This window comes from Trichosurus vulpecula, chromosome 3 (genome assembly GCF_011100635.1).
Source record: "Trichosurus vulpecula isolate mTriVul1 chromosome 3, mTriVul1.pri, whole genome shotgun sequence".
Classification (NCBI taxonomy): domain Eukaryota; kingdom Metazoa; phylum Chordata; class Mammalia; order Diprotodontia; family Phalangeridae; genus Trichosurus; species Trichosurus vulpecula.
In genome coordinates, this window is record NC_050575.1 from 28,422,770 (window position 1) to 28,566,038 (window position 143,269).

The 143,269-nt window shown below is 38.4% G+C and overlaps 4 protein-coding genes across 7 annotated transcripts; 3 read left to right on the forward strand and 1 right to left on the reverse strand.

Moving 5' to 3' along the window:
- Positions 1-9,453: 9,453 nt before the first annotated feature.
- Positions 9,454-10,167, reverse strand: LOC118841977 (proline-rich protein 2-like). Its single transcript, XM_036749695.1, has one exon. The coding sequence runs from the start codon at positions 10,165-10,167 to the stop codon at positions 9,454-9,456; it is 714 nt and encodes a 237-aa protein (XP_036605590.1).
- Positions 9,574-20,876, forward strand: C3H5orf24 (chromosome 3 C5orf24 homolog). Of its 2 annotated transcripts, XM_036748924.1 has the most exons (4): positions 9,574-9,859; positions 16,078-16,507; positions 18,471-18,546; positions 19,278-20,876. In XM_036748924.1, exons 2-3 carry the CDS (start codon positions 16,081-16,083, stop codon positions 18,509-18,511), a joined length of 468 nt encoding a protein of 155 aa, XP_036604819.1. In that variant the 5' UTR covers positions 9,574-9,859; positions 16,078-16,080; the 3' UTR covers positions 18,512-18,546; positions 19,278-20,876. The 2 variants fall into 2 exon arrangements, with proteins under 2 accessions (XP_036604819.1, XP_036604818.1); XM_036748923.1 differs by lacking the exons at positions 18,471-18,546; positions 19,278-20,876 and having other exon boundaries at positions 16,078-17,378.
- A 19,558-nt stretch (positions 20,877-40,434) lies between these two features.
- On the forward strand, positions 40,435-56,287 carry TXNDC15 (thioredoxin domain containing 15). Its single transcript, XM_036748922.1, has 5 exons — positions 40,435-40,580; positions 44,830-45,305; positions 46,632-46,795; positions 49,828-49,958; positions 54,238-56,287. The coding sequence occupies exons 1-5, from the start codon at positions 40,448-40,450 to the stop codon at positions 54,432-54,434; spliced, it is 1,101 nt and encodes a 366-aa protein (XP_036604817.1). The 5' UTR covers positions 40,435-40,447; the 3' UTR covers positions 54,435-56,287.
- Positions 56,288-63,580: 7,293 nt separating this feature from the next.
- Positions 63,581-121,096, forward strand: PCBD2 (pterin-4 alpha-carbinolamine dehydratase 2). Of its 3 annotated transcripts, none has more exons than XM_036753016.1 (4): positions 63,581-63,714; positions 70,859-70,990; positions 117,634-117,714; positions 120,383-121,096. In XM_036753016.1, the coding sequence occupies exons 1-4, from the start codon at positions 63,616-63,618 to the stop codon at positions 120,476-120,478; spliced, it is 408 nt and encodes a 135-aa protein (XP_036608911.1). In that variant the 5' UTR covers positions 63,581-63,615; the 3' UTR covers positions 120,479-121,096. The 3 variants fall into 3 exon arrangements, with proteins under 3 accessions (XP_036608911.1, XP_036608913.1, XP_036608912.1); XM_036753018.1 differs by lacking the exon at positions 63,581-63,714 and adding an exon at positions 73,758-73,807 and having other exon boundaries at positions 70,910-70,990; XM_036753017.1 differs by lacking the exons at positions 63,581-63,714; positions 70,859-70,990 and adding an exon at positions 86,833-86,940.
- Positions 121,097-143,269: the final 22,173 nt, after the last annotated feature.

A 143,269-nucleotide genomic window follows, 5' to 3' on the forward strand; every position in this document is an offset into this window, starting at 1 on the left:
TCTTATTCTCTAAAAGATATAGAGGATTCTCCTAGGAATCCATCAGGACCAGTAGGTTTTTTCCCCACTTTGGTAGGTTGTTTTTTTTTTTTTTTTTACAGCTAGTTCTATTTCCTTTTCTGAATTTGGACCATCTGTGATCTTTATTTGATCTTCTGTGAGTCTGCATATTTTATATTTTGAAGGTATTCTTCTATTTTATCCTAGGAGTTTTCTTTTTGGGATCTTTTTGAGGAGGCAATCTGTGAATTCTTACAATTTCTATTTTACCCTGACTCTAGAATATCAGGGCAGTTCTCCTTGATAATTTCTTGAAAGATGATATCTAGGCTCTTTTTTTGATCATGGCTTTCAGGTAGTCCAATAATTTTTAAATTATCTCTCCTGGATCTATTTTCCAGGTCAGTGGTTGTTCCAATGAGATATTTCACATTGTCTTCCACTTTTTCACTCCTTTGGTTCTGTTTTATAATATCTTGATTTCTCATGAAGTCACTAGCTTCCAGTTGCTCCAGTCTAATTTTTAAGTGGTATTTTCTTCAGTGGTCTTTTGGACCTCCTTTTCCATTTGGCTAATTCTGCCTTTCAAGGCATTCTTCTCCTCATTGGCTTTTTGGAGCTCTTTTGCCATTTGAGTTAGTCTATTTTTTAAGGTGTTATTTTCTTCAATATTTTTTTCAGTATTTTTTTGGGTCTCCTTTAACAATTCATTGACTTTTTTTCATGGTTTTCTCGCATCATTCTCATTTCTCTTCCCAATTTTTCCTCTACTTCTTTAACTTGCTTTTCCAAATCCTTTTTGAGCTCTTCCATGGCCTGAGACCAGTTTATATTTTTCTTGGAGGCTTTTGATGTAGACTCTTTGACTTTGTTGACTTCTTTTGGCTGTATGTTTTGGTCTTCTTTATCACCAAAAAAAGATTCCAAAGTCTGAGACTGAATCTTAATGCGTTTTTCCTGCCTGGCCATGTTCCCAGCCAACTTACTTGACCCTTGAGTTTTCTGTCAGGGTATGACTGCTTGTAGAGTAAAGAGTAATTTGTTCCAAGCTTGAGGGGATGCGCCATTGATTTCAGAGCTATTTCTATATAGCCAGCTCTGCCACACCAGCACTCCTCCTTCCCCAAGAACCGCCAACCCGGACCTGAAGCAAATCTTAAGCAGGCTGTGCACTTCTGCTCTGATTCGCCACTTAATTCCTCCCACCAGGTGGGCCTGAGGCCAGAAGCAACTGCAGTTGTAGTTCTGTAGCTGCACCACCCCCGCTATCCCAGGGGCAGTGGCCAAACTGCCAACTCTTTTCGCTCTGTCCGTGCAGCTTTTCCCACTAACCTTTTCTGTTGTCTTTGGTGTTTGTGGGTTGAGAAATCTGGTAACTGCCACAGCTCTCTGTTTCAGGGCGCTAGGGCCTGTTCCGCCCAACTCCTGGTCTGGTTGGTCCTGCCGCTGTCCACGCTGGGCTCTGCTCTACTCCCAGCTCCCTGCCTGATAGACTTCATCCAGCAACCATCCAGGCTGTCTTGGGCTGGATCCCTGCTTCCCTCTGCTATTTTGTGGGTTCTGCAGTTCTAGAATTTGTTCAGAGCCATTTTTTATAGGTTTTCGGAGGGACCTGGCAGGGAGCTCATGCAAGTCCCTGCTTTCCAGCCACTATCTTGGCTCCACCCCCCTGTTCTTCTATTTTATGTTGTCAGTTTTGTTAGCATGCTCATTTTTTGCAGAGTGGGTTTTGAAAATTATTTTTATTTCTTCTGGTTTCATTGTAATTTTACCTTGTTCATTTGCTATTTTGTTTATCTTATTTCCTGCCCTTTTCTTGGTAATAAGATTGGCTAAAGATTTATCAATTTTGTTAAACTTTTCAAATAACCAGCTTTTTACCATTTACCAATTTACCATTTCTATAATCTTCCTGGTTTCCAGTTTATGTATTTCTCTAATTTTCAATTTCTCCTCTTTTGTAATTCTTTTGGGTTTACTTGTTAGCGTTCTAATTTTTTAAATGTATATTTTGTTCATTCATCCTCTCCTTTTTTATTTTGTTAACGTTTTTTGAGGGATATAATTTTTCCTCTGAGAACTGATTTAGCTGCCTCCCAGAAATTTTAGTATGTTGTTTCATCATCATTTTCTTTCACATAATTATAGTTTTTATAATTTTTTTCCTTGATCTAGTCTTTAGTTAAGAATTTATTGTCAGGTCTACATTTGGTTCTGGTTTTGTGCTCCTGAATTGATTACTCTTCTCTGTTGTATTATTGTCTATTGTCTATTGCACTATTGTCCAAATAATTGTGTTCACTACTCCTGCCTTTTTACATTCCTTTGCGATACCTCCATGCCCCAGGTTTTATAGAAGTTCCATGTGGTAATAGACCAGCCAAGATGTAGGAGTAGAAGGAAGTTGTAGCTGTATAGCTGAGCTCTCCCCTGCAAAACTTCACAAGCATCTAGAAAATGCTCAAGACCAAGTCTTGATCAGGAAATACAAGAAAAAAATTAGTGAGTTATTTTCCAGCCCAGGTTGGCACAGGGAGAAAACCCAAGGGGTCTGTGGACAGTGGAAACACAAATCTAGGCAGGAAATGCTTCATAAAGCCTTCTAGTCCTTGACTGAAGGAAGACCTGCCTGACTGAGGCTCTGCACCAGGGCAAGAAAAGGTACCAGATCCAGCACAGAGAGGCCTGACCTTGGAACAGGTGCCAATTGGCTACTTTGTTGCTCACTACCCAGTTCCAAGTGACAGATACAGGGCAGACTGAAGAAGGGAACTACACTAAGAATTGGAAGCTCAGGGAATGAAGCAGTCATAGCCACTAAGATGGATACTGAGCTTGGACCAAATGCAGAAGCAAGCAGAGACTGTGTGGCTCTGACTTCAGTAATGGAGTGGGGTCTCAGATCCAGCCCCAACCTATTCTGAAGCCCTCCTTGGAATAAGCAGTCCAGGAAGGCCAGAGCCTGCAGTTCTGTCTCTCTGAATCTTCAGAACTTTGTACTTCCTCGACAGAGGCTGAGTCCAGCAAGCAGTATGCTAGACCTCCAACCAAGGGTCTGAACAAGAAATATGATGAAGCATGTTATCCTGCTCTTGACAGAGAGTTGATTATCTCAAAGTAAGAAAGAAAGAAACATTTTTTGGACAAGGACATTGTGTGGTTTCATTTTGTTTGGCTGTTTATTTGTTACAATTTTTTTTGTTTCTTTTTTTCTTGGTTTTTAATATGGAAGAAGGGAGGGGAGTTTAGTAATAGTGATGACAAAAAGCAAAGAGGGCCATTGAAACATTTAAAAAAATATAGATGGGAATAAAATGAAGTTCAAAAGAAAGACTAGATGAGCAAGAAAGCTTTGAAAGTAATGTGGAATTATTGTAAACTTTTATTAAAAAAGCAAGTGGCATGAAATCTAAATTAATAGCTTCATAATAATCTACCTTTGTGTTATGCTTTTGTATGGAAATGGTTTTTTTGTGTGTGTTTAAGACCAGAATAAAAAAATAAAAAGTTTTTTTTAAAAAGGTTACACAGGGCATCAAGATTCCAAGCATGAACGGTTCTAGTCACAGAACATTTCAGAAAAGGGAGCCTGCGTTAAAGAGGTGGAGGAGACAGGAAACAGGTTTGGAGTGGAAACAGCCTCTCAGAAAGAACAGTTCTCCTCTATTCACAAATTAGAGGGGTTTTTTGAGTTGTTATATTTTGAGTGGCGAATCATTACTGTCAAAATAAAAAAAAAACGACAACAACAAAACATTATTTCCATCCACAAAATAACAGAAAGGCAGTTTAAATTTTATGTCATTCTCTTTTTCCCCTTCCACTCCGTTATCTAACATCCTATTCTGGTGCCTAATTGTGGTGTGAAGGTGATCCTAAGGTCCACAGAGGGCTATCAAACTGGAAGGTCTCCCAGGTCTTGCCCAGTTTGAAGGCCTCAGGTATGGACATGAAGAGAGATTAAATGTCTGACCTCTTGAGGACCTGCATAAATTTGGAAAGGCTCATTTCCAGGTTAACCAAAGGTGAGTTGACACATTTTTTTTTTTTTGCTATAGCAACTTTTGAAGATTATCTGTTAACTTGCATTTCCGTTTAAGTTTCTGGACCCCTTTAATGCTACTAGTGCCTGCTCTCTGTGATTATCTCCAATTTATCCTGCATATATCTTTTTAAAAAAATATTAATTTAATTAATTCATTAATTTATTTTTAGTTTTCAACTTTCACTTTCATAAGATTTTGACTTTCAGATTTTCTTATATATCTTTTTGTACATCATTGTTTATGTGTGTCCACCATTAGAGAACAAGGACTGATTTTTTTTTCCTCTTTCTTGGTATCCCCAGGGCTTAGCACAGTGCCCGGCACATAGTAAGCACTTAATGTTTATTGACTTAATTTGACTTGACTTGCTTATCAGAAGACAGAATTTCCATACCAAGGAAATCAGATACTTAGTTTTGAAGTATTATTATTGTTAAAGTAACAGGACTTTGACGCATTCCCAGATTACACTTTTGTCAGAGATTCCAGGGGCCTGCTTCTGGGAAAAGACATTTTGCATTATCCCACCACATGGATGGGAACAGCTTCTATTATATTGACTAAGTAGCTGTAACAAGCTGCATCTTTAAAACTACCAAAATGGCACAGTCTCTTTCTCTCTCCAGTTAGGTTGAAAGGGGGTGAACTCGTATCCCCATGAACTGAATTGGGTGAGGGGAAGAACTACCTTCCTCTACCCACTTTTAGGCACTGTGGCCCAGAGAATCAGGCTTGGTGTTTTGTTCTACTTCCTTTGTTTTTTTCAGTTCTAAGTGCAGGTGGTGGAGCCTGCACTAGACCTGGACTCAAGCCAGGACAACTTTGGATCCAGGATTCCAGGTCGGATGTTGCCACCAACCTAACAGCAAAGCCTTAAGAAGCAAGGGTGCCTGAGACTCAAGTCCAAAGGAGACTTGGGACTTGAAACTTGATGGGAACGAGCTATATGGGACTGAGTTAAGCTGTAAACCTTATTCCCTTCCCCTGTCCAGAGACTGAGGCGATATAGGGGGGTTTGTGCCCCCTCCCATATTGGGGAGATGTTTGTATGGGTTTTTTTTGCTATATTTTTTAAGTAAATATTTCTTTGTTAAAGATAATCTGTTAAGTAGTTAAATTGGGGTGCATGAGACCCAGTGGTGGAATTCAGCCGGTTTGCACAGGTTGGGTAGAACCGGTACCTGGTTGTTAGCAGGGGCGGGGCCTCGGCTCCATTCCTTGGAGAACCCACTGTTAATTCATTTGAATCCTACTACCTGATGAGACCTCTAAAAACTAGGGTAACAAAATTGGTGAAGGTTGGAGCCAGTGGTAGAGATATTGGACACCCCTATTCTAAACTCCCTTAAGAGTACCAGAGAACCCTGGGGGAAGGATGAAACATAACATACCTGAACTTTAGACAATGGTTGCCAAGGTAAATACTGTTACATTAATAAATAATTCACATTTATGTAGCACTTTAAAGTTTATTTCTGGAGTTATCTATGATATTACCTGGCTAGTAGCATCTTTAAGACTAATAAATATTCAGCATCAACATCGTGTGGGGAATTTCACACACTACGGACAATATATTTTTTTTCTAAAATAAAGAATAAACGTGAGATGTGACACATAATTGAGACAGTTCCAATCCAGCCTATTAAATGAGCTGTTAACAGACATTCACACAGACTTTTTCTAAGGACATTTAGGTAATATAAATCCATCACCACATCAGAGAGATTAAAAGGCACTAGAAACAACCTCGGCTAGCAAATTACTTCTTGCAAAGCAAAGAGATTTGGCAGCCAAGGAGAATTCCTAGGAATAATCAAAACTTGTTTGTAAAATCTTAGCGAGGATGATGGTGGAAGAATATGAGAAGTTTAGTTTTATAAAACTGACAGAAGTAATGGAAGATGAGTTTACAGAAACTTTGACAAAAACCAAACTAAATCAGATCTTCCCAAGAGTATTTAAGGATGAAATTAAAACAGCAAACAAATAAGAAAAGGAAAAAAGTCTGCCAAAACTGTTACGAAGATTAATTTTCTCTGTCAATGACAGGAGACTACCACATTTGGAAAGATCCTGTATGTTGCATGAGGAAGTAAAAATGGCACGAAAGAAAACAGAGATGCGATGTTCGGCTCAGCTGGACCAGATGTATTCCCTGACTCCAAGAAGCTGTAGCACGCCCAGCGGCCATACCCCAGTAAAACCGTCTCTGCAGATGGGTCAAGCCAGGCCAAAGGTTGACGGGTAAACCCAACATGAGTTAGGGGGATATCTACCTGAAGCATGTGAAGACTTCCCCCATCAGAATGCGCAGAGGAGAACAACTTGTTTCAATGGCCAAAGGTGACTGAAGCAGGCCCTGTGGAGTGCTTAGAACTTGGTCAGGCGTCGAAGATGCCAAGGGCATCCACTGAATCCTGGGCCATGGCCAATTGTCTCGACTTTGGTGCTGCCACTGGGCTTTGACGACTCTGGAAGAGAGAATGAGGCTGAGGACGTCACATAACTCTCACTTAAATCCTGTTTACTCATAGGTCAAGACATCACCCATCACATCGTGATGTCATTGGTCCTCTGAAAACAAAAGATGAATAACAACGGCAAGAGCTTTGAAGCATTATTAAGATATCTGAAGGAAGGAGAGGGGTGCTTAGGGAAAAAATCACAGATGTAATAATTATTGCAAAAAAGTGACATCAATAACTAAAATAGAAAACTTCAGTAACTAATGACCCATACACCTATAACTTCTGTCTGTCTGGCCTGATTAGCCCAATCTCATTTTTACAGCTGAGTAAAATGTGACCTAAAGAGGTTAAGCTCAAAGTCACACAAATAGTAAGCATTAGAGATGGTATTTGAACCCAGGAACTTTGGGAGGTCTTGGGGATACAAATACACAAAGAATGAAACAATCCTTATTTTCAGGGGTCTTGCATTTTATTGGAGGAGACAAGTACCTCTATAAATACCTGTAGAATAAATATAATGAGAATACATACAAGATAGTTAATGCAAATTAGGGAGCACACTAGCAGTTGGGGAAATCAGGAAAAGCTTCCTGTAGAAGTTGGAGCTTGAAGGGAAATATGGAATTCTATGAGTCAGAGGTGAGGAGGGATTCCAGGAATGGGGGGTAGCCTGTACCAAGGTGGGATATGGAGTGCTGCTTGTGAGGAACAGAGTGGAAGACTTCTAAATGTTTGCCTTCTAGTATTCATTCCAATTCTACAAAATTTGGTTAAGTACTTAGCGCAAAGCTTTGATTCTGGGTTATCCTTGTGGAGTTCACACTTTCACAAGACTAAATTCCTAAGTTCCAATCCCAAGATCCCATCCTATATTTTTCCATAATTCTAATTCAACTTCTTTACTAAACCCAAATCTCTACAAGGGAATGAATTTTTCCTAGCTCGTCAGGGGTTCTCTGTCACAGAAGGTACAGACTACAGACACCGAGACCTGGTCTCATTTTATCCTATAGCCGTAAACTGTTGCCATTGTGTTTAGTCCCAGGATGTGCAAGAGAGCATTACATTTTATGGGTTATGACATCACAGAATATGGAATACTTTGGGATGGACACTGACACAAGCTATGATGCTAGTGTCCTTTTAATAAATTATACTTGTGAACAGAACCAGGAGGACTTTGTACACATTAACAGCAACACTGTTGGATGAAGAATTGTCAATGCCTTGGCTATTCTCAACAATACAATGATTCAAGACAATCCCAGAGCCCTAATGATGAAGCATACTGTCTGCCTCCAGAGAAAGAACTGATAATGTTTGAATACAGGCTGAAGCATGCTATTTTTCACTTTCATTTTTTCCTTTTATTCAAGTCTTCTTGTACAAAATAACTAATACGGAAATATTTTACATAATTGCACATGTATAGCATATCTGATTGCTTACCATCTCAGGGAGGGATAGAATTTGGAACCCAAAACTTTAAATAAAAATGTTTTTACAAAAGTAAATAGCAAAAAGAATCAATAAATTTTTTTAAAATAAAAAAAATACTTGTGAATATATATAGGGAGTCTCATATGGCATGATTTCATCCATTAGTGTCCCAGAATATAAGTAATACATGAACTAAAGTTAAGCCTCTACTTGCTCTCTGGGACACCTGAAAGATATCCTTGCCCTTTCCTTTTCTTTGTTCTGTGAATTTTATATCTAGCTTGATCAAATTACGGAGCAGCTAGAAGCAAATATGTTAACTCCCATTTTTGGTATTTTTATTGTACTCAAAAATGTTTTTTCGTTCAGGAATTAGATCAGAAGGGGGCCTTTAGAGGTGGTCTAGCCCACCTTCCTCATTCCAAGACGAGGAAACTGCGGTCCAGAGAAATGGCGAAGAGCACACAAATCATAAACTCCTAAAAGGAAGGTGGCTGTGCTGCTTCAGTTACTAATAATAGATGACATTCATACAGCACTATAAAATTTTCCAACGACTTTACCTGATTTCATTTGATCATTAGAACTGAGAGGTCAATACTACAGATAAAAATTACCCCCATTTTCTTTAAATAGATGAGGAAAATAAGGCTCAAGCAGCTACTGCGACGAAAGCAAGAGTCAATCCAAGGCTTTTTGCAGCATGATCTCCCCTAGCAGCCAGCCTCAGTCAGTCAAGTGCCTCCGGGCCTACCTGGCATTACCTAAGGGGCATATGAAGACGAAAGGTGGCCCAGTCCTTGTTCTTAACTAGGCATTAATTTTTGAAAAGTGATTTTCCTATGAAGGGAACGCTGCTCCTGGACACTCTCTTTCACCGTCAGCAAAATGTCCCGACCCACCTGGACAGGGCTGTTGTGAGCGTCAAGAACGGCTTGGGCGAGCCGCGAAGGGCAGTCAGCACATTTAAAAAACATTATTTATTATTTTTAGATATTATTTTTTAAAATTTGAGTTCCAAATTCTCTCCCTCCAGCCTCTTCCGCACCCATTGAGAACATAAGCAATATGTCCATTACACAGGAGAAAATCAAAACATTATTTCCATAAAGCGAAAAAAGTACGCTTTCATCCGCGCCTAGTTTATCAGCTCTCTCTCCGGACACGGACGGCATTTTTCATCCTGGGTCCTCTGAAGCTGGATCACTGTATCGACCGGAGTATCGAAGTCGTACATTATCGCCGTTTCTGAGGACAACGTTCTCCCGGCTCAGGGCCGTTACCCCAAGCCTGACTTAGTGGCCGCGCACGTGCGTTGGGATACACTTTCTATAAAGATTTCTCCCTTCCCAGAGCCCCTCGTTAAAACCACTCCCAGCTGCCCCTCGTTAACTTAACTGGAGGCCACAGGCAACAAGCTCCGCCTCTACCTCTGCCCCACCCCCCCCACTATCCTCATCCCCAACTCGGCCAACTGTCAGGTAGCGTCAGTTTCACGCGCGTGCGCAGACGGAGGTCAGCCGACGCGAAGGGGGAGCTGGAGAAACTGGTGGGCGGGGAAAGCGGGGAGGCTGCGTCGCGTGCGCGTGCGGTGCGTGCGCGTGCGCGACTCCACGGGGTGCGCGCACGCCGCCGCCCGACGGTACCTGGGTCTGGTAGCTCGCTGCCTCCTCTCCCGCTCGCCGCCGTAGCGCTCCTGCATCGGTCGGCTCCTGAGGACCCGGGGCTGGGCTGCTCGTCGAGTCCCGGCCGCCGCCCGCGGGCCGGTTTCCTTCTCCTGGGGAGGAGGCGGGGAGTGTCCCAGGCCGTGTGGAAGGGGGGTCTTTCTCTCTCTCGCATCCCGCCAGCCGCATGGGAGCCACCTGGAAGGTCTGAGGGGCTGGGAGACAAGTTGCCGTGGTAGGTTTGTAGACGTGGGGCCTGTCAAAGTCGGCTGCGGATTTCCTCGCGGGGAAGAAGTGTTGCGGGGCGGGGTGGGGGCGAGGTGTCCTGTGTCTGGCGGGGCCGTGGGGCGCCCGGCGCACGGCGGGGTCTGGGGACGGGGATCCCTGGTCGCAAGATGGAGATTCAGCCTCCTTGGGAGGACCGGGAGGTGCTGCAGCCTCGCCCGGGGGCCTGGGGTGAGGGGCGCCGTGCCTCCTCCGAGCCTGGGTGCGGTAGCTCGGGGAAACCCCCCCAGGTTGGGACAGAGTGGGCCGGCACCGCATTTATTTATTCGCTTTTTTTTTTTTAAAAAGCTCAAGTCCATAATTTCCCCCCTTCCCCTTCCCTTTAAAATCGGAATATTTTGGCAAAGCTTGGCAGCCGGGGAAGTGCCGGCCATCCGCGTAGGGGCTTGATTACAGTTTGCAAGCTGTTCGGGGAAGTCGATAAATACCCTTAATAAGTAGGCTTGTGGAGCGGCAGACAGGCGGTGGAACGGCGCCTGTTTAAAAGTGCCCCTCCATTGGGCTCTGGCCACTGCCTTGCCCTCATTTCTTACCGGGAACGTAAGCTGTTCCTGGGGGCTTTGAGGCCCAGGAGCCGATTGTTTAAAGTTGCGTGTCCAAGAAGAAAGATGCCTTCCTGTGGAGGCTGAGAGCCTCTGGGCACCAGCAGGCGAACGTCCAGAAGACAAAGCAGGCCGTAATTTATTTTCTGCCCTTCCATCCCAACTTTGCGGTGCTTCGCTCCGGGGTTCAGAAGTGGCTTTTGTTTAAGCGCTGGGCCGGGGGCCTTTGGCGGAGATGAGGCAGACCCGAAAGACTTTACACTTTCGCTGGCCTTTGATGGCGCTGGGTTTGGTGATGGGAAAGTCAGGCGTCAAAGTTGGGAGATCCGAAATTTCCAGGGGGGGAGGGAGGGGAGGGAGGGTGTAGGATCTGAGCCCCTCCAAGGAAGGAAGTTGGTTTCTCTAGTGGGTATGGAAGGTTTCACGAGCGTTCTACGAAGTCCATAAAGAGTTTGCAATTTTTATGTTGCCAATAATGAGGATATTTAATCCGCTGGACTATTTAGGAAAGTGAAAGGAAGCATTTGTTTTATAGAAGATATCTCATAATGAGAATTTAAGAAACGGTCGTTGTGTGTACTTCAATGACTAATATATTTGGGGATAACTGTACAGAAGAGAATATTCACGTTTTCCTTTGCCCTTTAGTCACCTCTTCCCTCCCCTCTCCCCCCTCCCCCGTTCTCAGTTTTTATTGACCTTGGCTCTAGTTTCTAGCATTATGGCTGTCAGACTACATCCTTCTAAAATCAGTTATTTTATACATTTAGGGAAATCTATACTAGACCGTATTGCCCCCTTCTCTTTTTCCCTCTTCCTCCCCTCTTCAGCACTTTTTTTATGGTCTCACATTAGAATGTAAGTTTCTCTAGGGTAGGCCTGGGTCTCTTATGTTTGTAACCCCAGTGCTTAGCCCAATATCTGGAGTCTAGACCATGGGAGTAAAACCCCCAGAAACCCGTGGAACACCACACAGGGAAGGGAAGTAGATACTAATGTTGACTGTGAAATCAAAGTGTAGTCTCCCCAAACTTAAGTGATGTATGTATCATATTTTTGTATCTGTGTGAGAGGTATAATGACTTACTGGATGAGTGCCCAAGACGCCTGGTGGGTTTCAAGCATAAACCAGGTATGTGGTGACCTTGGATATAAGTCACTTAACTATTCTGTGCCTCAGGCAAAATGCTGACATTAATAAGGAGGAATTGTTGATCTCCATTCCCACACCCCTGTTTTCACCATTTCATAGGCCAGACACCCAGAGCCAGCTAGCTGACTCTGGGCCTGCGAGTCAGGAAGGCCTGAGTTCACATCTGTTCTCAGACGGTTACTGATATGGCCCTGAGTAAATTGCTTAACTTTTCTCACAGTTTTCATTTCCATAACTGTAAAATGGGGATAATAGCACCTACCTCCCAAGGTTGTTGTGGAGATTCAATGAGATAATTGCAAAGTGTCACAGTGCCATCACACAGTAGAAGCTTAATAGATGCTTGTTCCTTTCCCCTTCCACCTCCTCTCTTAGAGGCATAAACTTTTGGTGTATACTAGCTGTGCAGATAAGAATCTGATGATTCTCACCTAAGGGAAATTGAAGTCAGTTAGCATTTATTAAGCACTTACTGTATACTAGGTACTGTGCTGAGCTCTGAGACTACAGATAGAAAGTCCTTGTCCTCCTAGAGCTTACATTCTTGATGTTTTCTGTTTCTTACTATCACCATAGTATACCAAGTATCTTTCCTCCTCCCTCTTTTCCTGAGGGCCATCCCGTGTGACAAGTAGTATTTTTTTGGCAAGGAAAAAAAATCAACACAATTGATGGATACCTTGAAAAAGTCTAAAAACCTGTGTAACACCTGTGGACCTCTCACCTCTATGAAGGGGTGCCTTCCCACACCTCTTCATCTGAGTCCTGCTTGATCTTTTCAATTTTGTTAAATTCACTTTTGATTCTTTTGGTATCATTCTTTCCCAGTTGTGGTCACTGTGTATATACACTGTTCTTTTGACTCTGCTTCCTTTACTCTGTATCAGTTCATGCACCTTTTCCCATGTTTCTCTGTGTGCATCACACACATCATTTCTAATAGCACAATAATATTCATGTACCACGATTTGTTTAGCCTCAGAGCTTACATTCTAACAGGAGAAGACAATATATGAAAAGAAGCTGAGGGAGGGGAACAGTGACACAAAGGTACCCTGACAGGTGCCTGACTTAGGGGTATAGTGGAGGAAGCCCTAGTCAGTAGCGCAACCTGTGGTACAGGTTGGAGAGGAATGAGACGTGGTTGGCCTGGATGCCCGGATGCCCTCGCTAAATGGAGGTGTCAGGGGTGGAGGGAACTCTAGTGTGTGAATTCCACGTCTGGAGTGAGCTTCAGAAAGAACTGCAGAATGATGTTGAAGTACATACATATTACTTTTTAAATAGCAGTTGTTAGAGCGAACTGGGCAATTCCAGGGTCATTTTATTGGTCAGTCAATATTTATTGAGTATCCAGAGTACTGTAATAATTACCTGGGTCATACACAGTTAGCTAATGAGCTATTTTTTCAGCCTCAGTTTTCTAATCTGCAAAATGAGCTGACTAGATCTCAAATGTCATTCCAGGAAAACACCCTTATGACATTTAGAAAAGTGGTTGTTTTCCCCCGCTGTTGAATTTTATCCCAGCTAGAAGACATCTTTTTCTTTCTTATACGAATTAATATAAACAAATAATGTTTATTTCTGGGCAGAGGGCAGGCCTTGGAGTTAGGACAAACCTGGTTCAAGTCATGCCTCAGATAAGAGATGTGTGATTGCGAGTTTCTTAACCTTATATCTTGTTGATCTGCTTTGGTAGAGGAAGCTTCTACACCAGAAGTTTCTTACACTGATGATGACATCACAGATTCTGATAGCCCCTCATTTCAAGAGCTGAGAGAAAATTGATATATTCATCAGATTGGGTATAGCTCTTTATTTTAGTGAGCTAATTGGTTAATGGTAAAGTGGCTGCTATTATTTGGGTGATAGAAGGATGTAGAAATCTAGGCTTCTGATGACCTTGAATAAAAAAGGAACCTGAGACTCTCACATTTTCTTAGTGCTGTAATAGATAATAGGCTTCAGTAGATCTATGATTTCAAGAACTTTGTGTATTTCTTTCATCCAGAGTGTCTTATTATGTGATGATGTATGATTCTTTTCCATATTCTTCTATAGATCTTCCATAAAGAATCCAGTCAACATAGAGGGAGGCCTGACTTTTAGTCTTTCTACATGTAGAGCTATTCATCTGCAGTCTTTTTTCTCTCACCAGATGAGCAGCTCATCTTTCTTATGTAGTTCCTTGATATATCTTATGACACTTATACATAGGTATATATCTTTTTTTATTTTTAAAAATGTATTTTTATTGATTTCATTAAATATTTCCCAATTACATGTAAAAAAATTTAACATTCATTTAAAAAAATCTCAAGTTCCTAATTCTTTCCTCCCTTCTGTTTTTCCCCCTTCCTTGAGAGGGCAAGCCATTTGATATTGATTATACATGTGAAGTCATGCAAAATATATTTCCATATTGGTTCTCATACATAAGTATATTAATGAGACCTCCTAATACAAGAGTTTTTCAGCCTGTGAAATAAACTATGTTTTGCTTAAATATAGAAATCTTGATATCATTGATATGGATGTCCGTTCCAGCAGTACCAATTGTAACCCATATGTGCTTGCCCTTTACATGCTACTCTTGTCTGTATCTGCTGTAAGCTCTCCCCAGGGGATCTATTCAGTTTGCTGGAGGCCTTCTTCACTTTGAATTAAGAGAAAATTAGGTGATGGAGATGGGGTCTGCAGAGGTTAATTTTTAACGCATTGTTGGTAATGGAAATAGAAAATGGAGAACTATTAAGAAACTGATTTTCCTTTTTTTCTTTTTTTTTGTTCTGTGGTAGGGATAGGAGTGACAGAACAATTTTTTTAACAGGGTAGTCTGTTTTAAATTGAGAATTTTTTGGTCTGTATTATATTTGTAACTCATCTCGATAGAGCCCCTTTTTTTACCCTCTGTATAGCAGAAATTTGATATGGGATAGTAGACAGGGTTATTTATTTTTAATTTATTTGGGGTCCTTCCTTTTTTAGAAAACAGACATAACAAGCATTTCTTACCAATAAACATTTTTCCTTGTAATTAAGATTGTATGGACAGGAGAAATTTTGTCTCTGAAAGATTCATTCTTTCAGTTCTTAATAAAAGTTTAATACTTCAAAGATCAGTGATTTCATTTAATAACTCAATTTTGTCAAATAATTAAGGGATTGATTGTTAATACAGTTCTGACTAATCTCAGTTCCTTTTTGCCTTTGCCTTTTGCAGTCTATTGCAAGTGAGCTGATTTTAGTTTTGACATTTATTCCTTTATTGTTATTATTGCTCTACTGTAACAGTAACTGTCACATGGATACTTGTGGAACACCGCATAGACAATAGGATTTATCATTGTAGGCATTGTGGATCTAGCCTCGCCTGCCTGCATTTTGACTTTTTAATTTAAATCTGAATGAGAGGTCGCAATGCAACAAGTTGCTCTAGTTCCTCAATCCTTATTTCCTGTTTATCTAAATTAAACACAGTTAAGTTTTTCAAAGATAAAATATTAGGGATGGGTTGGGGAGGGATGGTGGTACCCTCTACAAAATACAGACCTTTATTTGTTAATAAGTCGGAATGCCTCTATAAGGAAAGAGAGTGTAATATTTATGGATGTGAGCAAGTATTCTTGTGCATTCAACCATTTTGTCAAGTTCAGCACTAGGAATCCAGCCATATCCTCAAAGAAGGCATGTTATTAACATTACACCAGCCATGTGAGCTTCACATCTCTGCTGTTTGTGTGAACCTGTTTTATGGAATGGAAGCCTTATTCCTGCCTTTAAAATTGCATCCTATTTGGATGTTTAGTTTTAGGTGAGACCGAGTTTCTTGGGTCAAGGGAGTGTGTTCTTTGTTTAGTACCTTCCATCTATTGTAAAGTGCCATGCACATTTACGGCTCTGTATAAATAATAAATCATAATGATGAAGAAGCTTCTATTATGCAGGAACTGTGGTCTATTAGGAAGAAACAAGAAAAGCACTTGTGAAAATTATAATAAAAGAGCAAAAGGAGATAATCCAGGAACGTCAGCATGATTCTGCTTTCAGTTGAACGGAATTTTCATTATTGAAATCCTTCTTTGTTTTTAGTAATTAAAAAGAAAAGGACCAGTCTACAGTTAGGGCTACAACCTGGAAACAGCTACAGCTGTAAGCTACAACTAGGGCTTTTTCTTACCCATATTCTTTTTTGTTTAGTTAGTTTTATCCTTAACTAGAATTGTTGTCAGGATAGATCCTATACTATAATATTCTCTTTTGTGGAGTATTACATAACTCATCGTGGTGGTATTACTTCTTTTATTTTTATGAATTTATACACACACACACTTGTTTACTAAAGTGTTCGGATTTTGCTTGATGGCCTAAGTAATAATTGTAACAGAAACTGTTTTCTTATTAAATACTGTCTCATAAATATATGTTTATGTATATTTATACCTATTTATATCCTTTTATTTTGGGTAGAAAATGATGCATCCTGTTGCCAGCGGTAATACTGCTTTCTGTGGGCCTGGCAAGGCTTCCTGCCTCAATGAAGACAATATGAGAGCTGCTGATCAATTTGACTTATATTCCTCTCAGCAAAGCAAATATGGCCACACGGTCAGCCACAAACCAATTGCTTGCCAGAGGCAAGATCCGCTAAATGAAACACACTTGCAGGCCACAAGTGGCAGAAGCATAGAGACAAAAGATGAACTCAAGAAAAAGAAAAACCTCAATCGATCTGGTAAACGTGGCAGGCCCTCGGGGACCACCAAATCAGCAGGATACCGAACCAGCACAGGACGACCCCTTGGAACCACCAAAGCAGCTGGATTTAAGACAAGTCCAGGCAGACCTTTGGGTACGACTAAAGCTGCAGGATACAAAGTCAGCCCAGGGAGACCTCCAGGTAGCATTAAAGCTCTATCACGACTTGCGAATCTGGGTTATAGTTGTGGCAGTGCTGCTTTTCCTTATCCAATGGTACATAGCCGAGGAATTCATGGAGTTGGGGAAACGAGCAGCAAGGTCAAACAGCCCAATGAGTAAAAGAGGTAGAAAAGTAAGATCATGGTTTTAAATGAGGACTCAAAGGGTACCAAAGTCTCATGTCGGTTTGGTTATGACATACATGATTTATGCCTTGGGATTTCCAAATTTGTTGGTTTTTGTTTTGGGCTAGAAGAGTGCCAGATGTTGACAGATGTAACCAAGTAAATGCTGAAAGGGCATGAGGATGTTTCAGTGTTTGTACATAGGATTAAGAGTACTCCTAACTGAATCGTTTCTGTTTTTTCCCTTAGAGAGTGATGCCTGTGTCTCATATTTCACTCCTGTTGTTGAACCGTTTAAAATGGATGGTCATGCACTAAGGAGTTGAAATAAGCAGGAAACTTATGCCAATTGGCTCATGGTATAAGCCTGCAACATAAAGATCCCATCTATAGGAATTTTTAATTGATAAAGCAAAATAAGCTAAAGATTTAACACCATTTAAGATGACAAATTTGAGCTTTGTAACATTTGTTTTTATGAAAGTTGGAAGCATACAGGTTCGTCTACTCTTGCAGGTGCATAGACCTTAGATGTATGTAGATATTCAGAAATTTGGAAAACTTTTTTTTAAAAGAATGCTTAGTTCAAGCAGTTTCTTATTTATTGAACTGTAGCTTTAGCTAATTTAACTGATGTTCCAAAATGTCTCTTTAATATTTGCCTTTCAGTGATGGCAGGGCATTCAGCAGAACTCTTATTGGAATCTGCTGTATGTTGTTAAATTGCCGATGAGCATGTATACCAAACACTACAAATAATATTTAAAAAAATGCTATTTTATAAATAACTTCATAGTAAGTTTTTAACATGATACAATTCATTCTAAGAATAGAATATTTAATGAAATGTAAAAAGAATTATTCTTAAAAGTCTGCATATAACTACAGCCTCTGCATTTTGCCTTTTGTGTGCATAGATGGCAATTGCTAATGGATTTTAAAGAATTAGTATGTTTACACTTTTGAATTTGTTTTCTATTAGTATTGAAAAATTTTTCAGAATAATTTTTTCTAGATTTTTTGAGAATAGTTTATCCCAATACATTAGCATTTATACTATAATTAAGTTATATCTACCAAAGGATGTGTATTTTAATGATTCATAATAGCAAGCTAGAATAAACAGTGCAATTAACTGTACTGAACAAACTCAAGTATTAAGAAATATATAAGAATTGCATCTATGCATGGAAGGTGGAAAAGTATGTTGGCTGTTTAAACTAGAAATACCTTTCCTGGCTCCATTGAGACCACTTCATCATCCAAAAGAAATGTTTCATTTTCAGCTGTTTGTTTTAGAAACAAAACTACATATGGAAAAGGTTTATCTATCTATCTATCTATCTGTGTGTGTGTGTGTGTGTGTGTGTGTGTGTGTGTGTATGTGTGTGGGTATATATACATGCACGTGTATATATATTTGTGTACATATATATATATATATATATATGTGTGTGTGGAGAAGAAAGAGGGGAAAAGTAATCTTCTATTCCCCAATTTTGAAAATAACATCTGTGACCTATATATATTTACTTTATTCTGAATAGCTCTAGGATGACTTAAACATATTAAACTTTGAGTTTGAAAGAAAATTTCCACAAAAATTTAGTTTACAGTTAGAATGAACGTGTAATTTCAAATGCCTGTGAGACTTTTTGATGGTTGTAGGTTTGCAGTTCCAGAAATCTTTGGAAAGACGTTAGACCTTTAAAAGTGAATAAATCGTACTGTTTGGGCTTGCTATTATTTAATACAAAATCTGATTGCAGTTATGATGACATAAGAAATGGATATCATATTTCGTACCTTTCTTATTAGGAAAAAAGCAGCAAGCCTTCAGGTGTTCCAGTGATGCCTAACACATAATGAGCTGGACTTTATGCTGTGCTTTACAGTAAGAGGTGTTGAATTATATGTGGGGACTGTGTGTGCACTGGCAACTAAGACATTGAACCTCAACAATCTTAGCATTGTACAGACCATGTAGAACAGTTTTGGATGGCTACTTATGTTGATTTGTAACCTAATGGCAGCTAAATTGCTACTAAACCAGACTTTCTTCAGGTCGAGGCTTTTGAATCTGGGCCTATGTTCTATTTCTTAACAAATCTAAATATAAAACTTTTAATTATTTACTCAGAACAGTGTAACTTCTGACACACAAATGCTTTTATTGTCATTAACACTCACAATGTAATTGTCATTTAACTGTTTCACTTGATAATGCCTAGCAGTGTTTGGAAATTTTTGAACTTTGTTTGGAAAACATCTTTAATTAACTGAATGATCTGATTGTGGGAATGACACTTTCCACTGGCAGGGATCTGGTTGCATGTGGCTTTTATACTTTAGAGTAAAATGCCCTTCTTCCTTTCCTGTCCATTTCTTTTTATGCTTGATTTTGTTTCTCTCTTCATGCATCCACTCCCTGGTGCTGTGCTGTGTGTCAGAAGGCAATACAGACATATTATTGTTAGGCTAGTATAATGGACTTTGTATTCCAATTTATTTAAACATCAGATCAGCTAAAGAAGATATATTCATTATGGTGTTTATTAATATCAGAAAAAAGGGGGGCAATGATAACAGTTATGGATCATACCAATTAGGACCCTACTTTTGCAGTTCATGTGAAAGGCTGCCTAGAGAATTGGATTTGTGCATTGCTGAACATCTCCTGATTCCAGTTTCTTTTGAACAATTTATTGGTGCCATGCTGAAGAGAAAGAAGTCTAAGAGAATGAAGTCTTAAAATATGTTTTGCTACTATATATTCTACCAAGTACATAGTGGGTTTTTTTTTTTTGTAACACTGTCTTTTGTCATGATAAACACTGAAATAGCATGTTAAAAACTGCCTATACTTTGAAATGGTCAGTGAGAAAAAAATGGCCTTTTTCCCCACAATATGATTGTTTTTTGAAACGTGAATTGCTCATTTTATACTATGTAACTCTGCTTTTCATAAAACAGGATTCACTGTTCTGTATTAACACTGTTGGTCAGAATATGATCTAAAATACAAATAAGTTTGTCTTAATGTTTTTCTTTTTCAATATATTTTTATGCCTTATTTATGAATAAATGAATGCTTTAGTATCTCAAAGAAGGAGCTAATACATATGTTAATTACCCTGAATTTGCCAACAAAATGCATTTTGCTTAACTAATCTTTAGGATCAGATGATATTACTGTCTCAAGTCTTGCACTGGATATTTAAAAAAATACTGGCACCACATATTGGCAGAAAAAAAAAATAAATAGGATGTTGACAAATGGCTGAAATTTAACATTTTGGGTTCTATTTTAAAATCAAGCTTCAGATTGACTATGAAAGAGACCCTTCTTTACATTATCCTTACTTTTAAAGACAAACATGTATTAAAGTAATTTCACTATCCCATTTACATTGATGTATTTGTGTGGACAAATAGCGATCATATGCACAATCATTTCTAAAACAGGATCTCAGGATCTGAGGATCTTTGCATTTCTTTAAAACAAAAACAAGCCCTGGATCCAGTTGATGAGTCATCAGTCCATTGTAAGGATAACTAAGATGTGATATAATAAGAGAACTTTACTTTTACGTATTAAAAAGCTTTAAAGACAGACAATTCAGGTGCTTATAGTAGTAACTGCAACTCTGTACTTCATTACTAATAGATGTATAGTAAAATTTTATCACACTTTTTCAGTAAAATTGAATAATTCAGATCACTTATTCAAAAGATTTTTTCATTTCTGGATAGGTTTTGTTCCCTCTATATTCTTATATTATCATAGTACATATATTTTTAAATATAGCTTAACTATTATATGTTTATAAACTTGAGGATGTATCAGAATCTTTCTTTGCTTTTTTTTTTCCAAGTAGATATATATGGCTATGATCACATATTAATTTCATTTTTGAAAATTAAATTACATAGTAAAATCATTGAAATTTTGTTTTGTAATCAGACCACTTTGATTCTTTAATTTTTTACAATTTACTTTTCCCACAGATAATTATGGATGAAATAATTACCAGTTAACTAATATCAGCACACTGTCCTCTGCTGTAAAAAGTCTGATAGATACTGTGTATGTTTTTATGTCCATGAACTTGAGCTCCTCGTGTGCAATTATGTGTATAGGAATGGAGTAGTGTTCATGATTTGTATCTACATCATCATATGGATGTATATTTATTAATAAAGTCATTACTTTAAAACCAAATACATTTATACTTTTATTCCATTAAATGGGATTTTATATGTTACAATTATTTAAGTAATCTGCAGAGACTAAACTAAAATATTTTATCCTAGGCTGTTAATAAGAGGGGTATTATGTGTGGTACAAGAGTGGAGATAAAAGTGTTAACCCTTTTGATGATTGTCTGTCTCTGATGCTTACACTGCCTCAGTTTCCTCATCTGTAAAATGGTGGGGTTAAACTAGCTAGCCTCTAAGGTCCTTCTGGAACTTTGCCGTTTTCTGCAAGGAAAGATGTATATTTGTATTTTGATAACTTTCAAAAACTTGTAAATAGATGCTATTTCTTTCTACTGATAGCAAGGTGATTTTTTTTTTTGAAAAGCTTGTTTATTTTTAAATTGTTCTTTACTCTTAAATAGCCTAAAGTTCGACTGTAAATCAGTAAACATTGAAGTGCCTGCTGTGTTCCAGGTAATCTGCTAAGCGTTGGGAATACAAAAAGAGGCAGAGTCCTGGACTGCATTCAAGGAACTCACAATCTAATGGGCGAGACAAATAAGCAAACAAATATGAATTAAAAGGCTAAGAAAAAAATAGGAAATGATTAAAAGAGAAGGCACTAGAATTACGAGGGGTTGGGCAACCCAGGGCTTCCTATGAAAGATGGGATTTTAAATGGGACTTGAAGGAAGCTACGGAAGTCAGTAAGTATGCCTATTTATAAAGCAGGAGATCACTCTAGGTCCCCATGGGGAACAGCCAGAGACAACTGGAAAGTGGGGTTTGGAGGGCAGCTTAGGAAGTGCTTTGAATGCCCAACAGTATCCTGGAAGTGATAGGGAGCCAGTGGAGTTTATTGAGTAGAGGGCTAACATGGATGAACTTTCATTTTAGGAAAATCTCTTTGGTGGCCCAGGGGAGGGTGAATTGAAAAGAGTATGGAGATACTTGAGGCAGGGAGGCAGGCAGACCTAGCAGCAGGCTATTGCAGTGTGAAGTGATGGGGGCTTGAACCAGGGTGGTGGCAAGTGTCAGAGCAGAGAAGAGTCTGTATTTGAGAGATATTGCAAAGGTGAAATTGACAGGCCTTGGCAACAGATTGAATATGGGGGGAGGGGTTGAGAGATACTGAGGAGTTGAAGACAACTCTTAGGTTGTGAGCCTGAGGGACTTCGAGGATAATGTTGCCCTCAAGAGTAGTAGAGAAAGCAGGAGAGGGGGAGAGTTTACGGGAATGATAATGAGGTTAGTTTGGGACATAATGAGTACAAGATGTCTCTGGGACATCCAGTTTGAGATGCCAAAAGGTACTTGGAGATGTGAGATTGGATGTCATCAGAGAGAGCATGGCAGTATAGGTGTATTTGAGAATCGTCAGCAAGAGAAGGTAATTAAGTCCATGGGAACTGATGAAATCGAGTGAAATAGTACAGAGGGAGAAGAGAAAACCGTCAAGGACAGAACCGTGAGGGACACCTGTTGTTAGAGGGCAGGATCTGGATAAGGATATAGTAAAGGAGATCACAGATAAGTGGGTGGAGAACCAGAAAAGAGTGGTGTTCTGAAAATCTGGAGAGAAGGGGGTGAGCAACAGTGTCAAAGGAGGTAGAAAAGTCCGAGGAATGAATATTGAGAAAACACCACTGGAGTTGGCAGTTAAGAAATCACTGATAACTTTGGAGAGATCAGTTTTAGGGGGTCAGAAGTCAGTGTAAGGAACTAGGAAGAAAGAAAGTGAAATAAGAGAAAGTAGTCACCAACTTATTGGGCTTTTTCAGGTAGCTTAGCTATAAAGTGCCGAAGAGATAAAGGACTGGTATGGAAGGATCAAGTAAGGGATTTTTGAGGATGGGGGAGACATGGGCAGGAAGGCAGTAGGAAAGTAGCTGATAGGGAGAAATTGAAGATGTGTGATAGAGTGCAGATGACAGGCTCATTCTGAATGCCTTGTGATTGTCAAAGTAACTTTTAAAATATAAAAACGCTATTTCCCTTTAATTAAATAATTACTTTTTTACTTTTCTTACAGGGGTACAGGGAAATTTCCATAAGGACAAATCTCAGTAGGAACAGGGAATACTATTTGAAGTTGCAGTAAAAAAAAAATCTGTGCAAATAATTGCAATTATTACCAATCTTTGAATTATTTTAATTCTGTTCAGCAAATTTGTGAGGTATCTATTATGTGTAAATCACTGTTAGGTGAACTCCAGAACTACTAAGAATTCATCTCTCTCCAAGTATAGGAATTTACTTAAAAATTGTTATAAATCCTTTGAAAATTCTATTGAAATTGTTGAAATTCATTTATGTATGTACATGAGCATGATTGATTGGGTATGTTTGAGGGTCACTCAACTGTTTATACTATAGATGTATGTACATCAGTACATAATGCCAGTAGTATTACTCATTCCTGTTGCATACTGCGTTAGATTTTAAAGATAAATTTCTCTCAGCTTTTCATTTTACAAACTTTTTGCCTGTTAGTTTTAGTTATATTTACCAGAAATCCAGTATGTGAGATAATACAGAAAACAAATGCTTAGAACTGAAAAGGATCTTAACTCTGTCCAGAAAAAACAACAAATTTTGGCTTTCTAAGATGGAGAAGTGTTATGGGCTCCCGAAGCCTCGCAACTATACTCGGGGTTCCCCCCAAGCCCCAGGCCTTTGCCTAGCAAAGGACCTGATCTCGCAGACAATGAATGGGGTGGGAGCCGAAAGATGGTGAATGACTCCGTTTATTATTTCAGCAAGCAGCACTTTTATATCTTCAGTGACGTAGGTACATTCTTTGGTTACGTGGGTGAAGGACAGGTAAAAATCAATACACCTGGGTACTAGGACCACCCCGACTCCGCCTACTTTCCTCCCCTTCTCTTTCCGGGCTAACCCGAAGCTCCCTGCGGTCAGGCAGTCCAGGCAAAGAACCGGAAACTCCACGTGCTCTGGCAAACTCAGACAGAGAGCTGGAAGTTCCATGCGGTCAAGCAGGTCCGGGCAAAGACCTGGAATTGCTAGGGAGGCAACAAAGGCGAGACCCCTCCTCCTGGCTCCACCCACATCCCAAAGCCCCGAGTCTATCTCAGCAGGCCCCTGGGCCTGGAGATCCGAGGAGGACAGGGCTCAGCTCCAACTCGGCCCATAACAGAGAAGAAAGTCAGGTTTAGCATTAGCAGACCTTAGACGGGACCTATTAACAGTTTTTTCCTTGCATAACCCCATGTGCCATGATGTTAAAAAAAATTGAGAACTGTAAGCTACTAGGACTCAAATGATATTTGATCTTTGGACAAGTGATTTACTCTAGGTTTTAAATTGACACAAACGTTTAGACCTATGGTGATCTGTAATCAAAGGAAAAAGAAAGATCTGCTTGCGTATAATATAATGATGATGTTCAACTCAGAATTGGATGCATTTCTTTGGGTCATGTATTCATAGGATGAGAACAAAGTGCCTTGGAATTAGTTTGTAGAACAGGTGAAGAGCACATTACCACTAGCTAGCCTTGAATTAGCGTAATGGCTATTCGAAGAGAATGGGCCATTGAAATGTGGTGATAGAATTGATAAGACTTGTAAATGTTGGATGTGGTGTGAGGGGAAAGGAAGAATCGAAGAAAACTGAAATTGTGAACCGAAGTGACTGGAAAGGATTATGTTATCCTCAATTGAAATAGGTTTGGAGAAGTGAGTTTAGGGTGTAAGATAGCACATTCTATTGGGAAGATAGCTTGAGATGTTATAGGGTCTTCCAGTCAGAGATACAGTAGACCATGCAATTCCAGACAGATTAAGACTGGATTTAAGAGTCATTTGCATAAGCATGACAATTGAACACTTCGGAGCAGCTGAGACCATCCAGAGGTTGGAGACAGAAGAGGACCTAGCTGTGTATCACCTACTTTGTATACTGTTAAAAGGGGTATTTATGTGCAAATGCCCAGATGACCGATCATGGACAACTTCATATTTTTGAAAGTCATTTAATTTACTTTAAGTTGGATTAATAATGGAGTATTTTTTTTTTTTACTAGTTTAGAGCAAGCTTTAGAACTTCTTATAGTCAAATTGTTCATGTTGCTGATTAGGGGTATTTTCCCCACTTAGAATTATATTGCATTTTTAAAAATTTAGACATTTAAATTTAGATTTTTGTTTCATGCCAATGTAGGCTATGAACCTGACTGAGCTAACTGAAATAAATGCATTAATACACTTAGGCCTTAGCATCGCTAGGTTTCATTGTCTTAGAGGTGTTCTGATACTCGTTTTACCTTTCAAGTCAGAGTCATCTGAGTATTTCAGTCTATATCAAGTTAAAAGCCTAGCTAGCTTTTCCTAAGTGCTTAGGTGGTTCTTAGCAGGAACTTACAGGGAAAACTGATTAGTATGTGTGTTCTCCAGGAGTCCTGAAGTATCCAGTAAGAAGTCATTCATAAATTATGATGATGTTGACTTTTAAGCCCAGCTGGGAGCTACCCACTCCTTAATGGCTTTTGTGTTCATTTTGTCATATAACAAAATGAATGATAATAATATAAAGGCATTGTTAGCCCTCAGTATGCAGAAGGTGTACAATGCCAGGTGTAGTGCCTGATGATAGCTCATTATAATTTATTCATAGTAGAAGATACCAGGACTGCCAGTCTAATCGCCATACCTCACAGAGGTTCAGAGCAAATGGGGTAGCTCGAAAGAGCGTATTGTACCTTTACCTGAGTTTTCAGGTGTTTAGTAAGTGAAAGAAGTCCATAAATTTTCTAGGGGATTACCTTTAGGGAAGAAAATATCTAGGTCTTCAATGATTGTTTTTAGGTTCTTAAAACTAATGAAATAGTGAAGGGATATTAAGAGAGATGGGTCTGGTAGAGAGTATATAATCCCCATGATCCATCCTAAGTGTCCTAGGGGTAAGAAGGTGCAGCAATTTCAGGCAGGTGTTGCAGGTACACAAATATGGTTCTGCCATAATCTTCTAATTACACAATTACACTCTGTCATAGCCTGTAAATAGACCACCCAAAACCATTGGCTTATTCTCACTTAGCGTATTGTTCTTTTTAGCTTTCTTTGACACCTCTTATCCAGGACTAATGATTTCTCCTTTCCATAAGAAACAGTGTGGTGTATTGTGGAAAATGTATCATACTCATTCTGAAGACCCTGCTCTAACACTTGCTGAAGAAATCACTTAACTTCTCTCTGTGCTGAGGTTTCCTCATGTATAAAAACAGAAATAAAGTTACTGGAACTATATGCCTTGCAGATATTACTATTATTCCATTGAAAATAGAGGTAAGAAGAGAGCAGGAGAGCTTTTGTAGCATCTAACAAAATATTTACTTTCTGATCTTATAAATCCACCATGCTGAAGCCTTTCCTGGAGGTCAGTATTCCATAGACACCAGTAGAGTGCTGAAGTTGTATACAACACTGAACTGTCAACCTTTGTTTTTACTCTGTGACCAGCCCACCTCCTTTGCTAATTGTGCATTTTCTGGGTAATATTTTTTGTACCACTTCTTTTTGCACAAGTAATCACTGGTAATATAGCCTCTCCGTTGCCCTTTGGAGATTTTGTTCCAGGATTAGCAGTCACATAGCATCCCTGGGGATATATCTTTTAAAAACTAGGTTTTTGTGTCATGAAGCAGTTTGGAATTGTTTTAAGTGCAGTATGGTTTCCTAAACGCATTTTTGTACTCTTTATTATTCAGTTATGGGCCCAGCTACTTGTCCATTTCTAGATCATGTCCAAGATAAATACACTGATGATTATCGACAGGCACATCATCATCCATTTAGTTTTTCCTGTACCGATTGTCAGGGTTGACCTATCTTGAATAGTTAGATATGTGGGTTTGATGCAGTCAGTTTTATAATTTGCAAACTGGAGCATCTAGAGGAATTTACCCTATAGGGAATCCTTCTTCCACTAGTACACTCTGCATGATAACTTCTATAACTTAGGTGAATGCCTTTGAAAAACATAACATTTGTTTTTATATATTGCTTGGACAGGATCAGTGAACAAAATGAGCTTGCAGTTGCTTCTATCAAAGTATTATCTATGTGTTTAACTTTATTTATAAGACACCTCAAGGGGCAGCCTGATACAGTATTTATAATGCTGGCCATGAAGTCAGGAAAACTTGGCTTCAGTTTTTGTCTCTGAAACACCCTGGCTATGTGACCCTGGCCAAGTCACTTTTGCTCTCAGTGCTCCAGGCAACTCTTTATAAAACTCTTAAGTTGCAAAGAAAGTGCCAGTCTGCATTGGTAGAGAAAATTCTTCATTAGGAGCAATGGTCTTTATCTTATTGGAATAGAGCTGTCAAATTAAGGCCATGTTTTTCTGTACTGAGTGAAATACTTTTAAATAATCTACAGATAATAAATGTGGAAGAATTTTTGTACCCCTTGCACCTTTTTGGTCCATTGAGTGACTGTGAAGATGTTTCCTGTAGGAAAATATTTCCAAAAGCCTACTTATTCTCATACTTTTGTCAGATTCAGAAGCAACATTGATTTTAATATGATTTGCTACTCAGTAAGAAATTTGGCTAATGTGATATTTTTGAGACCTGAATTTAGGAGTATATTAAGTCTAATTTGGTTTATCTTTGCTATTTTTAAGGTTCATTATTCTAAAAGCTAGAATTTTTCATCCATGAAACCTTTACTGAGCATGTGCTAAGTATATCACCTATTTTTTTCTTAGCATAAAATTGCATTCTTTTCTCTGCTATCAAGTAATAACTACCAGAAATTTCAATGTAAGCTCCTTGTAACCAGGAATTATTTCATTTTTGGTATTTGTATTCCTGATGTCTGGCAGTGTCAGCATTATAGCAGATACAAAGATACATAACCCTTGCCCTTAAGGAGCTCATATTCTAGTATTAGAGCTTATAATTTGTTGGATAATAATGATTACTCATCTTTGTACTACTTTAAAGTTGCAAATTTTTTTGCCTATGAGAATTTGTCAAGTAATAGTCCAGGTATTAGCCTCATTTTACAGATGAGGAAACTGAGGTTCAAAAACCATTACTTTCTTGTAGTCTTAAATTCATAAATCATAACCAAGATTTAATATTTATTGAATCTAGTAAATCTGATCTGTCAAGTCACAAGTCCTTTTTAGCAAATGAGTCTTAGAACATAATGAAATTATATGTGGAATTTGTAATTTGTAGAATGTGCCTCTTGTCTAGGCAGTTGAGAATCTAAAAGAACTCAAGCCAGAATCACAAAATATCCTCCCTTCTGGTAAGTGATATTTGGTGTGGGGACTGCTAGGACTGGAGATGGGGTAGAGACCAGCTAAAAGCACAGCAGTAACTTTTAACTACAAGACTAGTAAGAAATAGTACTTAAAATCCAATGTGCCTGTTATGAGGTATGTAACTCTGTGTTTATTTTTTCACACTCAGAGTTATATTGCTACAATAGGCTTGGCACTGCAGATGTAAAATATCTTGCTGTTTCCTTGCCTTTTTACACTTAACAATTTAAAATTAGTATTTTGTATAGTACTTAAAATTAATTCTTTATATGTAGGATTATCAGGTCATTGTCTCAAATGCTATCTTACAAAGGCTTCTTTACACTGTGAGGTCGAACGGGAGTATTGGAAGAAATTCTGACTTCTTTTGGAGCTGTACCTGAGAAGCTCAGTGATTCTCCAGAAGGAAATCTTATTGATAGAAAGAAAAGGCAGTTCACTGCCATCAAATCACAGCTTTGTAATTTCTAGAATTGTACCATGCTTGAAACTAAAATAGTTATTGGTTTTGTTATGCAAAAGCCATTAAGAAAATACATTTAGGGTTAATAAGAGCATGTAAAGATCATCCAAGTGGATACTCCCTTAAATACCACTTTTATTAGGAGCATTTTTCATTGAAAATCAAATCAGGAGGAAAAAGAACATTTGTGCAAAAAACCTATATATTTGGTCAGTATTTAGCAACGCGCCATTATTGGAAATTGCATTAGGTTTAAAATGTTGGTAATGATAAGTTCAAGTCATGATTGCATTGTTGAATGTATCTTAAGTACTTAAGTTTGATAGGTTCTAGAACAACACGCACTGTGAACTACAAAATACCTGTATTCTCAAGTCAGTTCTGCCAGTAACTTCTTATATAAACAAGACTGAATAGCTCAACAAGTTTTTATTTCTCACCGTGTGCCAGGCACTGTGCCAAGTACTAGGGATATAAAGACAAAAGAGAAATAGACCCTGCCCTCAAGTGGCTTACGTTCCGATGTTAGAAACATACACGTACATGTTGTTCATTCATTTCTGTCACGTCTGACTCTTTGTGACCCCATTTGGGGTTTTCTTGGCAAAGACTCTGGAGTGGTTTACCATTTCCTTCTCAGCTCATTTTACAGATGAGGAAACTGAGGCAAACAGGGTGAAGTGACTCGCTCAATGAATGTCACACAGCTACTGAGTATCTGAGGCTGGATTTGAACTCAGGTCTTCCTGACTTTAGGCCCAGTACTCTATCCACTGAGCCACCTTGCTGCTCTGTGTGTGTGTGTGTGTACAAAGTGCATGCAGAACATATACAAGGTAACCTTTGTGGGGGAGCCTTGTGCAGAAGATGATGAATGAGTTGAGACTTGATGAAGTCAGGGATTTCAAGAGGTGAACACAAGGAGGAGAGGAGTGCTGGGCGTGCAAGATAGCCAATGTAAAGGTATGGCGGATGAAAGGTACTGTTTGAGGAACAGCAAGGATGCCGTTCGACTGGATTGTTGAGTGCATGGGTGGGAGAAATGTTGAAGGAAAAAAAGAATTTTAGGAGGCAATGGAGTTAAGTGACTTGTCCAGAGTCACCCAGCTAGTAAGTATTTGAGGCTCCATTTGAATTCCAGCATACGGATCCAAATACCTACACATTTAATTGACAGGTATTACACATATGGGGTATTCCAGAGGTCGTAATGAATTTCTGGCACATTAGTTATCTCTGGTGTAAAAGATATCCCTAAAATTTCCCAAAGGATGTGACGAGCGACTACTCGTCGGCATTTCATTCAACAAATGTTTATTAAGTACCAGTTATGTGCAAGGCGCTGCCATTTCCTGACGGAACTCCTGGGCCATGCCTTTACCTGCTCCACCTGGACCTCAGGGAGGACCTTCCCCAGCCTGGCTGCCTCAGCACAACTCTCTCCAACTAATGATATGCCACCTGGACTCTCCTTCCTCAGTGGTCAGCATACCCTCACCTCCTCATACTCTGTCCCTGTCCCAGTAATCCTGAACCTCTGGAGGCTGATATACAAATCCTGTTCCTCATCACCAGTTGCCTATTTGCTTACTCCTCTTCAGTCTTTCCTTTCCCTTAGATTTCACACTCCAGATTTGCATCCCCCTTCCGCTATGCTGTCTGGAATACCTGATACATAATTAATAAATTTGTTTTTATCTGACACTTTTTCCTTTCTCCTGTATTCTAGGACTTCTGGCTTCGTCGTGCTATCACTACATCCCTAGATGCCTAATATTATACTTTCACTCTCCCCAATCCAGCAGATTTCCCCCTGTATCAGCCTCACTCTCACTAATCTTCAGTTTCTATCTGTCTACAGGCTGCTTCCTTGTAGCCTAACCACAACTGTATCTCTCCCTTCCTTTAAAAATTCTCATTGGGTACCCCCCCCCCCAACATCTTCTGTTTCTACATGCAGTATGTATACACACACACATGTACATACACACATCGCCTTCCTTTTGTGGATAAGCTCCTTGAGAAGGCTGACTAGAGTTGGTGCCTCCACTTCCTTTCCTTTCTCTTAACTCTGCAGTGTGACTCTGATCTCATCAGTTACCAATAATCAAGTCTTAATTGCCAAATCTAATGGCCTTTTCTCACTTCTAACCCTCCTTCATCTCTTTGTAGCCTTTGGCACAGTTGAGCACTTTTTGGTCCCTCTAGGTTTTTGTGATACTGCTACCTCCTGTTTCTCTTCTACCTGTCTGACTGCTTCTTCATCTAGGTTATGCCCACCAATCATAGGTAAGTGGCTCTGGACTTTCTTTTCATCTCATTAGCTTCCATTGATTCAGTTTTCATCTCTGTGGAAATTTCCAGATCTCTCTCCTGACCTCCATCTTTGCATCTAACTACTTCCTGTATGTCTTGAAGGGATATCATATAGCCATCTCGTACTCAACATGTGCAAAACAACTTATATTTTCTGCTAAATCCCTACCCTACCGTGCCCCGCCCCCAATTTTCCTAGTACTGTTGAGGTTACCCCTATTCTCCCAGTCACCTGAGTTTACAACCGCAGTGTCATCTTGGACTCCTCACTTGCACCCATCTTTACAATATCTCTCATTTATTCATTTCTTTTCACTCATGTGGCTATCACTCTAGTGTAGGCCCTCATCACCACTTACCTGGACCATGGCAATAACCTGGTTGGTCACTCTCAAATCTCTCCTGACTCTAATTTATCCTCCATTCAGCTGCCAAAGTGATTTTCCTAAGGCCCAGGTCTGACCATATAAAACTCTTCCTCTGTCCTGCCCTCTCCCCAAACTCCACTGGTTCCCTGTGATCTCCAGCTTCAAACATAAAATATGCTGACATTATAGCTCTTCACCACGTGGCTCCTTCCAGTCTTTCCGGTCTATTACATTTTATTCCCCTCACTTTTCCTCTGTGTTCCTATATAGGCCTATGTGCTGTTCCTCAAACTCTATCTCTTGAATGACTTTACTGGCTGTCCCCCATGCCTAGCATTCTCCCTTTCCTAGCTTCCCTGCTTGCTTCAAGATTAATTACAAATGTTAACCTTCTGCGGGTAGCTTTTCCGAGTCTTCTGTATGTTTCCTACCTATTGCCTTTCTTTTGAGATTACCGTCCATTTATACTGAACATATATGTATGCACACATCTATTTCAACTTAAGTACTTATATCTACATGGCAGCTAGGTTGGGGAAAGGATATAATAATTCAGTTAAGAGATAATGAGGATCTAAATTGGGGTGATGGCAATATGAATGAAGAAAAGGGGACTGATGTAAGAAATATTGGGGTAGAATCAACAGGACTTGGCAACTTGTTGGATATGGTAAGTAAAAAGAGGATGAGGGCACATGGTAGGTACCTAACAAGCAAGCTCAAGGACCCAGGTGGAGGGATTTGGCTTAGCAGGACATGGGCCACTTTGTTCTAAGGAGAAGGGTTAAGATGTAAGAGAGGTTTAAAGTTGTGGAGTACTTGGGAGATGAGAGAGTTTATAACAGTTATAATCAGTTCCAGGGCTGTCCAACCTTAGGTTATCTTAGGGCCACATTAAAATAAAATAATTATTCGAGGGCTGCACCCAGAATAAAAAATACAGTACACTAATAGAAAGTGGGGAAACGTGAGTCATCAATACAACAGGCGAAGGCACGAAGCATGAGAACAAACACAAAACAACAAAGTAACAACACAACAGTATAAAGGTAGGTGCATACTGACGAGTCTGCATTGTACAGATGGAATGCATCCCACAGACGGATTGAAAATTCCATGCGATATGTTCCGTCCATAACACTGCTTAAAAACACCAAAGAAAATGTACATCAACGTGATTATTAGTCATGGAATTAAAAAAATCTAATATGCATTCCATGCAAATTATTATTTTATTTTTTCACTTGTGAAAATTAAAACCCAGAGGTGGGCCGCATAAATCCGCACCGCATGTGGCCTGAGGGCCATATTTTGGACAGCCCTGATCTATTCAGTAAAGTAGGGGTGGGTCATCTTAGAGAGGGGGTAGAAGGTGTTCTGTGGAGTAGTAAGTACTGACTGATGAGGTAATGGAGTTGGTATATGACATGATATGGTAGAATATTCACTAGGCCTTAGCATAGTGGCTGTCATTGTCTCTTTATGTGACTTTGGGTCTTCTCTGTATTTCTTTCCTTGAGAGATAGAAATATAGTTGACCAGATTGAGTGCTCTGAGTCAGGAACACCTGGGTTCAAGTGCTCTGACATATACTATGTATGGGATACATATACTAATGTGGGAAAGTTATCTAACCTCTCCACACTCCAGGCAACACTAATGATCTATATCTGTGGAGGGAGTTTCCACACTGGAAATTCACAAATTGATGAAGTCATAGGTCTAGGTTTAAAAAAAAAATTCTTCATTTGCGACTGAGGGTTAAGATCAGTCTTGTGTACTTCATAGTAGTGTTGTGAGCCTGAAATAAGAAAAGGATAGAAGGATATGGGCTGGGACTGGACTTTTCTATGCAACTAGGAGCAGGGGTGGGGAACCTGCAGCCTTGAGGTCACATGTGGCTCTCTAGGTCCTCAAGTGTAGCCCTTTGAATCCAAACTTCACAGAACAAATCCTCTTAATAAAAGGATTTGTTCTGGACTCCGTCAAAAGGCAGCACCCAGGGACCTAGAAGGTTACATGTGGCCTCGAGGCCACAGGTTCTCCACCTCTGACTAAGAGTTTTAAAGTATTGTGTAGAGCACTGAGAGATTAAGTGACTTACCGAGAGTCACATAGCCATTAGAAGAGACAAGATTTGAACTAAGTCTTCCTAGGTACACAAATGCAAGGGGTTAGCATATAGTTGGGGGAAAGACATCAGTTTTTTAAAAGAGATTGTGTACTTAGGTGTATACCAATCAGGCTTTCATGAATCTTATATTGATAACTAGCTTGGAGTGGACATGGAGAGAAGATGATATGGCCTGAGAAAGAAATACAGAAATTGAATCCCTAAAAGGTAACTTTTTGTACCCTTTTAATTCCTAGTTACTGATCTGAATTCTTACTCATAATTTTTTTATTTTGCTCTTTGTTCCAGAGTGCTCCTTTTCTAAAGCAAATATATTTGGATGATTGTGAATTATCATAATTTTCTAACTTATAGGTTTCCTTCTTGTTTCAGTTGAGTTCCCTAATGTGATGATGCTGTGAAAGGAATATTTAATTTTTATCTAATCCTAGTTTATGTGTATATTATGTCTCCTTAAGACTGATTAAACAACAAACCAGTAAGGTATGGCCCGGGAGAGACATCATGGCATAGGGGATACAGGTCTTGAAGCCAGGATGATATGTATTCAAAGCCTGTCTCTGACACATACTGGCTGTGACCTTGGTCAATTGGATAAGATGTGCTAGTCTGTGCTGGCAGGGGGAGCTTCCTCATGGGAGAATTTCTTATGTCATTGAAATCGCAGGTACCCCTCCCCCCAAAAATGATAGGGAAGAGAGAGTAAGATGATGGGAATAAGGCAAACTTACTTTGTGCTTCAATATAGAGCTTTCTTAATTCTTTGGCTAACATACTATTTCTGGGGTGGTTATGGAGGTGATGTCATAGGAAGGATGCTCTGGCAGTTGCTAACAAGTGGGAAAGGCTTCAAGTAGGAACTATACATTTTGTTCTAGGAATAGCCTAGTTAAGTTTGGGAAAACCTATCACCAGTTTGGGATGCTAAGGTGATAAATGTTTTTTTGCAGTAATGACTAACAAAACTATCTATAGTAGTGTGGATAATAAGGCTTGTAATCTGCATAAATGGAAGGTAACACTCACATGCATGAAATACTTAAAGTAGTGAAAGTAAGCTTTCATCACTATAGAAGTATGTTTTTTGTCTCTTGTTAATTTATTATTTTTCCACTTAATAGTATTTTATTTTTTCCAATGACATGTAAAGATAATTTTCAACATTCACTTTTTTAAAATTTTTGAGTTCCAAATTTTTTTCTTCCTCCCTCTTCTCCAAGACAGCAAGCAATCAAATGTAGGCTATATAGCGAAAGTATTGACAAAATTAGGGGAAACTGTTCATTTAGAACAGTTAACATGAACTCCTTGGGGATTTATGATGATAGTCCAAGGGGTTTGTGCTAAAAACTCTTTGTTGGCACCTTAACCAATAAATAGTTGCCCAATTATAGCAAATATATTTTTCCTCTGTGACAAACATGTGCATGTTTGAAGCATTATAGGCTTGTTTCTACAGCAATTAGCTGTTATGATCATGTGCACAATGTTTGTATTTCTGAAGCAGTTACATCAAATTCTGAGAGTTTCTGACAATGTTCTTGCAGTTTCTCTATTATCAAATTGTTTCCAAACTACCACATACTTTGCCATTTGAGTGCAAACTGCTAGCAAATGGTCTGACATGTGTACTTATCCTCATTTGCATTCTGTACGCTGAACCATAGTACCTTTCTCATTCCCCTCTGTTAGCATGTAAGTGTATCTCATCGGCAGTGTAATCCTGTGTTCGAGATGTTATGGATGTTTGTGTTATTGCAGTGCAAATGCCATTCTGTTTGAAAATGTTGCTCATGCTGGCTTGAACAGTATAAGCCATCTTGAAACCATCATGGATCATCACAAATGTTTTTGTAGAAACAAACCTCACATTGCCTCTCATTGAGTTTACCTCTTTAAGACTATTTGCCTATTTAAACTTAATTCTCCACTTATGTTACCATTCTTATATCTGGCAGATTTTCACATACGTTGGTTGGCAACATTGGTCAAGTTGATCAGTAGTTTCCGTGAGAATGTAGTTGGTATGTGAAGTCATTTCAGAAGATTCTTTCCTTTTGAAGGTTAGTTTATATGTAAACTTTTGTTAAAAATGAGGAATGTGAGGGAATACTACTGTGCTGTAAGAAATGATGGGTAGGTTGATTTTAGAAAAACATGGAAAGACTTGCATGAAATTAAAGCGTGAAATGAGCAGAACCAAGAGAACATTGTATATAGTAACAGCAGTATTGTTCGAAGAATAACTGAACGACTAAGTTATTCTGAGTATCATAAATACTCAAATTAAGTACAAAGGACCTATGAAGGAAGGTGCTATCCACTCCAGAAAAAGAACTGATAATACATTCGTACATGGCATGGTTTTATATATCTATATATTTATGTTAAATGGTGGCCTTCTCTAGTGCAGGGGAGGAAGACAGTTTAGAACTTAAATGGAATAAAAAATAAATAAAATTTTAAAAATACATATAAATATATACTGATATGTTTAAATACATAATAGAGCCCTAATAAAATAAAATAAGCTAATTTGTTGGATAGGCAATGAGAAAAAATGAGGCAATATATACTATTAAACCTTTAGTGCATTTATCGTTTACTGCAGCGCTTGTCATTAGCTAGTATAAAAGTAAATATTTTATATTGTTAATTAGTTATTTTCATTGATTAGTTAGGTGGCCAAAAAATAAAAAATGAATTTCCATCTGCAGCAAGAGAACTTGTAAATTCTCCTACCATTTTCTACTCTACATTTGTATGGGTTAGCATTTTCATTTTTTGTTTTAAATCAGAATACAGAAATAAAGTGGAAACAGATCTAAGATTGTTTTTGGTGATGAGCCAAATATTGCAAACCTTTATTAAAATAAAAAAACAAGTATCGAAAGTAAGTTTATCTATGATTTTTATATTATGTTAAACATTCCAACTTGGAACATTTCATATTTAATTTGTAGTCAACAAAATTTAAAAAATAAAGAAATTTAATGTGATGTAATTGCAGATAATAGTAAGCATATGAGGTCTTGATGGATTACTTCTTTTAATTCTTACAGAATGTCCTATGTAAGATATTTGTAGTTATTTTGTAATTAAGGTTTTACAATTTTATGTTTAGATTTTTTTATAATTATAGGGAAAATAACATTTTTATTATATAATTACATACTGTAAATTTTAATGTGGAGCTCTTTTGGGTAAAAGTTATCAATTTTGTTGTAAGCATTTAATAAATCAATCTAAAAGAATAGTATGAGTATATTAAATTGCACTGGGGGTTAACAGTTCTTTTTTGTTGAAACAAGTTCTCAGAACAAAAAATATTGGGAACTGTTGAATTAGATGAACACAAATTTTTCATGAGTCTGACTAATAGAATCAGTTCTCTAAATACAAACCATTTTCAAATTGGATTTTTTTTTACCATTAAAGCTAGAAAAAAAGACGCCATTCAAAATCATATAAAAACCTAGAAAAGAGACAAATGAAAGGACAATTGTGTGCGTGCCTGTGCATTCACTATATTCACTGTGTACATCATCAGTTAAAAGTTGCCTAGCACATGCCTGGTGCATAGTTATCAATGAGCTTGTTATTCTTCTTTGTTTCTTTTCCCCTAATATTATTTAATTCTTGCAATTAAGAGAAGCCTTGTTGATAGCTTTATGTCAGATAATTATAATCATAGACTATATATAGTACTTAGAAACTTTTCAGACCTGTGTTTAACATTCTCACAGCACACAGCATTTTAATAGTTCATAGATCTAATTTTAGCCAATGTTAAAACATGACTTTACCTGTTTATTTTTCAGAAATGTCTTTAGATAGGTGTAAATAATGAAAGAATTTGTGCTCAGATCTACTTAATGCCCTGTGGCTATCTTCCCCTGGGAAATGCTTCTGCCATCTGGTGGCCAAATGTGTAAATATTGATGACAGTTACAGTATTTTTTTAAAAGCATTTATTGAATGCTTATAATTCTGGGCCATCTCCAGTTGTCCTGATCTATATCTGGCCACTGGACTCAAATGGCTCTGGATGAGAAAGTGAGGCTGGTGACTTTGCACAGTCTTCCCTCACTTAAATCCAATTTACTTGAATGTTATGGCATCATCTCCCTGATGTCAAGGTCCTCTTAGAGAAAGGACAAACAGCAACCTCTTTGAGTAGAAAAGGAGCTGCCCAGCAGGGACCAAACTGGAATTGGACACTTAGATAACGCAGCTTTCTTCCTTTCCTTTCTTTCTTAATTTCTTTTCCTTTCTTTCCTTTTCTATCTTTCTTTTCTTCTTTCTCTTTTTCTTTCCTTTTTCTCTCTCTCTCTTTCTCTACTTCCTTCCTGCTTGCTTTCTTTCTCTGCCCTCTGTCCACATAGGATGTGGACCCCTTACCTGGGGGTGCTCCGCCCAAATGGAATGTAAATTTTTATCCCTGAAACTTTTTTTTTAACTTTTCCCAAAAGGTAAATTATTATTTTGATTCTTTTTAAAGCCATTTTTCTCTTTCTTAAAGACCAGCTTTAAACCCATATCACTCTGGTGTTGATTGGCCACCTATAGGTCCCAGGCCAAGCCCTACTTGGTCATTGTTTGGGTCCTGATTGGCTCAGAATGAATGTAAATAGCAATTGTTTCTGTTTGGCCAGAAACCTTGAGGGTCTTCCCCTCCCAGATTGGATCTTTTTTTCTTTTTGACTAGGTAAAGGGGCCATTCTCTGCCTCATTTCTTTTTTTTCTGCCTCATTTCTTATTAAGTCTTAATCACTGTTGCCTCAGTCAAACTGAGACCTGTTAAAGACCTTAGCTTGAAAAGGCCCAGATCCCCCATTGCATCCTGGGCCATCTCCGGTGGTCCTGAACTATATCTGGCTACTGGACTCTGGTGGCTCTGGAGGAGAAAGTGAAGCTGGTGACTTTCCACAGCCCTTCCTCACTTAAATCCAATTCACTTTCATGTCATGGCATAACCTCCCTGATGTCATGGTCCCCTTTGAGAATGAAGGACAAATAACAATCAGGCTCTTTAATTAACTGCAGACCTTGTTTAAATTCACAGTTATCACAAACATAAAGGGGGGACAGTGGAGAAAATAAAGGGAATTATGAGTAACCACAAGTTACTGAGAGCTTTTAGTATCTGTCCAGAAGAATACAAATCAACCTCCAGTCCTCGGTGTTGTTGATGTTCAGTCAAGTCCAGCTCTCTGATTCCATGGACCATGTGATTAAAGCAGAGGTTAAGTGACTTTCCCAGGGTCACACAACTAGCGTCTGAGGTCAAATTTGAACTCAGGTCTTCCTGACTCCAGGCTCAGTGTTGGAGATCCAATGAGACGTCTAGCTGCCCTCCATTCCTTAATTGATCCTTAATTAAACCTTGACACTATAGGATAGTAAGATTTTCAAGTATGGAAAAAAAGATACTTGAACTAAGATGGAGAATAGTGAAAGAGGTAAGAGGAAAGTGTGCTGTAATTCACGAAGCAATGTAGCACTTATTTAAATTCTGGGCTTTGGAATAAAAATCCTGATAAGCTCTAGTTCCCATGTCCTCCCTGCATTAAGGACCTAGGCACTGTACGGTCTTGAGCAGTAGCCGCACAACACCCGCGTGTGAACACTAGTGGGCCAGATTCATAGCAGAGGTCCAGGTAGTAGCTGTCATTCAATGACCGCCAACACTAAGGGCTGTGCCCTGCTCGCCCTCCAGATGTCTACACAGCAGTCTCGGGGTAGAACGCGGTATTTGATTCTTTAGCCGTTATAGCGGAATTCATTTCAATGCTTCTCCCATCGGTTTGTGTTTTTGTTCTGTGCCCCCTATTGGGGTCAGACCTCCTGGAGTGGTTTTTGTTTGCCGACAATGTGACGTGTATTCTAAGTCTTGGTCTTGCGTTGTTTGGCAGGCCAGTCTGTGTTCTTTCAGTTCATGGTTTTTTAAATTTTGACTTTATCATCTATTTCTTTCCAGAGTGAAGCCTCTAAAGCTGCTTCGCTGTCTCTGTTGTCTTAGCTTTTCTTACCTCGACTTTCCCCAGGCCATGAAGAACCTTTGCGACACGGTCCTTCCTGACTTGAACCCGCTGTGGGGTTTTTCTGGACCAACCTAGGGATCCTCAGCTGGATCCCTGGGCTCTCCCGACCTTGGCGCGTCCTCTCTCCCCCACCCCTAGTTTGCTTGGTGAGCTGCCCTCACCTTGAAGGCCGGTCCTTAGCACATGATAGGCGCTTACTAGGCCGCAGTGACCAGACGGGCGACCTCCTCGGAGTAGGGGATTGGACAGCCGCCATCAGTGAATGAATACCGATGAAGCATCTTGTGGGCCCTCACTCCGTAAAGGCCTTAGCTAGGACCCCTGCTCTCCAGCGCACGTTGGGGGGGGGGGGGCGCCATGCTGCGTCCTTGATGTTTTTGCCGTTGACCAATCACATCGAACCATCTGACGGTGTCAGGGACTTGGGCCTAGAAAGGCTGAGGGGAGGTAGGGGTCACGATTTGCCTCGGAGGGCTCGCCTGGACCGGGCGGCCCCTTCCCCACAGGAGCCCCCTTGCTGGTGGACACTGCCCGCTGTCCCCGGGCTCTGGGGTTCAGGCCCCCGGTGGAGGTGGTGACCGTGGTGGGGGCAGTTTGGTCTCCCTCCCTGCGGCTAAACTAAAGGGGAGTAAGTGCTTTACATTTGGAGCAGGGCTCTTGGCAGCGCACCACGCGCCTCCCCGCGGCCGAGGCCGCAGGCAGCACTAGAAGGGGCCACTGGGCTTGTGCTTCCATCATAACAGGCGTTGAGCCAAAACCACCGGCTTCATCTGGTTCACAAGCCAAGAGCATGCTAAATGAATGCCTTTCCTTTCCATCCCGGCGGGAACCTCCCTCCGCCCCCTTCACCACACCCAAGATGGCGGCTGGGGGTCGCGGCTGGACGGTTCCAAGATGGCCGCTTGCCCGGACAGTCCCGCCTCTCGCTCGCCGCTTCCGGCGGCCGGAGAGCGAGCTCGGGCTTCGAGCCGATGACGCAGCCGCGCCTGCGCCCTGGGCGGTGGTGGTGGTGGTGGCGGCGCCTGCGCCTCGCCGCCGCTATGCGGCTCCTGTGGTGGCCCCTGTTGCTGGGGGCTCTGGGGCCCGCGACCCGCGCCCTGGTTGGTGAGTCCCGACGGGGAGCCGGGCGGAGGCTGGGGATGAGATGTTTGTCTGCGGGCCCCGGGCTCTGTGCTCCCGTGACGCCTAGTTTCCGGGCAGGGGTCCGCGGGCGGCGGGGGGAAAGTCCGGGGCAGAGCTTGCTGGGGGCACTTCCGCCGACCTCCGTTTCTCCAGATGTCCCGAGGGCTCTAGGGCCCCCCCTCCGCCTGAGCGCCTGCCGGAGCGAGAGGAGGAGGGGCCGGTGCGGAAGGTGGGGGTGGGCTTCTCCTGACTCGCCGCTGATTGAGCCGACCCGCCGGTTTAGAAGCGCGGACACAGCCGCAGGGTTTGTTGTTTCCACGGCACTGTCGGGCCGAGCGGCGTTTGAGGAGAGGGTCTTAGGGTTTAGAGCCGGAAAGGAGCCGCCGTCGCCCGGCCCTGATGGCCTCTCCATGTGGCCCGTCCAAGGCCGGGTTTAAGCCCTGGACCTTGCTCTCCTACAGCGCATCCTCATCCCTCCGGGCTTTCCCATCTGGGCACAGCGCGGGGTGCGGAGTACTGGGTTGGGAGTCCGACAGAAGCTCCCTCCGCTGGTGCGGGTGATTGCCTCCTGCACCTCTGCAGATTGCTAACTTGTTTTGGAGGCTGCGAGAGGTGACAGGACGTGCTCGTGGCCACCAGTGACCTGTGACAGAGGCAGGACTTGATCTCGAGGTGTTCCGGACCCCAGCGTCAGGCCTTTCTCCCCCGTGCCCCGTGACGTCTCTTGGTGTGAAAACATTCGGCAGGGCTAACGATCAAATAAGAATCGCTGTAAATAACCAGGGCACGATACGCACAATTCCTTGGTATCCTTGTCCCTCCCCACAGGGCGCCGCCGGAATGCCAGGCCTTGGAGAGCCAGAGTTTATTTCCTGCCAGTGCAAAAACAGTTTATGGTTCAGAACTGTAGAGCCGCTTATTTGTGGTACACAGCTCTCCAGTGGGAATTTAGGTAGCCTGAGATGCTCCCAGAAAATCTGCTGCTCTGATCCCGGGTTTAAGTTCTTACCAGAACGCAATTTGGAATTTTATTTTTAACCATTGGAGTCCTGGGAAATAGTACCAGGGGTGGGACTTTATGTGTAGACGCTGTGAAACTTAGCACTGTTTTGTCGGTTTCCCTTCGCCTCCCCAAGTGAAGTTTTTTGGTGCTCCATTAATGTAAAGGAACCTAGGGTGAGACTCTGTGTATTTGTCACTGGGGATCAGCCTTGTTCAGCTTGGTGAGGTCACCAGAAGGGTGACCGCAGCAGGACTGTTCAGCCACAGCAAATCATGAGGTCTAGACAGTGCCCTAAAGCATGGAGGGGGTTCATCTGTGTTGGTTGAGCTTCCACACTGATGACATCTGGGATCCTTCATATATGAAAAAGGTAAAGTTGGATTTAGGACAAAACAAGTATTATAGCAGAAGTTAGAGTTAACCTAATTTTAAGGCTTTTTTTTTTGCAAACAGGCAATACTAGGGAGTTTATGTTTTAATTGAATGTGATGTATAATTGAGTTTAAATAATCAATTTAAGCATAGTAAGTGGGAGGTTTAACTAGATAGCAGTTTTTGGGAAAGATTGGCCTTGACTACAATTTTACAGTGAGTCAACCATGTGGGGTGATAGTTTCTTTATGCCTTGACCCAGTCTGACCACATCTGGAATATTTTGTTCCTAACTGAGCACCAGATTTTAGGAAGGACAAACTGCAGCTTTGCCCGTAAGAGAGTGATCTGGATGGAAAGAGGACTGGAGTTCATTCCCTTTGAAATAACTACTGCTGTTTAGTTAGAGAAAACAAGACTGAAGCGAAACTTGTTAACTGTATTTGAGGATTCGAAGGACTATCCTCAGTAGAGGGACTAGGACCCAGAGGGCAGAACCAGAACCAGTTAGAATTTGCAGAGGTCAATTGGGTTTGGTTTAAGTATGATGTCTTAACAATTAAAACTACCTACTTAGCATGCTTTGGAGAGTAGTAGATATTCACTGGGACAGCTAGATGGCTCAGTAGATGGAGAACTGGGCCTATAGTCAGAGCTGGTTTCAGATTCTTCCTCAGACACTTATTAGTCGTGTGACCCTGGGCAAGTCACTTAACCCTATTTGCCTTAGTTTCTTCATCTGTGAAATGAGTTGGAGAAGGAAATGGCAGATCACTCCAGTGTCTTTGCTGAGAAGACTCTAAATGGGTCATGAAGAGTGGGGCAGGACTGAAAAAAGTGTCCGAAGAGCAATAACAGCTGGAAAACCACTGACGGCAATAACCATAGTACCTGAAGAGCAATCACAGCGGCAATACTCGCCATCACCGGGTGTTTTCAAATGGAAAGTGGGATGTCAGGGGCGTTGCAAGGCAGTGGTATCAAACTCAAACAGAAATGGATCTTTGTGGGCTGCATATGGACTAACATCATCTGTGTTGTTGTTGTGTAGTTTCCACAAACTAACATCATCTGTGTTGTACTACATTTTTGTTTTCATTTCCCAATTACATTTTAATCCCTGTCACCTCAAGTTTTAACACCTCTGTGGTAGAGGATATCTTAGATGCTGGCTGAGCTAGAGGACACTGGAGGTCCTTTCCGACTCTCAGTGTTCTGCCATACTGTATATTTTGGATTAGGTCCTATGTGTTTGTGGGATGGGAAAGAAAACTTGGCCTTTGCCTTTGAGTTTATGAGATATAAGAATAATTAGAGAATATAACATAAGTCTTTAAATTATTGACAGGAGGAGCAACTGTCATCTTTGGACCTTGTTCCATATTCCTGCTGCCAGTTATCAACTACTAATTTTTAAGATTTATTGCCTAAAATTTTACTGATTAGAGATCTAGGTTCTATCTTTTTAAATACAGCTATCTCCGGGAGGCTTCCAGTCAGACATAACATTAGTAGTTCTTTGTGGCCTTTTCCCCCCTAGTGCCTACCTGATACCACTGAACTGATAGGCTGGTCACATTAGAGAAAAGATGGGAATGCTTCAGTACTACTGTCTGGGAAGGGCTCTGGGCAGCTTGAGCATAGCTAAGTAAGATATGGTAAAAAGGGCAGGAACAAGGAAGGTGAGGCCTCAAGAGAATTTCCCTCCATGAGACCTTTGAAAGAGGCTAAAGTTCATGGTCAAAACTGTATTTTCACATAGTTATTGTTCTAAAAGGCAGATGGTACCAAGGACTTGGGTTCAAATTCAGTCTCTGGTGTGCATCACTGTGTAATCTTGGACAAGTCCCTTAACAACCCTTAGTCTCAGTTTCCTTATCTGAGTCCCTTTCAAGTCCCAGATCTGTGATCCTAGAATGGAAAGTGCATTGGACCAGTAGTCAAAGAGTTGGGTTCCAGGCATAACTCTTCTACTTATTATACAACCCCCGGGTGATCAGCTTTCATGTAAAACATCAGGGCTCATTTTATGGATGAGAAGATTGAAGCCCAGAGGCTTGTCCACCTTGTCCAAACATCACACACCAAGTTAGTCTTAGAACTACAGCATGAATCTCCCATTTGTCCAATGTCCTACACTCAACTAACTTTTCACTTTCAAATGGAAATAATATTTACTGCCCTGCCTCCTTCACAAGGTTTTTGAGAGGATCAAACAATACTGTATTTGAAAATGTTTTTGTGAAATGTAGTGCTTTAATTGGTCTTCATTTCATCTATTAAAAATGTAATTAAAAACTGATAATGAAGTATTAAGTAACGGTATTTTTTCTAACTGGATAATGAAATGTCCTCTAAACAAGAAGCAGGAAATTCAAAATGACATACACATTTTAATTTTTTTTCTGCTGCCTTGAAGGGGCCAATAGTTCTTAGGATAACTTAGTGGAGGCAGTACTTTCCTTATTTAGTACAGTGAGATTTCATTTCCTACTAAAGGTATATTGAAGAACGTTCCAAACAATAAGAATGATAGTAATAAGTAACATTCACATAGTGTTTTATGTTTTGCAGAATGCTTTACACATATTATCTCCTTTGATCCGTAAAACACCCCTTTGATGTAGGTGCTGTTATCTCCGTTGTATAGATGAGGAAACACAGTGAGATAGGTTGAATGACTTGCTCAGGGTTCCACAGCTAGTAAGTGTCTGAGCAGATTTGAGCTCAGGTCTCCATGACTCCCAGTCTAGCACTCTATCCACTATGACAAATATTAATATATATGGACTTTCACTTATTTTGAATTACATTTTCATTACAGATACACTTTTTTTTTTTTTGCTGTTGTTGCAGAGGAAGGTGAAGGCTCATTGTCTGAACAGCAGAGACACACTAAAACTGAACTACCTCTCAGTCCAGATGCTGTCCATGAAGAACGTGAACTTGGGCAGACAGAACAGTACAACACTGGCGAAATAGCTTATGCACCCCTGGGAAGTGAGGGAAATGGTGATCATTTAATGTCTTCGATTCCAGGAGAGGCGAAAGACAGGCGCATCTCAGACCTCAGGACTGGCAGTTGTGATGCTGGAGCTGAAGGCTCTAAGTGCAATATCGGAGAGAGCCTTTTTTCTCTGATTACACCTGGAGCAAGCGTTCCCGATAAGGGAGAAGACTATAACGTGGTTCTGGAAGCTGTGCCCACAAGTCCACCACCTAAAGAGGACTCTAACAGTACAGAGAGTGTAAAAACCCCAAAGGTGAATTGTGAGGAGAGAAACGTTACTGGCTTAGAAAGTTTCACTTTGCAAATTCTAAATGTTTCACAGGTAAGCAGCGTAGCATTCTGACGTTTGTTGTGCTCCCCCTCCCCCGTACTCTTTTTATTGACTTGTACTCTTGAAGAATATGCTTTATTCTTTACTTCTGAGTATAGTGAGTGTCTGCTAACTGCACCTGTGCACATACAAAGAAGAAGGAATTGAAGCATCTCAATTGAGTCTGAATTATGACAGTGGGTAATAGTTAAATGAAGAGAACACACCAAAGAAATCCCCTGTTCTCTGAATCTAGTCACTTTAATTATCTGATAGCCAGCCTTCTAGTGATGAGCCTTTCTGTATCAGCTGTACAGATACATAGTTCATCATTGATTCAGTATTTGAAGCATTTTTAGTCTGGTGTAGGATCTGCCAGAGGTTGAGCACAGAGAGATTCACCTCCATATCACAACAAGGCATAAGAAAATGTCTTTAGTGAAGGCCTGAATTCTTTACATTTTTACACGGCACATTGTTCTGTGCAACTTAGTCCCTGGGGGAATAATATCTAAATATGCCGTAGCTATATAAAACTACAAGGAGTTTTTTACTTCTCACAGGGTATCAGAACCAATATTTAGTTCATAGTGGTGAGTAAGATTTTCTAAGATAATTGTTTAGAACATGCATAACTTACTGGTGAGGCTAAATATATGAAAGATTATAATTCTACAGAGAAAGTCAGCTGGTAGTTTATATAAGAATTTTGTTATTTTGATATTTTTTAAAAAGTTAAGAGCTGCATGTATTGAAGTAAACTTAGATTCTGAAGGCTGTTTTCCTAATGTAAAGGTGAATCGGAGAACACAAGGATTCTATTTTCCACTATCGGGGTCAGTTATGATACCATACTCTACCTGCTTCATGACAAGGAGAAATTCATTTTTGTTTGCTGACTCTCGTCTTTAGTGGCCAAGGGAGAATAGTGCCAAGTGGACACTGATGGGATTTGAGAATTTCATTGTGTCTTATGTGAATGATTACAGGGCTCCTGGACTGACCTAAACTTCCATTGAAAGAATCAATCATTCATAAGATGATCACCATCTTCACCCACAATAGCTCAGATCAACTGCTAAGACAATATCTTGATTCTGAGAATTGATAAGGTGAACATTAATTATGGTGGTTAGGATGATGTAATCTGAAAGTAAATGCATATATGGCCATGTCCTCTGGAAATAGATATTGTTGGGTTTATGCAAAATTCCAGAATAACTGTATTGGTAAAGGAGAGTGTCAAGAAGGCTTAAAAGGAAGGTATTTGTATCATTTGCCCCCTACAACAGAGCCTTTTTACCAAATCCTTAATACATATGTTTTCTCTTGTCGCAGGACCTGATGGAATTTTTAAACCCAAACAGTAGTGATTGTACATTAGTATTATTTTATACCCCTTGGTGTCGCTTTTCTGCCAGTCTGGCTCCACATTTTAATTCTTTACCACGAGCATTTCCATCTCTTCATTTTTTGGCATTGGATGCTTCTCAGCATAGCAGGTACCTTTTTATCAAGTGCTTTTTATAGTTGATGAATTAAGTTGATTGTGAAAGACTGCTTTTAGTGACAGAGAACAGGCTTTGTAGTTAGGAAGACCTAGGTTTAAGTCCTGCCTCTGACTTGCTCTTTGATTCTGGGCAAGCTTTTTCCACCTTTCAGTGTCTCAGGCAATTTCCAGACTGTCCAACAGTAGTAGAAGCTATAGATAAGAGATCTCATACTTCACCATTGCACCCCTCCTTCCCAAAAAAATTTGGTTATAATGATTACATATAGGATATTAACTGATTAAGGATAGAGAAAGAAGAAATGGGTATAAGTTCCAGCATAAGATAAATATAGTGGGGAATCAGTTTATACATTTTGGTGTGGACTTGTGAATTAACTGGTATAAGGAAACTTCTGGTTGAAGAATACTGTCCACCAAAGCAGATCAGTAACTCAGAGCCTTAGAGAGTTGCCTGGAGCAAGTGAAATTAAAATATTTTCTCAGGGTTGCAGTATTGTCAGAGGTGGGATTTGAACCTAGGTCAAATTGACTCTGAGGTAGTAATACTGAAGACTGTTAAATATTGAAATGGTTTATTAAGAGAGGTTAATCTTTTTCTGAAGTCTTTTAAAGCTGTAATTTCTCATTTGTATGTTACCCTCCTAAGTTCCTTCAAGGCCTGAATTTAAGAAATAATTAGAAATGTGACATCTCTCATGTTTGAAAAATTTAAGCTAAGAATATGTTAACATTTACATACTATAGGTAGGTATATCTAATAAAATATTTGTTTACTCAGTAGGTTTTTACATAGATTATTTTTAATTCTGATCTTTCTACCCCAATGGTGTTTCAGCTTTATTTTATATTGTTTTGATTTTTCAAAAAATATTCAAACTGCACCTAATATTCATTGAATTTTTGACTAATAAACTTGTTCAAATATTAATGTCTTTTCCCTAAATTAATGATTTTTTTTAAAAAAGTATAGGGAACTTCTTGATGAGGAAAATTCTTCTAGCATAGAAATCAGCACCTGTTCTGTAACTCAAACTGCCTGCAGACCCTGAGAAGTTGATGACTTATTTAGCTAGGGTTACGTAACCAGACTAGTCTTAAATCCAGGTCTTCCTGACTTACAGGCTGCTTTTCTATCCACTATAGTATACTACCTTTCACAGGGATGATAACTCACGTTTATATAGCTCTTTAAGTTTTGCAAAGTGCTTTGAAATCCAGGTCTTTAAGCTCTGTGATGATAAAGCATTTTGAAGGTACAATAAAACCTTACCAGTTTGTACTGTACTAGTTCTGAATGCGTTATTATTCTGCTTGGGCTGATTATGTTATACTGTGACTGAAGAAGGGGATCCTTAAATAATAGAATAAACAAAAATGCAGTTTGAGTATTTGACTTTAAAAGATGAAACTTTTAAAAAATCTGTTTGCATTACTTCTTTATATGTGCAAATAAATCTTTAACAATGTATTTGCAAATATTAAATGCTTACTGTTTATCAGTGCGCTGTGCTAGGATTAGGGGATGTAAAATTTAGATAAGACATATTCCTTGCCTTTGTGGATTTCTTTTTCTACTACGTGAATAAGAAAAATAGAGATAAGATAATATGCAGCAATACAAGAGAAATACATGAGAGAGATAGAAAACAAAATGCTTAATGATGGGGATCAGGGAACATGTCAGAAAATTTGATTCTGCAACTCATAGATTTAAGAGTTGGAAGGGACTTTACTGGTCATCTAGCTCAGAGGTGTCACATGGTCAGCAAAACTGCCAAGTGAGGCCTGAATTAGATAAAAATATAATTGGGAAATATTTAACAAAAAATAAAAATACAATAAAACATAAATGATGTTAGTTTGTGGTTTTCTGAATGTATAGCCTGCGGGAATCTGTTTCTAATTGAGTCTGACACCACTGATCTAGTCTAATCTCCCCATTTTACAGATGAGGAAGTGAAAGTATGGCGTTATGATACTTGGGAAAATTACATGTCTAAGCTCTAAGACAGGGCTGTCCAAAATGTGCCCCGTAGTGTGATTTCAGTGGCCCGCCAGCAAGCATAGAAATTTACATAAATGCTTTAGTAAATGAAGCCAAGGAAGCTGAGCTACCGCAGAGCTCTCACTAAAATGGCAAATCAAAATATGTTGTCTGTTGTTTCAATAAAAACCGAGGTTGGACAGCCCTGCTCTAAGGCATTGCTCTGCAAAGAATTTGACGTTCCATACTGTTTAGTACATTGCTAATTGCGTGTAGTTACTGAATTCTTAAATAAAAAACATTTTCTACAAGGATTAATCCTTATAACTGAAGGCTTCAGCAGTTAAGATGGTACGATGATGAGTTTGGTGATGAGTATATGTTGGCATGTATATGATACTAGCTGATGCCTTAAAGAGCCTATAAATTTATAAACTGAATGGCATAAATTTCTTTTGGTCAGAGGAAACTAATTTTGCTTATTTTTTGGGGGGGGGGGTGAAGGTAGGTCTGGACCTGTGATTTCATTTTTGTAGGGAATTCCAGGTGGGAAAGGTCCCTCCAGCCCACAAAGATTAACAATTATTTTGTAGTTTGCTCGTAGTCGAGTCAGCAAGTCAACAGCAATGACTACTATGTTCCAAGGTGCTATGTTAAGGTTGAGTATACAGAGAAAGGAAAAACGTTTCTGCCCTCAAGGAGCTTACGGTCTAATTGTCACACAACTAATATGTGTCAGAGATAGGACTTCCTTATGCCAAGAATGACCCGCTGTCCGTTACCCAGAAGTCTCACACATGTGGCCCACAACACTCCTGAGTGTGGCCTCAGATTAAAATTTAATTGGGAAATACTTAACAAAATAAATGGAAATACAGTAAAAGTCAGTATGAACCTGTCGAGATCCTAATGTAGGCTTTTGTGGCTCCCATTTCTATGTGAGTTTGATGCCGCTGCACTCAAACGCTTGAGATTGTATTCATATTTGTTACTTATTGTTACTTACTCATGTTTGTGATCCATTCCTTTTTTTAAAGTCTGTCTACCAGATTTGGCACCGTGGCTGTTCCCAACATCTTGTTATTCCAAGGAGCTAAACCGATGGCGAGATTTAACCATACGGATCGGACGCTGGAAGCGCTAAAAGCCTTCATTTTTAATCAGACAGGTGTGTAAGAACAGTGTGTTCTAGATAAATGATGACTTGTAGCTTTGTTGAGTTATTTCTCTTAAATGTTTAGTTTTTAAATCCCTCAAACATTTTTTTTCAAATGCCTTGTTATTTTGGGCACCTCCCGAGTCCTGGGGATACGGATCTAATACAGAGCGCCCATATCCGAGAGCAGCGTTCACTTACTAAACTTCGGTGCCTGTGCATGATCGTTTAAAGAGGGTGTCCCAAAAATTTTAGTTCAGTTTTAAGCTTTTAAAGCTTACAGATGGAGATGGGACCGAAGTGGTGGAATAGTAGGAAGCGGTACGACTGAACTCCCCTCGATTTAACTCTTCCAAACACATCTGGAAAATGTACTAGACTGAATCCTGATGGGGGAAATCCAGAAAAAGTCCCAGAGCATATATCCTGGCTTGGCGTAGGGAGATAGAGGTTTGTAGAGAGTGGGACACGTTGGATCGGGGCACTCTAGCACCCGGGCCGTGCACCAGGGCAGGAGGAGGTCTTAGAAAAATAGAGAAAGTAAAAAAAGTGTGCTCTGCCTTCAGACTCTTAGCAGTTCTTTCTTTGGGGATGGAGAACATTTTTCCCCATGAGCCCTTCAGAACTGTCTTGAATTGTGTTGCTGAGAATAGCTAAGTCACTCACAGTTAATCATCGTACAATATTGTTGTTAATTGTGTACTACTTCTCTTCTTGAAGAAAACATTCATGATATATAGGTGTGAGGCTTCTACATTGTTTACAAGCCTTTGGCCACTCTCAAATTTTTTTGTATCATATACTCCTTCATGGGTTTTTTTTTGCCATCTACTCCTATCCTTAACTTTATATTGAAGTCACCAAATATTAAAGTGTATGTTGATTCAGTTTGGGGAATTTTATTGAGACATTTGTTGAATTTACTCTACCTTTTCATGCTCTATACCAGGGGCTATTTTACCTTTTGCCTTTTATTTTCATTGCCAAGTACAGTTCCTGGTACATAATGAACACTTTAAAAATGCTTGTCAAAGGAGTTATTTTTACGGTGGCCTTTTAGGTTGGAAACCAGATTTAAAATTTTTTCTTCTATTTTTATTGATGCCTTTTGATATTACATCACAATAATCTCCATTATGTCTCCTCCCCACCCCGAACATCCCCTCGTAATAAAGATTTAAAAAGGAAAGAGAAAAAAAATAGTTTAAATAGAAAGTAAATAAAAAAATAGATTCAGCATGTAACTTTCACAGCTGTATCACATGTTTGTGATTCCTTCTGGTCTTCTCTAAAATCTCATTTTTTGAGGGGGAGGGAGGAAGATCCTGTTTGTATCTTTCTCATCTACATTTAAAGGAAAAAAAAATACCCTTGTAATAAATATGCATAGTTGAACAAAATGAATTTCTACATTGTCCATATCCAAAAATGTGTGTCTTATTCTGGTACTTAAATCCATCCCCTGTTAGAAGGTGAGTAGCAGAGATAATCATCTGTTCTCTGAAATCATGGCTGGTCATTGCACTAATCATAGTTCTCAAGCCTTTCAGAGATGTTTGTATTTACTGCGTTATTATATGAATAAATTATTTTCATGACTCTGCTTACTTCAGTTGTATTAGTTCATATAGGTCTTCCCAGGTTTCTCTGAAACTCTTTAGTAATTTCTTAAGGCATAATAATATTCCATTATATTCATATACCATAATTTGTTCAATCATTACTGAGTTGATAGGTACCCTCTTGGTTTCTGGTTTCTTGCCACTACAAACAGAGCTACTTTAGATATTTTTGTACACAAAGGTCCTTTTCCTCTTTCTTTGATCTCTTTGGGGTGTAGGCCTAAATAGTGATATTCCTGGGTCAGTGTATGCAAGTTAGTGACTTTTGAGGCATAGTTGCAAATTGCTTTCCTGAATGCGTAGACCAAATCTCAGCTCTACCAGCAGTATTCATGAATATCCGGTTTCCCCTGCACATTTGTTATCTCTGTCAATCTGGTGGGTGAGATGGAACCTTAGAGTTGCTTTAGTTTGCACTTCTCTATGATTTGCAGCATCTTTTCATATATTTTTTGATAGTTCAGGTTTCTTCCTTTGAAAACTTTCTGTTCATATCCTTTGACCATTTATATTTTGGAGAATAGCTTGTGTGGAAACATGATTATAAGGGTGGAGAACTGAGAGGGTGAGGAGAAAATGGTCAGCAGCAAGTGAGAGAAGCGTAAGAAAAGGAACAGTGTCCCGTAGAGAGTATTGTCAGGGTTCTGTCGTGGCCAGAAGATGGAAAGTGAACTGATCCAGGATGAAGACAAGTTTACTGAGAGGATCATAGCTTTAAAACAAAGAGGAGGAACCTTAAATCTTTCATAACTGGGAGATTAATTTATTGAAAAAATTAAAACATTTTTTATTAGCAGGAATGTCATAAACCTCCTAATAAGCATCAGTATGATTATGTTTGACATTGTATCATATGTTTTATATGTATTATGCCAGGGACTCATTTTTGTACCTGACCTTCAAAGTTTTGGCATACAAATTTCAATAATTTTGCGCTTAGGAAAAGTGTCCTGATTCCTTGACCCCTGCCAAATGAAAATTTTAATTCCTCCATTTCCCACAAAGCCCCTAATTCTTAAAATTTTTTATTCAGTTATTAAATATTTCTGCTGCTCCTTTCCCCTGTCTCCTTCCCCCAAGGGGTGAAGGAAAGAAAACAAAACCCTGGTAATAAATAAGCACAGTCAGCAAAACCAGTACCTGTATTGACCATATGCAAAGAGGTGTATCTCATTCTGCACATTAGTCCAATACCCCTCTGGACTTTTTCATTGCTGATCCTCTGGAATTATGGTTGATCATCGCATTGATTCCCCTCAGTTCTTTCTGAAAAGAATACATGTTAAATTCTTGGAGCTTTGTATGTCTGACTGAAGAATGAAGGTCTGAGTTTTGCCTTTTTGGAATTAGAATGTGTATTTGTAGGCTTTTTTAATATTTTGCAGACTAATACTAGAGCCTGACTTTTGGGCTTAACTGGAAAAGAAAAATGTGTACATGTTGTTCAAAGGTTTGAAAACACTTAGAACATAAATGTGAGATTAGATAATTCTTTGGGGTAGGCAAGCTAGTCTAGCTGAAGCTGCAAGCTACCCTGAGGAGACAGCATACGCCAGCAAGTCAAACTCTGGTTACCATCTCTACTACTACCTCTTCTCAGACTCCAGTGGAGGTAGTCCAAGAACCCAGAACTTTGGAACACCATTCTTGCTTCCAGTTCAGCGCTGATAACACTTACTGAGGGGACCAGTCTTTGTGAAGAAGGGGCCCACTTTCCTTGCCACCAACACCAACTTCTGACCATTTGCTCAGGAGGCCAGGAATGGCAGCACCCCCAAGACCATTAGTCCAGATTTTCTAGCCCAGCCCCCAAAGCCAGGGAAGTAACCTCAGTGAAGGTGTGTCTTGGGGAAGGCTTTTCTATGTGCTGCAGCCCCTTCCTCCCCATCAGCCACAACTGTTGGAAGACTTGGGAAATAAAGTTTTTTCAGTCTTGGCACTGTCACGTGGTTCAGCATTAGAAACATTATCAGTGGAAATGACATTAATGAACAGGCATTACCATCCACTTTTGCTGCTACAAAGGATCCTTCTGACTGCTAGCTGAACTCTATGTGTTGTTTCTTCCATTAGAATATGAGCTCCTTGTGAGCAGGTACTCTCTTGCTTTTTCTCTTTATCTCCCCAGCGCGTTGTTTTGCACATAGTAAATCCTTGATAAATGCTTTTTCATTGCTTCATTCATGGGTACCTTAGAGATCAGCTAATTTGACCTTCCCCCAATACAGAAATCTTTCCTTCACAATATCCCTGATATTCTTAGTTATGCTTAGGAGTACAGATGAAAAGTGTGCAGACTCTGGAAATTTTACTCTCTACTATCATAGTGATACTACTGAAATGGAATATAAGTAAACTCTGGCAAATTTTTTTTTTTAAAGTCTAGTATATTTGTTGAAAAAGCAAAGAAAATGGTATTTTTAGCTGTGAGAAGTTGAATATTCATGCATTGAGTCATTCATTAATTACGTGGTGGAGAGAAAGGCCAAGTTACTCTAATGGAAGTTTTAAGAACCACAGAAACAGGAGAGGGAATTTGGTGTGAATTCTGTCCTTTTTTAAAGCTAGCCTTCTATTTTGTGTGTCCTACTGAAATCCTTGGTAAAGTTCAGTTGTAGGCATTTTTTTTTTTCATCTATCAGATACTGACTCATTGATTTTGTTTTCAGGGATTGAAGCCAAGAATGATGTGGTAGTGACTGAAGATGACCAGATAGGCCCTCTTCCCAGCACTTTGGTGAAAAGTGTGGATTGGTTGCTTGTATTTTCCTTATTCTTTTTAGTTAGTTTTATTATGTATGCTACTGTTCGGACCGAAAGTATTCGATGGCTAATTCCAGGACAAGAACATGAACATCCAGAGTAATAATAGACTGAAATATGAAATTGGAAAGATTAATTTCAATCTTTGCTTTCAGAAACTTATACTGAAATTCCATTGTTTTCCACATATTCTATTTTAACTTAGGTTAAAATAATTTTGCATTTGAGGTACTGAATGTGCAAAAAAAATCATACACTAGTGTTGTATACTAGTGTTTCAATAAACATGAAAAGATTCAGAAAAATCATTTTTGTTTTTTAGTGCTTGGAGTTAAAGTTTCAAGGAACTTTAAATGTGAAAAACTATTGTGTATACAGAAGCAAATGAGCACAGTAACCTAGTGTTTGACAAACCCAAAGATCCTAACTTCTGGGGCAAGAACTCATTATTTGACAAAAAAATGTTAGGGAAACTGGAAAACAGTCTGGCAGAAACTAGGTATAGAGTAGACCAGCATTTCATACTGTATACCAAAATAAGCTCAAAATGGTACATGATTTAGACAGATGCTATCATAAGCAAAATAGTGAAATGTGGAAGAAATTACCTTTTGAATCTATGGATGGGGAAATGTTCATGATCAAAGAGAGAGGTTCAAGAGGCTCATAAGGGGTAGAAGGGTTAATTTTGATTACATAAAATTAAATAGCTTTTCCACAAACAAAACCAGTGCAGCTAAAATTAGAAGAAAAGCAAGAAATGGGGAAAAAAAAATCTACATCGTTTGGTAAAGGTCTCATTTCTAGATTATATAGGAAACTGAGCCAAATTTGTATGAATAAGAGCCATTTCCTAATTAATAAATTATCAAAGGATATGAATAGACAGTTCTCAGAGGGAAGAAATCCATGCTACCAGTGGCCATATAAAAATAGACATCACTGATAGAGAAATGAAAATTAAAACAATTTCGAGGTTACTACCTCACACCCATCAGGTTGGCTTAAGATGACAGGAAAGGAAAATGACAAACCTTGGAGGGTATGTGGGAAAAGAGGTACATTAATGCACTCTTGGTGGAGCTGTGAAATAGTCTAGCAATTCTGGAAAACAATTTGGAGCTCTTCCCCAAAAGCTTTTAAACACCAAATAGATCAAAGAAAGAGGAAAAAGACCCAGATATACAAATTATTTATAGTAGCTCCCTTTGTGGTGACAAAGAATTGGAAATTCAGGGGATGCCCATCAATTGGAGAATGCCTGAACAAATTACGGTGTTATGAATGTGATGTACTTTTGTGTTGTAAAAAAAATGAAGGGGGAAGAAAGGGATGATTTTAAAAAAAACCCTGAGAATATTTGTTTAAACTGGTGCAAAGTGAACTGAGAAATTAGGCAGGAGAACAATTTAAAATAACAAATATCGTGAAAGACTCAGTAACTCTATCAACACGAAGACCAACCACAATTCCAGAGGACTCATGATGAAATATGCTGTCTGCCTTCAGATAAGAGAAGCAGTGGACTCAAAATACAGATTGAAGCAAATTTATTTTTGGACATAGCTAATGTTGAAATTTGTTTTACATGACTATATATTGGCAATGGGTTGCAGTTTTCTTGCCTTCTCAATGGGTAGTGGAGGGGAAGGAAGGAAGGAGAAAATTGAATAATAAAAAAGCTTTTGAAATGAAGAGCTAATGAAAAGATTTCCAGGCAACATTGTCTTTCAGAGGCAAAAATTCTGTGGCATAAGTTTTAGAAAATTTATAATTCTAAGAACTTAGGTTTTCTGTCCATTGAATTTCTTTTTAAAAACAATTTTGAAGTCCACAACTGATGTTCTTTTATGGTAAGATCTTCCAGAAATGAAAACCTATTTGTTACTTCCCATGTAGCAGCGTATTGTTTCATGTCTTTCCATTTGAAACAATAAAGAGTTAAGATAAATTAGATCCTGATTGTGTGCTTTTCTTTTGTGATCGTTACTTAAGTTCAGTTCTCAGTATGTATTTGCAAACAAAATAAGGTCATGAGAATTTCTTTGGGTAAAGCAAAAGATTAAACAAATCTGATCTTTGTAGCCAGATCATGTTTACTACTGGTTTCCAAACCTGATAAAGTAAATTAAACCGACAGAATCCCTTCTTTGTGTTAATACTAATGCTAGTAGATTTTAGTTTCATGATTTAGCTTTGGTACATGGCATCCATGATTTCATAGTAGTGGGTACTCTGGCCAACAATTTGAGTTTTATTCTTTCTGCTGCTTTTATCCTGTGACTCTCATCCTTACCTCTTCATAAAAATCCTTCAGAGGAGAAGCACCTAATATTCTGAGGTCTTGCTGTCTTCTTTTAATATCTTTGAGCTATCAGATATTCAGGTCGTTCATCTGTTGCCTTTTCACTCTCCAGATGACCAAACCAACTATTTTTTTTTTGACGTAACCTGATTTAGCAATGTAATGAATTTGGTTGAAAATGAATAATACATTTGCTAAAGATGATGAGCCAATAACTTAGGATCCTAGATTTAGAACTGGTTGGGACTTTAGGGGCCATCTAAAGGGGCTATCATTTTACAGATGAGCAAACCGAGGACTAGAGACGTTAACTAACTTGTCCAGAGTCACAAAGTCTAAGATTTGAACCCAGGTCCTTTGACCAGATTAGCGTACTTTCTGTTGCCTTCCATGTTGTCTCTTAACTCATCCCTGCATATCTTATTTATGTCTCTCATAACTAACCAAAGTTTGCAAAGGAATTACAGAGATCAAAAAGTATTAAGCAGGGGTTAGAAAAAAAGGCAAAAATAATCCTTGTCCTCAAGGAACTCATGTTACATTAGGGGAGACTGTAAGTAACTAGTTACATACAATTTTATATACAAGTAGATGGGAGGCAACCCCAAGGAGGAAAGCATGATGGTAATTGGCAATTCCCCAGGTTTTCTTGCCACAACCATCTAGGATGACTGGTTATATGAAACCTTTGAGGTATAATGAATACTCGAGGTCAGCAACATTGACCGGAGCCTACATAAAATCATTTCCTATGGTTTTCTTTTGAGTGCATGGTAAAACCAGTGATTTAGAATAATTCTGCTGTATGTCAGTTCTTAATTACAGGATATTTTGAGAGAAACATCTTTATTTCTTTCAAGTACACATAGAAATTGCAACTAACTGCTAACCCTTTCAGATGAGATGGTCTACCTCATTCATCACCTAAATATTTATTGTATACTTAGTGTATTAGTACAAATAGCTTGGCCAGGCATTACAGATGGACAGTGAACTAGGCCCAGAATTAAGTAGTAGGGAAGATTACATTTGGGAAAACTGCCTGCTTCTAGTGATTACAAGCTACTCCTTGTAAACACCCATCTTTTAGACACCAATATTCCGGTTATATGGCTTTGAATCATGGAACACCACAATTCCTGTCAAAATTAATGAGTGAACCAAAGGAAAAGGGAGAGATGTGGTAGGTTTAAATAGGAATAATGGCTCATACAAGAAGCGGTGTAATAGAAAAGAAAAAGCGAAACAATACAAAATAAAAGGTACTGTAGATTTGTATAACCAGAAAAGGAAACAGGCTGATCATGTAGTAAGACAAGTGATAACCGATGGACAGTCAATACTGCGCTGATGTTCCTGAGATATTAAAAGAACCATTGGAAAGTGTCCTAGGTTTGTGGGACAATAATTACAAGTGTTGGAGGGTGATGAGGCCACCTGTCCACTCCCCAACACTCAGCATCAAACGCTTTCTAAGTGAATGGTTATGTGGCAAGACCTACCTCAGCTCCTTTTGAAGGTGAAAATAAAACTGAATGCACTACTCATTCCAGTGGGACATATTGAAGGATTTTAATTATAGCTTGTTAGATTTCTTAGGAAAAGCAAGTGAAGAGTCTGAAAACACCCTGGGTAGGTGCTGCTTGATACAATCCAGGTAGCATTTATTAAGCGTCTACTATGTGCCAGGTACTGCTGGGTGCTGGAGATACCAAAAAGGGGCAAAAACCAGTCCCTGCTCTCAAGGAGTTCACAGTCATAATAGGGGAGATAACATACAGACAACTATGTACAAATAAGATACATAAAGGATAAATTGAGATAGTGCTAGAGGGAAGGCATTAAAGTTAAGGAGAACTAGGAAAGGTTTCTTACAGGTGGGACTTTAGTTGAGACTTAAAGTAAGCCAGGAGGCAGAGATGAGGAGGGAAAAGTTCCAGGCAGAAGGGGCAGCCAGTGAAAGTACAGGGAGTTGGGTGGAGCCAAGATGGCAGAGCAGTAGGAAGAAATGGTGAGCTTCCACCCTGCACCAAACTCCTCCAAAGAGATTTAGAAAACAGAACCTACTGTATACTAATGGGGAAATCCAAGAAAGTCACTGGGTCATTTTCCCACACCAAGTTGGCACAGGGAGGCAGAAAGGTTTGTTTGTCCAGGAGTGCATTATGCAGAACATTCCAGTGCAGAGAGAGGCTGTGCCCCCTGCCAAGAAGGGCTCCAGATCCACCGCAGAGGGGCTAGATCCCATGTAGAGTACAGGAACAGGTGTCAAATGGCCGCTCTATTACTACGTATCAAAGCTGATGGAAGCGACCTTTGTGTAGCGATGGCTTTCCTGGATGAGGAGTAGCATACCCTGTGTACTAAGAAAAAGGCAAGTTTAGAAGCAAGTAGCAGCGTTGTGGCTTGGACCTCAAGTGCAGTTTCAGTTTTAGTTTCTAGCCCAGCCTAAAACCTGCAGTGGAATAAGCAGGGCAGGAATCCCAGACCATCTGTAATTCTGAACCACTAGAACTTTCCAGATGACTGATAGGGACTGAGTCTAGCAGCAGTTTACTGTTGATCAGATCCAAACTTAGGTCAGAATTTACAAAGTTCAAATCAGGGGGCCAGTGATCAGACTTTGCCTCAGATCCCACCACTGAAAGCTTTTAGGTCCCCAGCCTGAGCTGTCCATGAGAGCTCAATGCCCCCAAGAAAGCAGCAGCAGGACCAGCCTTGACATTCCTTCCAGAAGTATAGCAATGAAGTCCAAAGCCAGAAAGCAGGCTGGAAGAATAAGGCTCCCCTGCCCTCCACCAAGAAAAGTATCCCAGTATAAAGAGCTATTATGGCAAAAGGGATACTTAAGACACAAAGCTGTAGGATAATGACTCCAAAATATATACACATAAAGCCTCAAAAAAAATATAGCTTGGGGATAAATCTAATTAGAATTTCTGGAAAAGATGAAGCAAGTTTAAGATGATTTTAATAAATGAAAGTACTAAAAGAAAAATTGTAAAAAGAAATGAGAGTTATGGAAAAAAGAATTGGAAAGGGAATTAATAGCTTGGCACAAGTGGTACAAAGCCTTGTCCAAACAACAAATTCCCTGAAAATTAGGATGGACCAAATAGAAGCTAATGACAAGAAATATTAAAGTCAAAAGACTGATAAAACAAGATACTGTAAGGTGGAGGTGTTAAACTTATGGCCTGTGGGCTGCAAAATGTCACATTGCAGTCTGAACCAGATTAAAATGTCATTGGGAAATGTTGAAGAAAATAAAAGTGCAATGTGATATAGATGATGTTAATTTGTGAATTTCTAAGTCAATACATGGCTGACAGGAATCCATTTCTGTTTCAATTTAGCAGTATTGATTTAAGGTATCTCAGCAAAAACACTGACTTGGAAAACATCAGGGGAGGAAAATAAGAATTGTTGGACTACTTAAAAGTTGACCCAAAAATGAACCAAGACATCATATTTCAAGAAATCTTAAAAGAAAACGGCCCATGTATCTTAGAACCAGAGGGTAAAGTAGAAATAGAATCCATCAGTTATTTCTTGAAAGAAATCTCAAAAATGAAAACTCTCAGGAACGTTAGCCAAAATCTGGAGCTTCTACATCAAAGAAAAAGTACTGCAAGCAGTCAGAAAGAATTCAAGTATAAAGGAACCACAGTCAGGATCACACACAATTTAGCAGCTGCCACTTTTAAGGATTGGAGAGTGTGGAGTATGATATTCTAGAAGGCAAGAGACACAGGCTCACAACCAAGAATAACATACGTAGCTAACTAAATCTAATGCTACAGGGGAAAAAGTGTATCTTTAATGAAATAGAAGATTTCTAAGCATTCCTGATGAAAAAATAGACCGGACCTGTGTAGAAACTTTGAAGCGTAAACACCAAAGTTAAGAGAAACAGTAATTTGTTCTTCAATTTTTTTAGACTCTTTATGACCCCATTTGGGGTTTTCTTGGCAAAGATACTGGAGTGGTTTGCCATTTCCTTCAGCTCAACTGAGGCAAACAGGGTTAAATGACTTGCCCAGGGTCACAGAGCTAGTATCTGTAGCCAGATTTGAACTCATATGTCTTTCTGACTTCAGGTGTGGCACTTTGTCCACTGTACCATCATGCTGCCCATAAAAATGTAAACAATGAATGAATAACCATAAAAGACTAAACAAGAATAAAGTGCTCACATTCTAAGGGAAATGATTGATGTGTCCCCTTTGAGCCCTATCATCACCAGAAATCATTGAGAGAATCCAAGTAGAAAGGATGGAAAGGGAGATGAAGAATACACTGAGAGCAGGGAGGAAATGGAGAAGGAAGAGAAATGAAAGAGAAAATTATCGCATGTAATTGGCAAGGAATACATAGAGTATAATTGTATAGAAGTGTATCTATAAGTATATTTGGTATACTATTTAGGTATATAATTCTATATAAGTATATATTTTATAGAAATATGTCTATATAAGTTTATATAGAATACTGTAGACATAGTTCTATAAAGCTTATTATAATCATGTTTTTATCCTGAGTTGTGGGTAATATCTGATTATAATAATAATATTATATAGTAATAAGCTGCTAAATACAAAATAAAAAATAAAAATGAGTAAGCAAAGGAAAAAGAACCTGACCATAGATAGCTACTATGGTGTAAACTAAGACCTGGGTTTATTTTCAGAGACAGATAATGAGGTAAAAAAAAAAAGCCACCCTTACCATAAAGAGTAATGTCAAATGGTCACAAGCCCAAAAACAGCTCTTGGAAGAACTTAAAAAGGAATTAAAAAAAGAGATAAAGGAAAAACTAGGAAAAAAATTAAAAGCAATCCAAGAAAATTATGAAAAAATTAACCAGTTAGAAAAAGAGGTCCAAAATCTTAAGGAAGAAAATGACTCCTTGAAAACTGGAATTGTGCAAGAGGAATTGAATGATGTTATAAGATACCAAGAAAAAATAAAACTAGAAAAAAATTGAAGAGAATCTGAAACATCTCATTAGAAAAAGAACTGATCTGGAGAACAGATTGAAGAGAGAAAAGATAAGAATTGCTGGACTACCTGAAAGTTATCAAAAAAAAGAATCTGGATACAGTATTACAAGAAATTATTAAGGAAAATTGCCCTAAAGTTCTAGAACAAGAGGGTAAAGTAGAAATAGAAAAAACCCTACTGTTTATCACCTGAAAGAGATCCCAGGAGGAAAACTTACAGGAATGTCATAGACAAGATTCAAAACTCCTAAGTTAAGGAGAAAATATTGCAAGCAACAAGAAAAAAAAACAATTTAAATACTATGGAAATACAGTCAGGATTTCACAAGACCTAGTAGCTTCTACAGTAAAAAACCATAGGTGGTGGAAGATGTTTCGAAGAATGTAAGAGCTGGGGTTGAGACCAAGAACAACTTACCCAGCAAAGTTGAGTATGATCCTGAATTTTAAAAAAATGGATATTTGATGTACAGAAAGACTTTCAGGTATTTGTGACAAAAAAGACCAGAACTTAATGGAAAATTCAAGATAAAAGACCCAGAAGAAATATAAAGAAAATATTAAAGACTAATCATAAGGCACTCATTAAGGTCAAACTTTTTACTTCTTATCTATGAAAATGTTACAAGTATTCTTAAAATTGTCATCATCACTAGAATATTTTGCAAGAAAGGTTGGGGCTGAGTTTTGTATGATGGTGTGATTCTAAAAAACAAAACTGGGCAAGAAAAGGTAATACACAGGAAGCAGGTGGGGTGCAGGGCTGGTAATGTTGGAAGCTCACTCATTGGGTGTGGGTTGAAGAGGAAACAAGCAAGGTATACATCTGGAGGGTGTAGAAGTCTTCTGGGTTTGTGGAGAGGTGACAGAACTGGGGGATGTGGTAAGGGAGGGACATTTAGAAGGGTTTGCAGACTGAGATTCAGGAGTGGGAGGAAGGGACTTTTAGAAAGGCGTGGAGATTAGGAAAAATTTAATCAATTAAGTAAATGTCTGGCTGGATATTTGGGGAACCATTTGATTAAAAAAAGATGCGAAGCATTTTATTTTAGCTTAATTCAATTTTATTGTTAGAATGACCTCGTTAAGTAGAATTGGAGTTAAAACTAAAGAATTTAAACTGTCAGGAACAATGTCTTTACTAATAAACAGAATTCTGCCAAATTTCATACCACATAAAAATATATATATTCTACATATACACAGATAGAATAAATACAAATATTCAGAACCTCTATCATATTTTTCTATCAGTATATGTGGTATACGATATAAACACGTAATTCTATAAGTATATATTTTATAGAAGCATGTCTGTAATTATGTAAGTGTATATACTATACATGTATATAATTCTATAAAAGTAAATATAGAATAAATATAAACATAATAAATATATACAAAGTACTTCGTTGGACATTGAGTAACTCTTTGTGGCTAGACCCCTGGATAATACGAATGACCCCAAACCGCATCCTTAAGCAGTTCTTCCAGGTCCGGTGGGGGTGCGGGTAAGAGAAGGTCAGCAAAGGCGCCTGCCTGCCTTCTCACCGCCGGACAGGCCGCGCGGGCAGTGCGCAGGCGCAGCGGGAGGGCCCGGGGAGGGGCGCCTTGGGCCCGCGCCGGTTCTTTAGGGCCTCAGATGGAAGCGCTCGCAGCCGCAGGCCGCAGACCTTGATGCTCGGCGAGCTGGTGCTTCCTCCGCTGTCAATAAAGTTATTTCCATGCATGGTCCCAGGCCCCGAAGGGTCCTTCTTTAGCTCTCCCGCCGCCGGGCCCGACGCCCGCCAGAGCGTCTGGGCCCCAGCAGCCCGGGAAGCCGGGACTCAGCCCGGGCGGACCCGGCGGCGGGAGGCACCGGGGCTCCGGGAGCGGGGGCTGCCGGGCCGGGTGTAGCGCGGGGGGCCCGGGCTGCGGGCGCCGCGGCTCAGGCAGCTCGGTGGTCGCCTCGGGGCGGGGCTGCGCCGTGCGGACCCATGTCGGCTGCGGCGCTGGGACTCCGGGGCCGGCTTCTCCCCGCGCTCCTTCGGTCGCCGCGGTTCGCTCCGGGCCGCTGCCGGAGCCTCTCAGCCATGGTGCGTGAGTGAGGCGGCGAGGGCTGGCGGGCGGGCGGCCTCTGGGCTCCAGGGGAGCTCGCTCGGGGCGCGGGCGCGGGCGGTCCGGGGCGGAGCCGGGGCGTCCAGAGGGCCGGCCCATCTTCCCAGAAATCCTCCCCGAGTCAAGCGCAGGTTGCCTTGGGCAGAGTCCGAGTGTCTGTGCGCCCGCGGGTCGGGGTTGGGGTCGGGGCTCGCTGGAGCCGGGGGTGAATCCTGCCCTCCCCGGGGGCCGCTAGGGCAGCTTCAACCGAGCATCCCCGTCACTTACCGAAGTCAGGTCGGAAATGACTTACCCACGGCCACTGGTGCCCAGACCCTGCCACCCCTCCCTTACTCAGCTTAGGAGCTTTCCCAGTCTGATTACTCAGGTGCGGGCGCATCGGAGCGCATTCTTAAGCGTTTTCATCAGTTTCGCTTCTCTTGATGTATGACATCGCGAATTAGAAAGCTCGTGTGATCTGTGCTTTATAAAAGCAGTCACTTTCTAACGAATCCACCCGCGTATTTGACACGAGTGATTATTCAGTTTGCTTCAAGTCACTCGTGTGGGGTTTTTTTTAGCATCATTTGGGGGTTAATGTGAATATTAAGTGATATATACGTATATACACATGTATATATGCACATAGACACATATGCTTACACACATATACACACATTCATACGTACATGTCCATCCATCCATTTGTCCGTTCAATCTTTTACCTCCCGTCAATGTGCTTTCAGTTATCTAAAGCCGTCCTACAATTTTTCCTTTTACTCAGTGAAACAATCATTCTCCACACCAGACTTTAACATATGCCGCCACCTAGTGGTGAAAAGCAACTTAGACGTCGCAGCTCTCGGGCTGTCTGATTCACAAACAGTATTCAGCAAACTCTTATCTTTACACAGCCGACAGAAAGGTAGAGAATGCAACATACCGTCGTGCTCATTGATTATAAGAAATTCCATTATGTAGAACAAAACAACAGCGTGGCTCGTACGTGTTTGACACGTTTCATGCATGTTAAATTTATGTAAGATTCCTTAAAACATGTTAAAACAGCGAAAACTTTGATGACTTTGATTTATTCATTTCATTTGAGGAGTAAAATAGGGACACAGACTCCACATGGAAGAGGGATTCTCTAGAATGATGATGATGATGATGATGATGATGGTGATGAAGAAGAATTGGGAATGCTCCTGTTCCAAGATATTGTGCTGGTCATATCAAGCACCAGAGTATTGCAGAGTTTCATAAATGAGATCCGTATCTCAACAGAGTTTGGCATAACTATCTCAGGAAAAAACGAGCCTGCGAAGAATTCCTAGACTCTGATATAAAGTTAACTAGAGAGGCACTAGATAAATAATGAATTGGGCCTAGAATTGAAGAGGAGGAGAGAGATCGCACAGTCCTTTTAAAAAACAGGTTTTTGTTGATATCTTGTTTTGTGTTGCCTTTCAGTGTCCTTATCCTTATGTCCAGTCAGTCAACAAAATTTATTAAGTGCCTACTGTGTGCCAGGTACTGTGCTAAGCTTTGAAGATACAGTTCCTGTTCCCAGGGACCTCACAGTCATTAGATATATAGGGGAGATAACATACAAACAGATCAATACATTAAAAAAAATGGATGTTATACATAAGGCCTCTCACCTGTTGATGCTCCCACCTCTACAAAGGAGTAGGGAGAGTCTTTTCTTTGGGGTCAAGCTAGTTCTTTTTAATTTTGCAATTCTTTTTCGATTATTTTGTGGTTTTCTTTCCATTCGCGTTGTTGTAATCGTTGTGTGTATTAATTTCCTGGCTCTGCTTACTTTGCTCTGCATCAATGTTCATGTAATCCTTTCATTACTTCTCTATACTAATTGTTTATTATAGGGTAGTACTATCCCATTACATTCACGTACCAGTTTATTTAGCCATTCCACAATCAGTGGAATATCCACTTTGTTTCCAGTTGCATGGTTGCTTTTAAAAAATTATTGATATCTTTTGTTTTTAAAATACCTACATTTCATAATATAGTCCTCTCCCATCCTCCTAGAGAACTCTCTCTTATAAAAAAGAATTAAAAAGAGAAAAACAACATAGTTCAGCAAAACTAAGTGACATATTGCCCAATTCTTACTTCTTATGCAGTGTTCTACACCAACAGTCCCCCACCTTACATAATGTTTTAATGATTTTAGGTTTGCTTTTGAAACACAGGCTCATTTTTTTCTCTATTCATATTCTTCTGTGAGGGGGGCAAGCCAGGTAGTACAGCGGATGGAGCTCTGGGCCTGGAGTCAGAAAGACTCATCCTTCTGAGTTCAAAAGCTGCCTCAGACATTTGTTAGCTGTGTGATCCATAACTAAATATGAGTGAACAACAAAAATTCTCCTGTGAATACTTAATGACTACTAGTCATGGAATGTCACAGTCTACAACTGACTTACACACACACACACACACACACACACACACACACCCCAGAAAGAATTGTGCAGAAGTAAAGGATGTCATGGCAGAGATGTATAACCAGAAAAGAGGTGGCTCAGTCATGTGCCTACACCGAAGCAAAAGGATAGGTGATGAACAGTTGTCATACTTCATTGGTATCCATGCAATTATAAGAGTGTGTGTGGGGGGCCTCTAGAGAATTTGCAGGTGGACATAAGAGTCAGGATGAAAAGACCTGGGTGAGTAAAAGGGAAAAGAACAGACCCGTCACAAAGTACACTTAAGTGTGCTCTTTAATTGAAACATCTCAGGCAAGAACCCATGTATTGTTTTCTGCTTTAATTTTTTTTCTAGCTGACACTGTTAAAGTATTTACAGTTGCTATATTGTTTACCTCCTCTGATGTGTCATGGAGGGGACGCTGGCAACTCAAAGGCTATCCTAGTGGAGTACAGGCTCTGACATTTAAAAAACCTCAAGTCGGAAAGGCTCCGAGTATGCTTTTACGGATTCACTTTGTAATTTTTGTCTAAGGACTAGGTTAGCTAAATCCAGAGGTGCTCATACTTGGTGGTTGGCCGGTGAGCGGTGAATATTTTTGGCCACAGCAAGCCATCTTGTAAATCTTTGCAGTGTGTGCTTCAGTGAGAGGGGGACCCACGCAGGAAATCACAGATTCTTCAGGAATTGTGCATGATTGACGAGCATGGAATAGGCTAACTTGTGCCACCTACATCATTTGCTGTAATGCTGTGGCTTGTTAGCTGTGATGAAAACAAAAGGTTTGTGAATTCAGAACCTGGGTGTTACTTCTACTTTCCTGTGAGGAGGAGAAGTTAAGTAATTTCTTAAATTCCTATTCTCACAGTAAATCAGAGACAGAATTTGAGTCCCAGACTTCCTGAAGACTGGTCCTCTTCACTCTGCCATGACTGCCTCTCATATTCTCTAATAAGAATAATTGCTAAACATTTGGAAAAATGTCAGGTTTGTTAGCACGCATGCTACCGCCGCTGTGGTTATACCTGCATATGACCCCTTTAGCTTTTGATGGAGAAAATGGGTCAATCAGTCGACAAGCATTTAGTGAATGATTACTGTGTGCCAGGGATTGAGCTGAGTTCTGGGGATTCAGATAATGGCAAAAATATAGTGACTGCTTTCAGGAGCTCACGTTCTAATGAGGGGAACAATAGGCAAACAATTATGTGCATACAAACCCCACTCTCCGCCCCCCACCCAACACACACTCAGTCACTCAGAGGGGAAGTACTAGCAGCGGACGGGAGGGGTGACTCAAGCTGAATGTAAAAGGAAGTCCGAGAATCCAGAAGGTAGAAGTGAAGAATGAGAACATTCCAGGCTTGAGAGCCGTAGTGGAACAGCGTCTAGATGGGAGATGGAGCGTAGCGTACAAGGAACCTCCGTGTAACAGAATTGTAGACTGTGCGGAGGGGAGTAAAGTGTAAGAGGAAAGGCTAGGTTGTCAAAGACTTTCAAAGCTAAATAAAGGATTTGATACTGAATCCTTGAGGTAATAGGAAACCACTAGTATTTATTGAGTAAGGGAGGGACGTGGTGACACCTGTGCTTTAGGAAGGTCACTTTGGCAGCTGAGTGGAGGACGGACGGGAGTCGGGAGAGGCTTGAGGCAGGGAGACCAACCAGTATGCTTATTGTAGTAGTTCAGGTCTGGGTCGATAAGGGGCTGCACCGTGGTGGTGGCAGTATCAGTGGAAAGGAGGGATATAAATAAGAGATGTTGTGGAGGTAGAAAAGACAAGACTTTTCAATAGATTGGATATGTGGGATGAGTTTTGTAACAGAGGAGATGAAGATGATACGGAGATTGGGAACTGGAGGCGGTGGTGTCAAAACTCAAATAGAAACAGGGGCCACTAGCCTATATCCCTGAAGGCTGTATATTTACACAGAAAACCATGTATTAATATCATCCATGTTCTATTATATTTTTATCTTATTAACTATTTTCCAATTACATTTTGTCTGATTGGGGCATGTTTGACATCTTTGGCCTGGGAGAATCATGGTGCTCTGGACAGGAAAAGGAAACTGGAAAGAGGGGAGGGCTTCTGAGGAAGGATCCTAAATTCTGTTTTAACCTGTTGATTTTGAGGTATCTGTAGGATATCCAGTTTGAGAGGGGGCTCTCTGATTCTTGGTCACAGGTGGTATCCCTGAATTGAGTGGTGTCTATAAAGTACATTCATCCCCACTCTGAGAAAAAATTCAGTATGTATTTTGATGAGAATGGATAGTAAGCATCATATTATGGTAAGGATAACACTTTTATAAAAGCAACAGTTGAGTTCTGAAAGACCCTGATTTAGGTTTCAGCCACTTCCTACTTTGCATCTTTTTGTAGCATTTTCAGTACCTTTAAAATAAAAAAAATAGATTTTTATTGATAACTTTTTGTACATCACTTATATTTTTTCCTTATGCCCTCGTCTCCCTGCTCCTAGAGAGTGAGCCCTTATAACAGAAGTTTTTCAAAAAGTAGAAGAGAAAACAAAATTCAGTAAAACCAGTCAACACATTGCAAAAATTTCATTTTCTATTGAGACTTTATATGTTCCACATCGGTGGACTCCCACCTCTACACAGGATCAGGACAGGGAGAGATACTATACCAGAACTCTTCTTCAGGGCCAAGCTTGTTTTTTTATTTTTTTTTTTTTATAATTTTGTGATGTTCAGTTTTGTTGTGGTTGTTCTTTCCATTACATCATCGTAGTCATTGTGTGCACCCTAGCTCTGCTTATTCATTTTGCATCATTTCATGTGTTTTTCCATGCTTTTATGTATTTACTGTGTTTGTTATTTCATACAGCACAGGGATGTTCTTTCATTCTTGTACCACAATTTGTTTAGCTTTTCACCAAATGAAGGACATTTACTTTGTTTCTAGTCCTTTGCTGCCAGAAAAAGCACCTTTAACATCAAATCAAATGGTGAAATTTTGTGTCTTTAATGTAATATTATTTTTATTGATAAATCCCTTCTGTCCCACCTTGTAGGACATATATATATATTTCCCTTGTCAACTTGCTTTGAGGAAAGAATAGGAGAAATTCATTTTTGCTGAAGTATAAATGAGTGATAAGAATTTAGCAGGTTTGAAGTTAAAGGAAGAGACTCAATTATGGAATGTCACTCATCTGTGAGCAGGTAGAAGAGGAATTCTTTTGGGTAGGAAGGTCTTTTGGAGTACCTTTGAAATCTCATCCTCTCACAGAATGCTTATGTTGCATGTATGAAAGATATGAAATCACATATGAATTTATCTTACTTTTGGCCCATATACTTTTTGGGAATTAGTGCTGAATGCTTGTGAAAGAGCAAATTACTAGGAATTATTTTCATGTATGAATATTCTTATACATTAGAGAATGCTATTTTTTTCTTTTTAAAAAAATTTTTATTCATTTTGAACTTAAGTACAATAAGACAAAAAAAGAATATTCCCACATACACAGCACAACATAAAAAGAGGATTCAATATAAGACCATGAATTTCCATTTCACAGTGTTTACTTTTTTGAAAGACTATGTAATAAATACTATATATTGTTTTCAAAGCCACTGTGCTTTTCTGTACTTCCTTCTAAATTTTCTTTTGTTCTCTGCTGTGTACTTAAGAATTATTTTTCCTCCCTCCCTCCTTGTGAAACCATACTATATCTATATCTATATCTATATCTATATCTATATCTATATCTATATCTATATATATGTATGTATGTATGTACACACACATATGTATATATGCATACATATATATGTATATATATAGTTCTTTCTCTAGATATGGATAGCATCTTTAACTTCAGGAAGTTGAAGTTGATTTGAATATTTACGATACTCAAAATGACTTGGTCATTCAAAGTTGTTTTTAGAACAACATTGCTGTTACTGTGTACGACGTTCTCTTGGTTCTGCTCACTTCACTCTTCATTATTTCATGCAAGTCTTCCCATGTTTTTCTAAAATCAGCCACCTCATCATTTCTTACAGCACAGTAGTAGTTCATCGCAGTCATATACCACAACTTATTTAGCCACTCCCCAATTGACGGGCATCCCCATGATTTCTAGTTCTTTGCCACCACAAAGAGAACTACTATAAATATTTTAGAATATATAAGTTCTTTTCCTTTTCCCCTAATCACTCTGGGAAACAGATATAACAGTGGTATTGCTGGGTTGAAGGGTATACACAGTTTTATAACTCTGGGCATAATTTCAGATTGCTTTTCAAAATGGTTGGATCAGTTCACAGTTTCACCAACAGTGCATCTGTCTCAATTTTTCCACATCCCCTCCAGCATTTGTTCTCTCTTTCTATCATTTTAGCCAGTCTGATAGGCGTAAGATGGTATCTCAGAGTTGTTTTAATTTTCATTTCTGTAATGAACAGTGATTTAGAACACTTTTTCATATGACTATGTATAGTTTTGATTTCTTCATTGAAAAACTGCCTGTTCATATCCTTTGACCATTTATCAATTGGGGAATGACTCATCTTTGATACTATTATTTTTAAAGCTTCTTAGCTACATGAATCTTTAAAAAAAACTTCATATAATGTCAATACAAAATGCTATAAGTTCTACTAGTAAATTAAAGACATGTCTAAATTCTCATTTGGTTATTTTATTCTTACTAGTCTGCAGAATCTCATTGGTTAACAACAGAAGAAAGGAACCAAGTTTTACATGACCTCAAAGCCTCAGGATGGTCAGAATTAAATGAAAGAGATGCTATATATAAAGAATTCTGTTTCAAAAATTTTAATCAGGTAAGTTTTAGTGTTATATTTTTGTCATCTTGTACTGTAAATATTTAAGATGCTGTTGCTCTTCAAAACGTATGTTGGTGGGGATGAAATTGGGAAATCTCCTCCTGGGAAAAGAGTCAGAATTAGTCATTGAGTCAGTATAAAATCAAAAGTTGTGCAGGGTCAGTTTTCTTAAGCACTCCATCCAGTGAACCAAGCCTAATAGGAAACAAGGAGCAGCAATAGATGGTCAAGTGGGGGAGATAATTCAGATCACAAGGAGTGCAGAAAAGCTGACTCTGATTTAACCTAATTCCCAAAGTTTTGGTCTTTTTTGGAGGCTGTGTTCCTTCCTTCCTTAATCTCATCCTTTACTGACTTGTTGGCATTTTTGTAGGCTGAAAACACTGTATTCCTTCCTGACTCATTCATTTATCAAGCATTTATTAAGTGCTTACTATGTGTCAGACAGTGTATTAAGTACTGGATATACAAAGATGAAAATAAAACCATTGCTGTCCTCAAGGAGGTTATATTCTATTAGAGAGAATTGCATATACATAGATAAGTAAATGTAAAATATATACTGAGTAAATGCAAATAGCTGATTGGTCAGGCTTTGGGCCCAGTTGACTGGCCTCCCATGTTCTCTATCCAGAGTCGAGATCTCTCCTTCAAAACCCTATGCTAAACTCATCTGAGTTCTCTACTTCCATTGTCCCTTATTTTCCATCCTGTAATCTACTTTTCCTGTTTGCTCAAATATCCTTTCATGTAATTGTCCCTTTACCATCTCTTAATCTTTTTCCAGGGTTTTTTTTGGTATTAGAGTTCCCTTGTCCTTCCAAGCTCAAAAACTCTACGTTGAGCTGTTCTTTAACTCTTTTCATTTTTTATTTGGCAGTTAGGTGGTACAGGGTATAAAGTACTGGGCTTGGAGTCAGGAAGACCTGAATTCAAATTCAGTTCAGACTAGCTGTGTGACCCTAGACAAATCACTTAACCTCTGTTTGCGTCTGTAAAATGGGAGTAATGATAGCCTCTGCCTCCTATCAGATGAGATACTGTGCTTGGCACAGTACCTGGCACGTAGTAAGCGCTATATAAATGTGAGCTACTCCCACCATACTATTATTAGGATTTTTGAGACAGTTTTTGCTTTTTTTCCTCTTTGGATGTGTGATGCTCGTGACTCATCCTTCACTCAGCCCGCAAAACAGAGTGTAGATGCTGTTACGAGCTCTGTTCCATATTTATTCAGTTATTTTTATGTCTCTTTAACACAAAACAAAGACAAATATTTTTGTAAGTTACTCGAGGCCAAGGACTTCATTTAAGTCACTTAATAGAAGTAATTCCTAACGCCACCAGGTAAAAATAGGTAAGAAAAACTGTTGTTGATGTGGATGTCATTTAGTGATACGCGCTTTAAAGGTGCTCTGTTACTGTCCTCCTTCCCCCCTCCCCCCTCCTGGTTATTACAGCCTGTTTGGATAAGCTTCAGTGTAGGTCTTACCCTTGGCTTTTTGGTGTGGGACTTAGCCCTTGAAGAGCATTCATGTTATCAAGACTGTTTGGCAGTGTCATGGAACTTGGCATCTGGTCACCGTGAGCAATCTGTCAGCCATAAATTAGGAGTTTGGTGTTGTGTTTTCAAAGTTTTTTGGCATTTGCACGTACTTACACCATGATGAGTTTTGAATGGACTTGAACATGTGACAGTGCATTTGAGAGTTGTGGCCCAAGGTGTTTGTTGATAAGTTACTGCTTTTGCATAGTTCTTTAGCTTGTGCTAAGCTTCAAAATAACAGTGACAACAAAAAACCCTGAAGGAAAAAAGGAAACTTCATTTAACCAGAATCCAAGGAAGTGGAACATTTAATCAGCCAGAATTTTTTTCTTCACTGAACTTTTAGGAAAAAGAGGCAAATTACAAGAATACCAATCAAGATCAGATTTAGTAAAGAAGGTAACTTTAACAGTAAACCATCTTTAAGGGTACATCTTCCAGTTGGCAGCTCAGCCCTACACTTTCATGCATATGGCATTCTGCAATGATAATTGATGTTCAGAATATTGAGCTCAGGGCTTTGCAAAGAATGATTGTTATGTACAGTATACTAGCCATAAGGCAGAAAACTGGATGAATGTGTTTTAGAAACATTTTCAGCAATAAAACTTTTTTTCTGATTAATTAGGAAACATCAAGCCCCTGTACCTTAAGCATTTTTGATACTTAAATTTTTACATAGAAACGATAGTAATATTTTCCTGTACCGTAAAGATAAACAGGTTACAAAATAAAATTGCATTGAGTTTTCTGAACAATTTTGGGGATCATTTTTTAAAATAAAATTTTATTGATCTTTTTTTTTTACATTGCATAAATTTCCCACTGTACTTCTCCTGCTTGCTCCCCAAAAGCTATCCCTTATAATAAAGACTTTTTTTTTAAGAAAAGAAAGAGGAAGAAGAGAAAAAAAATCAGCAAAGCTGATCAATAAATTGAAAAAAATCTGACATTATATTCAGTGTGTGTATACTGTGGACCTCCCACCTCTACAAAGGATAGGAGGTGATATCTTTTCTCATCACTTCCTTGGGACCAAATTTATTACTTTAGATTTTCATCTTTCATTTTTGACTATTTTGTGGTGGTTTTTCTCTTCATTTACATTGTTGTAGTCATTGTGTATATTGTTTTCTCACCTCTGCTTACTTGACTCTGCATTAGTTCATGTAAGTCTTTCCTTGCTTCTTATTTGTTTATATTTGTTATTTCTTGCAGCCCAGTCATATTGCACATATTCCACGATTCAACCATTCCCCAGTCAATAGGTATCTATTTTGTTCTTTGCTACCATAAAAATTTCTGCTGTAAATATTTCAGTGTGCAGTAAATGGAGTCTTTCTTTTTATCACTGACCTACTTGGGGTATTTTTGGGGCATCTTTGAGTCAGAGGATATGGACATTTTAGGTACTTTATTTGTGTAATTTCAACTTATTTTACAAATAGTTGTACTGATCCACAGCTGTATCAGCAATGCATTATGTGGGTGTCTTTCCACTATCCCTGCAACATTATTTATTTCCATATTTTGTCATCTTTGCCAGTTTGCTGGATGTGGTGAAACTTTAGAATTATTTTGATTTGCATTTCTCTTATTAGTGTCTTGGAGAATTCTTTTACTGGTAAGTTTTTATTGATGTCTTTTGATTTTCATATCATCATAATTTCTCCTAGTACATTTCTGCTTGCCAGAGAGCTATCTCATATAACAAATATTTTTTAAAGACAAAAAAAGGAATAGGAAAAAAAGTCAGCATGACTGATCAATACATAGAAAAAATCTGAAAATGTGTGTAATTGTACATGTGTGGACCTTCTCTTTTTGCAAAGGAATGGGGTAAAGTTATCTTCTCATACTTCTTCATTTGAATTATGCTTATTCTTTGTAATTTCGCAACATTCATTTCTGATTTTTATTTTTTGTGGTGGTTCTTTCTATTTATATTGTTGTAGTCACTATATTTTTATTCTTAGCTCTGCTTATGTCACTCTGCATTAGTTCTTATAGATCTTTCTATGCTTCTCTGTATTTATCACATTTATCATTTTTTATAGCACAATGGTAATTCCGTTGTGTTCATGTGCCACAATTTGTTCAACCACCCCTCCCCCCCAAGTCAAGAGGTATCTATTTTATTTCCAATTCTTTGCTATTATGATGTTACAAAAAGTGCTTCTGAAAATATTTTGGCATAAACAAGAACTTAGTTTTTATCAGTAGCCTCCTTGGGGTATAAGCCTACTAATGGAATCTCTGGGTCAAAAGGTATGGGCATTTTCTTTGCACTCTCTTTGGATATTTTCAGATTGTTATCCAAAATGGTTGTACTGATTCACAGCCCCGACAATGAGGTAGTAGTGGGCCTGACATAATTATTCCCAATCTATTGTCATTTTTGCCAATTTGCTGAATGTGAAGTGAAACTTCAGAGCTGCTTTCCTTTGAATTCCCCTTATTATTAGTGATTTGGAGTATTCTTTAATATTGTTGCTAATAGTTTGTAATTCTCTTAAAATATTTTTTAGATAGTTTTTGATAGTTTATAAAGATTTGGTTTTCTGTCTGAAAGTTTGTGTGATTATTTTTAAAGCCTCTATGTTCACTTTGAAGATCAGATGAGGACAAATACCATTGAAACCTGGATATAAATGCCAATATAGATGTGTTGAGTAGTCATTGTACTTTAAGCAGCTACTCTTAGCTCTTGCTGGTAGTACTAAAGCAATGAATTATGCAAAATTATACTGTATTTTGAGAATAGTAAAGAACATAGTATACCATAATAAAAATAAAACATGGTTATCTGGTGGCATGGTAACTAGCAATTGAAATGCTTAGAATGCCTGGTCGCAAAGGTGCTTGGCATTTGTAAATGAGTTTGGATTTTCTGGTCATCTGGATATATATAAAGGGTAAAGCCCTGTGAGTTGTCATATAAATCTGCTTTTAGGTGATTGGCAACTGCAGGAAGTATATATTGGAAAAATTTTAATGGGCATAGACTTAAAAAGATTGAAAGTGGCTAGCTTTTCACAGGAACACTTTGAGAAACTAATGCTATGAGAGGCTGGTAATCAAAATCTTTAAAGTTGATAGTCTTTAAAAGTAGTAGACAGCTCTGAAACAGTTATGAGAATTCATTTGGTGGTTATGTTTTGGCCTTATTTCATATGTGTGAGATCTCTCTTTGATATTAGAAACCATATATAGAATGTGTATGGCATTCTACTAGAAACCGTAAAACACAAAAAAGGGCTGGTAAGACATTGGGCCAAGACTGTAAAGTTCTATCTAAGGAACACCAACCTCATGCTTTGGAAAGCATTCTTTTGCATATTATGTAGTTTAGCATATCTATGTGTACCAAATAAAACAATATTTTTGCTTTGGCAGATGCTATCATCCCATTCTTCCCCCCTCTACCCCCCAGGAAACTGTTGTGGAATATGATACTACCTATTGTCCTATCGTTAGTGAAAAGGTAGATTTTTATTATTGTTTTAGTGTATATATTAAATTTTTTCTTTTTTAAAAATTTATATTAATTTTTTTTCATATAGCCCACAGAATCAAAATGTGATAGGTGTATAGAACATGTGAGAGACATTATCTGTAACTTCCATGAGTTTGAGAAGTAATATAATTTTAGCCAGAATTCAAGAGAAGTCCCATCATTTCTCTCCATTCCTCCATATTCCCTCTAGGACCTCATGGTAAAATTCAAGCTGGTGGATACATTGGTGAACTATTATTCTCTGAGGCTCCAGTGGGACTCTTAGGTACTGTAGGACCCATCTGGAGCTCAGCAGCTGGAGTTTGGTGTATCAATGTCTGTGTCCTCGAGGGAATGGTAGTATTCCGGAAGAAATGAAGGCTAAAAGCATTATCATTTTATTCATTTTACTCTACCCTGTTTATATACTACTCAAGATGTAGATCTGACGTGTACTTTCAAAAACATATGCATTGGATAGACTTTGGGAAATGTAAAACAGGTGCCAGAAATGCAAATATGAAACCAAACTGCAGTGTGAAATTGTTGTGGTCATTATACTGTTCTTTAATAAAAATGGACTTTTAACTGCATCATTTTTTCTTAGTTGTGTTGTAAATCTTCTGTTTACAGGATTTAGTCTGAGTATTTAGTAGAAGTCTAGCAGTCATGAAGTATAATTTCCTCAGTGGTCTTTGTCTTGCCCTTTTACAGATGGTGTAAAATCAGGTGTGTAAAAAATAAAAAGCAGTTGAGTTGACGTGAAAGATATTTCAGATTTATGCATTACAGATGATATTGTGTGATTAATGCATTCATTGCTTTTTATTGCTTTTTACAGATAATGCTCTTGATGCATGGAAAATTATGTGGGTTAAATCTGTGCCAGGTTTTAGAGACTATGAATATCAACAGATGTTATCATATGAGTACATAATTATTATAAGATCAAGAAATGTTTATAAAATGCATAGACATAAATTTCATTTATGTAAATTGCTATTTTTAATAAGAAACTTTAGTGTGAATGGTTTAAATTTGTAAGAAATTGTAGATGAGATTAGCTTGGTATAATGCAGTCACAAATTAGTTACCTTAAATTTAAGTGACAAGAAAAATGGTACTTGAGTTTTATTGCTCAGGCGCTGGATTGCTGGTGCTGCATAAGTATGTTTAATGTGAATTAGTAATGTTGGCCTGTTATTTACAGAAAATAATCTATTAATAGAGAACTTCAATAAAATCAGTTTCTTCCTTGCTCTTTTCAATTCCATTTCAAATTTGTTCCATTGCCCTAGCCCCTCTGCTAGCAGAGCTGTAACTGACACTGCTGATTTACATAGTTGGAGTTTTCCTAAAGGTTTAAGTGTGTTTGAATCCAGTTATCTGCTCATTGTCTATTTCAAAACACTGACGTAAATAACAGGTGATTCAAGAAGATCATCAGTGGTGAAAGACATCATCACTGTTTTTCTTCACAGGCCAAAGGGCTGCATTCTTTTCTCTGCTCAAAAGCAGAGACTACAACTCTCAATGTAAATTCTTTGTTAGTAGGGACTGTTTCATTCTTGGTATTTATGTCTCTGCAGCTTAGTAGAGTGCCTAGCACATTGTACATGCTTAATAAATGCTTGTTAATTGATTGATTTCATTGCTTATCTTTAACTCTGTAGGTTTCTGTACTCAGAAGAGACCCCACTGAAAACATTGTGACAGAGCATGAGTACATTTGTTTCTTCTACCTTAGCCCTTAGATATATATAATTGCCTTTGCTTTTCTTGTTCTCCAATAAAAATAAATTACTAGCACTTTCTCTCTCCCCTTCAAGGAAATATTTTTTTTAAATGTTTGTTCTTACTGTGCCTTCCTGGGGTAGGTCTGATAGACAAATATTAATCAGGTAGTAAATAAACATTTGTTAAGTGCCTACTGTATCCCAAGCACTAAGCTAAATACGGGGAAGACAAAAAGAGGCAAAAGACAGTCCCTGCCCTCAAGGAGCTCACAGTCTAACGGGGGAAGACAACAAGCAAACAAATCACTTCGGTGGCAGATTGGAGGGTGGTTTGGAGTGGGAGAGACCTGAGGGAGGTGGATCCACCAGCTGCTGTTGTAATATGCTATAGCAGTCAATGATTTTTAGAAATGGAGAAACTGAGATAGGGAAACAAAGCCTTCTTGGTACTCACAATAATTCTTATACTATGTTACAGTGAAACCTGTTTAGAAGATCTGCAGTGTCCATATTGGATACATATTGGATCACTTTTCCATGAGCGATCTCCCGCAAAAATAAACCAAGCTCTATTAATTTAGGAGTTACTCATGCACTGCTGTCCTTTAGCTTATTGTTAAACCAGTCCTATCTAATCAGCAGACATTGCTAATGAATGAATCTCCATTATATGGCTGTACTGACCGCCAGCAGAGTATGTATAACTGAGCCACCTTGCCGTAGCATTTTCATCCTGACTGTGCAAATATAATGCTTCCTAAGTAAACCAGGAATATAGACGTGCAGCAGATGCCTCGACCTGGTCCATTTAACCCTGGATCTAAAAACAACATATTGTCATTGTGATCCCCTGTGCTGCTGTCATGTCATAACTAGTGCTGGTGTTGATGATGCAAAGGTGTCACGTTCACCGTTTTACCTCTTACAAAGGGCTTTCCTTCCACTCCTTTTAGGTAAGCAGTGCAGATACTTCCATCACCTTTCACAGATGAGGGAACTTAGCCACAAAAGTGTGAAATGACTTAGAGTGAGGATTGGAACCAGGGTCATCTGATATCAGGCCCAGTGTTCAAATGCAAAACCAAACGAAATTGTGGTTTTTATACTCGTTGACTTGATAGACCTGAATTGAATGTCCGACAAAGTTCTGTTTAGTGACTCTTGATTGAATACCTACATATGAAGTATGTGGCTTAGCTCCCTTCTTTGAAGGCTAAATATTTGGGGAGACAGGACATAGGAAAGAATTGCTAATAAAACACTAAGGTAAAATCAGATATGAAAAAAAAACCCATAATACATAGAAGTGTATCTTAAGGATGATCAGGAATGAATTGAAAGGTTAATATGAATTGAACTTATCAAGGAAAGCATCCTTCAGGAGGTGAGTTTAGGGCTGGACTTGAGTGTTAAGTAGAATTTGGAGAGGTAGTGTTCCTGAGCAGGGAAATAGCATAAGCAAAAATGCCCAGATGAAGATTGAGAGTATTGAGGCCAGAGGATAGTGAGGAGATTGGCCTGACTGAAGTGGAGAATATTTATTGGAAATTATGGGAGGTATTATTGGATAGGTATGGTGGGGTATGTAAGACGTGGGAAGGGGCTTTGACAAATGGGAAGCTCTTCTGGGGAACTCTACCTTTTGGTAAATCTGCACTCTAATTTTAAACTCAGCATTTCGAAAATCGAGTCCTTTCCATTTCTAGTCCAAACTGTTCTCTTCCTGTTATTCCTATTTTCATCAGTGGGCCACTGTTCTTCCAAGTTACTCAGTTTTTGAAACCTTAGAATCCTCTGTTGTATTTCCTTATTTAGTTATCAAGTCTATTCTTGTATTATCAGTTATTCCTTATGAGAAGTTGTGAACAGGTGGGACTCTGGGGGTGGGAGGTCCGGAAGATTGGGATGGAGTTCTGAGGGGCATGGGGGCAGGGATTTGTGGCTCTGAGGTTGGGGGCGTGAGGATCTGGGCAGTGGATTGATGAGGTGAAGGATCTATTGAAGCTCTTAAATGAAGCATCTTTTTCCTTTCCAATCCCCACTTCTGTTATCCTAGTCCAGCCCCACATCGCCTGGTCTTTCCCTGACTCTCATCCTATATTTATTGCTAATTTATTTTCCTTATAGAATGCTTTTGTAGTGTCACCACCCTGCTTAGAACCCTCAATGGCTCTTTTTTTTTATTTTATTTTTTTTAAGGAGAAAGTCCATACTACTTAACCTGCCATTCAAGGCCCTTCACCATTTGAAATCAGCCCATATTTCCAGCCTCATTTTCTACTCACACGAACCCTCTTTTTGGGCCAGTTTTACTTACTGTCTGCTGTACGTATCTTTGTTCACGTTGCTTCTGCTCTTTCCCCTTCAGCCGGCACAATTTACAGTCATACCTCTATCTTTTGAGCTTGTTAGCACTTATTGTTGGCACCATTCATTTGTAGCTTAATAACGTTGCTTTGTGTGATCTTTTGTATTGTTTTTGCATTATTTTTGCATTTTGCATTGTTGAGGGATCTGATTCACACACACAGACGCAGCATCCAGCATTGTACATAGAATTAGCTGGTAAAAGCTGCTACCTAAATATTTGTAAGACTGTTGAATACCATAGACAATCCCTATCAGTGCCTTTCAGAGTAACATTTTTATTTTTCATATTTCTATTTTCAGCAAATTATATAAAGACCTTTCTCTCCCACTGGTTTCTACCTTCCCATTTCTTAGAGCAGAGATTTTTAACATGTGGTCTGTGGCTAGTTTTCAGGGTGTGAATTTGGATAGGGAAAAAATTGCACATTTATTTCAATATACTTTATTTCTTTTATAACCTTATGTATTTCATTTTATGCATTTACAATTATTATTCTGAGAAGTGGTCTATGACACAAAAAAAGGCCAGACCCTTTTCTACTAGGTAAAATTAAACAGTGTGTTGTGTACATCTGATGATGTGACATTAGGAGCAGAATTTTTAATTGCTAATACTATAAATGCAAGACTTAAAACAAGTTCATTGCTTATGCTTAAGAGGGAAGCCATCAGTCTTGGTGCTCCTCTAGTATGCTATTTAGTAGAAGGCTGTAGGACTCTCAAGACTGTTTTTGCAGTGGTATTTAACCTATACAAAGTAAAATTCTTTGCAACTCTTATTGCCAGGAAGATCTTTCAGTGAAGTCCTGTAACTCTTTTTTTTAAAAATTTATTTTATTTGATGTTTTTTAGTTTTCAGCATTGATTTCCACAAGATTTTGAGTTACAGATTTTCTCCCCGTCTCTACCCTCCCCCACACTCCAAGATGGCATACACTCTGATTGCCCCATTCTGCCCTCCCCTCCATCACCCTCCTCCCCCTCCCCACCTCATCCCTTTTCCCATTACTTTTTTGTAGGGCAAGATAGGTCTCTATGCCCCACTACCTATATATCTTATTTGCCAGTTGCATGCAGAAACAACCTTTTTTTTTTTTTGAGCATTTGCTTTTAAAACTTTGAGTTCCAAATTCTCTCCCCCCATCCCTTCCCACCCACCTTCCCTAAGAAGGCAAGTAATTCAACATAGGCCACACATGTATCATTATGCAAAACACTCCCATAAATAGTCATGTTGTGAAAGACTAACTATATTTCCCTCCCTCCTATCCTCGGTTTTCTCCCTTGACCCTGTCCCGTTTCAGAAGTGTTTGCTTTTGATTACTTCCTCCCCCTATCTGCCCTCCCTTCTATTGTCCCCCCTTTTTTATTTCCTTCCCCCTACTTTCAGTCCTGTAACTCTTACAAAAGTGTCATGCTTAGGAGCCAGTTAAGCAGAATTACCTAGTACAAACTCTTTATCTTTAGATCCCATTAATTGTGGTTATTTTACTTGGCTTCTTTTTTCTTTTAATGTAGCATCATAGAAGCTTTGTTATGGCCTTGCCATCCTTTGGCTGATTTCTTTGATATTTATTTATCTGAATGTACAAAGTATCTGATGTGTTTTTGGGAAATTGTAACAAGCTTAAAGAAGTATCGCTTTAAGTCATTCTGTATACAGAACCTGGTTCAGTAAGAGGTTCCCTGTGCTAAAGCACATCTGTATGGAATTGAAGGCCAAGACTTGGAATTTTGTGATTAGATGTTGAGAATGATGAGGTTTTTGAATTGATCAGATTTACTCCAGCCAGGGCATAGAGGTGGAGTAAATTCAAGATGTTCATTACAGTATTGGAGTGGGACAGACACTTTAACATCAGCTTTTGGATGATTTTCTCCTTTATCTTCCAAAAGGAGAAGACAGCAGCAGTAGTTAAGGAAATGTTTGATAGCTCCCAAATCTATTTCTATGTGAAATGTGGAACTTAGATGAAAACTTTTCAGCACAAATCTCATTTTACCCAAGAGAAATGCTGTTTGAAATCTAGTCCTAAGTTATTTTTTTTTAAAAGGAGGCTTTAAAAAGGATTTAAGGAAGGCTCTGTATTCTTTGCAGGTTTTTATGAAACTATCAACAGGACATATAGTCTCATAGGGCATGAAGAGATGCCATTCAGTAAACTAAAACAAAAAAATTAGTAAATAATTCCTTCATGGCCTGAAAGACTTAATGTTAAGCTCTTAAGCGTTTCCTCCAGTTACTAAATACTTTATAGGTTTGTTTGGCAGATTAGAAATAGGTGACTCTGAAAGAGCCTGTTAGCCACTGAATATAAGGAACCAGATATGAAGTGATACTGGATAGCATAGCATCCATGTTAACCTGAATGTGTCAGTGAGTAAGAGACTCTCTTGCATAAACCATACTCTCAACCCTCTGTTCCTCTTTTTTTTTTTTTAAAGCTGCATGTTTTTGCTAAGTTTAACTTTTGTAGGTTTGCTCACATGTTGCAGGGATCATTCAGGTCTCTCCACAGCAACAACAATAATAATGCCGTTACATTTGTGTGATGTCTTTTACTTTGCAATATTCTTTGATCATTTTTTTCATACACTTATTAAAGACCCAGAGTAAACACCACTCTTAGTACAGAACCACAGAATATCTTCATGGCCATGTAGAGTAGATGAGGTTATAATTTTTTAGAGTTATTTGAAAGTGCAAAAGAGAAGTTTGTAGAATAGAATTTGTTTACCTTAGAAAAGTGGAGGGTCTGTATTGATCCTAGTAAATTATCCTTTTAAATTATCCAAGGAGGCAAGAAAAAATGTAAATGTGATTAGGTGGCACTAAGATCTAAGAACAGTGACAGTGGTATGAAGAATATTTTCATTGAAATTTATCTTAGAAATTTATTTCAGGTAAAGAAAGTTTTTCAACTTAGCATGAGTTTTTTCATAATAAATTAAATATTTGTAAGACCTCCATCACATTTCCACACTTGCCAAGTTCTTTCTCTCTTTTGGCATATTCTAGTAGGACAGGAACTGTGACTTAAAACTAAGATTTCTATCGGTTCCATATTTATGTATCTTTTTTCGATTAACTTGGGTAGTTTAGAACATATTATTTTTTTCCTGTTTATTATTATTATTTTTAATAACAGTAACAAGTGGTTTTCACTGGATATAAAATTTAAATAGTGATAATATGCTGTAATCTCTTTTAAGATATTTGTCTGGTGAGAGTCATTTAATGTAAGTTTTCTTTAGGAAATTTTGCCATGATAAATGACCCCAAAGAGCTTTAAAAAATGTGACTAATGATGCTAAGCTGAGATGTGGAAAAACTGCTTCTTATTAATGAATTTGTGCTGTATCATTCTCAGTAATTATTGTGTCTTGGTTCGGAGCACAGTACAGTATCTAGTATTGTGGCATGCTTATGAATCCCCACAAATGCTTTCTTTTCAAGTCCTAGTACATCACTTTTTTCCTTGCATTGATCAAAGGTTGGAAAACTTGTTTTATATGTGTAGCCAGGGTATTTCATAGCTGTCTTACATTCTTAATCTTTTGGCTATTTGGTTGAAATATATCCACGCCTCTTAAATATTGAAAACATAATATCCTTTAAACTACAACTGCAGAGTTAAAATGAATTTTATGTGAAATATTCAGTTGTGGACCACATCTTCAGCTTTTTATATGCCACAGTGGTCTTGTTTTTTCCTTTCCATTGTCTGATAGTGAGGTCATTTTCAGTCCTCTGAGAAATTCTATTCCCAGCCAGATGCGGCCCATATATTAAAAATAGCACCTGTGGCTAATATCACAGCAGCTTACCATAAATTTACATGGTAACTAGGATTATATCTGTCATGACTGCTAAAAAATGTCTAGATTTAATTTGATTTCCAGTATTGTAGAAGCTATCCAACATTTTGCTTCATAACTATATTTTAAAAGTTAAAAATCACTCCATTGTTAAGTTTTATAGCACTCCTAGTGCCCATTAAGTTGATTTGTTCAATGGAGGTCAGAGTAAAGCAACTTGGCTACATTAAGATCGGAAACCAACCCATTTGTGACAAATTTAGTCCTTGAGTGTGAATCTTCTCAACGTCTCTGCACTGATTGGATTCAGGTGTAGCTTATGTCAGTAGCATTTAACCTCAAAAGAATGAGCAACATGATTTGCTTGTTATAAATTATAAAGTATTTTGCATTTGCTTGTTTTAATGTAACTGTTGACTATGTTGACCTGTGCTTGACTGCTATACTCTGCCTGAAAGAATTGATTTTGAAGTCTAGGCTAGGCTGGTAGGTGCTGTCCCCCCTCCTTTTATACGGTCCTTACAGAAATTGCTTCATTTCCCATTATCCTTTGAGTCATCTCCCACATGTTATGATTTGTGCACCTGCATAGTTATAAAATTATTTTGGGGGGTCATTTTATCATGTTATTCACTAACTTCCTAGCATTTATGAATATAATAAGTGATTCACTGTAAATCAAAATAATTTAACAGGGGTTGGATTATGAATTCCTACAGTATCTACCAGTTTGACATGTGTTGTTGCTAGAAGCTGGTAGTAAATTTCCATGCCATGAGAAAATTAATTCAGAGTCCAGAAGTGAATTTGAAGTGCTAGCTCAAATACCTGGAAATTTAACATTTTTTTTCAACATACATTATTGATTAACATGTTCTTTAATTTGTACTTTTAATTGACTTAGCAACAATCTTATTTAAGAGTTAGGAAGTTGTAAGGTCAAGTTTTGGCATAGCAGTCAGGACATATTCCAGCTGCCTGGAACTAGATCTGTAAGTGTGTGTTACCCTCTTTTTAGGTAGGGACACAAAGAGGGAGGCAAGTTCTTTTCTTTTGATTTTTCAAATGGAAGTTTAAAAGATCCTTTTAACATCCCTAAGGAAAAAGAATAATGGCAAAGACACAAGGGGATATGTGTCCATTAGTACATCTACTTAACTGGTAGCAGCAGTCATAATAATTTGAAATGGAAGAAATATTAAATTCATTTTGCAGATTCTGTGTATCTAGTGTGCTATCACATAATAATGAACCTCACGCTATTGGGAGTTAGAAAATATTGTTAATGACAGATTCAAAGTCTTATAAAATAATGTCTTATACTTTAATATAAAGATCTTATAGTATTGACCAATAATAAATTTAGGTATTTTTTTCTCTACTTGCTTACTAGTGATATGAGAACTAGATGAGTGAGATGTATGTTGAGCTTCTTGAAGGAAATGCACACAAGGAGTACTAGGTATGCTTTGATTTCAGTAACCTCTTAGATGTCTTTGATGGAGAAAGATGTATAATATATCTCTGGACTCTAGTCTCTTGCAGCAGCATCAGGAGATGTAATGTTAGGGGAATTCAAGTGCTCCTCAGAACAATATTTGAGTTTTTGATTTCTCTATAAGAAAAATAGAGTCAGAACTCCCTTAACTTGCTTCCTTTGAAAGTTAAATATGATTAGGACTTTCACGAAAATGGTCTAACAGTGTTTTTCTCTAAAATTCCCAATGTGGTTATATACTAATGAAGAATCGTGGATTCAAGGAAATACTTGCAAAAAGGACAAAGAATTATGTGGTTGCTTCTGTTCTTCACTATATAGATTTATTCTGGATCGAAGTTAGATTACAGAATGGCCTAGAAATCATCTCTGGTGAAGTCAGCATTTGTAAATACAATTATTAGAATGATACATTTGTCAATATGTAACTATAACTTGTCTTAGAAAATCTGTTACTTTTCAGAGTGGCAGAGTTTTCTGCATTTTTCTTCAGCTCAGAACTGAAATGCTTAAATGATACTTGGACTAAAATACAAAACAGATTGCTATTTTGAACTGCTAAAGCTGTTTTAACTCGAGTTCTGTATGTGTATATATAGGCAAGGTTATATGATTTGGGCCTTTTGGGATAACATCATCCTATCTTAGGGGAAGCCAAAAACATTATTAGACTTTGTTTTAAGTTATTGAATTAGTCAGCTGGAATTAAACTTGGTATAATTATCTTTCCATTTTTAACATTTGAGTGAATTGCAACCTTTTAAAGCATCTAGACCTACAATTATTTAAAACTTTTATGAGGGAGAACAAAACTATCCATCTGCAGATTTTGGTTGCCATATTTCTTAGATTCACTTCTGGATAAGCATGATGCACCAATTTCAAAAGAATTGTGACTCCTTTTTCTTAAATAATAGGTACACGACTTTCTCTTTATCTTGTTGGATGAATAAATGATTTAAAAGGTAAATCGCCTTGAAAAAGAACAAAAAACCCCACAAAATTGCTTTCTCATAATTTTTTCAAAGCAACAAAACTATAGCCTAAATATTTCTCTGATATGATATTTTATGTCTATAATTAAGAATGGGCTGGCTGCTAAAAGTTGGGAGAAAGAAAGGAAAAGATTACAATGGACCTATTTAAAAATTAACCATTACTTGCCAAAAGCCCATCAGAGCCACATAGCGGACATCCGTTAATCCAGTGGTTAGCTGTTTCAGGCTTTAATGCACACTGTTTTACACGTTAACGGGTTTGAAGTTCCAGGCCAGAGCTGACCTTTCACATCTGCTCCTTTCACAGTAGGAATCTCCACTTACTGCATCCTGTCAGAATGGATTAGAGTGACAAAGCACAGGACTCACTTTGGCTGCAATTTAGTTTTTGATCAGAATTATTTCTTTCACAAACAATCACATTTGCTAAAATGTTACATCTGCTATGAAAACCACTGGCAGTGCCTCAGTTTATCAGTGTGATGTGAGTATAATTTTTCATTTGTTTTTCATAAAATGGCAAACCAGCTTATGTTTTTTTGTGATGTATGTGTGTATATATGTGTATTGGTTTCTGCCTTTCATTTTTGGGGCTTGGAAGGAAATTTGCTTATATCTTTAAATTAACATGAAGCCAACCGAAGACTTTTGGAGATTTGAGTGAAATTGTTTTTGTTGTAGAACACAATTGTTCATTTGGGAGCCAATCTAATATTATTTCCAAAAATTGTTAGTGGTGGTTCAGTGTTTTCTCACACAAGGAAATGTTTTTGCTTTCTGGGTATGTGTATAGTTTTCGTTTGGTGAACTGGAATCTCTCTGTCTCAGTTTTACCCCACTCTCCTGTCCAATGATGTAAACATCTTTCTCTATTTATCCTGTTGCACATCACCAAAGCCATCACTATGTCTTGAGATATTTGGGTTATAGAAAGCTTTAGAAACTTAGTCTCTTACTTCCTTTGAAAAGGAATTGCTCTATCAGGTGGCAGTAGAAGGATAGAAATTTATTGAAATATTTCTTTAGTGAGAAGCTATATGGCATACTGGATAGAAGGCTGACCTCCTAATTGGTGAGATCTGGGTTCAAGTCTTGCCTTTGAAATATGCTGATTGTGTGACTGTGGACACTTTCTTTAACCTCAGGTGACTCTTTTAAATTGATAAATTAGAGGTGAATAGATAACTGGCATTTGTACGGGCAGTTTCTACCCTGAGAGTTCCATATACTGGTGAAATCATAGACCACATCTCCTTAGGGCAGCTAGGTGATGTAGTGGATATAGAGCCAGGCCTGGAGCCAGGAAAACTTGGGTTCAAATCTGTCCTCAGACACTTACTAGCTATGTGACCCTGGGCAAGTCACTTAACCCTGTTTGCCTCAGTTCCTTAACTGTAAAATGAGCTGGAGAAGTAAATGGCAAACTACTCCATTATCTTTGCCAAGAAAACCCCAAATTGAGACATAGAGAGTCAGACATGACTGAGAAAACTGAATTGCAACAGAATACAGAATACATTTTATTTACTGGTCTTTAAGCAAAGACCAGATTATTATTTGTCAGGCAGGAAGGTCAAAGGGATTCTTTTTCAAGAAACAGTTGTATTTGATGGATATTGAGGTTCTCTCCAACTATAGAACACATTCTGTAATCATTCTTCCTCTTTTCATGGCATACAGTCTATGCTGGGTGCTCTGAGGCTGTGCCCACAGAAAGTGAGCTCTGGCAGGAGAGGGTGAGTTACCTGCCGCTCACAACTTGATTTGGAGAGACCTGTTCATCTCTATTGGATTGGCCATCAGGGGTATATTTTTCTGTGCTTCACATAGATAAACTAGCAGGATTAGAATCAGGCCTAGAAAATGGCTTGCCCAAAGTGATACGAAATATTTGTCCTTTCTAAGAAAAGATGTTTGGAAACATGCCATAAATTTGGTCAGCCCCAGAGAAGTTGTGCTATACCGGAGACTGAGTATGTGTTCTGTTCCTAATGCTAAACAAATTAAGTTTCTTCTTTACTATTGACAGAATATTCCAGGTTCCGGTCAGTAGGGAGGTCATTCTGAATGAACTAAATCATCATGGCAGCTAGCCTCGCATGTACATAAGATGTTTTAGGCTGTGTCTCCACACAAGGTGGATTTGGGCAAGGGTGGGGGGGTTATAGGGTTTGGCATAAGATTTTGTCAGAATCTTGATGTCATTCCATAAGATTTATCATCCTGCACAAAATTCCCCGCAACTGCTATAGAATCTGGACACACTTGCAGTACAATAGTAAGAGAAAGAGAAAGATTTTGTTAGTGAAGCCTCTCCTTGGGATCAGGTACTTTCTACCAGAGCACTGCCATAGTAGAACCTCAGGTGGGCAGAGCTGAGAAATAAGAAAAAAATCAAAAAGAGGTTTGAATTGATTTGTGCTTTGAAATACTTTTGATAGCACTTTACAGAAAGTGACTAGATCTTTTATAGTCATGTAAAAGAGGTAGACTAGACGGGTGGTGTGGTCCTGTGACAGCAAGGTAGGAAAACTGAAGCAGAGAGAGGGTAAACGATTGGCTTGTGGTTACATTCCCAGATGTTAGCATAGCCAGGACTAGAAAGAAACCCAGTCTTGATTTTCTAGTCCAGTGAATGTTCCATTGCACTGTGTTGCTAGTTCTGTACATGTAAGCATGCTCTTTGAGGCTTTTATTACAGTATTTCTGCTGTTTTTCTTTGGTGGCTAGAACATTTATTTTAACTGGTCCAATTATCATTGTTCTTTGCACAGCAGAGTTTATTATTTTAAGTGACTGATTGCTTTAACAGGTGCTCAGCAAGTGAGGGCTTCATTGTATTATTTAATGTTTTGGTTGGATGAAAAAATGCATTAAAAAAATAAAACCAGAATTTTTGTTTGATGCAGCACCTCTAAGTTGTACCATTTCCATTGCCATTTTCATCCATGAAACTCTTTACTGGAATGTGTTGGGTTAAAGGAGTCAGAGTGCTATAAGGAAGAAACCTTACATTTTTACAAGTTTTTCTTTCTTTTGCTTAATTGAACAATCATGTAGGAGCTGCTAAAACAGAAATAAGAATTTTGGGTGGTTCGCTTAGCTTTTAGAGGAAGAAAGCAAATGATAAGATTACAGTTCTATATCAGGAATTATTGCTTTTAAAAAACATTTCCTGGGTTTTTCCTAGGCATATAACTTCTGCTTCTGCCATGTAGTAGATAAGAATTGATGTTCAGAATGAAAACCTTGAAGTGCTGTATGATCCTCCGTTAGTAATTTATTTTATTTGGATATTGGAGAGATTTTTGCTGATGGATTTTTAGAAAGATTTCCAGTGATAAGATTTGAAACAGAGTTGTCTCCTTAATCCTCAGTTAACCAGAACATTCAGTTAACCCTTGCTTAGCCTTAGAGCATTTCACTTCATTGAAATATTACTGAACTTACTTTTTCTTTGGGGGACTATATATCATGATTGAAAAAAGTATAGGGTATTAGTTAGAAATGAAGGTGATGTAAAAACAAAAGGTAGTAATACATGTTTAAAGGAAAAAGTATAGGGTGCATACATACATGGTAGCTCAAAAACATGTATTTGTAGAACAGGCATCTTTCCCTTCAATTAAAAAAAAAAGGGTTTTCTTGTTGATTGGATATAGTTTAAATCTACCGAGGGAACTAGATAATCTTATGATGAATTCTCTTGTAAAGTGAGTGACAACAACCTAATTCCTTTTTTTGGTAAGTCTTAAGTTTTCATATCTTAGGTTTGCTGAAGGTAGGATATTCCTCTTGTGTGATCCAAGTTAATAAATCAGAAGAAGAAGTTGAATGATTCAGAGAAGGTCAATGCTTAGTGACAAATACTTGACAGATGATATTGCTGTTTAATGGAAAAAGGTGTGTCATTAGATGGCTCTACCCACGGTACTTAGTGTAACACATGATGATGTAAGCCCTCTTGACTTTAAAGCAACATAAGTTGATTTTGAAGTGGTCTAGAAATCTGAGAACTTGTTTGAGGTGTATAGAATGTGTTGAAATAAATTTGCAACTTAGATCTCACTCTGAACAGAAAAGGATTTTTGGGAAAAAAGTACTTCACCCCAACCCAAAACTTGATTCACATCAACAATTTGGAAACTCACCAGATTTTATTGCAGATTCTCATAGGCTTTCAGCATAATTTTTTTACTTAGGGATAGCATGTTATTAAGTATAAGCTGCAAAATCTCATTTTTATGTTGGCTCCCTGCTTTTTTAGAAAGAGATGCTTTATGATGCATTTTTATACAATTCAGTTTCTAAAATAAAAGAAAAAACCACTTCAGCTGTGACAGAAATACGAATATTTACTACTGAGATTCCTACACATATCCCTTACAAGAGACAGAAGGACTGCTGGTAATGTTGGCCTTGGTTTTGCTCATTCAGGAAGAGTCATTGGAGCTGTGTGGGGATATTGCAGTAGACTTCAAAGTGGACAGTCCTGGGTAACAGATGTCTCTCGCTAGAGATCTGTGCCAGGTACCCCCTCACATTCATTAAGTTGTGATTTAGTAATCCTGTTCTTTTCAGGGTCGAAATCTTACTTATTTTACACAGGTCTTTATGGGTAAAATAATTAGATATATTTGCCTGTGTAAGCAAACTGATAAATTTGTAATAAAGTGTATCAGACCGTTTACTTGGCAGGGACAGAACAGCTTGTGAAAGCAGAGCAGTTTCCAATGGAGCATGCAGAGCTTTGAAAATTCTCAGCCATAGCAGAAAGTCGTATTTCAAATCACCCTTAAACAATTGTTTGTTTTCCTATTCCTAACCAAGTTTATAAAAATTTGGTCAGACGAGCATTTTGTTTTGATTTGGAATGTTTTTAGTGAATTGTTATCTGCCGAATGCACATATGGTCTTGAACTTTCTTCTTACTATGATTTATTTATTTATTTGAAGACTGGATCCTGGAAGTACAGGGGCTTCTCACAGACCCAATCCCGTTACTGATTTGCACAGGAAGATTTACTTGCTCTGTTTCTGACCTGGGCTTGTTTGCCCTTCCTTAGGCAGTCAGGTGGCCCATATCCTCCTCCTGGGGGCTAACTCTATTGATGCTAAACTTAGTATGGCTTTTCGATCCCATAGACCTCCTGAGCTTGAGAGCCCTGCCAGTCTCAGCCTCCCTGTAGCTGGGGTTACAGGTGTGGGCCACCACTGGCAGGCAGATACCTGTAACTTTAAACCCTTCTCTTAGTTCCCCTGAAAAGACCCTGCCTCCCCTCCCCGAAATGTTTTCAATATTTGAATATGGTAAAGTAAGGGATTTGGTACGGGGAGAAGCTTAAGCACCTACTGTGTGCAAGGCACTGGAAATAAAAGGACAAAGATAAGCCCTCAAGGAGTTTATCATCTACCTGGAGCAATGCAGCATGTACGTACAAAGTAATGCAAACTAATTTTTTTTTGGAGGGGGGAAGGCAAAGCAGTTGGGGTTAAGTGACTTGCCCAAGGTCACACAGCTAGTAAGTGTGAGGCCAAATTTGAACTCAGGTCCTCCTGATTCCAGGGCTCTACAAAGATAAGCCCTCAAGGAGTTTATCATCTACCTGGAGCAATGCAGCATGTACGTACAAAGTAATGCAAACTAATTTTTTTTTGGAGGGGGGAAGGCAAAGCAGTTGGGGTTAAGTGACTTGCCCAAGGTCACACAGCTAGTAAGTGTGAGGCCAGATTTGAACTCAGGTCCTCCTGATTCCAGGGCTCTACTCACTGCGCCACCTAGCTGCCCCGATACAAAGTAATTTCAGGAGGCTAAGAGTGCTAATGACTGTGGGGTGGAGGATGGTTAGGAAAGTCCTGCAGTAGGAGGTCAGTCTTGAGCTGGGTTTTGCAGGGAAGCCAGGCATACTACCAAGGCGAGGTAAGGAAGGAGGGAGTTTCAGGTATTCACTTGGGCAAAGGCACAGAGGCAGGAGGTTGCAGAACAGTGAGGGGAAGAGGAAGGGAGAGAGAAGAGAGAGGGGAGAGCAGCGATAGGAGTAAGTGAGAGTGCCAACCACTTGCCTATGAACTCTCTACTCCCAACTCATACTGTTTCATTTGAAGTATTTTGGCTTGCTTAATCAGATCATTACTGATACTGAGGGCACAGTTGCCTCCCTCCTTATGAACATGAAAACACGCATGACTGAGGCATTCACAACATTTGGCTCTTGGGGTGTAAGGCTCTATAATTTGTTTTAAAGAATTACTTTTTTAGCGACATCAAAAAATGTGTAGTTTATAAAAACTGCACCTGGTCCTGATTGTCTAGGATGAGTCCGTGTTTGCATCACTGCGAATGATTTTGAAGATGGAATTCTTGGGTTGTTTTCTGTCTCCTGGAGCCCTTGACATTGTACCGCTACCTGTGTGTGCAAACTTCCTGACATTAGAAAGGCTCTGCCTTCAACTGAAATGCAAGTTGGCTGCATTTATTTTTCATGTTCCTAAAATTAGGAAATGGTATGACAATAAACAGAAATGCCCTCAGTGAAGAGAGAAGGGAAGCTGTTGTTTATCTGGTCAGGTGGTTTAGATTAGCAGCGATGCTGTTCTGTATTATGTTACTTTAAATCATTGTGTCCCAACAGGACAGAAATTATGAAGATTGTTACAGTATGTTTCATCCTATGTAAGATCAACAAATTGGAATAATTTTTATAGGAAAATCACAGTGCTTTTGGCAAGGTTATTGAAGAATTTATTTTTACTTGAGTGCCTCTTATGTTATTTCTTAATATCTAAAATACTATTTGTATAATATATAAAATATAAACTTTAAAAAAACAGTAATTCTTTTCAGCAATTACTTTAAATGGCAAAGTACTTCACATATATCAGTGTTTGTGTGCTTTTTCTGTCAAAATGTTTTACATAGAGCCAGTACTGTTAGTTTCCTTGCTGATAGAACTGTAAACAAGCATTGCAGCTCTTGTGTGAGGAGGTGTCGTCTTGCTTCATCAAGTAGATTTTCTAATAGACAGAACGTGTACTAATGAATTTATTACTCCAGTATGGATACTAATAGAAGTTTATTTTAGATAAGAAGGAGATAAAGAAAAGCAGAACTTTTCCAATTTGCATAAATTTAGTTTGTTGTTTTGATTTTCTCAATGAGCTATTTTAAATTATGATAATACTAGATTGACATCAGCAATTCAAGTGATTTTTGTATTTTGCAACTTAGACCAGGTGTGTTATATTGTTTTGGGAAAGAGTGTTTGTTCCTATGAATGTTTGTTATTAAATCCTCTTCATTTCATTGCAATTTGCCCAGTGTCAATATATAGTTTATATAGTTGCAGCACATAGAACTATAAATTGTCATTCACAATCAGTTGATGACTAACTTTATTATATGACTATATAAAATACATTGTAGAGATTTTCAGAAACATTAAATAATTTAATTGTTTATCTTTTGGAGGATTGATGCAAGTTGGAAACCAGTTGGTTCTACTAAAATAAAATGCCATCTGGGAGCTGCCTCTGCAAAGCATTTTACAAGTTCTAATGAATTTTGAAGACAATATGTATAGTTTCTTAGGTTTACAAGTGAAATAATTGAGATGAGAGAGTCTAAGTGACTTGGCCAAGGCCACAGAGTCAGAAATCATAGAACTCTGAAGTTCTTGGTTTATTGCAGCATGATGGCCCCATTAATAGATTTTCTTAAGACTAAAGTAAAGTCATTGATATTGAAGCTGGTGACTGAATCAAAGTGTGGTGTACTTTTAAAGTTTTCTACTAGTCCAGAGACCTGAGATTGTTCTTTTGTTAATATTGTTTAAAATAAAAAATCTGTTTTCTGTAGAAGTGAAGATAAGTTTTTCCTTAAATCCCTTGACAGTTTGGGATAAATTCTTAATATATTTGTGATTTGATTCAGTTGAATCCAAGAATGTTTTAACAGGACCAGGAATCTTTCTGGGTTGATAACCTGGGCACTTTAAAACACAAAAATAAAAAAAAATATTTTTTAAATTGCTGAGATCTTTGGAGTTTTTTTTTTTTTTTTTTTTTTTTTTTTTTGCGGGAGAGGGCACATTGGATGGCGGGAACTAGGATCATCTTTTAAGTAGTATTATGTCAGACCATTTTGTTCAATAGCTGCATTGAAATATTCTATTACTAGAGTCTCTCATTAGTTTTGCTTTGGTGATGTATTGCTTATCAAGATAGTATTGGAATATGAATCAAAAATTATGTTTAGAAATTATTAAAAGAAGAAATGGGTCCTAGTTTAAGATATGAGAGAAGGATTAGTTGAAATTAGTTGAAAAAAATTGTATAGACCTCTTAAATCCATTGACTAGATTGTACTGTAAATAGATGAAATTTATAGAAGTTACAGGAAATCTACATATGTGCTGTGAATACAAATTTGGTGTTGATAGTTTGGGGGCAAATACTTTCTACTTAATTTTCTTGACTATTTTTTTACCCTTTGGCCCAAATGTCTTTTTTATGATGAAGCTGAAGGGAATATAGTATCTTTTCTTTCACATTAATGCCGACTCAGTCTGAGAATAAGGCTCTCAGTTTTATATTTTTGGAGTAAGGAGTTATACCCAAACCTTGAATTTTTCTGCAGCAGAGCAACTCAGATAGAAACTGTTTATATCTATATCAGGGTTGTCCAAAATACAGCCCGTGGGCTGCATGCGGCCTACAGTGCAATTTTATGTGACCCACCTGTGGGTTTTAATTTTCACGAGTGAAAAAATAAAATAATAATTTGCATGGAATGCGTATTAGATTTTTTAATTCCATCACTAATAAATAATCTCGTTGATGTTAATTTTCTTTGGTGTTTTTAAGCAGTATTATGGACAGAACATATCACACGGAATTTTCAATACATCTGTGGGATGCATTCCATCTGTACGATGCAGACTAGTCAGTATGCACCTACCTTTATACTGTGCGTTGTCACTTTGTTGTTTTGTGTTTGCTTTTGTACTTTGCGCCTTTGCCTGTCATATTGATGAGGTGCATTCCCTCGCTTTCTGTTAGTATGCTGTACTTTTTATTCCAGGTGTGGCCCTTGAATAATTATTTTATTTTAATGCAACCCTAAGATGACCTAAGGTTGGACAGCCCTGATCTATATGACTATATTTATAACTTAGATATTGGGTTATCCTTCATCATAAAGCCAATTCACTATCCCCTTTTTTTTCTTTTTTTTTTTATTGTTTTCTGGTTTTCATCTCTCTGAACAAGTAATTGTTAAAATTGTTAATTTTAGTGACCTCAGATTCAGTTTAGTCAAACTATGACAGCATGGAGAGGCAGCATGGAGTGGTAGACAGAGATCTGGCCTTAACTAGGAAGTCTTAGGTTCAAGTCTCATCTCTGATACCCACTCTCTGTATGGACCAAGGTGAGTCATTTAGCTTTTCAATACCCTAGGCCAGTGGCATCATACTCAAATAGAAAAAGATCTCTGCTGGCATATTGACTTAGAAAACCACAAATTAACACTATCTGTGTTGTATTATATTTATATTTAATTTGTCAAGCATTTTCCCAGTTACATTTTAATTTAATACCTGGCAAGGTTGAGTTTGACACTTCTGCTCTAGGCAGTTCTCTAAGACTGTAAGTTGCAGAAAAGGTGATGACTTATTTTGGTAAAGGGAGTTTCTCCATCCAGGTGTTCTGGGTATGAATGAAATTGTGGGTCTAGTCACTGTACCTATGATAGCACAAAGCTGAAACAATTCTGTACCATATATAGCTTGCTGAAAAGTGCAAAAACTATTCTAGAGTAAACTGTCATTATTAGAGGAACACATTGCTGATATTTGTGTATATTAATAAGTGTAAAGTCTTAATCATTATATGAAGGACTCTGATGGCCATCCCCACTGTGAGGTGGAGAAAGAGTGTGTGCTATTAATGAAACCAGAATCAAGAGAGTCACAAAAGACAATTTTAACTATCTGATGGCAAATGCCAGTTTTATTTGTGGAGGGGTATGGAAACATGCAGTTCTGGAAAACCTCTGAGGAAGCAGTTCCCCAAAGAAAAGTTCTTGGGGAGAAATATGGTTCTAAGAGGACCTGAGAGAAAACGATCCTCAGAGAAAGGTAGTTACTGAAGATAAAGATGTCCAAATTTTTTTTGCTTCCTAGAGGCTACTTTACAAATGACTATTATGAGGACTTTAAGGTTGATAGCTGGGAAACTCTGATTACAATAGGACAGTTGTATGTTGCCTGTTTATGGCATTGTTGAAAAAAATGAATTTAGGTTTCTACTTTAAGGTAGCAGTGAGTCACTTTCTATACATATATGCTCCTTCAAGGCAAGAGACGGTCAGCGATTGAAGAAGCAGAGCAGAGGCAGAAGCAGGGTAGAGACAAGAGGCATGGAGACTGTTTCCTGCTGCTTGAAAGGAGCTGAGCCTACCAGAGTCCAGCTGAACATATGCCTCATAGAAGAGCAGCTGAACTGAGGGCTTGGAGAAGAGTTTAGAGCCTGCATTGTTCCACGGCTGAACTGACTGGAGGATTATTGTTATTATTTATATTACTATTATTTTTATAATAATATTAGATGGTAAGCTTCTAGAGAGCAGGGACTGTTTTTTACTTTTCTTTGTATTCCTAGTCCTTAGCACAGTGCCTAATATGTGGTAAGGCATTTAACAAATGTTTATTGACTGATTTTGCTTCTGCTGTTGGGAGCTGAGTCAATTCGAGGAAAAACTTTGCTATTAGGAACTTGATGGAGGAAAAAAATACTCTCTTAACAGAGTTGATTGGGGAAAAGAAAGGCTTACTTGCCTCGCCTTTTAATACCACTTAGTGCTTGACAGAGGAAGATCCCTCAAAGTTCAGCCAAGAGAGCAGATCTGAAAAGCGCTGCAGATCCCAGGCTTGGGGGAACTGCTTTTGACTAAAAAAGTTTATTATTGCCTTGCACTCTAGCCAAATAGCAATTTGAATAGAACAGTCAGCAAAGAAGAGGCTTACTCAGCAGGTGACTTTTGGTTGTAGACTATATAGACTGTACCGAGAAGAGCAAAGACATCAAGGCCTACAATTAAGAATAGTGTGTTGCCCTGGGCGCATGAGCTTCCTTATTCATGTATTCCCTGTTTAAGTTTGTGTCCATTCTTTTCCACGGACACTGTGTGCATTGTCGGGAGAGGGTGACCCAGGTTTACAGGTGGGAAGATGTTATAGGTAGGTGTTATAATTATTTTTGTTTTTCATGGTTTAATAAATTGAGTCAATGTTGTCATTTTAGCTTATTCGTTTGAGTGAGCAGCATAGGGACTCAGGGGCTATGATGAATAGTGGACTTGTAGCTACCCCCGACCATTGTTACATCTAGGATCCCTCTGAGAAACCCTGAGCTGCTAGCATGAGTGCAGATTGAGGTGAGTGAGCAAGCACAGAGAGAGCAAAGAGATGAATTGTGGGTCGTGGTGGATATGCTTATGCTCATGTCCATCAGCAAATGGATTCACGAGTAAGGAGCTGTTACAGTAAAAGCTAGTCACATCCCTAAGGTATGACTATTTTAACAGGTTTTTAAATGTCATTTGGAGCAGAAAGTGGGTAGTAAGCTAGTGAATTTTATTGATACCAAGCCTGGCATAAACTGAAGGACTATGAATAACTCAAGGCTATAATCAGGCTGAAAGATGGGGCTATCAACTAGTGTCTGATGATGCAAATGGAGAAATGTAATGGAGAACTTGTTACTGTAGGAGAATCTAGAAATAAGCAGTGCTGCCTAAGCAAAAAGACAATTTCACCTCTCACTTTCAACCTAAATGTCTGCTCAGTATACAGCTGTTAAATACAACACTTAGGCTAATTTGTAGTAAAACAAAGAGGCCTCATGTTAAATTGCATCAATACATGGTCATTTTGTACTCAGACTGTGCTTCATGAAAAAAACACAAAATATTATCAATGGGAATGCACTGTTATGGTAAATTACACAGAGATTTCACTGCTTGGGGAAAGAATAGAAGAGGAATTGATAAAGTAATGAAAACATTCTCTACCGCAAGGGGAAATTGTTGTTTACTTTGTAAAAACTTAAATAAAATTTTATAAAAATTTTGATGAGAGTTGTAGTACTCACCAATGCTGCCAAAAATATAAATTTAACATCTTTTTTTTTTTTAAAGGAAGACTATACTAAGAGTCTGGGGAGGGGCAGGGAGGGAGGCATTTTAAAGTAGAGTTTCCAACTTTGGAAGCTTGTATATTTATGACCTTAGCAGAGGCAGGAGAGTTAATCTAGGATGGGAGAACAGAAGGTAAAAAGCCTTTATTAAGTGCCTATTATGCGCTGGGCACTGTGCCAAGTGTTTTATAAATATTATCTCATTTGATCCTCATCACAACATTGAGAGGTAAGGACTATTATGATACCCGTTCTACAGTTGAGGAAACTGAGGCAGACAGAAGGTAAGTTACTTGCGTAGGGTCCCACAGCTAGTAAGTATATGAGATCAAATTCGAACTTAGGTCTTCCTGACTCCAGATCCAGCGTTCTCATCTAGTACAACACCTAGCTGCATAGAAGAGCCTCCTTCCGTGTAGACTAGGCAGCTTCCTTACTTTCTCCTTCGGCATTAGTTTTCTAGCCAATATTGAAGATTCTTCCAGAGCTGAATATTCTCTGTCTAAAACTCTTGAGATTTTGAACCCATTTTAGAGATCAAGCGAGGATAGGATGTATTAGGGCCAAGTATTTGGTTAGGGATATGCTCTCTTGTTTGTGCTAACCTGCTGGAGAATTTCCCTCTAATAGTATCTCTTATGCTTGTCTCAATTCTTTGGTGGATTTGGACCTTCAAGATGCACATTTAGAAAAAAACAAAGTTATAAGTTGTCAAATAATGTTTGGCTGAACTTTTCAGAAGTGAATTTCAATGGTTTTCAAACTGGTTAGCTCCAAGAGTCGGAAAGGAATTACTGTTGTCATGTTTAGGTTGTGATGAAAAAAACTCATGATAGAGCGAGTGAGACCTAGGTTTGGTCTGTCCTTAACAGTTCCCATATTCTTAGCTGTTTTGAATTTTATGTTTACAAATTAAGATTCTATACTCTTCTAACAGTGATATCGTAGCTGTGAACAAAGAGTGTATTTTTGTTAAGGCCGTAGTGTGATATGTAATTTTTTCAGGCTCAAACATTTTGCTGACTCTTGGTGCATAAAGAATGTTTATATGTTGGTAAGCCACTAGTACCAAGTAAAAGTCTTGTCATGTGACACACATGTGCTTGGCAATGATCTTGCCCCGCAGACTGCTTAATAATTTTCATTATTTTTAATTAAAGTTGAAGAAGTGCAGACTCTAGCTGAAATTAAGGTAGGTTGTGTTGCCGGAATCTGGTAATTACTTTAATTGATCACAAGATAGTTTCCTTGATCACCAATTAGACCAAATTGCCGATCATGTTTCAAGACGTGAAGAAATGCCCAGGCTGATTTATGTAATAGTGTTTTCATTTCTAATCAGACATAAATATCATTTCCTTCCATAGCAATTGTATTTTATAAAAGTAGGGTTATGGACCCTCAAACACAAAGGTGATTCATAAACAATAGAGTTCTAATTCATCGAATTAGTAAAGGAAGTATTTAGAGGCTTAATGGAGATTGCATTGGGGAAATGACTTTGGAGTAGTTGGTGCTCATTTTCTTAGAGGGAGATGTTCTTTTTTAGTACATAATTAAAATAGTCTATAATCAAAATATAAAAGACAGCAGCAGATTTAAAGAACTTCTATCAAAGAAAATTGCTTTGCACATAATTCAAGATTACAAACATTGTGTAAGAAGTTAAGCCTTAGAAATCTTGAGTGGTACTGCATTTTTATATTCAGGGTGCTGCTAAATATTTTTCTGATTTATACAGGCCTTTTTTTGGTTCTGTTTTTGTGATAGTTTCATAGTTTTGTGGTATAATTATACACGTTGACAAAAATAAATCAAAAGGAATTTGAAAAAGAATGAAAGCTACAGAGAAGAGTTGATTTGAGGTTCATGGAAAAACTTTTTAATTGCTGATGGTTTGGAGATTTCCAAATGACAAACTTCATTGGTCTGGTTTACCATGATTGTAACACTAACATTCCTCAGAATGGCCATCACGCATTCATTGATTTGTTCTTAAAATGTTTGTAATTTTCCATTGAGGAAAGACTGAAGCTATTATCAACCATTATATGTTCTTTGTTGACCATATGTGTGTTTGAAATGACTGGGGCGCAATAGATCATGGAGCATATACAAACTGTGCTTCAAACTGGCACTAAAAATGCACCTCAACAGGTAGGCATGTCAAGAAGTTGCCATGAGCCAAAATATTTTAATATGAACCAGCTTATGTGCATTGTGAGCTATGTAAAATCGTGTTACGGTGGAGACTTCATTTGCATGTATTGTTCAAAGCACAGATTCAGGGCAGTCTTTTACCTCTAAGATAATATACAATTGCTCTTTTCAGGAATTTGATACTTTAATTTTGGCTGCTCTCTCTTCCCATTTACAGTTCTTCCTCTAGAGCAGCAGGTTGGCTTCCTTATATAATTTTTTTACCAGTCCTTGTGTACTTTCAGGTTTTAGTTGTAGTTCTCTTCAGCATTTTTTCCCTTCTGCTGAACTTGATGTTTGAACATCTGCCCCCTCCATTCCTGACCCTTCCAGTCCCTTCAGGGCGGTTAGAAGTCTGACCATTAAGATTCCTGCTACTTCATTTTCACTCATCTCAGTCTCATAAAAATTATTTTACTTTAATTTGAAAGCTGTGTATTGTTGAAGATGTTTTCATTTGAGAATTGTTTGCATTTCCGTAATTGGTTTGTGCTGCTGAAGGGGAAGGTGGCTTGTGGGTAGCTTTTTGTTATCGGCACAGGTTAATTTTCTTTTCTGAAGAAAGTGTTAGGAGTGAATTCTGTTTTAATTACTGGAACTTTTGCGATCACTGCTCAAGTGAAAATATTAAGTAAATATTGAAGAAAAATCTTTTAAACTAGAGAAAATCCCAAATTTGGGATCCCTTGTAGTACCTCCATTGATTTTTTCATGTTGCATTTGTATTGGCTGGCGTGTTTTTTTTTTAAATAGCCCTATCAGTGGATGGTGGTTACTGTCTTTAGCTAACTGTTCTGCATCATGGAATGGGCTGCTGGGCAGTCTGGCTTACATTTTTTACCCTGCCTGTACTACCTTCGGTAAGACTTTTCGCCTTTGTCAGCCTTAGTTTACTTATCTGTAAAATCAGGGGATTGGACCAAATGACATCTAAGGTTCCTTCCAACTCTAAAGCCATGTACTTTGGTCCTAAGTCTGATTTATTGATGTTCTGGGCAGCCAAAAAGATTCAAATCTTATTTTTGGACTTTAAAGTATTTCATAGTATTCCCTCAGATCAAGAAAGTTCAGGGAAAGAAAACATGACCTGTGTAGGGAGTGTATTTCCTGTTGTTTTCCTCTGAAATACTTGATTTTACCTAAATTAATTGCCAATAAATTTATTCTTAGTGACCACTGTCTGCATATCTATTGATCCACAAACATAAGGTGGAAAAAATGTGCTAGGAATTGATCAGGAGCCATGTTAGACCCTGCACTCCTTGGAGGTCAAAGACAATATCTATCAGATTGACTTTTTTTCAGCTTCTTGTGCAGATAGGCGTTTGCTGAGTTCTTTTGACAGTGAATATGTGATTAGGTTGAAAGCTGAACAGAGCTTAATCTTTCAAATGATAGGAATATAGAGCACTAAATATTTTAAATCACTGCAGCTTCAAGAAGCTAAAACTGATCTTCACACTTGATTTCACTGTTTCCTCCTGGCAGATGTCCTCTTCCCTCCCTCTGCAGGAAATTTTAATTAAATCATGTTATAAGATAGTGGAGAGAATGTGGGTTTATTCTGCTTGGATGTAGCTTATTAAATGGATGTAGTTAAAAATTTCCTCTTAACGTGGAAAACTTATGGAACTTAAGCTTAATAATAGAAATTAATGACAAGACTTTAGTTTGAGATAATCTGTCTTTCCAAATAACATGGAATAGATATTGTAAATGCCATTTTTCTTACTTATTATTAGGTATGTTTGCTGATATAAATGCTTGTAGTTCAGTAACAAATGTGAAATCTTAAGAATACTATGTTGTTTTCTTCTTAAATGAGGTGAAATATTTATTTATATGAATGTAAGAAGTACTGCTATGGAAATTCTACTCTAATGTGCTGTTATATTCAAGTCTTACTAAATCTGTCTGGCTTTCAGACATAGTGAAGACAAACTTCATTATTGTTTATTACATAATTCTCTTTAACACTTTGAAAGCAAACCTTTTCTCTAAAGCCAAATTTATTCTCTCCTTAGCAAACAAATATATTTCTGTTTTTCACATGATGCTGCTACAAAATCAGCTGCTTCTTTCTTTTTGTGTCCTCTGTGATGAAGTCTGTGGTTTTAGAAGTCCAACTCTCGTCTCCTTGAATTTCTTCTGTACAAAGATCCTATTGCTTTTAAAAAACAGCAGCCATGCATTGGCAGGAAGGCCTCAATTAGGCAGTTAAGTGTCTTGAGCTAAGTAAACTCCTTTGTTTATGCCTGGTTAAAATGTATTGGGGTGGAGGTAATGGGGAGAGGTCCTTTACGTTTTTCTTAAAGTAAATTTTTATTGATATCTTTTTAATATTAATTACATTTCCCAATGTAACTTCTCCATCTATTTTCAGAGTCCATTCCCTTATAACAGAATAATAAAGAGGGAAAAATACACGTCAGTAAAGCTAACGTGTTAAAAAAAAAAGTCTGACATTATATGAAAAGTGTTACACCCAGAATCCACAGCTTTTCCAAGAAGCAGGGAGAGGTGCTTTCTCATATCTCTTCTTGGGGCCAAGATTGGTAATATTCCTTTTGCAGCTCCCAGTTTCTTTTTTATTATTACTGTTCTTTGCATGTACATTGTTGTATATCTAGCTGTTAGTACAGTTGCCTGTCACTTAGAGGTTGCCTAATAGTTGTTGTCTGAATATAGTTTTATTATGTATAGTTTTTCTGATTCTGCTTACTTTATTTTAAATCAGTTCATATAAATCTTCTCATGCTTCTCTGCAATCTTTAGTATAGTGCCTGGTACATGGCAAGTCCTTGATAAATGCTTGTTGATTGATTGTTCAGTATTTCTTAAGGTGCAATAATATTTTATTGCATTCATGTACCACATCTTGTTTAGCCATTCCCCAGCAGATGGGCTTCTATTTTCCAATTTTTTGATACCACAAAAAGTACTGCTATAAAAATTTTGGTGTATGTGGGGCCTCTTTTTCATTGACCTCTTTGTGGGGCATACTTCAATTAGTGCAATGTCTGTCAAAGGGCATGTAGACATTTTAGTTACTTTCTTTGCATAATTCCTTATTGCTTTCCTAAATGGTTGCAAGTTACATAGCTCTACCAACAGCACATTATTTTGTTTACTTTTCTTTCATTATTTTTAACTTTTGTCATCTCTGCTGGGTATTGAATTTTTATTGCCTTTATTATTAGTGATTTGGAGCATTCTTTCATATTGGTATTAATGGTTTGTAATTTTTCTTTTGAGAACTTTGTTGAGAAATTTTAGCACTTGCTTTATCAGTGATTTGACATAATTTTTTTCTCCAGTCAATTGCTTACCTAAGAAATATAAAAAATTGATTTATTTTGTCTTTACATTGCTTCAATATCCCCTTGTGATCTCTCCCCCAACCCATCTCTGATCAAAGAGCTATCCTTTGTGACAAAAAAATTTTTCCTTTATTCTTGTGGCATTAATTTTATTCATGCAGAAGCTTTCCAATTTCATAAAATCAAAATAATTTATCTTATCTTTGGAATTGCCTCTTTCCATTATATTGTTAAGAATTTACCCTCTATCCATAGCTGAACTAATTTTGTTCTAATCTTTTTATCTTTAATATCCAGGTCACATATCCATTTTGAGTTCATCGTATTGTATGGTATAAGGTGACTGTTTACGTTTAATTTCTGCCAGACTGCTTTTCACTTTACTCAGCAAATTCTTGTCGAATAGAGAGTTCTTTCCTTAATAATCTATCTTTTGTTTTATTGAACTTTAGGCTTTTGAGTCAGTTATTTCCTACTTCCTTAACTAGTCTGTTACATTGATCTAGATTTTTTTAAAACTTAAAAGCATTATCATACATACATTTAAAAAAATTTTTTTGTTTTGAACTTAAGAAATAAAACAAGTATTTCATAACATAGTTGAATAAAAAAAGGTGATTGTACATGAAATTGCAAATCTATTATGTACAATTTGCTATTTCTTTTAAATATATAATAAAGTTATCTTGTAACTTCTTTTCCCTTTTTTTCTTCCCTTCCTGCCCCTGCTTTAGAGATGGCTACCATTAGACACAAATACGTATATAAAATCATTCTATACATCTATTTGTCAGTTCTTTCTCTGGATGCAGATAGTGTCTTTCCTCTTAGGTTCTTTGTAGTTAATTTGAGTATTTGTAATCATCGGAAAGATATATTTGCTCGAAGTTGTTCTTAAAATGATATTGCTGTTACTGTATACAATGTTCTCTTGGTTTTGTTCGTTTTGCTCTTCCTTATTTCGCGCAAGTCTATCCCTGTTTTTCTAAAACCAATGAGCGTGTCATGTCCTATAGCACAGCAGTATTCCATCACAATCATATACCACAACTTGTTTAGCCATTCTCCAATTGATGGGCATCCCCATAATTTCTTGTTCTTTGCCGCCATGAAGAGAGCTGCTATAAATATTTTAAAACATCTAAGTTCATTTTCCCTAATCATCTTTGGAAATAGACCTAGTGTTGGCATTCCTATACATTACTAACAAAGCCCAACAGCAAGAGATAGAAAGAGAAATTCCATTCAAAGTTACTATAGACACTATAAAATATTTGGGAGTCTATCTGCCAAGACAAACCCAGGGACCATATGAGCATAATTATGAAACAGTTTTCACGCGAATAAAGTCAGATCTAAATAAATGGAAAAATATCAGTTGCTCATAGTTAAGCCGAGCTAATATAATAAAAATGACAATTTTACCTAAATTAATCGATCTGTTCAGTGCCATACCAATCGAACTACCAAAAATTATTTTACAGAGCTGGATAAAATAATAACAAAATTCATCTGGAAGAAAAAGAGGTCTAGAATATCTAGGGTATTAATGAAAAGAAATGCTAGAGAAGGTGGCCTAGCCATACCAGATATTAAACTGTACTATAGAGCAGCAGTCATCAAAACTACCTGGTACTGGCTAGGAGACAGAGGTGTGGATCAGTGGAATAGGATAGGAACACAAGATGGAGAAGTCAACAACTACAGCAATCTACTCTTTGATAAACACAAAGAGGCCAACTTCTGGACTAAGAATTCACTATTTCACAAAAACTGTTTGGAAAACTGGAAAATGGTAGGGCAGAAACTGGGCATAGACCAATATCTTACACCATATACCAAAATAAAAGTCAAAATGGGTTCATGATTTAGGAATAAAGGCTGAAACTCTAAGCAATTTGGGAGAGCAAGGAATAGTTTACTTATCAGATTTATGAAAAAGAAAAGAATTCATGACCCAACAAGAGATAGAGAGCATTACAAAATGCAAAATGGATAATTTTGATTATGTTAAATTGAAATGTCTTTGTACAAAAAAACCCCAATGCAACAAAGATTAGGAGGGAAGCAGAAAATTGGGAGAAAATCTTTACAACTAGTGTCTCTGATAAAGGCCTCATTTCTAAAATATACGGGGAACTGAGCCAAATATATAGGAATACAAGCCATTCCCCAGTTGAGAAATGGTCAAAGGATATGAACAGGCAGTTTTCAGAGGAAGAAATTAAAGATATCTATAGGCATATGAAAAATGCTCAAAATCACTACTGATTAGAGAAATGCAAATCAAAACAACTCTTAGATACCACATCTCTCCTGTCAGATTGGCTAATATAACAAAACAGGAAAATGATAAATGCTGGAGAGGATGTGGGAAAATTGGAACATTGTTACATTGCTGGTGGAGTTGTGAACAGATCTAGCTATTCTGGAGAGCAATTTGGAACTATGCCCAAAGGGCCATAAAAATGTTCATACCCTTTGGCCCAGCAATACCACTTCTAGGGTTGTATCCCAAAGAGATCACACAAGTGGGAAAGGGACCCATATGTACAAAAATATTTATAACGGCTCTTTTCGTAATAGCTAAGAATTGGAATTCAAGGGGATGCCCATCAATTGGGAAATGGCTGAAGAAGCTGTGGTATACAAAGGTAATGGAATACTATGTGCTATAAGAAATGGGGAAGCTATGGACTTCATAATAACCTGGAAAAACCTACACGACATAATGCTGAGTGAACGGAGCAGAGCCAGGAGAACATTACACACAACCACAGATATATGGATTCTGTGAGGACTAACCCTGATAGACTTTGCTCTTCTCCGCAACACAAGGTGCAAAGACAACTCCAAAAGACTCACGATGGAGAATACTATCTACCAGAGAAAGAACTATGATGTATGAATGCAGATTGAGGCACACGTTGTGCTCGTTTTTTTCCCCCTTTTTTTTCTCTTTTGTTTTTGTTTTTTGGGGTTTTTTTTTTGGTTCTGTTTCTTCTTTCTCATGATTCATTCCATTGGTCATGATGACTAGTGTATAAATTAGTTCAATGTGAAGTTATATGTAGAAGATATATCGGATTCCATACTGTCTTGCGGGGGGAGGGAAGAAAATCTGGAACTCAAAATTATGTAGAACCGAGTGTTGTAAACTAAAAATTAAAAAATAAAAATAAAAATAAAAATGCATTAAAAAAAAAAGGAAGTAGACCTAGTGGTGTTGCTGGGTCAGAGGATATAGGCAGTTTGATAATTCTTTGGGCATAAATCCAAATTGGTTAAATCAGTTCACAGTTTCACCAACAGTGAATTAGTGTCCCTATTTTTCCACATCTTCTTCAACATTTGTCATTTCCCCTTCAATCATTTAGATAGGTGTAAAACGATCTATTCTTCTAAATTTTAATTAGTACCAAATAGGTTTTGGTGATTACTGTCTTATAATTTGACTTCTGGAAGTGCTTTCGCACTTTCATGCCTAGTTTTTTCATAATTTCTGTTTATATTGCAGACCTTTTGTTCCTCCAAATGAAGTTTTAATTTTTTGTTTAGGTTTGTAAGGTATCCCCTTGACAGTTTGGTTTAGTACTAAGTCTGTAAATTGACTTGAGCAGTACTATCATGAGAACTTCCTATTCCTCCAGTTATTTACCTCGTTCTTTATTTCTTTGAGGAGTATTTTGTAATTATATCAATGCAGGTATTGAGTATGCTTTGGTTGCTTAACTTCCAAATATTGTATGTATTTTGTAGATATTTTGAATGTAATATTATTATTCCTTTAATTTTTACGGGTTTACTTTGCTACCTACTCTGCTGAAGATATTAATCATCTCATTTAATTTCTTTGCCGATTCCCTAGGATTTTCTTAGTAAATTATCATGGTATCCACTGATGGAATAGTTTTTTTGAATAATATTTTATTATTTTTTCCCAATTACATATAAAAACAATTTTTAACATTTGTTTTTTAGAATTTTGAGTTCCAAATTTTCTCCCTCCCTACCATTCTTCCTCTCTGAGATGGTAAGTAATTTGATACTGGTTATACATGTGCCGTCGTACAAAACATTTACATATTAGTCATGTTGTAAAAGAAAACACAGACCCCAAAAATACCACAAAAAATGAAAAATAGTATGCTTCAATCTCCATTCAAACTCCATCACTTCTCTGTCCGGAGATGGATAGCATTTTTCATCATGAGTCCCTTGGAATTGTCTTGGATCATTGTATTGATGAAAATAGCTAAATCATTCACAGTTGAGCATTACACAATATTGCTTTTACTGTGTACAGTGTTCTCTTGGTTCTGCTCATTTCACTTTGTATCAATTCATGTGAATCTTTCTAGGTTTTTTTTTGGGGGGGGGTGCTGCAATTTATTTATTTATTTAATAATTTTATTTTAGAAAAAAAATATTTTTAGTTTTCATCATTCAATTTTCTCCCCATCTCTACTCTCCCCCCTCACCCCAAGATGGCATGTATTCTGATTGCTGCTTTCCTCAGTCTGCCCTCCCTTCTATCACCCCACTCCATTCCCCCTTATCCCTTTTCCCCTTACTTTCTTGTAGGGCAAGATAGATTTCTGTACCCCATTGCCTGTATATGTTATTTCCCAGTTGCATGTAAAAACAATTTTTTTTAACATTTGTGTTTGTCTCCCTTCTTCCCTCTCCACTAATCCTCCTTGAGAAGGGAAGCAATTCAATATGGGTTATACATGTATCATTATGCAAAACACTTCCATAATAGTCATGTTGTATAAGAATAACTATATTTCCCTCCCTCCTATCCTGTCCCCCTTTATTCAGTTTTCTCTTTTGACCCTGTCACTTTTCAAAAGTGTTTGCTTTTGATGACTTCCTCCCCCAGTCTGCCGTTCCTTCTATCATCCCTCTCCCCTTATGCCCTTCCCTGCTGCTTTCCTGTAGGGTAAGATTCCCAATTGAATGTGAATGTTATTCCCTCCTTAAGCCAAATCTGTTGAGAGCAAGATTCACTCATTCCCTTTCACCTACCCCCCTTCCCTTCCATTACAACATCTTTTTCTTGCCACTTTTATATGAGATGATTTACCCCATTCTGTCTCTCCCTTTCTCCTTCTCCCAGTATATTCCTCTCTCACCCTTTAATTTGATTATTTTAGATATCAAATCTTTATATTCAACTCACCCTGTGCCCTCTGTCTACATATATGTATATTCCCTTCAACCGCCCTAATACTGAGATAGGTCTCATGAGTTACAGATATCATCTTTCCATGTAGGAATGTAAACAAAACAGTTCAACTTTAGTAAGTCCCTTATTATTTCTCTTTCCTGTTTACCTTTTCATGCTTCTCTTGATTCTTGTATTTGAAAGTCAAATTTTCTGTTCAGCTCTGGTTTTTTTCATCAGGAATGCTTGAAAGTCCTCTATTTCATTGAAAGTTCATATTTTGCCCTGAAGTATTCTACTCAGTTTTTCTAGATAGGTGATTGTTGGTTTTAATCCTAGCTCCTTTGACCTGTGGAATATCATATTCCAAGCCCTTTGATACCTTAATGTAGAAGCTGCTAGATCTTGTGTTATTCTGGTTGTGTTTCCACAATATTCAAATTGTTTCTTTCTGGCTGCTTTCAGTATTTTCTCCTTGACCTGGAAACTCTGGAATTTGGCCACAATATTCCTAGGAGTTTTCTTTTTAGGATCTTTTTCAAGAGGTAATCGGTGGATTCTTTCCATTTCTATTTTAGTCTCTGGTTCTAGAATATCAGGGCAGCTTTCCTTGATAATTTCTTGAAAGATGATATCTAGGCTCTTTTTTTGATCATGGCTTTCAGGTAGTCAAATAATTTTTAATATTTATTAATTTAATATTTAATATCAATATTTAAATTATCTCTCCTGGATCTATTCTCCAGATCAGTGGTTTTTCCAGTGAGATATTTCACATTGTCTTCCATTTTTTCATTCTTTTGGTTCTGTTTTATAATTTCTTGATTTCTCATAAAGCCACTAGCTTCCACTTGGTCTATTCTAATTTTTAAGGTGGTATTTTCTTCAGTGGTCTTTTGGACCTCCTTTTCCTTTTGGCTAATTCTGCCTTTTAAGGCATTCTTCTCCTTATTGGCTTTTTGGAGCTCTTTTGCCATTTGGGTTAGTCTATTTTTTAAGGTGTTATTTTCTTCAGTATTTTTTTGGGTTTCCTTTCAAGTCATTGACTTGTTTTTCATGATTTTCTCGCATCACTCTCATTTCTCTTCCCAATTTTTCCTGACTTCTCTTACTTGATTTTCCAAATTCTTTTTGACCTCTTCCATGACGTGAGACCAATTCATATTTTTCTTGGAGGCTTTTGATGTAGGATCTTTGACTTTGTTGACTTCTTCTGGCTGTATGTTTTGATCTTCTTTGTCACCAAAGAAAGATTCTGTAGTTCGAGTCCTTTAACACTGCCTGCTCATTTTCCCATTCAGTTACTTTGAGTAATTGAGAGTGCTTTGTCCCTAGCTTCAGGGGTTTTGCACTGCTGTTTTCAGAGCTACTTCTATTCTGAGGTGGTATGATATTCCTCTCCTGGCCTGTGCTGTGGTCTGTGAGTGCAAGCACTTCTTTCTGCCGTGTAACTATCAGGTGAACTACCTCTTCACAGCCACCACAAGCTCTGCCACACAATGTTCCTCCTCCCCCAAGGACCGCCAACCAGGACTGCGAACCAGATCTAAGCAGGGCAAAGCAAGAGAACCCTGTCTCTGCACCATCAAAGAGATCCCTGCACTCCTGCTCTGATCAGCCGCCTGATTCCCCCCACCATCTGTGGGCTTGGAGCTCTGGAAGCAGCTGCAGCTGCAGCCACCTCTGCCTCCCCCGGGGCTGGGGCTGGACCACACACTTCTCTTACCCAGGTCCAACAGTTTTCCCACTGACCTGCTCCATTGTCTTTGGTGTTTGTGGGCTGAGAAGTCTGGAAAGTGCCACAATTCAGTGATTCAGGACCCTGAGGCCTGCCCTGCCCAGTCTACTCTGACCTGGTCTTTTATGGCACAGCCCATGCTGGGCTCTGCTCCGCTCCCAGCATGGTGCGATAGACCCTTCCCAGCAACCATCCAGGTCGTTTTGGGCTGGAGACTTGTTTCACTCTGTCATTTCGTGGGTTCTGTAGCTCTAGAATTTGTTTAGAGTCATTTTTTACAGGTGATTTGGGGGAGAGCTCAAGTGAGTCCTGGTTTTCAAGCTGCCATCTTGGCTCAGTCCCCTTCTCTAGGTTTTTTCTGATGTCGTTCTGCTCATCATTTCTTACAGCACAATAGTATTCCATTACAATTATATACCACAACTTGTTTAGCCATTCGTAATGAGGATAGTTTTGTCTCCTCTTTGCTGATCTTTATACTTTTGTTTTCTTTTTCTTGTGCTATTGCCACTGCTAGCTAGCATTTCTATAAATATGTCAAATAATAGTGGGAAAGGGGTGGCCCTGCCTTCATTCCTGTTTTTATCCTACTGTTTTCTGTTGCTTTTAATCTTAACTTGTGGTTTTAGATAAAGATCCTTCTGTGCCTGTGCTTTGTAGGGAAGTGTTATATTTTGTCAAAGGCTTTACATATATATATATATATATGTATATATATATATGTATGTATATATATATATATATATATATATTTATTCAATATTACTTTCTGTTGATTCACCTCCTGATTCTCTGACTTTTCAGTTTTTTTCATTCTTTTTTACTGGCTCATCATCTGCATTTTGCCCTTTAATTTTCTTCTCCCTGTGTACTTTCTCTTGGTAACTTCATTGGCTTTCATGAGTTTAACTCATTTCTGTGTCAGTGATTACTAGATCTCTCCCTTGAGCTTCAGTTGGATATCCTGGAGACATCTTAAACTCATTATGTCTAAACACACTCCCCTCTTCCAAACTTCCTTATTTCTGCTGAAAGCACTTCCAGTGTCTCAGGTTCATGATCTATCATTATCCTAAATTTTTCACTTTCCCTTACCCCAGATATCCATTTATTTGCTACATCTTACTATTTCTGCCTTCACAACATTGTTCACGTTTGACACCTTCTCTACAGTCATACAGTTACGAAACTTACTTCACGTTCTCATCATCTCTCACCTAGATTATTGCAACAGCCTCCTAATTTATTTGCCATACCTTAAATCTCCTCTTGTCCATCCTATATGCTGCTGACAAAATAATTGTCCTTAAGCACAAATCTCACCATATGATTCTCCTACTTAACTAATTTCAGTGGTTTCCTGTTGTCCCTGTGATAAAAAGCCAACTTGCCTATTTAGTTTTTAAAGCCCTATATAGAACTTGGCCCCAAACTACCTTTACAGCCTTGTGGTCTGTTACTCTCCCTCCTGTACTCCTGGTAGTGCAGCCCAAGTGGCTTTCTCACTGTTCCTCTATATGGCAGTTCATCTTCCATCTTTGTGCCTTTGCAGTGATTATCTCTCATGCCTGGCATACATCCTTTCCTTGTCTTTGCGTCAGAGTTCTTCTTCTTTTAAACTGTAACTCAGACATCATCTTTTGTTTGCGTTTTTTCCTCTAATTTTGTGTTACTTAAATGATTGATTTCATCATATCTATTTTTTCCCTTTTGTCTCTTTCCCTCTCAGTTAAGTGGGTAGTTCAAATTCTTATCTTCCCTCTTCTCCAATTCTTATGTTTGTTAACTTTCTTTCTTTCTTTTGGCTGCATCTTTTTCCAAGAAGTTTTTCTTTGTGTTGTTCTCTTGCCTAATTTTCTTCTAGTTGGTACTAAATTTTTATTCTCTGATTTCTGGACTATACTTTTATTTCATGGAATCATAGAATTTTGGGATCCTAAATGAATAAATGAAGAAGTATTTATTAACTGCTTACCATTTGTTAAGCATTGCGCTAAGAATTGGGGATACAAAAAAATTGAGACAAGGCGAGTAATATGGTATAGATGCAGAACCATGTTGAAGAATTTATCCTGTATCCTAACTTGTGGGGCCCAATTCTACCTTCTTTTTTCCTCATGATTGTTTTCCTCAGTGGTTTGCCATGTCATCTTTGCTGTGGCTCCATGATATTTGAATTGTTTCTTTCTGGTTGCTTGCAGTGATTTTTCTTTCATCTGGAAGCTCTGGAATTTGGCCATAATATTCCTGGGAGTTTTCATTTTGGGATCTCTTTCAAGAGGTGATTGGTGGATTCTTTCAATTTCTATTTTGCTCTCTGGTTCTAAAATATTAGGGCAGTTTTCTTTGATAATTTCTTGAAAGATGACACCTAGGTTCTTTTTCTGATCATGGCTTTCATATAGTCCAGCAATTCTTAAATTATGTCTCCTTGGTCTGCTGAGTTTTAGTTGTACCCAAGGCCTTGATTGGGTATTGCATGTGATAGACTGTACTCTGTTCCTCTTACCCTGGTGTGACAGACCTTTCCTGCTGACCTTCTAGGTTATCTTGGCCTGGAAAATTGTCTCACCCCATTCTTTTGTGGGTTTTGCTGCCCCAGAATTTATTTTGAGGTGTTATTTTTAAATTGTTTGGAGAGGAATTTGGGTGAGCTCAGTCTAGTCACTGCGTTTTCTCTGCCATCTTGGCTCTGCCCCCAGGAGCTTAAATTCTAATGGGATAATACAACACGCAAAAGGAAGCTGAAGATGTGGTCAAGGGAGAGGTATCCCCATGGGGACATAATAGAGAAAACAAGAGTTAGGAGTGGAGCTATGAGATGAATGAAAACATGACTGGTTTTCCTTAAAATGGAGGTTCTGGAAGAAACCAGCCAGTCAGAGGAAGAGGCTGCTGGACAGAGTATAAGTGTAAGACATCCGGGGGGAGAATGAATTTCCGGGGTGAGAGGGGTTCTGTGGCATAGCAGAAGAAGTCCAGAGAATCAGGAAGGGAACATGGAGAAGAATGATGATGGAATAAGGAGGAATAAATGCTCATTAATTGGTAAACAATTTAAAAAATGATAAAAATAAAGTTCTGCTTATATTTGTATACTTTTTTTTAACCCTTTTAAAAAAATTCCATGGTTCAGCCTTTCTCTTAAAAATATAATCTCTAAATATGGGATAATTTATTTCATTCATTATTTTTTCATGCTTCTGTTGTTTGGAGTGTGTCAAGTTGAATATTCACCTAGTGCCTCCCCCTTCTCTTCCCTATTGCCTTAAATGTCTCTTTTGTTCAATGTCTCTCTTTTATCATTGATGTCTAAGCTCAGGTTTTCTGAGTATTCCATTTTGAGGTACACTTAAACTCCTTTGCTTTTCATTTTGTTCTGCAGTTTGTCTTTGCTGAGAAATAATCTTGTGTTATTCAAATTTCTTTTCCATCATATCTGAAAGTCTTTCCCCTACCTGCTTGCAGAATTTGTTGTCATTGAAATTTTTAATGACTTCATGTCTTAGATTTTAAAATAATGCATTTAGGGCTCTAAGGTGTGAGCTATATTCATTTCTAGTTTTTATTATAGAATTAATTTCTCTTTTGAAACATTCTGAAATTTTTTGTTCTTGTTAGTACTTTAATAAGAGTTCAAAAGATTCTATATTTCATCAGACAATGAATCATTTTTATTTGTCATAAACTTCCCTGTTTAGGGGATGTTAACTTGATGTTAAGAGAGGACTAGAAACTTTTTGAAGATTTAGTACTCATCCTTGTTTTTGTATCCTTGATTTACTTATTTTTTTAAAGGATTTTCCTTTTGAAATCTTTAGTGTTTTAGACTTCTTTTATTAGATTCATCCATCATTTTCTGACTCCTTTGTCTTTGTTGATTGGTGTTTTCTCCAGGTGAAGCCACAGACTTGTCTTAACCCCCTCGTAGTTTGAAGGGTATGGAGTTTGATGGTCTAGGTCCCTAGCCTTTTATTTAGGCCCAGGATAGCCGTGCATGCTGACTTCCCACCCCAGTTTCTCCCTTGACTGCCTCCTTTTTCTTTCTCATGACACAGCTGAAATGTTTTCTGCCAGTTTTGCAGGGTGTATCAAGGGTGTTTGGATACAGAGTACCTACAGCCTTATGGGTCTCAAAGCTAGGGCAAGGCCTTCTGCAGAAGACAGCATATTTTCGTTGTTCTCCTTCCTTCTCCAGTGTTTCAGTAGTTTTGTGTCTGCTTCTTGTTGCCAGGTAAAAGTATTCTGGAAGAGTGTGTAGCAGTGAGAATCCCAAGGAGGGTCCCAGGAGGCAGGGCCTAGGTGTTGGTGGGGAAGGGTGCTGATTGAGCAGTCACTTGAAGGATTAGATTTCTCTCCAGTTGGGGTGCTCTCTTCTTAGTCCTAAGAGTTCAGCTGTAATTACTTTATATCTGGTGCATAATTCTTTTTTCTGGGGGGTTAGAGTGTGAAAGGGGCCTGGAGAATGTGCTATTTTACTGGTCACATTGTTAAAACGATTAAAGGAAAACTTTCCATACTATCACAACAGCGTTATTAAGGGAGGTTGGTAGGTACATGGGAAGCACTCTCTTTCACAACTGTCATTTTGCACTTAAGTCTACTGGAAGGGCTTAATTGGTTTGTCCAGTTTAATAATTGATAGCTGAAAAAAATACCTGTAACCTTCAGTAAAATAGTTCCTTTTACGCATCTGACCAGAAAGTAAGCCTCCCTGAAAGAGAAACAGTTACTATTGAGTATTTACATTCACTCTGTGCTAGGAGGGCAGGGAACTTATTGTCCAATCTATGAGCTCCAGAGTGAGTTGGGTTTAAGGCTTGCTTTTTGAGAAAGAAATCTAGCCAGTAAACCCAGAGTTAAGGAGGCAGCCTTCAGTCATCAAAATGTACCTTCCTTTGGGTGGAGCAAAGAGAGGGGAGAGAGGAAGGAGAGAAGAGGGGAGGGGAGAAGAGGTGAAGGGAGGGGAAAGAGGAGAGGAGGAGAAAAAGAGGGAGAAGGAGAGAAGAGGCTTCTCATAGGTTGTGTTTGTCCTTTGTTCTCGAAGAGGACTGACATCAGGGAAATGATGACATGACTTGCAGTTGACTGATTTGAGTGAGGGAGGGCTGTGCAAGGTCACCAGCTCACTTTCTCCTCCAGAGCCCTCTGGGTCCATGTAAATGCTAACTAGTAACTGTTTCTCTCTTTTGGCCAGGAACCCTGATGGTCTTCCCCTCCCAGCTTTTTTTTTTTGAGTTTTTGATTAAAGGGGCCACCACTTGATTAACTTCTTAAAGAGGTCTATTCACTGAATGGGCGTTAACCTTACTCAAAGTGAGAACCAGAAAAGACCTTAGCCTGAAAGGGCCAGGGTCTCCCATTGTGCCCTGGGCCATCTCCAGTGGTCCTGGTGAATATCAGGCCACTGGACTCAGATGGCTCTGGAGGAGATAGTGAAGATGGTGACCTTGCACAGTGTTTCAGCAATCTGGCTAACAGTTGTTGTGGGGGTAAAAGACCAACACAAGCCCAACAACAAGAACACTACCAGCACGCTGCAAAAGCACAGGTTCTTTTGATCTGCTTTAGTAAGGAAAGCAATGTTAAGGGGTTGACAAGCTTATTTTAATTCAGCATACAAATACCATTCACTTAGTTCAGGGGAAAAATCCAGCATCCTGAACTTCGGAACAAATACAAACAAATTACAAGCATCGACAGACAGACCTTGTCTGATTCAAATCCCAATACATAGTTACCAGAGTTTACAAAGTCCCAACATCCGGGTTACAAGCTGGAGGGCTCTTAGCTACATCTGCGCATCAGCAAGCACCACCAAGAGTGAGAGCCCTGCGCAAATACCTCTGTCTTGTCTTATACCATTTCAGATGTCATCAAAGGTCATCTGAATGACCAAAACTCAGGCTCCTATGATTGACTCTTGAGTTAGCACCTCCCCTTAGTACCCTGGGAGCTTCACACACACATAGGCTTAGCACCTAATAGGGGTTTGGGCCTGGGGCTTAGCACCTAGTAAGACTCAATGAAATACACTGAATTGATCAAAGGGAACAAAAGCCAAACTCTTCAAGGGCACTTGGTTGAACTGAGTGCTAAGAGCCCATTTTGCTTACCAACACTGCCCTCCCTCACTTAAATCAAAGTCAGTTGCAAGTTATGTCATCATTTCCCTGGTGTCCAGATCCTCTTCCAGAACGAAGAACCACAACACAAGATTTAAGGCACGATTGGATCCTGCTTGCTTTTGGAAAGTTACAGGTACATTATTTTTTGAGTGCCTCATTCTATAGAAAGTTAAAATGTCCATATGTAGGTCATTGAGTGGGAATATAGTTTTCTGGTTTGTAACTTTCATCAGTTAAAATCCCTCTTTGTCCTTGTAGATCCCATACCACCATAGCCCTGAGGAGGTAACTTGTCTTTTTTTTTGTGTGTGTTTCCTTCAGGTTTTTGTGACTATTCTAGTAATCTTTTATCTAGTTAAATTTCTTTTATACAACTGATTCAGTGCTAGAGAAATATGAATAGTTACTCATTTTTGTCTCTCCGCAGGCTTTTGGATTTATGTCCCGAGTTGCACTACAAGCAGAAAAGATGAATCACCACCCTGAATGGTTCAATGTATATAACAAGGTCAGTTCTTAGGTTTATTTTTTGGTGATTATAAATACATATTTTAAGCAATCAGTTTCTCTTCCATTTCTTTATTTTACCTTATATGGATCAGTGTATCTGGTACCTTGGAAGACATTTTCTGTTTTGTTTCTTTTTAAAAATACGTTGTTTTAAAGCTTTAGTTTTAAAAGGAGAGATATCTATCTATATATAATAAATATGTGTATGTAGATGTTTCTGTGTATATACATGCACACACATGCACACTTGCTCACACATACAATAAATATGAAATTGTTTCCAAGAATCCAGATTCTGTTAGGTCCTTCGTCAATAGGCATAGACTTTTTTTTTTTACAGCTATCCTTTTTTTTTGGTGGTTTTTTTTTTGAGGGGAGAAGAGAAGGCAATTGGGGTTAAGTGATTTGCCCAAGGTCACACAGCTAGTAAGTGTGTCAGGTGTCTGAGGCTGGATCTGAACTTGAGTCTTCCTGACTCCAGGGCCAATGCTCTACTCACTGCGCCACCTAGCTGCCTCTTTTTACAGGTATTATCAATGGCAAGTAGATGACTTGGTGGATAGAACGTTATACCTCAAGTCAGGAAGACCTGAGTGCAAATGCAGCCTGACAAGTCACTTAACTTGTCTCAGTTTCCTCAACTGTAAAATAGGGATCATAATAGCATCCACCTCCCAGGGTTGTTGAAATGAATGGGATAATATTTATAAAGCACTTAGCAAAAGGCCTAGGCATATAATAAATCTTTTCCCTTCCCTGTTCTCTTTCCACTCCTCTTCTCTTCCTCCTGGGTCACAGTGTACTGAGGACAGTCCACTCCTTTGGGAAGAACAGCTGTGTCAGGGAGGGGCCACAGCTACTGGACCTTTGCAGGAGAGAGGTGGAGACCACGTGATGGAAAGGCAGTGATGTTCATCTTTCTTGACCTTAGCATGCATCAAGAACTGATTAGAGGGTGAGGTAGGGAGCGGAGGAAAGCTGTAATTTAGGGTCTCTGTATCCCAGTAAGCCTGGCTTCTTACCCATTTAATATTTGAGAATTAGTTGAGATCATTTGGACCCCAAGACTGCTAATCTTTCACTTTACTAGATAAAAGGTGGCTGGAGCAGTTGGGAGGGACAGACAGCATGGCAGGACATAAGGCTGGGGTGACTTTCTATAGGTACCAGCCCATGTGGAACTTCTGAAAATCAACTAAGAGGTTCCCCTGCTCCCTCTATCCTTCTTATCAACAGAAGGGTAGCACCCACTATGCCAAGGGAAACTAGAAGTAACCAGGTGATAGGTGATTCTAATTAGCCTATGTTGCACTATGGATTTACATGACAGAACCACCGTAGATCTCCACTAGTTTCCTCTGGCTTCACTTTGTTCAGATAGATTTCACCATCTTTCCAGTCTTAATTTATTCACTCACCACCTCCCCAGCCTGTGCCCCCATTAGTCCTTTTGGAAAGAAGCCAGTCTTTGGGATCCCAGCTTACTTTCATGGACCCATTGGTGGGTTTTGTGCAAGTCCCTGACCCATGCTTGTTTGAGATTCTATGGTTCATGTCTGAAGAGCAGTTAGATGGGGATGCTGACGTTATTGCTTAACTCAGATGTCCCCTGGGCGTGGTAAAGGGGTGTGTGTGTGTGTGTGTGTGTGTGTGTGTGTGTATGTGTATGTGTGTGTATGTATGTGTGTGTGTATGTGTGTGTGTATGTGTGTGTGTGTGTATGTGTGTGTGTATGTATGTGTGTGTGTGTATGTGTATGTGTGTGTGTGTGTGTGCGTGCGCGCGCGCGCGTGCGCGTGAGGTGGGGGAAGATGGCAAGGAAGGAATTTCTCCTAACCTAGGTGGCCTACTGCAGTTTATTTGGGACCTTGGTTACCACTCCTCTAATGCATCTGCTTTCCTGATTTTGGATGTCTCTAGTTGTATTGGGGATCATTCAGGCATCAGACTGAAGTGTCAGCACTGAGTACGAGAAGTAACCAGTAAGTTTGTCTCCTCCAAAGGACCCAAGTGCCGAGTCACACATATGGTTACCTGGAAGTAGGCAAGGAATGATGTACTCATGAGCTATATGGCCCATACTACGCTAGTATATATGTTTTGTTGGAGTCACTCATAACAGCCTAATACTGGGCTAGATTGTTCTCCTAGCTGCCTCTGCTAATGGATAAAATTCTGTTTCATTTATCAACTAGTCTATGAAGAAATAAATCCTTTTTCTTGTCCTCTCCTTTTTAGAGATGTGCTTTTAAACATAAAAATAATTAAGATGCTGTATTTTTAATGACTTAACTCCCCTCAGTGGCCTAATTAAACTTAGAGGTCTGAAACCCTACTTAAGTAATTACTTTTCTTTTTTTCTCAAGAGGAGAGGTTGAGACTATGGCAACTAAACTGATTTTACATGTGAAAAAGGGTTTTTATCCCAAATCAGCTGTTAGCAGCATGGTAGGCTTCACATCATAATGGAATTTCCTTATTTGGTTTTGTTGTGTTTAGGAATTACAGATATTTTCATATAAAGCAAATATATAAAGCACTTTAAAAAAAGCTTCTTTGTCATTTAAATTATCATGTGGATATTTAATATTAGAGCAACAATCTAGCCTGCTGAAAAATAGTAAAGAGTTTTGTTTTTCTTTAATGAGTTGTATCCTTTCCTTTAGGTCCAGATAACTCTTATTTCGCACGACTGCGGTGGAATAACCAAGAGAGACGTAAAACTGGCTCAGTTTATTGATAAAGCTGCTGCTTCTGTTTAACATCTTTTAAACTACAAGCAAATCATGCCAAAATCTCGACTACAAAATATGTGGAAGGCAATTTACATGACCAATTAACAGTGAAATTTCTGATTGACCTTATACTGAGATAAAGATGTTTTACAGTAAGGTCTTAAATATTAAAATGATTTGAACTTTTGTCTGGATCAGTTTCAGTCACACTTTTAATATACAGGTAAATCAGCTAACTTCAGTATGTAATAATGAAAAGTTAAAATTGTTCTCTTGAATATCAGAAATGATTTTTGGAATGTTCAAATTACTGTATCTGGAAAATTGAGCATTAAAAACTGAACCCAGAAGTTTGATTTTTGCAACTACATTTATATGCCAGAGAATATTATATAAAATTTGAAAAGATTTATGAACTCTCTAAGTTAAGGGTATTACTCTTATATCATAATTTTAATAAAATTGAAGATCTACCTTGAATGGAAATAATCCCCATCTAAATAACTAATGATAAATATCTTCTATTATCATCACATAATTTACCTTCATATTTGAGAATTGCTTTTATTAGTCCATTTATTGATGCTATCACTGAGATAACCTTTTAAAAATATCACTGTTAAGAAAAATAAAAAAATAAAAATATCACTGTTAATACTTAAATTTGCATAAAGAATCACAAAGTCCTACATGATAATTTTGAATCAGCTTTCATATTTTGTAAGTTACCTTAGTATTAATAGCCTTAGACACGGGTTTGTGATTAAAAAATCAAGAAGATGTGGTTTCAGGCCTCACCTTTAACACATACTATCTGTGTAACCCTGGCCAAGTCCCTGAACCTCTCAGTGCTCTAGCCAGAGGTGTCAAACTCTGGCTTGCAAAACTCCCACGTGCACAGACCAGATTAAAATGTAATTGGGAAATGTTTAACAAAATAAAAATGCAGTGCAAGCTAGGTGGAAAATCACAAATTAACACTAAGTCATGATGTGACCAGCAGAAATCTGTTTCTATTGGAATTTGACACCACTATTCTAGGCAACCTTTTAAGACTATAAGAAAGTGCCAGCCCCCACTGGCAGGAGTTCCGTACTTGGGAGTTGTCTATACCAGTGAAATCATAGGTGCAGTCTCTGTTTTGTCTTGGTATTGTCATACCCCCTTTTACAGAGAGTGAGTTGTGGCATAAATGGACTTGTCAATAGGTACATAAGCTTGAAATAACAGGATTAGCAGTCACAGCAGCTGACTTCCTGGCTACCTATTTGGCTTACTGAGTTAAGTTGAGCTATAATACTTTGGATTTATTTGTCATTTGGACGTTGTGGTTTACAAACCAAAATATCACATGGCTTAGCCACAGATTGTAGATCAGAAGCTAGATCACACCCTTTTTGCTAGTGATCAAATGCACTTCTTGTATACTTCCTCAATGGAAAGAGCAAAAAAGACTTTCTAAATATCTACAATAATATTGCAGTGACAGTGTTCTATTTAGCAAATCAGAGGCACACTAAAAATGTACATGATATACAGATAAATTAGGTTGTGTCTCTAAAGCATAATTTCTGTTCATAGATTTCAGAATGGTTATAATAAAACAAGGATCACATTTTTGCTATGGTCTCCTTCCTCTTAAGATGCTATAACATTTAAACACAATATCAGAGACCATTCTTTAAAAACAAAAACCAGAAGAATTGCTTGGAAGATCAAAATCAAACTGTTTTATTTTGCATATTGAATTTTGCAAACCAACACCTAGAGAGGGGAAGTCCTTCTCATAGCTAGTTAGCGCTCCAAGTTCAGTGTTTTACGCTATACCATACTTAGAATTTAGCAAATGAGGAAGGAAAGGCACTTCAATAAACAAATTCTGAGTCATAGAGGGAATATTAGGCAATCTGAATGGTTCCCAGAGCTCTCTGAATTACGGGGAGCTTGGTACCTCTCAAAGAGTCAGGAATGAGAAACTTGTGAAGGCATGAGTTGTAGTTGTGTTTGTCTTTCCTTCTCTAAGAGGACCGTGACGTCAGGGAATGATGACATGACTTTGCAGTTGACTTGGATTTGAGTGAGGGAGGGCTGTGCAAGGTCACCAGCTTCGCTTTGTCCTCCAGCGCCATTTGGCCTGATGTTCGCCAGGACGACTGGAGATGGCCCAGGATTCAGTTTAATGACTTGCTATGACAATGCAATGTGGATTTTATATTAGGTTCATGTTTAAATGAATCTCTGTGAACCCTTGTACTGACTGTACTATAGAGAAATCAGAGGTCCCATATCTAGTATGTAAGGAAATATTCCATGTAGTTACTTTTGATTTTGAATCTTCAAACTTTTCTTCACATTAATCGAAGTTAAAACTCAGAAGACACATGATCACGGTTGGGTGCTGTCCTTTTTTGAATTGGCCTGGTCTCTTCTATGGAGAAAGATTTTTCCCAATATTTTTCTGAAGGATGGCTTCTGCCCTCATCCTTCCCTACCCCCCAACTCTTATGTCTTTTTAAATGATTTATGGATCAGAGAAGAAGTAAAAGTGAACTGTGGCCTCTTATATAACCTAACAAATCAAGGGAAGCATGTTTGATAATGTCCTGTTTTTAAATAGAATTGAGAAGGGACTCTGGGAAGATGGCAGAGCAGGTCAGAAATTTTCCAGGCTCTCCAGATTTCCAAACAGACAGAAAATCGCCATGTAATGAACATAGAGCAGCAGAAATAAAGGGTAAAGCAGTTGTCTTCTAAGACAACTTGAGTGGACCTCAGAAAAGACAGGTCCCCAGGGGCTGAGGTTTGGCCTACATGAAGCGTAGCCTCCTCCAGGCCTACTCTGCTGGGTCAGCAGACAGCAGGCCCAGGAGCAGCTCTGTTGGGAAGCAGATTAGGCCTCAAGAAATTTCACCTCACAAACTTTCTCCTCACAGCCTCAGGAACTTTTACCTCAAACTTTCATTCAAGGAAGAGCAGAGGCCAAGTGAGGGAGGATTGAGGGACTCCCTACTGTTTCTGGAAGCCAGACCCGGCAACGCTGACCAGAAGTGATTCTGGGCTCAGAGGGTGGACGAGGAGGAGTGAGCACATGCCCGATGAGTGCAGTACCGCAGGGAGCAGGGACATTTTTGGATCATTGAGGCTTAAGGGAGAAGAGGAGGGCCTAAGGTTGAGCCCCTGGACAGAATTCACCAAGTAACAGTAAGGAGGACCTGTGGCCTAGGGCAACAGTACCTAGAACTGGTGGTTAGAACTTGAGTATAATGATAATAATTATAATAGTAGGCTGCTAAAAATATAATGAAAATGAGTAAACAAAGAAAAAAGAACCTGACCATAGACGGCTACTTTGGTGTAAAAGAAGATCTGGGTTCATATTCAGAGGAAGATAGGGAAAAAAGCCACTCCTTCCCAAAGAATAACATCAAATTGTCACAAGCCGAAAAAGAGTTCTTGGAAGAACTTAAAAGGGAATTAAAAAATCAAACAAGAGAGACCAAGTAGAAACTAGGAAAAAAAGGCAGTCCAAGATAATTTTGAAAAGAAAGTTAACCAATTAGAAAAAGAAAATTTTAAGGAGAAAATAGCTCCTTGAAAACTAGAATTGGACAAGAAGTATTGAATGATGTTGTAAGACATTATAAGATATTATAAGAAATAATAAAACTAGAAAAAGTGGAAGAGAATCTGAAATATTAGAAAAAACTGATCTGGAGATCAGAACTATTCTGGAGAACAGATTGAAGAGAGAAAGAACTGTTGGACCACCTCAAAGTTGTCAAAAAAAAAAGAATCTGGATACCATATTAAAGAAATTGTTAAGGAAAATTGCCCTAAAGTTCTACAACAAGAAGGTAAAGCAGGAATAAAAAAAAAAATCTGCTGTTCACCACCTGAAAGGAATGTTATAGAAAGGAATATATATACACATGTATATGTATCTGAGAAAATAAGGTAAATATATAAAGAAGATAAGGTAACTATATGAAGGAATGTTATAGAAAAGTTTCCAAACTCCCAGGTTAAGGAGAAAATTTTGTAAGCAACAACAATAACAAAAAGAATTTAAATACTGTGGGGATACAGTTGGAATTTCACAAGACCTAGCAACTTCTACACTAAAAGACTGTAGGTCTTGAAACATTATATTTTGAACAACAAAAGAGCTGGGGTTGTGACTAAGAATAAATAACTCACCTAGAAAAGTTAAGTATGATCCTGAATGAAAAAAAAATGGACATTTGACAAACTGAAAGACTTTCAGGTATTTGTGACAAAAAGAGCAAAATCCATGGAAAATTCAATATAAAAGATCTAGAAGAAATGTAAGCCTCATTAAGATTAAACTGTTGAATTCTCACATATGAAAATGTTATCAATATTCTTAAAACTATCAGGGCAGTTTGAGTTGTGTACAATGGAGTGATTCTAAAAAGCAAAATTGGGTAGGGAAAGGTAAAAAGGAGCAATTATAAAAATGGAATGTGAAAGAAAGAACTGATACAGAAGAAGCAGGTGGGGGTGGAGGGTTGGTAATGTTGGAGCCTTATTCTCGTCAGGGTTGAAGAGAAAATAGCGTGTACATCTGGAAAGGTATAGAAGCCTTCTGAACATGTAGGGAGGTGAGAAAACCGGGACAGGATGGGAGAGGGACTTTTAGAGGGGTGTTGTATTAGGAGGGCAGAGTTTATAATCTCAAAGAGGATCATAAACATGTCTGAAAGGTTCGGAACTGCCGGATATAAGAAACTCTCAAAGTAGAAGGCAGAAGAATCAAAACATTTATTTAGGCTCCACAGTAACCAACCCATGAACCAGCAACCCCATTTTGATATATTGATCAAAAGCTTCCAGGCTCAATAAGTACGCCTTGAAAGAGTAACCAGGAGGCTACAGAGAAGCATGATTGCGTAAAGCAAAATCATGTTTCCCCCTCTATGGTAATAAGATTACCCACTGGACTGAAGTCTTTGTTCAGCTTCCTCCCGTAGGTCAGCTCTGCTACTGGCAGCTCCTGCTTCAGCTGTGGCTGTGGCTGTAACTGTAGCTGTAACTGTCGCTGTAACTGTCGCTGTAACTGTCTCTGGCTCCAACCGGAAAAGGAAAAGAGGATCTTCAAGCTGTCCTCTCCCCTCTTATAGAGTTTTTGACATCATCAAGCACCGCCTGAACGACCAGGGCCGATTGGTTCTTGACTTGGCCCCTCCCCCTAGCGTAGCCGTTAACACCTCCCCTCAGCCAGCCCCATGACTCATCACACAGGAAGTTGTCTGCTTCCTGGAATGCTCTTTGGGCTTCCTGCCCCGGAAGAGCAAGCCACAGTGTCCAGAGGCTCAATGAGGTAAGCAGAGTCATTCAAAGAAAACAAAGGCCATTCTGGCTACACTCCACCCCTCACAATGTTCTAGGATGCACAATCCAATCATAATTCAAATTAAATTATATATCCTAGAACATTGTGATTCAATTATGCAGGAAACTAAAACATATCATTCACAATAAAGCAAAACATATCATTTGGTGACATTCCTAAATATTGGTTTACGATTCAAATGTGATCCACCCCTAGGTCCCAGCAAGATAATCTCTTCAATCAATCATCCCCAAAATAATTATTAATAATTCAAATGTCCACCCCTAAATCCTTGTATCCATTACATAGGATCAATAATATCATAACAATAAAACAACACAGCAAGGATAACACAAAATAAGTAAATAGAACACTATCATCATTTCCACCCCCCTTGAACAATTGGGGCTCAAAATCTTGGGGTGAGGGGTGAAGGTCTCATTTTCCATAGCTTCTTCATGCTGAAATTGGATGTAGAGATGGCCCTGCCCCCAAAAAGTCCCATTCCAGAGGTCATTTCTTTAACGAGCTGGCAGGAATTCCAAGAATGCTACATGCTTAGGCAGTCACCGGAAAGTGCAGGGTGCTTAAGCCTGAAGGAAACAAAACTAGCAACAAGGTTAGCCAAAACAAAGGACAAAAAGAATAGACAAGTATGGACTATAATTCTTCAAATAAAATCATCTCAAGTTTGGTTGAGATTTCAGTTATGCAAAGATCCAACATCAGAGCCAAACTCAGGTGGGAAATGTTTCTTTTCAAAAGGAACATAATGAGGAAGCCAAGAGGATCCCACCCTAGACAGAGACTAGGATTGTCCTCCCAGCCTTTCCCCAAATGTACAAGTTTTCATCCGTTAATCACACAAGGTCACCTTCAGTCTGAGTGGCTTGTGGGCTTGCAGGAGCAGTTCTTATTTCCCTATTTCTCGTGTTATCAAGTCCTCTATACATTCTGTATAATTCATTGGTTGGAATTCCATCTATCATTTCAAAACCTACCCCTGCTCTCAATAAAGCAGTAAACATTTCTTTCCTTGTTACTCTCCTTTGGCGCCAAGTTTGCTGGTTATTCACCCTTCTCTCTCGAGGAGATCTATCCCTTCCCCAGTCACCTAAGTCATGTAACTGTAAAATCTTATTTATCACTGTTGTAAGACGGCTCCCTACTTCTCCAAGTAATAAATTCAAAATTAGTTGTTTATAAGCAGGGGGAGCTGTCCTAATTATTAAATTCCTATGAGGCAGTCCCATTGGATCATTGTAATATTTGTCTGCAGTTCCTATCATAATGGCAGTCTTCATTACCTCCTCCTTTAGTCTCATGATACAATCTCTAAGTGAATACCAGGGTCTGTGCTCAGTGGGCCACATAGAATCAGTAGCATATCTCTTATTGCATCCCACAGCGGCTAATGCCAACAAAGTAGTCCTGCTATCACCATCTCCTTGCTGATGATGTTCCCTAAAAGCTTGTTGAACTAGAGGATCATGGCTGATACCTATGAATCTCATGCAGTCTGTCCTATCTACTGATATTCCACTGGCCCCTTGATCACTGAGTCTTACCATCCAAGATATCAATGGTTCTCCTATTCTTTGGCTGAATCTACTCAAAATATCTGTGACCTCTTGCGGTGAGAAATCTTCCTGAATTTCCCTTGTAACTGAATCTTCACCTCGGGTTTCTGTCTTCCTCCTTTGTATGGGTCGAGCCCTTGTCTGATCATTTAACCATCTCCTATTCTCTGTGTGAGGCACATCCTGAACCCCAGTAGTGTTTTGTGCCTCAGCCCCTAACATTGTCTCATTCTCTCCCCACTCACTTCCTCTGCCACCATGGCTAGGACGAAGCAGGCAGTCAGGCTCTTTCTGGGCTGGGTTGAAATGCACTCTGGGCTTTTTTGGTCTCCTGTTGCTCTTAGCCACATTAATAGAAAAGTTCTCATTTGAGTCAGTTTGGTCTCCTGCTATCTGAGATTCCCCTTCTTCCTGTGGGGTAGGAGTGCCCCCATGTCTTTCACTTAATCTCAATCTTTCGTATACTAGCCGGTAGGCTGATAACACTATCCAGCTTTGCCTAGATAGTGATGCCCCTGACTGAATCCCAACTTCTCGTAAACACTTTTCCAAATCCCTAGGATCTCCTCTCCGTAGCCTTGGTTCCCAGTTTTCACAGGGTCCAGCTTTTTTTAGCCAATTCTTTTGCTAGGGAGGAATAAAATGGATCCTCCCATCCTGGGATATTCATCTCTTCCTCTGGAATTGTTCTGCTTCTAAATAGAGATCTTATACCTAGCGATCCCATCCTCGTCGCCAAATGTATTAGGAGGGCAGAGTTTATAATCTCAAAGAGGATCATAAACATGTCTGAAAGGTTCGGAACCGCCGGATATAAGAAACTCTCAAAGTAGAAGGCAGAAGAATCAAAACATTTATTTAGGCTCCACAGTAACCAACCCATGAACCAGCAACCCCATTTTGATATATTGATCAAAAGCTTCCAGGCCCAATAAGTACGCCTTGAAAGAGTAACCAGGAGGCTACAGAGAAGCATGATTGCGTAAAGCAAAATCATGTTTCCCCCTCTATGGTAATAAGATTACCCACTGGACTGAAGTCTTTGTTCAGCTTCCTCCCGTAGGTCAGCTCTGCTACTGGCAGCTCCTGCTTCAGCTGTGGCTGTGGCTGTAACTGTAGCTGTAACTGTCGCTGTAACTGTCGCTGTAACTGTCGCTGTAACTGTCTCTGGCTCCAACCGGAAAAGGAAAAGAGGATCTTCAAGCTGTCCTCTCCCCTCTTATAGAGTTTTTGACATCATCAAGCACCGCCTGAACGACCAGGGCCGATTGGTTCTTGACTTGGCCCCTCCCCCTAGCGTAGCCGTTAACACCTCCCCTCAGCCAGCCCCATGACTCATCACACAGGAAGTTGTCTGCTTCCTGGAATGCTCTTTGGGCTTCCTGCCCCGGAAGAGCAAGCCACAGTGTCCAGAGGCTCAATGAGGTAAGCTGAGTCATTCAAAGAAAACAAAGGCCATTCTGGCTACAGGTGTGTAGATTGGGATTTGGGAGGGTGGGGTGGGAAGAGAGAGAGTTGGAGGAGAAGATAAGGTAATAGGAATAGGGTAAAAAGGCTGAGGAAGAAAGTTGTAAAAATAAGATGAAAGGAAATTCACAAATAGTAATTATAAATTTGAATGTTAATGGGATGTTCATAGCAGCTCTCTTTGTGGTGGCAAAGAAGTAGAAGTTGCGTGAATCGCCATCAACTGGGGAATGGCTGAACAAGTGGTGGTGTATGGTTATGATGGAATGGAAAGATTTACACGAAATGGTGAAGAGCAAAGTGAGCAGAATCAAGAGAACATTATATACAGTAATAGCAACATTGTTTTAAAATGACTTTGAGCAACTCAGTCATTTTGATTATTATAAATACACAAATTAAAAATAAAGGACATACGAAGAAAGACACTACTGCATCCAGAGAAAGAACTGATAAATAGAAGTATGTATAGAACCATATATGTATATATATACACATGTATGTATATAGATACATATGTATATATATGTATGTGTGTATATATATATATGTACACACACACACAAACAGATACACATACACCTATTCATGTCTAATGGTAGCTGTCTCTAGGGTGGGCTGGAGGGAGGGAAGAAAAAAAATTCATATATTTAAAAGGAATGGCAAGTTGTACATAATTTACATTTTCATTTACAATTTCATGTGCAATCATCTTTTTTTATTATACTATGTTATGGACATGCTTGTTTTATTCCATAAATTAAAAACTAAATACATTTAAAAAAATAGAATTGAGCAAGAGAATTCTGGAGATATAGTTATTTTCTAAAAGTGTTCTGCTTTAGGGAAGCTTTGAGTAAATTCAATAAACATAATTCTTTGTAATTTATATTTTTCTTTAATATTTTCCATTTGTTCAATTAGTATTTTAAAAATTCGGTACCTATCATCACGTCACAATGATTCCTTCTGAATAATCATACAATATATGATAAGTAAGAAACTTAGAATGTATATACAAAGTCCACATTTATCTATGGCATAAAAACAATATTTACAATAAGCCTGTTCTGTTCTTTTTATTTTGCATCAGTTCATTTAAGTCTTTCCAGGTTTCTCTGACAAGCATCCCACTCATTATTTCTTATAGTACAATAGTATTCCATCACAATTATATACCACAACTTGTTCAGCCATTCTGTGATTGATGGGCATCCCCTCAATTTCCAATTCTTTGCCACCACAAAAAGAGCACTATAAATATTTTTGTACATGTATGTTCTTTTCCTTTTTTAAAAAAAAATCAAAAATCTCTTGAGTCAAACAGAAGATATGCACAGTTTTGTAGCCCATTGGGAATAATTCTAAACTGCTCTCTGGAATGGTTGAATCAGTTCACAACTCCACCAGCAGTGCTTTAGTGTCTCAACTTTCCCACTTCCCCTCCAACATTTGTCATTTTCCTTTGCCGTCATATTAGCCAGTCTGATAGATTTGGCTAATCAATAGTGATTTAGAGCATTTTTTCATATGTCTAAAGATAGCTTCGATTTGTCTGAAAACTGCCTGTTCATATCCTTTGGCCATTTATCAGCTGGAGAATGACTTGGACTATAAATTTCACTCATTTCTTTATATGTTTGAGAAACGAGGCCTTACTTGCTGTAAATTTTTTCTACAGTTCTGAGTACTGCGTTATTTCCCTCCATCCTATTTTTTCCCTGTTTATTCTTTCACTCTGTCCCTCCTCAAAAATGTTTTGCCAGCACCTCCCCTAATGTGCCCTCTTTTTTTTTTTACTGATTCTTCGTATTTTATTATTTAATATTTTTAGTTTTCAACATTAATTTCCACAAGATTTTGAGTTACAAATTTTCTCCCCATTTCTACCCTCCCCCCCACTCCAAGATGGCATATATTCTGATTGCCCCATTTCCCAGTCAGCCCTCCCTTCTGTCACCCCACTCCACTGCCCCCCACCCAATCCCCTTTCCCTTTACTTTCTTGTAGGGCAAGATAGATTTCTATATCCCATTGCCTGTATATCGTATTTCCCAGTTGTATGCAAATTTTTTTTTTGAGCATCCACTTTTAGAACTTGGAGTTTCAAATTCTCTCCCCTCTTTCTTCCCCACCCACCCCCCAAGTAGGCAGGCAATTCAACATAGGTCAAACATGTATCAATATGCAATGCACTTCCACAATAATCATGTTGTGAAAGACTAACTATATTTTCCTCCATCCTATTCCTGTCCCCTTTTATTCAATTTTCTCTCTTGCTCTGGTCCCTTTTCAAAAGTGTTTGCTTTTGATTACCTCCTCCCCCAATTTGCCCTCCCTTCTATCATCCCCCATCTCTTATCCCCTCCCCCTGCCCCTGCCACTTTTCTATGGGATAAGATACCCAATTGATTGTGTATGTTATTCCTTCCTCAAGTCAAATCTGATGAGAGCAAGATTCACTCATTCGCCCTCACCTGCCCCCTCTTCCTTTCCAACAGAACTGCTTTTTCTTGCCACTTTTATGTGAGATAATTTACCCCATTCTGTCCCATTTTCCCTCTCTTAATATATTCCTCTTTCACCCCTTAATTTAATTTTTTAGATATTATCCCTTCATATTCAACTCACCCTGTGCCCTCTGTCTATATATATATGTATATTCCCTTCAACTACCTTAATACTGAGAGAAGTCTCATGAATTACAAACATCATCTTTCCTTGTAGGGATGTAAACCAAACAGTTCAACTTTAGTAAGTCCCTTATGATTTCTCTTTCTTTGTTTACCTTTTCATGCTTCTCTTTATTCTTGCATTTGAAAATCAAATTTTCTATTCAGCTCTCTTCTTTTCACTGAGAAAGCTTGAAAGTCCTCTATTTTATTGAAAATCCATATTTTGCCTTGGAGCATGATACTCAGTTTTGCTGGGTAGATGATTCTTGGTTTTAATCCTAGCTCCTTTGACCTCTGGAATATCATATTCCAAGCCCTTCTGTCCCTTAATGTAGAAGCTCCTAGATCTTGTATTATTCTAATTGTGTTTCCACAATATTCAAATTGTTTCTTTCTGGCTGCCTGCAGTATTTTCTCCTTGACCTGTGAACTCTGGAATTTGGCAACAACATTCCTAGGAGTTTTCTTTTTGGGATCTTTTTCAAGAGGCGACTGGTGCATTCTTTCCATTTCTATTTAACCCTCTGATTCTAGACTATCAGGGCATTTTTTCTTGATAATTTCTTGAGAGATGATGTCTAGGCTCTTTTTTTGATCATGGCTTTCAGGTAGTCCAATAATTTTTAAATGATCGCTCCTGGATCTATTCTCCAGGTCAGTGGTTTTTCCAATGAGATATTTCACATTGTCTTCCATTTTTTCATTCTTTTAGTTCTGTTTTATAATTTCTTGATTTCTCATAAAGTCATTAGCTTCCATTTGCTCCAATCTAATTTTTAAGGTGGTATTTTCTCAAGTGGTCTTTTGGACCTCCTTTTACATGTAGCTAATTCTGCCTTTCAAGGCATTCTCCTCCTCATTGCCTTTTTGGAGCTCTTCTGCCATGTGGGTTAGTCTATTTTTTAAGGTGTTATTTTCTTCATTATATTTTTGGGTCTCCTTTAGCAAGTCATTGACTTGTTTTTCATGGTTTTCTTGCATCATTCTCATTTCTCTTCCCAATTTTTCCTCTGCTTCTCTTATTTGGTTTTCTAAATCCTTTTTGAGCTCTTCCATGGCCTGAGACCAATTCATATTTTTCTTGGAGCCTTTTGATATAGGCTCTATGACTTTGTTGACTACTTCTGGCTGTATGTTTTGATCTTCTTTGTCACCAAAAAAAAAAAGATTCTATAGTCTGAGTCTGAGACCTTTTGAGCTGCCTGTTCATGTTTCCAGCCAACTACTTGACCCTTGAGCTTTTTGTCAGGGTATGACTGCTTGTAGAGAGTACTTTGTCCCAAGCTTCAGGGGTTTTCCACTGCTGTTTTCTGAGCTACTTCTACTCCACAGTCACTGCAAGCTCTGCCACAGCAGCGCTCCTCCTCCCCCAAGAACCCCCCACAAGGACTGTGATGCAGATCCAAGCTGGGTAAAGCAAGAGAACCCTGCTTCTGCACCAGCAAAGCACTCCCTGCACTTCTGCTCTGATCTGCCGCTTGATTCCTCCCAGAGACTCTGGAAGCAGCTAATGCTGGAGCTCTGGAAGCAGCTGCAGGAACTTTATGCTGCTGCCGCTGCCCCCAGGGCTGGGGCCAGACTGCTCTCACCCCGATCCAACAGTTTTCCCACTAACCCGCTCCATGGTCTTTGGCATTTGTGTTTTGAGAAGTCTGGTAACTGCTAAAGCTCAGTGATTCATATCCCTAAGCCCTGCTCTGCCCTAAGGCCTGCTCTGGTCTGGTCTGGTTGGTCCTGGCTTGGCCCAGGCTGGGCTGTGCTCCACTCCCAGCACCATGTGATAGACCCTTCCCAGTGACCATCCAGGCTGTCCTGGGCTGGAGACCTGCTTCCCTCTGCTCAGGTTTAGTGGGTTCTGCAGCTCGAGAATATGTTCAGAGCCATTTTTTACAGGTGTTTGGAGGGATTTGGGGGAGAGCTTAAGCGAGTCCCTGCTTTCCAGCTGCCATCTTGGCTCTGCCCCATCCACCCTCCTTTCTATCAGTGCTCCCTCCCTTTCTCTCATCTCCTTCCCCTCCTACTTCCATATAGGGTAACATAGATTTCTGTGCCCAATTGAGTGCTTATGTTATTCCCTTACTGAGCCAATTCTGATGAGAGGAAGGTTGAAGTGTCTCCTTTGCCCCCACCCTCCCACCCCCATCATCTTTCCTTCCACCGTAAAAGCTCTTTTGCATCTCTTTTATGTGAGATCATTTATCCCATTCTACCTCTCCTTTCCCTCTTCTCCCTGTGCATCCCTTTTTCTCATCTATGGGTTATCTTAAAGAAAATTTAATTCTTCAAAAGATGGAGAAAATGTGAAGGGGAGCTGCTATACTGAACCTGATTCTGACCAATAAGAAGAAACTGGTTGCTGATGTAGGAAAGTTAGCAACTTTATGGGGAAATGAATTTGTGATAAACTTAGAATTTGTGATAAAGACCAAAGCTAGGCATAGTCTGATATATACTCCATATTTTAAAAGAACGGATTCTAAAGAATTCAGAGAATGCTACCCATATTTCATGGCCTACACTTCTATAGGAAATCCAGGAAGAGGACTAAATTACTGATTGAAACTGTGACAAAAAATTTCAGGTTGTAAGAAAAGGAGGATCTGTCTGAAGAGACCAATGTGGTTGCACAGGAAATTCAGTGATCAACTTAGATTAAAAATAAAAGGTAGATTACAATTTTATTTTTCTCTGAGGTGTCTTGATGGGCTGACAGCCTTTTTTATGGGTGTTAAAGGGGGTCTTGGGGTAGAACCTAGAGGCCTGAAGTGGGATAGGGTAGCCAATCACTCCCTCATGGGAGTGATTTCTCACTACCTTACTATGAATTACGCATCTCACATAGTAATGTAGTTTTGCATGCAGCTTGGGCAGTACATGGGAGTTAAGATGATTGCCTTGGAGATGTCCCTGGTGGCTATAGCTTCCACGATGCTATGAATGATCAACTTTTTGATTTCTTTGTCCTTGGGTACACAGCAGGTGCAGTTGGCACATTGGATGGGCTGCATGGGGCTGTGGCCCCTCTTTGCATGCCCATTGTTCCTCCTCTTTTTGATCATTTTGTAAGTAAGGAGCCAAAGGAGACATGTATCGATGACTCCTGGCTAGGATGGCTGCCTAAACAGAAGCAAGCTGCCCAGCTCCCCTACACTTACTCTACAAAAAAGTGAAATTCCTACCAGAGCAAATAATGATCAAAGAATCCAATGACAAACTTTAGTAAGTGACTTCTTTTATTACAGAAAAGTTAAAGCAGGAAGCTGCATAGAAAATCAACCAACCAGCCACAGGACCAGCACAGACAAACAAACTTGTAGCCTTATAGCATGACCAGAGAAAGTCTGGAGGCATGTAGCCTTGAAGGGCAACAGTGGAGGACTTTGAGGAAAACCCCTTAACAAATACACAATGGCCCTTGGAACCCTTAGAGTGTAGCACTGAACAGTGCAGACATTCTAGGGCTCTGAGGCCCATAGCACTCACATGAGACACCATAAAGATCTCTGAAGATCCAGTATTCTGAACTCAAGAGATCCAGAAGGGCCTAATCCTGGGAAGAGGAGGTCAAGGAACCCAGGTGACCTTGAGCAAGACTAAGCAGGGCTGAACCCCCGAAAGGACAACAAGGAGTGGAACCTGGCTGTGGCACATAGCTCCAATTTAGGAACTAAAGCTGGAGACATGAGTGAACCAAAGAGACTCAACAAAGATTATTGTAAATCTAGAGCTCTGCCAAAAGAAAGAGAGAGGAACTATATAACAACTATAAGCCAAGAGAGGCTCAAAGGAAAAAATGGATTTTCCACAGGGGCTACATGAATATTCAGAAGAAAGGAAGCAGGTGATTTAAAAAATGAAATGAAAGCTCTGGAGAAAAATTTTTTTAAAAAATAAATGGCTTAGAAGAGGAAGTGGTAAACTTTGCCCAAAAAAAAATGGCTACCAGAAAACTAGGATAGGAGCAGGAGCCAAGATGGCGGAGAAAGGGCAGAGACTTGCCTGAGCCCTCCCCCAACCCCCTTTGAATACCTTTAAATAATGCCCTAAAATTAATTCTGGAGTGGCAGAACTCACAAAAGGATGGGGTAAAATAATTTTTCAGCTCAATACAACTTAAAAGGTTGTAAGGAAAGGTCTGTCTCACTAGGGTGAGAGTAAAGTGCAGTCCAGTGCAGGCTGTGTCAGCATAGACTGGGCCCCAGCAAATCAGGAACAGGCTTTGGGAGTGACTAAATCAGCCATGGTGGTAGCTGCTTCCAGAGGTTTCAGCCCACAGTTGGAAGGGGGTCGAACAACTGGTCAGAAGGAGATTACAGGAGTCTCTTTGCTAGTACTGAGGCAGGACTTTGTTGCTTTGTCCATCTTCAGATCTGGGTCACAGTCCTGGGTGGCAGTCTCAGACCCAGGAGGAGCACTAGCATACCAGAGCTTGTGGCTGCAGTGGAACAGGGACCTTCCTCATGTTTCCAGAAAAGAGAGCTTGTGATCACTCACAGACCAAAGCACAGGCCAGGAGAGTAGCAAACACCTCTTCTTAGATCATACTGCCTTGGAAGAACTGAAAACTTACAGGACCCTAAACAGTTGCACAAAACCCCTGATGCTTGGAACAGTGCGCCCTCCACCCTGGAAGCAGAGCCCCACTTTAGCAAAGAGTTAAAAGTAAAAAAAAATAGGCTGGAAAAATGAGCAAACAACAGAAAAAAATTCTAACCATAGAAAGTTACTATGGTGACAAAGAAGATCAAAACACATGCTTAGAAGAAGACAATAAAGTCAAAACTCCTACATCTAAAGCCTCCAAGAAAAATATGAATTGATCTCAGGCCATGGAAGAGCTCAAAAAGGATTTTGAAAATCAAGTAAGGGACGTAGAGGAAAAATTGGGAAAATAAATGAAATTGATGCAAGAAAATCATGAAAAAAGAACCAACAGCTTGGCAAAGGAGGCATGAAAAAATACTGAAGGAAATAACACCTAAAAAACCAGACTAGGCCAAATGGTAAAAGAGGAACAAAAATCCATTGAAGAAAAGAATGCCTTGAAAAACAGAATTGGCCAAATGGAAAAGATATACTAAAGTTCACTGAAGAGAAGCCCTTAAAAAGCAGGATTGGCCATATGGAAAAAGCACAAAAATTCACTGAAGAAAAAAAAAACTCCTTAAAAAATATAATCAGCCAAATGGAAAAGGAGACACAAAAGCTCACTGAAGAAAATGTCCTTAAAAATTAGAATTGAGCAAATAAAAGCTAATGACTTTATGAGAAATCAAGAAACAATAAAACAAAACCAAAAGAATGGAAAATAGAAGACAACGTGAACTATCTCACTGGAAAAACAACTGACCTTGAAAACAGACCTGAAGCCATCAGAGCCAAAAGAGACTAGACATCCTCTTTCAAGAAATTATCAAGGAAAATTGCCCTGATATCTTAGATTCTGAGAATAAAATTGAAATTGAAAGAATCCACCAATTATCTCTTGAAAGAGATCCTAAAATGAAAATACTAGAAATATTGTAGCCAAATTCCAGAGCTCCCAGGTCAAGGAGAAAATATTGCAAGCATCCAGAAAGAAACAATTCAAGTATCATGAAGCAACAGCCAGTATAACACAAGATTTAGCAGCTTCTAAGTTAAGGGATCTGAGGGCTTACAATATGATATTCTAGAGGGCAAAGGAGCTAGGATTACAACCAAGAATCACCTACCCTTCAGGGCAACAAATAGATAGTCAATGAACTAGAGGACTTTCAAACATTCTTGATGAAAAGACCAGAACTGAATAGAAAATTTGACTTTCAAATACAAGACTCAAGAGAAGCATAAAAAGGTGAACAGAAAAGGGAAATCATCACAAGGGACTTAATAAAGTTAAACTGTTTACATTCCTACATGGGAAAATGATACTTGTAACTCATAGGAAATTTCTCATTATCAGGGCAGATACAAGGATACAAAGATACAAGGCAGATATAGACAGAGAGCACAGGTGGAGTTGAATGTGAAGGGATGATATCTAAAAAAAATTTAAGGAATGAGAAAGAGGAATGCACTGGGAGAAAGGGAAAGGGAGAAGCAGAGTGGGTTAAGTTATTTCACATAAAAGAGGCAAGAAAAAACTTTTACAGTGGAAGGGAAGATGAGGGAAATGGGAGGGAGTGTTTGAACTTTGCTCTGATCAGAACTGGCTCAGAGGGAATAACATACACACTCAATTGTGTATAGAAATCTATCTTACCCTATCAGGAAAGGAGGAAGGGAAAGAAATAAGAGAAGGGGGTGTGTGATAGAAGGGAGGGTGGATTGGTGGAGGTAGTCAGAAGCAAAACACTTTTGAGGAGAGATAGGTTGAAAGAAGAGAGGAAAATAGGCTAAACAGGAGGAGGAAATAGGGTGGACGGAAATGAAGTAAGCAATCATAACTGAAAAATTTTTTGAAACTAGTTTCTCTGATAAAGGCCTTAAAGGAGGGAAATTGAGTCAAATTTATAAAAATAAGAGCCATTCCCCAATTGATTAATCATCAAAGGATATGAACAGTCAGTTTTCAGATGAAGTAATTAAAATTATCTATAGCTACATGAAAAAAAATGCTCGAACTCACTATTGATTGGAGAAATGCAAATGAAAATAATTTTGAGGTACTACTTCACACCTATTAGATTGGCTAACAGGACAGAAAGGAAAATGACAAATGTTGGAGGGGATGTGGGAAAATTGTGACATTAATGCACTGTTGGTAGAGTTGTGAACCATTCTGTAGAGCAATTTGGAACTATGCCTAAAGGGTTATAAGACCATGTGTACCCTTTGACCTAGCAATACCACTACTAGGTCTGTATCCCAAAAGGGATTAAAAAAATAAAAAAGAAAAGGACACACACACAACACACACACATATATATATATGTATATAAATATATATATAAATACATATATATATATGTGTATATATATATACATATATATACAGAAATAATTTATAGAAGCTCTTTTAGTGGTGGCAAAGAAATGGAAACTGAGAGGATGCCCATTAATCACAGAATTGCTGAACAAGCTGTGGTATGATTGTGATAGAATACTATTGTGCTATAAGAAACGATGAGCAGTATTCTTCTCAGAAAAACCTGGAAAGACTTATGTGAACTGATGCAAAGTGAATTGAGTAGAATCAGGAACTTTGTACACAGTAACAGCAATATTGTAAGATTGAATGACTTAGCTATTCTCAGGAATACAATGATCCAAGACAACTCTGAAGAACTTATGACAAAAACTGCTATCCGTCCCAAGAAAAAGAGTTAATGGTGTCTGGATATAGATTGAAGCATAATTTTTAAATTTTATTTTTCTTGAGTTTTTTGGTCTATGTTTTATTTTACAATATGACTAAAATGAAAATATGTTTTACATGACTACATATGTATAATCTATATCAAATTGTTTGCCTTCTCAATGAGTAGGGTGTGGAGGGAGGAAGGGTGAGAGAACTCAAAACTTTTAAAACAAAGGCTAAAAATTGTTTTTACATGTAATTGGGGAAAAATAAAATCAATTAAATAAAATAATAAATCAATAATTTAAAAAGAAAACTAGAATAGACCAAACAGATGTCAGATAACAAGAAATGGAACAAAAACAAGAGATTGAAAAAAGGAAGAAAATGTAAGATAATATGAAAAAAACTGACCTCTAAAACAGGTCAAAGAGAGAGAATTTTTAGGAATCAGATTCTTTGTGAATTAAGTCAAATTTGTAAGACCTATTCTTCAATTGACAAAACATCAAAGGATATGAACAGGCAGTTTTCGGAAGAGGAAATCAAAGCTATTCATAGATATATGGAAAAAATGCTCTAAATCACCAATAATGAGAGAAATGCAAATTAAAACGGCTCTAAGATACCTCATATTCATCAGATTGGCTAATATGTCAAAAAAAGAAAATGACAAAATGTTGGAGGGGATGTGGAAAGATTGAGACATTCATGCACTATTGGTGGAGATGTGAATTGGTCCAACAATTTTGGAAAATAATGGAATATTCTATTGAGCTGTGCATGCCCTTTGACTTAGTAATACTGCTACAGGTCAAACACCTGAAAAAAATCAGAGAAAGAGGAAAAGGACCTATATGTCCAAAAATATTTATAACAATTCTTTCTGTAGTAGCAAAGAATTGGAAACTGAGGGGATGCTCATCAATTGGGGAATGGCCAAATAAGTTATATGAATGTGATGAAATGCTATTATGCTGAAAGAAATGATGAAGGGATGGTTTCAGAAAAACCTAAGAAGACTTGCATGAACTGATTCAAAATTAAGTGAACAGAACCAGGAGAACACTTTATGCAATAACAATATTGTAAAGAGAATCAACTTGGAAAGACTTCAGAACTCTGATCAAAACAGTGACCCATCACAATTCCAAAGAACTCATGATGAAATGTTGTCCATCTCCAGATGGAGAGTTGATGGGCTCAGAGTTCATATTGAAGCATATTTTCTTCCTTCTCCCCTCCTTTTTTTTTAACACATGGCTAATTCAGAAATTTATTTTGCATGACTATACATGCTTGTAATGGGCTTTGTTTTTCTTGCCTTCTCAATGGGTGGGGGAGAAGAAGGAAGAAAGGGGAGAATTTGTAACATTATAATTATAGTAAATTTAAAAAAAATCGGATTCCTCCCAAAACATGATTTTGTCTCCCTCCCACCCCAAATTAATCCTGAACACTGTATTTCAAGAGATCATAAATGAAAACTTCCCGATCTATTAGAACCAGAAGGCAAAATGAAAATAGAAAGAATTCACAGATCGTTTCCCAAAGGCAAGCCCAAAAGCAGTGTCAAAGAAAGCAGTTTAAGTACCAAAGAGCCAGTCAATATCACACAAGGGGATCTTGGGATACAACTTTGTAATATAATATTCTAAAAGGCAAAAAAGAAATAGGCTTATGACCAGTAAGAATCTTACAAAATTGAGTATAATCTTATAGGGGAAAAAGTGGATCATAAATGAAAGGAGACTTTCAAATATTTTTGATGAAAAGATCAAATGTTAAGTAGGAACTCTGAGATGCAAACATGAATCAAGTGAAACTTAAGTAAATTTATTTGAATAATTGGAAAGGGCTATATATTGTTATAGTGTAAACATTCTAATAGGGAGAGAAGAAATACTCGTCCCTTCAGAACGTCAACAGGCAATCACAACTTCACGAAACTTATGTGAAAACTAGGTTTATTATCAGAGAGATGAACATGCATGTGGAACCCTAAGCCAGGGCAAAGAGTTCACAATCCAAACAGAAGCTTGAATATTTATGAAATTGTGGCAAAGAGAGGAGGAGAAACTGAAGTCTCCACTTCTATGGGAGTCATAGGGGAGGAGAAATCATCAATAATTAAGATGGCAAAAGCCACATTCTTTTCTCTTGGGAACTGCTAGACTATGAAAATATGATGGTCTGTTTGTCTAGTGTACCTGTCTTGACTCCCAAGGACATACAGGCAGTCCAGCTTTGGGGTGCAAACTACAGATTATTTCAGCCTAAGGGGGCTTCATCCTTGACATTTTCAGGGCCTCCTGCATACTCCAGGTCCAGTGTTTCTGGAAAATATGGCAATTCAAAAAGACAAGGTCAGGGGACCCCTTAACATTCCTTAACAAGAATTTTAATATCTTCAGAGGGTATTAAAGAAGTTAAGTAAGAAAACTGAAGGACCTGGAGAGCAGTAGATTGGTCTGTTCTGAGGGCTTTAAGAGGGGAAAGGGAAAGGAAGGTAAACAGAGGAATACATTAGTGTGGGAAGGTTAATAAGGTGGTAGAACTTATTTCTTATAATTAGGGTGTGTGAGAATATAGAAACATGGAAAAATGAATGGGAGGAGTGAGAGTCAGATGAACCTCACTCATGAAATGGACAAAGAAGGATTGAGCATAGATACAGATTGGTGTGGAAATATATCAACCTTAAAAAAGGAACAAATACTGGGGAGGAAATAGTCACAAGTAAAACAAACTTCTCAGTCTTAAAGGGGGAAAATAAAGACAACCAGAATTTAAAGGGGGGTTCCTATCAATTGGGGAATAGCTGGACAAATTATGGCATACATATGCAATAAAATATTACTATGCGATAAGAAATGACAAGAAATTATTGCAAAGAATCCTGTCAATATGAAGTATTGCAGAATGAAGTGAACAAAACTCATTTTAGAAATCAAATTCTTTGTGAGCTGAGTCAAATTTTTAAGACCTATTCCTCAATTGACAAAAAGTCAAAGGATATGAAAAGTAGTTTTCAGAAGGAAAACATATATAATTCATAAGATCATACATTAGAGTTAAATAGGACTTTAAAAGAGTCCACCAAGTCCAAACTCCTAATTTTATATACGAGGTTACAGAGAGGTTAAATGATTTGCTCAGAGTCACTTCACTAGTAAGTATCTAAGGCAGAATTAAAACTTGGGTCTTCTTTTTTATTTTTCAAAATGGCTTTGTAAAAATTGTATTTGTTACAATGCTCACAAAACTTTTATACTAAATAAACAAATATCGATACTACATTTACAAAGTCCTTTTTTTCCCTAGAATTTCTTAGGCTATCTACTTATACTATATACAGTATTTGTTACTGGAAAAAAAATGCACAGTAAAGCAACTGTTTAAAAAGTTGTGACTTAAGAAAACCAACCCTGATTTGTTAGATGAACTCCCTAATTTTTAAGATTTCAGGGTTGGGTGCCCACATGAACTTGGTACTTCTGTTTCCACTGTAGCCGTTTAAAATATGGACACTTAAAAAAACCAACAAAAGCAAGTGAAGTAAAAACCCAGAAGAACCCTTTGATTCAACGCTCTTTTTGAAGGAAAAAAAAACTAAATAATTCGTGACTCAGAATTTTGGAGTGGTTGGCGTGCCTCTCTTCATTTTACTTTTTGACTGGCTGCCTGTATGTTGATGCCACAACTTCCTGATTCCAAAGACAACACTTTGCCCACTTTATTATCTTTATTGGCATCGTAAGGGCAGAACAGACATATGTGTCTGTGGATTCAAGTAACTGAATTCAAGCTAGTCTGAATATCACTGTGGAGAAATTGATGTTAAGATATTAGATTGAAATGCTGGCATCCTCATTTCTGAGTTCATGGTATTTCCTATGACAGCTTTTCTCTGTTACAATGTTCATAAAGATTGGTTCTGTGATACCAGCAGTGCCACTCTTTTTACATGCAACCTGTGAAGTTTCCCCCAAGAAGTAGTCTTTATTTCTTTTCTATTTTAAACCAAGTCCCATGATCCCTTTTTTGGTTTGGATAAAAAGCCATCATGAAAAACGTTTTAGGCAAGATGTAGGCCAGGATGGTGATGGCGCTGGAAACTCCACCATAAGCCGAGGGGTTGAAGGAAGTTAGGATGGTTAGCATGAAGAATATAGGGAGTACATTATCATTTCAAGGGGCTGTCGTGTGGGCTCACTCTCCTTGGCAACAGGAAGTAGAACAAGGAGCAATTATTAGAAGTTACAAAGTGTTAGACTTTTGTAAAGGCTTTAGGTAAAGAAAAACTTTATATTGTCTAAAAGTGATCGGATTTTCTATAACTGGAGGTCTTCAATCAGAGGCTAGATGCCTACTTGTTCATGTAGTAGAGAGTCTTCCTTAGGTATAAGCTGAAATAGAGGTCCTTTGAGGTCCTTTTCCAAGTTTGAGATTCAGTGATTA

Excerpts from the sequence above, each read along its gene's own strand:
- LOC118841977 (XM_036749695.1), bottom strand. The coding sequence starts at position 10,167 with ATGCGGTGCCGGCCCACTCTGTCCCAACCTGGGGGGGTTTCCCCGAGC.
- C3H5orf24 (XM_036748923.1), top strand. The coding sequence starts at position 16,081 with ATGATGCATCCTGTTGCCAGCGGTAATACTGCTTTCTGTGGGCCTGGC.
- TXNDC15 (XM_036748922.1), top strand. The coding sequence starts at position 40,448 with ATGACGCAGCCGCGCCTGCGCCCTGGGCGGTGGTGGTGGTGGTGGCGG. Across the intron at positions 45,306-46,631 it reads AAATTCTAAATGTTTCACAG|GACCTGATGGAATTTTTAAA; the intron begins GTAAGCAGCGTA and ends CTCTTGTCGCAG. Across the intron at positions 49,959-54,237 it reads CTTCATTTTTAATCAGACAG|GGATTGAAGCCAAGAATGAT; the intron begins GTGTGTAAGAAC and ends TTTTGTTTTCAG.
- PCBD2 (XM_036753016.1), top strand. The coding sequence starts at position 63,616 with ATGTCGGCTGCGGCGCTGGGACTCCGGGGCCGGCTTCTCCCCGCGCTC. Across the intron at positions 63,715-70,858 it reads GCCGGAGCCTCTCAGCCATG|TCTGCAGAATCTCATTGGTT; the intron begins GTGCGTGAGTGA and ends TATTCTTACTAG. Across the intron at positions 70,991-117,633 it reads GTTTCAAAAATTTTAATCAG|GCTTTTGGATTTATGTCCCG; the intron begins GTAAGTTTTAGT and ends GTCTCTCCGCAG.